The sequence below is a fragment of the Cherax quadricarinatus genome, chromosome 58 (genome assembly GCF_038502225.1).
Source record: "Cherax quadricarinatus isolate ZL_2023a chromosome 58, ASM3850222v1, whole genome shotgun sequence".
Classification (NCBI taxonomy): domain Eukaryota; kingdom Metazoa; phylum Arthropoda; class Malacostraca; order Decapoda; family Parastacidae; genus Cherax; species Cherax quadricarinatus.
The window spans coordinates 13,530,778-13,674,956 of NC_091349.1; the positions used below are offsets into that span (position 1 = coordinate 13,530,778).

General features: G+C 40.0%; 2 protein-coding genes and 1 non-coding gene across 5 annotated transcripts; 1 reads left to right on the forward strand and 2 right to left on the reverse strand.

Moving 5' to 3' along the window:
• Positions 1–17,073: 17,073 nt before the first annotated feature.
• Acat1 (Acetyl-CoA acetyltransferase 1) lies at positions 17,074–79,246 on the reverse strand. Of its 2 annotated transcripts, XM_053790203.2 has the most exons (12): positions 79,102–79,246; positions 75,197–75,288; positions 70,590–70,686; positions 69,911–70,018; positions 67,090–67,245; positions 60,564–60,678; positions 47,626–47,801; positions 41,957–42,145; positions 30,255–30,412; positions 23,066–23,182; positions 20,013–20,094; positions 17,074–17,540 (listed from the first exon to the last, which is right to left on the reverse strand). In XM_053790203.2, the coding sequence occupies exons 1-12, from the start codon at positions 79,126–79,128 to the stop codon at positions 17,352–17,354; spliced, it is 1,506 nt and encodes a 501-aa protein (XP_053646178.1). In that variant the 5' UTR covers positions 79,129–79,246; the 3' UTR covers positions 17,074–17,351. The 2 variants fall into 2 exon arrangements, with proteins under 2 accessions (XP_053646178.1, XP_053646179.1); XM_053790204.2 differs by lacking the exon at positions 20,013–20,094 and having other exon boundaries at positions 17,384–17,540; positions 79,102–79,244.
• Positions 79,247–95,478: 16,232 nt separating this feature from the next.
• Positions 95,479–95,549, reverse strand: TRNAG-GCC (transfer RNA glycine (anticodon GCC)). Its single transcript has one exon. It is a non-coding gene; the product is annotated as a tRNA-Gly (tRNA).
• Positions 95,550–108,430: 12,881 nt separating this feature from the next.
• Positions 108,431–131,953, forward strand: RpL32 (Ribosomal protein L32). Of its 2 annotated transcripts, none has more exons than XM_053790205.2 (4): positions 108,431–108,530; positions 110,125–110,222; positions 119,880–120,032; positions 131,774–131,953. In XM_053790205.2, exons 1-4 carry the CDS (start codon positions 108,470–108,472, stop codon positions 131,930–131,932), a joined length of 471 nt encoding a protein of 156 aa, XP_053646180.1. In that variant the 5' UTR covers positions 108,431–108,469; the 3' UTR covers positions 131,933–131,953. The 2 variants fall into 2 exon arrangements, with proteins under 2 accessions (XP_053646180.1, XP_053646181.1); XM_053790206.1 differs by lacking the exon at positions 108,431–108,530 and adding an exon at positions 109,563–109,566.
• The last annotated feature ends 12,226 nt before the right edge of the window (positions 131,954–144,179 follow it).

The following is a 144,179-nucleotide window of genomic DNA, read 5'->3' on the forward strand; positions in this document are numbered from 1 at the left end:
CAAGAAACCTCAACGGAATGGGATCGACCCCGGTGTCCTTTCCCCTACCTAGGAACTAGCGCGCCTGTGGGAGAAATCACGAAGGCTAAAAAGAGGAAGGGCAAAAGGGAGGGGTGAGGAGGAGGAGGAGGAATGGAAAAAGGGGAGGATGGGATAGGGGAGGGGAGAATGGGGGGTAATTAGGTTCGGTCTGAGGAAGAAGACCGACAGGGCTAATTCCTCAGACCAAGAGCCTCTTCACCACGCCAAGGAGCCCCCCTTGAAGAGGAAAGAACATCAAAGTACTTCGCTACATGCCAGATCACCAAGTAAACACTATAAGGAGGTCAGCAAGGGGCTTTTGTTCTAAGGAACTGGACTTGGCCCTACCATTTCCTTGGATCAAACCTGATTACTTCCCATTTTCCCAGGCATTGTACACCTCATAGGGCTTGAGCACTTTCCCATCAAACATAATAGTGTGCTCCTAGTCACTAAATGCAAACCTAGGTTTCATTATTCTTACAGATGCCTGGTTAAAACATATTATGTAACTTACCTGGGTACAAAAACAGCCATAGATAACTGCAGACCTGACAAAATGGGAGGAAAAACTACTACAGGTCAGCCATCACTAATCCAGCACTAATTTCGGCTAGCATAATCTCAAATATCCGGGGTCACCACACCAACCTGCTGCTACTGTTTGGTGACGTTACTTGCTGCATAAGTCATTCCAATTTCTCTTTTTCCATTTGTTATAACCTGCTTAATTTTAGCCCTTGCCATGGTTCCAATGAATAAAAGAAATGCTTATCATTGTGTAAAGCACATACACTGTACATTGTCCATAAAAGATAAGGTGGTTTTGAAGCCCCCTGTCAGTAGCCATGAGCTCAGCTCACTCAGATAAGCTGTGACTGGTAAATTTGGGCCTACACATGAGAGAATAGGTCTAATGGCAAGTGTGTACTATATAAAAAAAATCCTGCAGCACACAGTGCATAATGAGAAAAAAATGTGACTGTTTTTGTTGTAAAATAGTGACTGATGTATTTTCATATGGTTTTTATGGGTGTATTCTCATTTTTTTGAACTCATTTGATAGAACGGAAGATATATTACAGAAATAGAAATGATATTGATTGGCTTCATGATGGAAAGTACAGTGGACCCCCGAGTTTCGTGATTAATCCATTCCAGAGAGCCCGCCGAAGGTCGAAATTCACGAAACAAAACCATTTTCCCCATAAGAAACAATGGAAATAAAATTAATCCGTTCCAGACACCCAAAAATATTAAAATAATTTTTTTTTTCAAATTAAATAAAGATTTACATAATGAAAACAATCAGAAATCAAGTACATGCATTTAAAAAAATAATAACATTACACTTACCTTTACTGAAGACTTCTGCATGGATGGAAGACGGGAGGAGGGGATAGGAGGAAGGTGTACACTATTTTTTGGAAGGAGAATCTCCTTCCATTAGGACTTCAGGTATGCAGTCCATATCTGGGGTTACTTCCCTTCTTCTTTAAATGCCACTGGGACCAGCTTGAGAGTCACTGGACCCCTGTCGCACAAAATATCTGTCCAGAGAGGTCTGTTTCTGGCGTTTCTTTAAGATTTCACTGAAGTGGGACACAACACTGTCATTTTACACGTTGCCAATACGGCCTGCAACAGCTTTGTTAGGGTGTTCATCCATAAATCTTTGCACTTCAGTCCACTTTCCACAAATGTCCTTAATCTTTGAAGAAGGCACCTTCCTCCATCTCTCTTCCTCCTCCTCTGCAGCAGTTTCCTGAGCTGTGATCTGTTGCTGTTGCAGATGAAGCTCTTGCAGCTCTTCAGTGGTTAGCTCTTCCCTGTGGTCCTCCACCAACTCTTCCACATCCTCACCACTCACCTCCAACCCCAGGGACATCCCCAATGCCACAATAGTTTCCACAACTGGCATAGGTTCCTTAGGGTCAGCCACAAACCCTTCAAAATCCCTCTCTTGTACACAATCTGGCCACAAATTTCTCCAAGCAGAGTTCAAAGTCCTGGAAGTCACTCCCTCCCAAGACTTACCTATAAGGTTTATGCAATGGAGGATATTAAAGTGATCTTTCCAGAACTCTCTTAGGGTCAATTCAGTGTCTGAGATCACTTCAAAGCACTTCTGAAACACTGCTTTGGTGTAGAGTTTTTTGAAGTTTGAAATGACCTGCTGGTCCATGGGCTGGAGGAGAGGAGTGGTATTAGGAGGCAAGAACTTCACCGTGATGAAACTAAACTCCTCCACTATTTGCTCTTCCAAGTCTGGAGGATGAGCAGGAGCATTGTCTGTTACCAGGAGGCACTTGAGTGGCAATTTATTTTCCAGGAGGTATTTCTTCACACTGGGGCCAAACACTTCATTAAACCAGTCTAGGAAAATTCCCCTTGTGACCCATGCCTTACTGTTAGCCTTCCACATCACACACAAATTACTCTTGGCGACACTGTATTTCTTGAACACTCTGGGATTTTCAGAGTGATACACCAGTAAAGGCTTCACTTTAAAATCCCCACGAGCATTACTACAAAACATGAGAGTTAGCCTGTCTTTCATAGGCTTGTGTCCTGGGAGTGCCATTTCCTCCTGTGTGATGTAGGTCCTCTTTGGCATTTTCTTCCAGAAGAGGCCTGTTTCGTCACAATTAAACACTTGCTGGGGTTTGAATTCTCCAGTGTCTACACACTCCTTGAACTCCTGTACAAACTTCTCAGCTGCTTTTTTGTCAGAACTGATAGCCTCACCATGCCTTATCACACTGTGAATGCCACTACGCTTCTTAAATCTCTCAAACCAACCTTTGCTGGCCTTAAAATCACAAGCATCACCACTTGTTGCAGGCATGTTCTTTATGAGATCGTCATGCAACTGCCTTGCCTTTTCACATATTATCGACTGCATTACACTATCTCCTGCTAACTGTTTTTCGGTAATCCACACCAACAATAACTTCTCCACTTCGAGGATTTGTGATCTCCTTTTTGTCAGCATATCCACCCCTTTTGCAACAACAGTACACTTTATTTCCTTTCCTTTCGCCACGATCGAAGTGATGGTTGAATGGGGCTTGCCATACATCCTGGCAAGCTCTGTAACATGCACTCCACTCTCATATTTTTCAATGATTTCCTTCTTGAATTCAATCATGTTCCTCACTTTCTTTACCAAAGGGCTTGCACTAGCTTTCCTTGGGCTCGTGGTGATTTATTTAGTAGTTGTAATCACAAAAAACAATGGATTATTAAGTATGAACCCGCAGGGTGATGGTCACGTGTTGGTAAACAATGGCACACTGAGCGTGAATGGCGTGGGAGACTGGCTTTGTGTGCGCGGTGACAGGCGGACGGGTACCCGGACGGTCGCCGAAACACGAGTTTTTTCACGAAACTCAGAGGTCAAATTTTTCCAAAAATACTCACCGAAGGTTGAATTTCACGAAAGTCGAGGCTGCCGAAACTCGAGGGTCCACTGTACCTTGAAATTGAGTTCAAAGTAGCAGAATCGTTCAATTTTTGCCAATGTTCAAGAGTAAACAAATGACATCACCTTCCAATAAATGTCCAACTGACTGGTTTAACCCTTTCAGGGTCGAGAGGCCCTCTCCTAAACTCGTTTTCAGGGTTGAAAATATTTTGGAAAAAAAAAAAAAAATTCCTGTGAAATGATAGAGAATCTCTTCCCGATCACAATGACGCCAAAAGTATGAAATTTGATGGAACACTTATGGAATTATGCTCTCGCGAAGTTAGCGGTCTCGACGATGTTTACGCATCAGCTATTTCGCCCACTTTGAATCGACAAAAATCATATCTGTTTCGCTAGAGCTCCATTTTTTCTATCGAATGAGTACAAGAAACCACCCATTTACCGATTTCAACTATCCAATAAAGTGGTCAGAAATTGGCAATTTTGCCAATTTCACACAAATTTCAGAAGATGCCAATTTCCAAATAGGGTCCAGAATAAACAAGACAGACATTCCTGGCACTAAAATAACATTTTTCTCTGTTCATTAGTCACGTCCCCAGGCCCTTCTTACATCTCTTTTGCTTTCCACTTTGAATTTTTATTCTCAAAAAATAGAAGATTTACTGTTATGCAGACTACTGCACTAGTGTAGAAATGGTATAAATAATATCAGCGCACTTGTGAAAGAATATTAGACTCACCAGTTGACGTGTATTGGATGCTTGGCATTTGTTTACTTTTGAACTTTGGTAAAAATCAAACATTTCTGCTACTTTGAGCTCAATTTCAAGGTACTTTTCATTATGAAACCAATCAAAATCATCTCAATTTCTGTAATATGTCCATTCTATGAAATGAGACCAGGAAAACTAAAATACAACCATAAATACCAAACGAAAATACATTGCAAAGTCGCTGTTTTAAACCAAAAACAAGGTCGGAGTTTTTTTTTTTCATTATGCACTGTGTGCTGCAGGATTTTTTTTATACTGTGCACACTGACCACATAGACCCATTCTTTCATATGTAGGCCTACCAGCTTTCTCTCACTAGATTTGAAGGTGCTAGAATTTAGGCGTACGAGTATGTCAATAACCCTGGTGCGTAAGCCGTACTAGTACGTCAGAAACCCTGAAAGGGTTAATACATAGTCATGAATGGGTTGACATTATTTATACAATTATTACAATAGTGCAGAAGTCTACATAGCAGTAAATCTATTTTTTTGTGTGAATAAATATTCAAAATGGAAGGCAAGCGTAATATAAGAGGGGCCTGGAGACATGACTAATGAACAAAGAAAATGTTATTTTAGTGCCAAGAATGTCTGCATTGTTTATTCTGGACGGCATTTTGAAACTGGCATCTCTTGAAATTTGTGTGAAATTGGCTGAATTACCTTTTTCTGACCACTTTACTCGCTGTATAGCCCTTGTGGTGTAGCGCTTTTTTTTGATTATAATAATAATAATGACCACTGGGTAGTTGAAATAGGTAAATGGGCATTTTCTTTTGTGCTCAACTGACAGAATAGAAGGTCTTTCTTCTTCTTTCTTTCAACGCACCAGCCATATCCCACTGAGGTGGGGTGGCCCAAATGGAAAAACGAAAGTTTCGCCTTTTAAATTTGGTAATATATACAGGAGAAGGGGTTACTAGCCCCTTGCCTCCGGCATTTTAGTCGCCTCTTATGACACGCATGGCTTACGGAGGAAGAATTCTATTCCACTTCCCCATGGAGATAAGAGGAAATAGACAAGAACAAGAACTAGAAAGAAAATAGAAGAAAACCCAGAGGGGTATGTATATATATGCTTGTATATGTATGTGCAGTGTGACCTAAGTGTAAGTAGAAGTAGCAAGATGTACCTGAAATCTTGCATATTTATGAAACAGAAAAAAGGACACCAGCAACCCTACCATTATGTAAAACAATTACAGGCTTTCGTTTTACACTCACTTGGCAGGACGGTAGTACCTCCCTGGGCGGTTGCTGTCTACCAACCTACTACCTAGAAAATAGAAGGTCTTCTTTCTTTCAACACACCGGCCGTATCCCACCGAGGCGGGGTGGCCCAAAAGGAAAAACGAAAGCTTCTCCTTTTACATTTAGTAATATATACAGGAGAAGGGGTTACTAGCCCCTTGCTCCCAGCATTTTAGTCGCCTCTTACAACACGCATGACTTACAGAGGAAGAATTCTGTTCCACTTCCCCATGGAGAGAACAGGAAATAAACAAGAACAAGAACTAGTAAGAAAATAGAAGAAAACCCAGAGGGGTGTGTACATATATATATGCTTGTACATGTATGTACATGAATGAGAAGAAGCTGGATGTCCTGGCTTTAAGTGAAACAAAGCTGAAGGGGGTGGGAGAGTTTCAGTGGAGAGGAATAAATGGGATTAGGTCAGGGGTTTCAAATAGAGTTAGAGCTAAAGAAGGAGTAGCAATAATGTTGAAGGATAAGCTATGGCAGGAAAAGAGGGACTATAAATGTATTAATTCAAGGATTATGTGGAGTAAAATAAAGATTGGATGTGAAAAGTGGGTTATAATAAGCGTGTATGCACCTGGAGAAGAGAGAAGTGTAGAGGAGAGAGAGAGATTTTGGGAAATGTTGAGTGAATGCGTGGGGAGTTTTGAATCAAGTGTGAGAGTAATGGTGGTTGGGGATTTCAATGCTAAAGTGGGTAAAAATGTTATGGAAGGAGTAGTAGGTAAATTTGGGGTGCCAGGGGTAAATGTAAATGGGGAGCCTTTAATTGAGCTATGTGTAGAAAGAAATTTGGTAATAAGTAATACATATTTTATGAAAAAGAGGATAAATAAATATACAAGGTATGATGTAGCACGTAATGAAAGTAGTTTATTAGATTATATATTGGTGGATAAAAGGTTGATGGGTAGGCTCCAGGATGTACATGTTTATAGAGGGGCAACTGATATATCGGATCATTATTTAGTTGTAGCTACAGTTAGAGTAAGAGGTAGATGGGAAAAGAGGAAGGTGGCAACAACAAGTAAGAGGGAGGTGAAAGTGTATAAACTAAGGGAGGAGGAAGTTCGGGTGAGATATAAGCGACTATTGGCAGAAAGGTGGGCTAGTGCAAAGATGAGTAGTGGGGGGGTTGAAGAGGGTTGGAATAGTTTTAAAAATGCAGTATTAGAATGTGGGGCAGAAGTTTGTGGTTATAGGAGGGTGGGGGCAGGAGGAAAGAGGAGTGATTGGTGGAATGATGAAGTAAAGGGTGTGATAAAAGAGAAAAAGGTAGCTTATGAGAGGTTTTTACAAAGCAGAAGTGTTATAAGAAGAGCAGAGTATATGGAGAGTAAAAGAAAGGTAAAGAGAGTGGGGAGAGAGTGCAAAAGGAGAGCAGATGATAGAGTGGGAGAGGCACTGTCAAGAAATTTTAATGAAAATAAGAAAAAATTTTGGAGTGAGTTAAACAAGTTAAGAAAGCCTAGGGAAAATATGGATTTGTCAGTTAAAAACAGAGTAGGGGAGTTAGTAGATGGGGAGATGGAGGTATTGGGTAGATGGCGAGAATATTTTGAGGAACTTTTAAATGTTAAGGAAGAAACAGAGGCAGTAATTTCATGCACTGGTCAGGGAGGTATACCTTCTTTTAGGAGTGAAGAAGAGCAGAATGTAAGTGTGGGGGAGGTACGTGAGGCATTACGTAAAATGAAAGGGGGTAAAGCAGCTGGAACTGATGGGATCATGACAGAAATGTTAAAAGCAGGGGGGGATATAGTGTTGGAGTGGTTGGTACTTTTGTTTAATAAATGTATGAAAGAGGGGAAGGTACCTAGGGATTGGTAGAGAGCATGTAAAGTCCCTTTATATAAAGGGAAAGGGGACAAAAGAGACTGTAAAAATTATAGAGGAATAAGCTTACTGAGTATACCAGGAAAAGTGTACGGTAGGGTTATAATTGAAAGAATTAGAGGTAAGACAGAATGTAGGATTGTGGATGAGCAAGGAGGTTTCCGAGTGGGTAGGGGATGTGTAGATCAAGTGTTTACATTGAAGCATATATGTGAACAGTATTTAGATAAAGGTAGGGAAGTTTTTATTGCATTTATGGATTTAGAAAAGGCATATGATAGAGTGGATAGGGGAGCAATGTGGCAGATGTTGCAAGTACAGTAGGGCCCCACTTATACGGCAGGTTAGGTTCCAGGCTACCGCCGTAAAGCGGAAACCGCTGTAAAGTGGAACACCCTTTTTTTCCACTTATAAATGCATACAAACACTAGATAACAAGTTTACACTAACATATATTAAGTTAGCAATAGAACCAGGCATCAAAAAACAATAAAAAAAAGTACAATACACACATAGTGCACTCATTACTTACCTTAAAATATTTATAGTCTTAATCTAGGGTGAGACAAGCAGTATTTATTGTAAGAAATCAAGTGTGGTATGTATGGTAGTCAGCCAGGCTACCTTACCAGGCCACCCCACCCACACATACTATTCTATGATATTTAAGGATCCCAGAGCGATACTTACCTTAAAATATTTGTAGTCTTAATGTAGGGTCAGGAGTAAGTAAATGAGATAAAACGAATAAATGAGAGAGAGAAAGAATGAGTGCATGAGAGGGGACAGGCGCAGAGTTATGTAAACAAACCAGGCGAAGGTAAGTTTTGTAAACAAAGTACACGTCTGGTTTGTGTACAAGTTACATTGTGTACAGGTTGTCTCTACATTGATATGGTAGAATAAATAAAGAAGAACACTCCCATTCTCATGGAACATCATTTTGAGAAGAAATGATGATCTGAGTGAAGGCAATGGAAATAAGTCACTCTGACTTTTTTGGGTTATCCTAGGTTCTCTACACATATGTTGTTATGTATGATAATCTATGTAACTGTATTTGTGTATACCTGAATAAACTTACATACATACGAAAGGAATAATTTTCTACAGTTACCCCCAGTAACACATTTTCTCTTATGTTAGATTAGAGAAAATGTTATTCTTGGCATCACTTGTGCAAATTATCTGGCTACCACATCTCATATTTATGTTTATTTATTCTATTGTGGGGTGTATTTATCATCTTTTTATGTTATGTATTGTGTTTATTATATAATTTTGAAAAAATATCATGGATGGATTAATGAAAATGTGTATATTAATGTAATATACGACATTTAATGAGACTCGGTGATTATTATTATTATTATTATTTCTAATATGGCATCACTTGTTTAAGTCGTCTGCTACCACATCTCACATTTATGTTTATTTATTCTACTGTGGGTTGTATTTATCTTATTTATATGTTATGCATCGTGTTTATTATATAATTTTAAAAAAATATCATAGATGGATTAATGAAAATGTGTATACGTATTAAAGTAATATACGACATTTAAATGAGACTCGATGATTATTATTATCATTACTAATATGACGTCTGGAGACATAAGACACTCTTACTGATTTTAATGTGTACCTGCATGCCAGCACAGTATGTAAGTTTATTTAGGTACAGGTATACATAAGTATAATTATCAGAGTATATATAAAATATGAAATAACTTTTAAAACATTTGAAATTTTGGAGTTTCCAGACAAAATGGAGAGACTTGGTGCTTACTGAGCTCACGGAGAATGTAAACAAACTGGGTGGGGCGCGGTGACCGTATTAGAAAGTCAGGTGGGGGGAGCCGTATAGCGAGTTTTAGTTATAATTTGAAATGACCGTATTAGCGGAACGCCGTAAAGTGAAACGCCATAAAGCGGGGCCCTACTGTATATGGAATAGGTGGTAAGTTACTAAATGCTGTAAAGAGTTTTTATGAGGATAGTGAGGCTCAGGTTAGGGTGTGTAGAAGAGAGGGAGACTACTTCCTGGTAAAAGTAGGTCTTAGACAGGGATGTGTAATGTCACCATGGTTGTTTAATATATTTATAGATGGGGTTGTAAAAGAAGTAAATGCTAGGGTGTTCGGGAGAGGGGTGGGATTAAATTATGGGGAATCAAATTCAAAATGGGAATTAATACAGTTACTTTTTGCTGATGATACTGTGCTTATGGGAGATTCTAAAGAAAAATTGCAAAGGTTAGTGGATAAGTTTGGGAATGTGTGTAAAGGTAGAAAGTTGAAAGTGAACATGGAAAAGAGTAAGGTGATGAGGGTATCAAATGATTTAGATAAAGAAAAATTGGATATCAAATTGAGGAGGAGGAGTATGGAAGAAGTGAATGTTTTCAGATACTTGGGAGTTGATGTGTCGGCGGATGGATTTATGAAGGATGAGGTTAATCATAGAATTGATGAGGGAAAAAAGGTGAGTGGTGCATTGAGGTATATGTGGAGTCAAAAAATGTTATCTATGGAGGCAAAGAAGGGAATGTATGAAAGTATAGTAGTACCAACACTCTTTTATGGGTGTGAAGCTTGGGTGGTAAATGCAGCAGCGAGGAGACGGTTGGAGGCAGTGATGTCCTGTCTAAGGGCAATGTGTGGTGTAAATATTATGCAGAAAATTCGGAGTGTGGAAATTAGGAAAAGGTGTGGAGTTAATAAAAGTATTAGTCAGAGGGCAGAAGATGGGTTGTTGAGGTGGTTTGTTCATTTAGAGAGAATGGATCAAAGTAGAATGACATGGAAAGCATATAAATCTATAGGGGAAGGAAGGCGAGGTAGGGGTCGTCCTCGAAAGGGTTGGAGAGAGGGGGTAAAGGAGGTTTTGTGGGCAAGGGGCTTGGACTTCCAGCAAGCATGCGTGAGTGTGTTAGATAGGAGTGAATGGAGACGAATGGTACTTGGAACCTGACGATCTGTTGGAGTGTGAGCAGGGTAATATTTAGTGAAGGGTTTCAGGGTAACCGGTTATTTTCATATAGTCGGACTTGAGTCCTGGAAATGGGAAGTACAATGCTTGCACTTTAAAGGAGGGGTTTGGGATATTGGTAGTTTGGAGGGATATGTTGTGTATCTTTATACGTATATGCTTCTAAACTGTTGTGTTCTGAGCACCTCTGCAAAAACAGTGATTATGTGTGAGTGTGGTGAAAGTGTTGAATGATGATGAAAGCATTTTCTTTTTGGGGATTTTCTTTCTTTTTTGGGTCACCCCGCCTCGGTGGGAGACGGCCGACTTGTTGAAAAAAAAAAAATATATAAGTAGATTAAATATATCTTTGTACACGATTATAAAAAAAAAAATTATTTGGTTGCCTGGAATGGACAAATGCCCTATACAGTGGATTTAGTTTGCTGAACTGATGGCACTACCAGACATATTAAGAATAAGCTAATACAGTAATCTACAGTAAATTACAATACCTAAAAAATTAAATAGTTAAAAGTACAGTATAGTAGAGGACAGGAATTATTCTTACTTTTTCCAGTGAACAGATGAGCTTTTCTAGTGGTGGCTAAGAATAACTTTTATTCTGAATCAGAGGAGTTATAAAGCTCCAGCAGTAACATCTCAGATGGTGCAAGAGAGGTCTGGGAGACATATTGGCCAATGGTGTAGTAGACATAAATGGTGTGGGAGGTGTAGATGTTCAAAAGATGTAGATGGTTAAAGAGATGCCAGACTCCGCTGCCCTCATTAGTTCAAGTTTCTGCTTAAAACTCAGAGTTTCATGCATTTCTTAGCAGCATCACATACTTTAGAGGCTATTGTTAGCAACACTATTTTAAAATAAAACTATACAATGTAAATTCAAGGGTTCTGGATGTAGCCAGTACTGGGTGGCATCCTGCTGCAAGCAGGACTGATCCACTTCATTGATGTTATTACAGGGCACCTCACATACATACAAACGTATTGGCAACAGACTTGATCCTCTGCAGTAATAGTTCTACCAGACAACCTTATGCAGCCTTTGTCTGACCAGATTATTTTTGTCTGTTTTATCTGAAATCTGTTTCATAGGGGTTCATTATACTGAAGTTTTACTGTATAATAGTTCTACTAAAAGCAAGCATTATCACTGACAATATAACTTATCATTACCCCACTTTCCTAATCATAACATAGCAAAATTATGACTAAAACCCTTTCATTATTATTATATTTAGGAGGCACTAAATTTGTGGGGGGTCATATAGCACTTGGGGAATGAGAAGTATTGATCCAGGGAACTGGGATGAATCTCTTTGGATCAACTCTGACTGCCTCCTATTCCCCAGGCACTCCACAACCCCTATGGGCTTGGTATTTCTTCGTAAATACAACAATAACTATTTGATATGAACAAAATCTCATTCATGTTTGATGATGAGGAATCAGTGAATAACATTATCATAGCAATCAGTAACACTGACAGAGAAAATTTAATAACCATCAAGACATCAACTCATATTCCTACAAAAAATTCTGAGCCTCTGCAATAAACATTATCCTCTACAGACACCAAACAAGTCACAACTAAATAAAACCTGTGGCTAAACAACAGCATCCTTGGATCCCATCAAGGGAAGCACCTTGATGCCAATGAAGGGCTCTTGATCCAAAGAGATGGAGCTACTCTCCTTTTCCTTGTATTGCATCTGATTACTTCCCATTCCCCAAAGCAATGTATAATCCCTACAGGTTTAGTGCTTCCCCACGTAATAAGTAACTTCAGATCCACCAACAAAAAGCATAACTGAAAAACAATACATATTGGCTTAATATCCAAAGAACTACTAAAAAAGATAGATGTAATTCTCACTAAGTTAATAAAGACACCCAAAAACCTCTATTATATTAAGGGGTTTAATGAAACAAACTGATACAAAAAAGACCTGGAATACACAAATACTGGGTTCAGCTATATTTCCTAAATACAAAAAAGTTATATTAACTAAACCAAATGAACTTCTCGTCCAAATCACTACAGTAAAACCTCTAATTAATAAACCCCAATTTAACAGATTTTGGAAATTACAAAGACATTGGCTGGGCAAACATTGGAATCGTCAGACAAAATGGAAAAAAAAGTCCACAGTTCCAGATTTTGTCACAGTGATAGTGTCTGGCTATTTCCTGAATCACTGGACCAAATCTGATGATTATCAAGTTTGTCCTGTACAGGCCAGAGCATCAATGTCCAGGAATAGTCTTTTTCATTGTTTCCTGAACCACAGGCCACCCACACCAGTTTGTCTGTGGTCACTCACGCATATATTCGTCATTCAGTCCCAAATTTTCCCTGGATTTACACCGTTTTGTGTAACTTCATTAACATACACTAAAACCTTTAGTTAACAGACCTCCATTTAACAGATTTCAGCAGTTATGGACAAACAATTTGGCTGGATAAACATTGGAATCACTGGGCAAATTGGAAAAAGTCTGCAATTCTGGATTAAGTCTATAGCAATAGTGTCTGGGTATCTTCTGGATCATTAGACTGATTCCAACGTTAGTCCATTAAGGGCTAGAGCATCCATGTTTAGAACCTGTCTGTTTTCATTGTTCCCTGAGCTATAGGCCACCTGTGAATTTACTGTTTGTGCTCACTCATGCATACATTCATAGGTCAGTCTCCAGTTTTTCCCAGATTTACAGCATTTTGTGTAACTTTATTAACATAAAGAGCAATTAACAATGGCCAAAAGGAAGCTTGTGGTTCTCAGTGTTAAACAGAAACTTGCAACTAATAAAGAAGGTTGAGCCTGGCATCTCAGAGGAACAAATAAATGAGGAATATGGTGTTAACCCTTTGAGGGTCGACAGGCCCTCTCCGAAACTCGTTCTCAGGGTCGGCCAAATTTAAAAAAAAAAAAAATTATTTTTTCTTATGAAAAAATAGTTTTTTTTTCTAAACATTATAGGCTAAACAAAAAAATTTTAACGTCAATACTTACCGAGATATGGAGGCGTGAAATTTGCCAAAATTGAACAACATATGGTAACCGCCGACTGCCGTCACCCGGTATTTTTCTATTTACTTTTTTATGTACTATTTTCAATTATTTTTCAATTTTTCTTTTTCTGAGTAACTTTTATGGCCTCTGAGGCCAACATGATCAGTATTTTGTAAGTTATTTCTTTTTCAATACTACACAATAAAGGCATAAACACTGTTGTCATTATTTTGTTTACAGAAAATATTTACACAAACAAACGATATGAAATGTTGTTTATTACTATTTTTCTATATTTTATATACACATATACAGTCACAGGGAATGTTTCTAGAAGTTCTGCAGCCTGTGGAACTCTTTGAAACATGGTGTCATGCACAGTGGAGTTTTACACTCCTCACACATAAAACGAGTGTCTCTGCGTTGTTGTGTGCGTTTTTTTGTATGTGCACAGATGTAACACCTCTTCTGAGCCTTTTTCTTCAAAGCAGTAGCAGGCAGTTTTACCAGGAAGTGATCACCATGCTTCAGACGAGCAGGTAGTTGTTGAAAATTTGGTGGGCAGTCAATTGCAGGTGCTGTTCCTTGGTACTTGAATACTATTTGTCTGATGACAGACAAACAGAATTCGCCGTACTGTGGTTTGTTTCTGGTGCTCATCTTATACATATTATAAGCATTGAGCATGGAAATGTCCAGAAGATGGAAAAACAGTTTGATGTACCACTTATAACTCTTGCGAACACAATCAGCAAACCCAATCTACATGTCACATTTGTCCACTGAACGCATGTTGAAGGTGTAATCAATCACAGCTGCAGGTTTTAGAATGGGTTCATTTCTCTCTCTATGCTGCCTGCCACTGTCTGCCATTTCATTAGGGTGAATTGATGACAACAGTGTGACATCTCGTTTGTCATGCCACCGAAATGCCATGATATCATTGGCAGCAAACACCTGCACCTCACCTCTACGAGTGCCAGCGTCAAACCTGGGCATATGTTTCCAATTTGCACGCACTGTGCCACACACATCTGTCATGTTCACTCGCAAAAAATCACTGAGTGAGGGGCTTGTGTACCAGTTATCTGTTGATAAATTAGACACATACACAACTCTTGGGAATCTTCATTGAGGAAACGTTTCGCCACACAGTGGCTTCATCAGTCCATACGAAGGAGAAACTTGAAGAACAGGAGGAGAATGAGGTAATCAGTCCCTCAACCTTGAGTCGATGTGTTCAGTCCATCAATCTTGAATAGAATACGGCATATCAGCGGAGAAGCAGCTTATAAACCGTATGGCAGGAGAGGTGCAGCAGTCATAGGTCGTGTCACATTTGTTCAATGTGGAAGTAGGTCGTGCCCAAGAATTAGGCAAGCGAAGAATTCCTAAGTATTAAGATCCCAAAAAGTTGCAGTGTCTGGCAGATTTGTAGATGAATAGTTCAGAGAACCGACACGTTGATAAATTAGACACATACACAACTCTTGGGAATCTTCATTGAGGAAACGTTTCGCCACACAGTGGCTTCATCAGTCCATACGAAGGAGAAACTTGAAGAACAGGAGGAGAATGAGGTAATCAGTCCCTCAACCTTGAGTCGATGCGTTCAGTTCATCAATCTTGAATAGAATACGGCATATCAGCGGAGAAGCAGCTTATAAACCGTAAGCTGCTTCTGGAAAGCATACAAAAACAGCCTATGATAAAATACTTGAAGCAGTGCGCAAATGCTTGACAACGTTCTGTTGGTGTCAATATTCATGGTGTTAATCTTCACTCTGCTGCCCGTAGACTAGTGAAGCATAGGAACAAAGAATTTCAAGTAAGTGATGGTTAATTTTGGTGCTTCTATAATTGTCATAACCTGAGTAAAGGGAAGACTTAAGGACAAAAGTTAAGCTATTCAGATTAATGTTAAACGACCTGATACAGTGAGAAGCTCCTGTCTCAACTGTGTAATACTGATGATACTGGTCTCTTTTGGTGTTTTCTACCTTCCAAAATATTAGCCTTTCAGCATGAAGATAATACACTAGGCCATAAGCTCAGCAAAGACCATTTCTCAGTATTTTGATGTGCTAATGCTGATGGTTCTCACTGTTCAAAACTGATGGCCACAAGCAAATCAGCAGAGACTCGTGACTTTTTTTTTCTTACATATTTCATCCCTAAAATACATAAGCACCAACTAGAGGTTCTTAAACTTGATCCAGAGGTTGTCAAGGTTCTTCTCTTGCTTGGTAATACATCTGCTTACCCAAGGGATGAAAACTTAAGCAGCACAGATGGTAAAATTAAGGCCATGTTTCTGCCCCTAATATCACCTCCCTGATCCAACTTATGGATTAGGGGGTTATTGTAGCCTGTAAAAGGTTGTACCAATCTAGGTACGTAAATGAAGTACTGGTAGTGATTGAGGATAAAGAAAATTTGAAAAGAGATACCAGAGGCCTACATACATTAAGTCTGCAGTCTTCAGCATTACAGCATCATGGAAAAATGTGAAAAAGGTAACTCAGATGCTGAAGGGCCTTGCACATATCATGGCAACAGCACGAGTGTTTGGTGTTACAGAATCAACAATTCGTTCAATTCAAGACAATCAAATGAAGATAAAGGCTTGTGCAATGAATGAGTAATTCTCAGTGTGACAGTCAAAAGAATGAGGAACAGGTCATTACAGCTAAATAAAACAGAAAGTTCACTAAAAATGTGAACTGAAAAAAAAGGTGCCCCCCCCCACTTGATGGTCTTTTTAATAGGGGAGGAAAAATCCTTAACATATTATAAAACTGTGAGAAGGAAGGCCAGCCTAAAAATGAGCACACATTTTGTTCTGGATAGCTTAACCGTTTCAGAATGAGCAGTATGCTATATGAAGAACTGCAAGATAAACAAATCAGTAGTGTATGACAGAGCACTTCACTGCAACAGTCAACTAATAGAGCTGCATCAACATCCTAAGATCCCCAACCTTCAACATCACATCATCAACCTCAACCATCAACCTTGGCCCAGCAGGGCCACAGCCACTCTCTCCACTCACTTCAGGATGTTAAGCATCACCAACCAACTTTTTGGGCCCACAAAGGAAGAAACACTGTCACCATCACTCACTTCATCACTGTCTTGCCAGAGGGGCACAGATACGCAGTTCATAACTGCAAATATCCTCACTCCTCCTTCAGAGTGCAGGCACTGTACTTTCTATCTCCAGGAATCAAGTCTAGCTAACCAGTTTCCCTGGATCCCTTCATAAATGTTACTTTGCTAACACTCCAACAGCATCTCAAGGCAAGTAATTTTTTTTTTTAACACGTCGGCCGTCTCTCACCAAGGCAGGGCGACCCAAAAGAAAGAAAACCCAAAAAAGAAAGAAAAAACTTTCATTATCAGTCAACACTTTCACCATTACTCATACATAATCACTGTCTTTGCAGAAGTGCCCAGATATGACAGTTTAGATAGTCACTCCAAACTGCCAATATCTCAAACCACATCCTCTTCTGTTTCACATAGCATTCTCATTGACAAAATTACATATAAAAGTATTTTTCTAAGAATCATGATAGTAAAAAAAGATTTGTGTGGGTTTTCCAGAGGTCTGAGAAATGTAATCCTATTTTTCCAATAAATTTTTCACTCCTTACATCGTGGAAATTATTGTTCATGGAGTTTTCAGGAAAATACATTATGTGAATTATGAATTTATTTTTTTATTAACATATCGGCCATCTCCCACCAAGGGAGGGTGGCCCGAAAATGAAAAACTTTCATCATCATTCACTCAATCACTGTGTCTACTGTTTATCACAAAAGCCTATATATTACTTACTTAAAAGCACTCAAAATGTAATTTGAGGTACAAAAGTTATAATCGTTTACAAAGTACAGTATATGTACTACAGTAATTCAATTATATGAAAGAGTTCTTAGCACCCAGTACTTTTTCAATGACAGCTGAAGTACATATATTTTTTCTTACCTATAAATCATAAGAGTACATTGTAGACGATTACCAGCTGTGAAATTCTTGAATCTTTTTCTGCAGCAAGTTGAGGTCTGCTCGATGCTTCATCAAAAACTGACCCTCAATATGAAACACTGGGATTTCAAACCTATACAGACTAAGCCACTTTTCATTGCCTGGCTCAGTAATGTCCACTTTCACAAGATGAAATTCCTCTCTCAAAGGCTCCAGAGTCTGCAAAAGTGTAATTATTATTCTTTGTGTTGTAGAGTGCTGTTATATTCTTAAGGAAAAACATTACTCCTGTAGGATTTATACAACACTTGGGAAATGGGACTTAATAATGTATGACCAAAGAAAGAGGGCACCTCCAGCTCTTTAATTCAAGAGCCCTTCACCAACTTACCTATAAATTCAACCCTTTCCCAAATTCATGAGGTTTCTAATTCATGAAATTTGATTCTCAAACATTTTTTCTGATAGGAGATATGTGAATTAATTCAGTTATTTGCTAGCTACTCAGTGCCCATTTTCTCTTAGCTTTTGGTGCATGACTAAATTGAAAACTGATTTAATGAACATCTTGAAATGCTTTCTTTTGACTTCTTCACAATTTAGAAATCACAATAAAGATACAAATTTTTACCATCCACAGTTTTATTGCTCAACCATTGGTTATGAGTGAGAATGGCTGGATTTGAGACAGGCCTGCCTAGCATAGGTCTATGCTACAGTGATCCTCAGTTCTTAAGAATTTTTACATAATTACGAGTTAGAGTAGCTAATGGGATGGAATATTATAGATTAATTATTGCTAAATACTATAAAAAAATGTAATGTATCAGTGGAAGCTGTGATTTCGTGTATAGGGCAAGGACGAATAACATCTTGTGGGAGTGAGGAAGAGCCGGTTGTGAGAGTGGGGGAAGTTCATGTGGCAGTGGGTAGAATGAAAGGGGGTAAGGCAGCTGGGACTGATGGGATAAAGATAGAAATGTTAAAAGCAGGTGGGGATGTAGTTTTGGAGTGGATGGTGCTATTACTTAATAAATGTATGGAAGAGGGTAAGGTACCTAGGGATTGGCAGAGAGCATGCATAGTTCCTTTGTATAAAGGCAAAGGGGATAAAAGAGAGTGCAAAAATTATAGGGAAATAAGTCTGTTGAGTATACCTGGTAAAGTGTATGGTAGAGTTATTATTGAAAGAATTAAGAGTAAGACGGAGAGTAGGATAGCAGATGAACAAGGAGGCTTTAGGAAAGGTAAGGGGTGTGTAGACCAAGTGTTTACAGTGAAACATATAAGTGAACAGTATTTAGACAAGGGTAAAGAGGTTTTTGGAAAAGGCATATGACAAGGTGGATAGGGGGGCAATTTGGCAGATGTTGCAGGTGTATGGTATAGGAGGTAGGTTACTGAAAGCAGTGAAGAGTTTTTATGAGGATAGTGAGGCTCAGGTTAGAGTATGTAGGAGAGAGGGAGATTATTTCCCAGTAAAAGTAGGCCTTAGACAAGGATGTGTGATGTCACTGTGGTTGTTCAATACAGTATATTTATAGATGGGGTTGTAAAAGAAGTGAATGCGAGGGTCTTGGCAAGAGGTGTGGAGTTAAAAGATAAAGAATCAAACACAGAGTGGGCGTTGTCACAGTTGCTCTTTGCTGATGACACTGTGCTTTTGGGAGAGTCTGAAGAGAAGTTGCAGAGGTTGGTGGATGAATTTGGTAGGGTATGTAAAAGAAGAAAATTAAAAGTGAATACAGTATAGGAAAGAGTAAGGTGATGAGGATAACAAAAAGATTAGGTGACAAAAGAATGGATATCAGATTGGAGGGAGAGAGTATGGAGGAGGTAAATGTATTCAGATATTTAGGAGTGGACGTGTCAGCAGATGGGTCTATGAAGAATGAGATGAATCACAGAATTGATGAAGGAAAAATGGTGAGAGCGGTGCACTTAGGAGTCTGTGGAGACAAAGAACTTTGTCCGTGAAAGCAAAGAGGGGAATGTATGAGAGTATAGTTGTACCAACACTCTTGTATGGGTGTGAAGCATGGGTGATAAATGTTGCAACGAGGAGGAGGCTGGAGGCAGTGGAGATGTCATGTCTGAGGGCAATGTGGTGTGAATATAATGCAGAGAATTCATAGTCTGGAAATTAGGAAAAGGTGTGGGATTACCAAAACTATTATCCAGAGGGCTGAGGAGGGGTTGTTGAGGTGGTTCGGACATGTAGAGGAAATGGAACAAAACAGAATGACTTCGAGAGTGTATAAATCTGTAGTGGAGGGAAGGCGGGGTAGGGGTCGGCCTAGGAAGGGTTGGAGGGAGGGGGTGAAGGAGGTTTTGTGTGCGAGGGCTTAGACTTCCAGCAAGCATGCATGAACGTATTTGATAGGAGTGAATGGAGACAAATAGTTTTTAATACTTGACGTGCTGTTGGAGTGTGAGCAAAGTAACATTTATGAAGGGATTCAGGGAAACTGGCAGGCCGGACTTGAGTCCTGGAGATGGGAAGTACAGTGTCTGCACTCTGAAGGAGATGTGTTAATGTTGCAGTTTTATAACTAGTGTAAAGCACCCCTCTGACAAGACAGTGATGGAGTGAATGATGATGAGAGTTTTTCTTTTTAGGGCCACCCTGCCTTGGTGGGAATTGGCCGACGTGTTCATATTAATAATAATATCAGTGGTGACACAACATACCTTCAATGCAACATCGCAGAGAGGACATGGGTTCTTAGTAAAGAGTGTGACAGTGGGCTTGCTGCAAGTTTTTGGGTGCTTCCTGTTAAATTGAAGATTGTGCATCAAAAAGTGAAAATTACAATTTCTAGTCAAGAAAGTTACAATTTTTGTTTTATTTAATCATGGGGAAGCACTAAACCTGTAAGGATCACATATCACCTGGGGAATGGTAGGCATTTAGGTTTGGTCAAAGGAAGGGGAGGACAAGTCTAATTTCTTGGATCAAGAACCTCACACCAGCATCAAGGCACTACCCTTCAGGGGGCACAGAAATATATATTAAGGGGTTGAAATAACCACACACTTACCTCCTCTCTAGGCCTCAGAAGGAACACTATCTTATTTGACGAAGACATCTTTCTTTCAACACACCGGCTGTATCCCACCGAGGCGGGGTGGCCCAAAAGGAAAAACAAAAGTTTCTCCTTTTACATTTAGTAATATATACAGGAGAAGGGGTTACTAGCCCCTTGCTCCCTGCATTTTAGTTGCCTCTTACAACACGCATGGCTCACGGAGGAAGAATTCTGTTCCACTTTCCCATGGAGATAAGAAGAAATAAACAAGAACAAGAACTAGAAAGAAAATAGAAGAAAACCCAGAGGGGTGTGTATATACTATATGCTTGTACATGTATGTGTGGTGTGACCTGAGTGTAAGTAGAAGTAGCAAGACATGCCTGAAATCTTGCATGTTTATGAGACAGACAAAAGACACCAGCAATCCTACCATCATGTAAAACAATTACAGGCTTTCATTTTACACTCACTTGGCAGGATGGTAGTACCTCCCTGGGCGGGTGCTGTCTACCAACCTGCTACCTAGATGAAGACATTTTTTTTTTTTTTTTTAACACTGGCTGATTCCCACCAAGGCAGGGTGGCCCGAAAAAGAAAAACTTTCACCATCATTCACTCCATCACTGTCTTGCCAGAAGGGTGCTATACACTACAGTTTTTAAACTGCAACATTAACACCCCTCTTTCAGAGTGTAGGCACTGTACTTCCCATTTCCAGGACTCAAGTCTGGCCTGCCAGTTTCCCTGAATCCCTTCATAATTGTTACTTTGCTCACACTCCAACAGCATGTCAAGTATTAAAATCCATTTGTCTCCATTCACTCCTATCAAACACGCTCACGCATAAATAATCCAAGAAACACACAGTATGACTTATTTTCCTTGTGGTTTTCTTTTTAAGTTCTTCCCAAGGATATGCAACTGACTAACTTCTAGGTATCTATTAACTACAAGGTAATGTGTAGCAGGGTTTGACCTGGGTACTTTCAGTTACGAGGCAGACATGCTGGCACTACACTTTGGCTGTGAACATCTTCTGTACACTTCTAAAAGAGCTGTGTTAACCCTTAAACTGTCCAAATGTAGATCTACGTTTTTTCAGCATTTGAAAGTATGTAAAAAACCGTAGATTTTTTTTTTTTTTACATTTGATAACGTGTAAAAAACTTTGATCTACTTTTTTTGTTGTTGTTGTATTTGAAAATATGTAAAAAAAAAACGTAGATCTACTTTTGGAGCACTACGCATGTGAATGTAAATCTGTTTGGACAGTTTAAGGGTTAATTTCTGAAGTTTGCTACATTGAGGTCCGTTTAGTTGAAGATTTACTAAATGCTGTAGTAATTACACAGCATATACTTGTACATGTTAAACTCCTTTACTCACTCCAGCTGGAGTTATACAAGGAACAGACAGGTGAATGAAATGGTCTTCATTATTGTAAAATATATTTATTACATATACTGTACAGTGTAAAGTCTAATACTACCCATCAAAAGTTTAAATTAATTTAATAAAACCGTCAGTGTGCTAATTTCGGTTTAATATTGACAAGTTTCTCCTGACTTTTACTGGCCAAACACACAAGGCTTAATAAAATTCTTCTTATATTACAAGTATTTCAATAACAACACTTCACAAAAATACAAACCAAACTCTACAAGTGATTAAGTAATTATGCCTTCTATTAATATGAAACAAATACAGTGGAACCTCAAATTTCGAACTTAATCCATTCCAGGAGCTAGTTCTAGTCGAAAAGTTTGAAAGACGAAACAATATTTCCCGTGAGAAATAATGGAAATACAATTAATCTGTTCCAGAAACCCAAAAATATTCACAAAAAAATACAAGTTATAGATAGTACATGTATTACATTATAGTTTACATACACACAACAAATATAGTGTACAATTATTAATAAATTTAAATAAACATAAAAAATAACATTTTTACTTACCTTTATTGAAGATTAGTGATGGCATCTGGAAGGTAGGGAGGAGGAGAGAGGGAGTTGGGGTTATTGTTTGGAAGGGGAATCCCCCTCCATAAGGACTTTAGGTATCAAAGCCCTCTCTGGGGTTACTTCCCTTCTCTGCCTTTTAATGCCACTAGGACCAGCTTGAGAGTCACTGGACCCGTCTCGCAAAATAACCGTCCACAGTGTTTCTGGCAAGCTCAACAAGTTGCACACCACTCTCATACTTCTGTATTATTTCCTTCTTCACATCTATGGTGTTTCTCACTTTCTTTACCACAGGGGTACCACTAGCAAGTTTCTTTGGGCCCTTGGTAGCTTATTTCAGTCCCACAAGCACTAAACACGATGAATTAATCGTAAAATGTTTAAATGAGGCCGCAGGGTAGTATTCACAAAGCCCGACTGGCTCACAGCGCCTGTGCGGGGACACGAACAGAGGGGGCTGGTGGACAGGTCCAGTACCCAGCGGTTCGAAAGAGGGCGAGTTCAATAAGGACAAATTGGTTCGAAAAATGCGGTCGATTTTTGAAGAGTTCGATAAGTGATACGTTCAAAATTTGAGGTTCCACTGTATATACACATGTAAAACTCTTAACTACTTACAATATCAGAATTTGTCTTCTCTCATTTTTAAACACACCAAAAAAATTAAAATAGGGATATTACAATTTCAGGAAATATACATTCTAACAAACAATTTTGCAGAAAAACCATTCTAGGTAGAAACTTACACTTTCTCGATCATAATAGCTGAGGCCCCACCACCACCATTACAAATTGATGCTACACCCTTTTGTCCAGGTTTCAATGCGTGTGCCAGATGCACCACAATACGTGCCCCAGACATTCTGCCGGAAAACATTAAAATACATTTAACTTCTTTTTCATTCAGTCTCCTATGAGGTTATAGAATATTAGAATTAATATTTTACATCAGCTTTAAAAATTGGTTCTCAGGTTTTTCCCTAAACCTGAAATATACAAATCCAGGATAAGAGAACCCACCCTTTACAAGCACCAACAAATTTGAACAATTATGTCTCAGAATCCTAGAAAGAAAACAGCAGAATTGAGGTAATACAGTACTGCACTGTATAAAGATTTTTATGATAGTGAAGAGTTACAAATTCAATGAGGAATATATAATCTTCAACAAAATGCAAAAGTCAATCACATCAACTGAAAATGGCACACAATAAAAAAATAATTTAAGAACCTCTGATGCTTTACTAAATATCACAAAAATCACCAAAAGGTTAAAGGTATATTCTCCCCCCCCCCCAAAAAAAAAAAAAAAAAATTGTTAATACAATCTCATTCACCCCCACCTTCACTCACACACACACAAAACTGTGTCAAGCCAAACTTCCTTAAGTGGTACTTGAGTGGCTGTCATCAGGAACTGCTGGATGAAAATGCTGCTTTCATGACAGGACATCTCCACTGCCTCCAGCTGCCTCCTCGCTGCAGCATTTACAACCCAAGCTTTACACCCATACAAGTGTGTTGGTACCACTATACTTTCGTACATTCCCTTCTGTCTCCATGGATGACGTTCTTTGTCTCCATGGATAACATTCCTTGTTTCCATGGATAATGTTTTTCGTCTCCACAGATATATCAACGCACCACTCACCTTTTCTCCTTCATCAATTCTATGGTTAACCTCAACCTTCATAAACCCATCCACTGACAAGTCAACTCCCAAATATCTGAAAACATTCACTTTTTCCATACTCCCTCTCTCCAATGTGATATCCAATTTTTCTTTATCTAAATCATTTGATACCCTTATCACCTTACTCTTATCTATATTCACTTTCAACTTTCTACATTTACACACCCTTCCAAACTCTTCCACTATCCTTTGCAACTTTTCTTTAGACTCTACCATAAGCACAGTATCATCCACAAAAAGTAACTGCATCAACTCCCATTTTGTATTTGATTCCCCATAATTTAATCCCATCCTTCTCCCCAACACCCTAGCATTTACTTCTTTTACAACCCCATCAATAAATACATTAAACAACCATGGTGACATTACTCATCCCTGTCTAACACCTACTTTTACCGGGAAGTAGTCTCCCTCTCTCCTACACACCCTAACCTGGGCCTCACTGTCCTCATATAAACTCTTTACAGCATTTAGTCATTTACTACCTATTCCATATACCTGCAACTTCTGCCACATTGCTCCCCTATCCACTCTATCATATACCTTTTCTAAATCCATAAATGCAATGAAAACTTCCCTACCTTTATCTAAATACTGTTAACATATATGCTTCAATGTAAACACTTGATCTATACGTCCCCTACCCGCTCTAAAGCCTCCTTGTTCATCTGCAATTGTACTGTCTGTCTTACCTCTAATTCTTTCAATAATAACCCTACAGTACACTTTACCTGGTATACTAGTAAATTTCTTCTTCTTTCAACGCACCAGCCGTATCCCACTGAGGTGGGGTGGCCCAAAAGGAAAAACGAAAGTTTCTCCTTTTAAATTTAGTAATATATACAGGAGAAGGGGTTACTAGCCTCTTGCTCCTGGCATTTTAGTGGTCTCTTACGACATGTATAGCTTACGGAGGAAGAATTCTGTTCCACTTCCCCATGGAGATCAGAGGAAATAAACAAGAACTAGAAAGAAAATAGAAGAAAACCCAGAGGGGTATGTATATATATGTTTCTATATGTATGTGTAGTGTGACCTAAGTGTAAGTAGAAGTAGCAAGATGTACCTGAAATCTTGCATGTTTATGAGACAGAAAAAAGGACACCAGCAACCCTACCATCATGTACAACAATTACTGGCTTTTGTTTTACACTCACTTGGCAGGATGGTAGTACCTCCCTGGGCAGTTGCTGTCTACCAACCTACTACCTTGACTTAGTAAATTTATTCCCTTATAATGTTTACAATCTCTTTTGTCCCCTTTCTTCTTTCTTTCAACACACTGGCCATATCCCACCGAGGCGGGGGTGGCCCAAAAGGAAAAACTAAAGTTTCTCCTTTTACATTTAGTAATATATACAGGAGAAGGAGTTACTAGCCCCTTGCTCCTGGCATTTTAGTCACCTCTTACAACACGCATGGCTTATGGAGGAAGAATTCTGTTCCACTTCCCCATGGAGGTAAGAGGAAATAAACAAGAACAGGAACTAGAAAGAAAATAGAAGAAAACCCATAGGGGTGCGTGTATATATGCTTGTACATGTATGTGAAGTGTGACCTAAATGTAAGTAGAAGTAGCAAGACGTACCTGAAATCTTGCATGTGTATGAGACAGAATAAAAGGACATCAGCAATCCTACCATCATGTAAAACAATTATAGGCTTTCGTTTTACACTCACTTGGCAGGACGGTAGTACCTCCCTTGGCGGTTGCTGTCTACCAACCTACTACCTTGACTTAGTAAATTTATTCCCTTATAATTTTTACAATCTCTTTTGTCCCCCTTACCTTTATATAAAGGAACTATACATGCTCTCTGCCAATCCCTAGGTACCTTCCCCTCTTTCATACATTTATTAAACAAAAATACTAACCATTCCAACAATAAATACCCCCCTGCTTTTAACATTTCTGTCATGATCCCATCAGTTCCAGCTGCTTTACCCCCTTTCATTCTACGTAATGCCTTGCACACCTCCCCCCCCACTCGCATTCTGCTCTTCTTCACTCCTAAAAGATGTTATACCTCCCTGGCTAGTGCATGAAATTACCGCCTCCCTTTCTTCATCGATATTTAAAAGTTCCTCAAAATATTCTCGTCATCTACCCAATACCTCCAGCTCCCCATTTACTAACTCCCTCCAAAATTTTTTCTTATTTTCAGAAAAATTTCTTGACAGTACTTCTCCCACTATCATCTGCTCTCCTTTTGGACTCTCTCACCTTTCTTTTACTCTCCATATACTCTGATCATCTTATAACACTTCTGCTTTGTAAAAACCTCTTATAAGCTACCTTTCTCTCTTTTATCACACACTTTACTTCATCAATCCACCAATCATTCCTCTTTCCTCCTGCACCCACCCTCCTATAGCCACAAACTTCTGCCCCACATTCTTATGTACATTTTTAAAACTATCCCAACCCTCTTCAACCCTCCCACTACCCCACCTTTCTGCCAATAGTTGCTTATATCTCACCCTAACTTCCTCCTCCCTTAGTTTATACACTTTCACCTCTCTCTTACTTGCTGTTGTCATTTTCCTTTTGTCCTGTCTACCTCTTACTCTAATTGTAGTTATAACTAAATGATGATCCAATATATCCATTGCCCCTCTATAAACATGTACATCCTGAAGCCTACCCATCAACCTTTTATCCACCAATACATAATCTAACAAACTACTTTCATTACGTGCTATATCATATCTTGTACAGTGGAACCCCGAGTTTCAGCCATAATTCTTTCCAGAAGGCTGTTCGAGTGCCATTACTGAACGAATTTGTTCCCATAAGGAATAACGTAAATTAGAGTAGTCCATTTCAGACCCCCGAAAATACACTTACATAATTGTTTGAGTTGGGAGCTGTTCGAAACTCGAGGTACCACTGTATGCTTATTTATTCTCTTTTTCATAAAATATGTATTACTTGTTATCAAACCTCTTTCTACACAGCTCAATTAAAGGCTCCCCATTTTCATTTACACATGGCACCCCAAATTTACCTACTACTCCCTCCACAACATTTTTACCCACTTTAGCACTGAGATTCACAACCACAAGTACTCTCTCACTTGGTTCAAAACTCCCCATGCATTCACTCAACATTTCCCAAAATCTCTCTCTCTCCTCTACACTTCTCTCTTCTCTAGGTGCAAAAAGACTTACTATAACCTAATTTTCACATCCAACCCATATTTTACTCCACATAATCCTTGAATTTAAACATTTATATTCCCTCTTTTCCTGCCATAACTTATCCTTCAACATTATTGCTACTCCTTCCTTAGCTCTAACTCTATTTGAAACCCCTGACCTAATCCCATTTATTTCTCCCCACTGGAACTCTCCTATCTCCTTCAGCTTTGTTTCACTTAAAACCAGTACATCCAGCTTCTTTTCATTCATAACATTCACAATCATCTCTTTCTTATTATTCACACAACATCCACGCACATTCAAACATCCCATTTTGATGATTTTCTTCTTTTTCTTTTTGGTAAGCTATACGGGAAAAGGGATTACTAACCCATTGTTCTGAGCATGTTAGTCGACTTTTACAACACGCATGGCTTACGGAGGAAAGATTTTTATTCCATTCACCATGAATATGAAAGGAAAGGTAATAAGAACAATAACTATTAAGATAAAATCAAAGAAAACTCAGATGAGTGTGTATACATAAACGTGTACATGAATGTGTAGTGTGACCTAAGTGTAAATAGAAGTAGCAAGACGTATCTGAAATCTTGCATGTTTATGAGACAGAAAAAGAGACACCAGCAATCCTACCATCATGTAAAACAAATACAGGCTTCCTTTCTACACTCACCTGGTAGGACAGTAGTACCTCCCCGAGTGGCTGTTGTCTACCAACCTACTACAGAAGGAATTACTAGGCCCTTGCACCCAGCATTTTAGTCGCCTCTTACGACACGCATGGATTATGGAAGAAGGATTCTTCTCCAATTCCCCATGGAGACTTGTATACACACATACATGTGTCTCTTAACATAATGATAAATGGATCACCTATCACAAAACTCACAGAGGGAAAATTCCTAGGAATCCACCTTGATAATAGACTCAAATTTCAAACACATATACAACAAATTTCCAAAAAAAATTCCAAGACCATAGGCATACTATCGAAGATACAGTACTATGTTCCACAGTCAGCCCTCCTGGCCCTATATCACTCACTTCTTTACCCCTATCTCACCTATGGAATTTGTGCATGGGGCTCAACAACAATAAACCATCTCAGACCACTAATCACCCAACAAAAGGCTGCAGTCAGAATGATAACAAATTCCCACTACAGACAGTACACTCCACCAATATTCAAAACTCTAAACCGGTTATTTTCTTATAGTCGGACTTGAGTCCTGGAAATGGGAAGTACAATGCCTGCACTTTAAAGGAGGGGTTTGGGATATTGGCAGTTTGGAGGGATATGTTGTGTATCTTTATACGTATATGCTTCTAAACTGTTGTATTCTGAGCACCTCTGCAAAAGCAGTGATAATGTGTGAGTGTGGTGAAAGTGTTGAATGATGATGAAAGTATTTTCTTTTTGGGGATTTTCTTTCTTTTGTGGGTCACCCTGCCTCGGTGGGAGATGACCAACTTGTTGAAAAAAAAAAAAAAAACCTACTCACAATACAAAACATCCATACTTATTACTGCACCTACTACATACATAGAACACTTAACTCTGACATAAACCCTCCCCTCAAACATCTCCTTACCAACCTCAACAGAACACATGACCATAACACAAGACACAGATCACTCTTTGACATTCCTCGTGTCCATCGCACGCTATGCAAAAACTCAATGCACATAAAAGGCCCTAAAATCTGGAATTCATTACCTGTGAATATAAAAGAAACACTGTTTATAAATTCAAGTCTCTTCTCAAAAATCACTTACTCACCCACAAGTAAATAAATACTGAATAATTGTATCTCATAAACTGTATCTCATATATGTATCTCATTATTGTATTATTGTATCATTATTGTTTTTGTAATACTCATTTGTGCTTGTTATCTATTTACAATAATGTTTTACCACTGAATACTTCATTGCTTAGTTAATCTTAAGTTAATTTTAAGCCTGCCCATAATGCTATGCATTCAAGTGGCTTTGGCATGCTTTATTTAACTGTATTCTTTTGTACTTCACTGTATCATGTTCAAATTAATAAATAAAATAAAAAAAAAAATATATATTGTACAACTATGATATAATTCATTAGTGTTAAGTAGCCAGTAAGCCAATCATGTTAAGTTGGCCCATCATGCCTAGGCATAATAGAGACTCTCTTTGCATTGCAACCCATTATTGTAAATACATAATCTCAATGTACTATTTGCAAAGACGTAAATAAATAAATTGCCCTTGTAATTTTAAGTTAGGCTAAGCTTGCCAGAAATACTCGACATAACCATAGGGTTTTTACATGCATTATGAAGTGTCACCTATTTCTGCGCAATATCTCATGTAGAAATAAATTATGAATTTGAAATAGGCCTAAAAGTGGCAGAAATTGCCTAAAAGTGGCAGAAATCATCAATTTTTAATTCTATCAAATGATACCAAGAAACAGCCAATAAAATCATAAAAAAAATCTAGATAACACCTTAAAGTCGCTATTTTCAACCAAATACACCTACCACCCGACTTACGACCGAGTTTGGTTCCGAGAAACCGGTCGTAAGTCAAAATGGTCGTAAGTCGAACTTTACTACTGAATATCAACAAAACATTTTTGTAATGACTTTATTTTATTGTTTTATTTTGGTATTTCATGTTTTACTTTACTTTTTATGTTGTTAGTACTGTATTTTATACTGTAAAGTTTAGGATAAACACTGTGTACAACACAAATAGTTGTTTATTTCCCAGAAATTTGGCACAAAAAACACGGTCGTAAGTCGAGTGGCTGTAAGTCGAGCAGGTCGTAAGTCGGATGGTAGGTGTACAAGGTCAGAGTTTTGCTTTTTCATATGCACCGCTTGGGGCAGAATTTTTTTATACTGTGCATGCTCGCTGCACACACCTGTTCTCTCCTTCAGCTTATCTGGGTGAGAAGAGCTCAAAACATAGATCTACATAAGTGACCCTGGTGTCAATAATGTACATAGTTCAATGGATGAGACAGTGCAAGAGTTAACAGTTTAAATTTGTAATAAAAAAAAAGATTTATCATCATTTAAAAAAATGAAGCTTACCCAATGGGATGACCCAGTGAGACTGCCCCACCATGGACGTTGACTTTGGCTGGATCCAAGTTACACATTTTGATATTGGCCAGAACCACTACTGAGAAGGCCTCATTCACCTCCCACATTGCTATATCATCGTGTTTCACACCTGTCATTTCCAACAACTGATGGAAAAATAAGAAATATCATTAGTTACTGCATAAAAAGAAATTTGTACTATTTATAATGCACACTGACCCATAAGCTCATTCAGTTCATAAGGCCATATATAGCTATTGATAATAAGTTCAAATAGAACTACAGCCATCTGTCTAAATTTGCCAGCTTCTCTATTTTCAGATTTTGATTATCGAATAAGTTTACTGATCAGCAATCAATAATATGTACAACTGAATTATGATTCAATTATTCAACATTTTTTCTGGCTCAATATAGTATTTCCTAAACGTAAATCTCTTCATTTTGGTCATTATTTCATATGTCAATAATGACCAGATTACAATGGTACATCACAAAGATATGTAGTGTGAACTAATTTCGTATTCACAGTTACTAATTTCATGGGGCCTCTAGGAACACAACTCTCTGCCAATTTGTATATAGGGTGTATACAGTTTTTTTTTTCCAACAAGTTGGCCATCTCCCACTGAGGCAGGGTGACTCAAAAAGAAAGAAAATCCCCAAAAAGAAAATACTTTCATCATCATTCAACACTTTCACCTCACTCATACATAATCACTGTCTTTGCAGAGGCACCCAGATACAACAGTTTAGAGGCATATATAAAGATATATAACATATCCCTCCAAACTGCCAATATCCCAAACCCCTCCTTTAAAGTGCAGGAATTGTACTTCCCATTTCCAGCATTCAAGTCCGACTATATAAAAATAACGGGTTTCCCTGAATCCCTTTATTAAATATTACCCTGTTCACACTCCAACAGCTCGTCAGGTCCCAAAAACCATTTGTCTCCATTCACTCCTATCTAACATGCTCATGCATGCATGCTGGAAGACCAAGCCCCTCACCCATAAAACCTCCTTTACCCCCTCCCTCCAATCTTTTCGAAGACAACCCCTACCCAGTCTTCCTTCCCCTACCGATTTATACTCTCCCCGTGTCATTCTACTTTGATCCATTCTCTCTAAATGACCAAACCAGCCCTCTGACTAATTCTTTTATTAACTCCACACCTTCTCCTAATTTCCTCACTCCAAATTCTCTGCATAATATTTACAGCACACAGGGTGGATAGGGGGGCAATGTGGCAGATGTTGCAGGTGTATGGTGTAGGAGGTAGGTTACTGAAAGCAGTGAAGAGTTTTTACGAGGATAGTGAGGCTCAAGTTAGAGTATGTAGGAAAGAGGGAAATTATTTCCCAGTAAAAGTAGGCCTTAGACAAGGATGTGTGATGTCACCGTGGTTGTTTAATATATTTATAGATGGGGTTGTAAGAGAAGTAAATGCGAGGGTCTTGCCAAGAGGCGTGGAGTTAAAAGATAAAGAATCACACATAAAGTGGGAGTTGTCACAGTTGCTCTTTGCTGATGACACTGTGCTCTTGGGAGATTCTGAAGAGAAGTTGCAGAGATTGGTGGATGAATTTGGTAGGGTGTGCAAAAGAAGAAAATTGAAAGTGAATACAGGAAAGAGTAAGGTTATGAGGATAACAAAAAGATTAGGTGATGAAAGATTGGATATCAGATTGGAGGGAGAGAGTATGGAGGAGGTGAATGTATTCAGGTATTTGGGAGTGGACGTGTCAGCGGATGGGTCTATGAAAGATGAGGTGAATCATAGAATTGATGAGGAGAAAAGGGTGAGTGGTGCACTTAGGAGTCTGTGGAGACAAAGAACTTTGTCCTTGGAGGCAAAGAGGGGAATGTATGAGAGTATAGTTTTACCAACGCTCTTATATGGGTGTGAAGCATGGGTGATGAATGTTGCAGCGAGGAGAAGGCTGGAGGCAGTGGAGATGTCATGTCTGAGAGCAATGTGTGGTGTGAATATAATGCAGAGAATTCGTAGTTTGGAAGTTAGGAGGAGGTGCGGGATTACCAAAACTGTTGTCCATAGGGCTGAGGAAGGGTTGTTGAGGTGGTTCGGACATGTAGAGAGAATGGAGCGAAACAGAATAACTTCAAGAGTGTATCAGTCTGTAGTGGAAGGAAGGCGGGGTAGGGGTCGGCCTAGGAAAGGTTGGAGGGAGGGGGTAAAGGAGGTTTTGTGTGCAAGGGGCTTGGACTTCCAGCAGGCATGCATGAGCGTGTTTGATAGGAGTGAATGGAGACAAATGGTTTTTAATACTTGACGTGCTGTTGGAGTGTGAGCAAAGTAACATTTATGAAGGGGTTCAGGGAAACCGGCAGGCCGGACTTGAGTCCTGGAGATGGGAAGTACAGTGCCTGCACTCTGAAGGAGGGGTGTTAATGTTGCAGTTTAAAAACTGTAGTGTAAAGCACCCTTCTGGCAAGACAGTGATGTAGTGAATGATGGTGAAAGTTTTTCTTTTTCGGGCCACCCTGCCTTGGTGGGAATCGGCCAGTGTGATAATAAATAAAATAAAAAACTTTGCCCTTAGTTGTCGTCGTCATAGAGTCTCAAAACTCCAGCCCGTCGCGTTAGCCACTAGACCAGCTAGCCTCCAACCGCTTCCTCGCTGCAGCATTTACAACCCAAGCTTCACACCCATACAAGTGTTGGTACCACCATAATTTCATACATTCATTCTTTGCTTCCATAGATAAATTTTTTTTGTCTCCACATGTACCTCAATGTACCACTCACCATTTTTCCTTCATCAATTCTATGGTTAACCTCATGCCTCATAAACCCATCCGCTGACATGTCAACTCCCAAATATCTGAAAACATTCACTTCTTCCATTCTCCCTCTCTCCAATGTGATATCCAGTTTTTCTTTATCTAAATCATTTGATACTCTCATCACCCTACTCTTATCTATGTTCACTTTCAACTTTCTACCCTTACACATCCTCCCACTAACCTTTGCAACATTTCTTTAGAATCTCCCATAAGCACAGTACCATCAGCAAAAAGTAACTCCCATTTTGTATTTGATTCCCCATAATTTAATCCCACCCCTCTCCCCAACACCCTAGCATTTACTTCTTTTACAACACCATCTATAAATTTATTAAACAACCATGGTGACATTACACATCCCTGTTTAAGACCTACTTTTACCAGGAAGTAATCTCCCTCTCTTCTATACACCCTAACCTGAGCCTCACTATCCTCATAAAAATGCTTTACAGCATTTAGTAACTTACTACCTATTCCATGTACTTGCAACATTGCTCCCCTATCCACTCTATCATATGTCTTTTCTAAATCCATAAATACAATGAAAACTTCCCTACCTTTGTCTAAATACTGTTCAAGCCTCCTTGCTCACCTGCAATCCTAATCTCTGTCTTACCTCTAATTCTTTCAATAATAACCCTACCATACACTTTTCCTGGTATAATTCCCCTTTAATTTTTACAATCTCTTTTGTCCCCCTTCCTTTTATATAATGGAACTATACATGCTCTCTGCCAATCCCTAGGTACCTTCCCCTCTTTCATACATTAAACAAAAATACCAACCATTCCAACACTATATCCATTCTTTCTTTCTTTCTTTCAACACACCGGACATATCCCACCAAGGCAGGGTGGCCCAAAAAGAAAAACAAAAGTTTCTCTTTTAAATTTAGTAATTTATACGGGAGAAGGGGTTACTAGCCTCTTGCTCTCGGCATTTTAGTCGCCTCTTACAACACGCATGGCTTACGGAGGAAGAATTCTGTTCCACTTCCCCCATTCACCTGCTTTTAACATTTCTGTCATAATCCCGTCAGTTTCAGCTGCTTTACCCCCTTTCATTCTACGTAATGCCTCACACACCTCCCTCACACTCATCCTGCTCTTCTTCACTCCTAAAAGATGTTACACCTCCCTGGCCAGTGCATGAAATTACCACCTCCCTTTCTTCATCAACATTTAAAGTTCCTCAAAATATTCCCGCCATCTACCCAATACCTCCAGCTCCCCATCTACTAACTCCCCTATTCTGTTTTTAACTGACAAATCCACTCGTCCCCTAGGCTTTCTTAACTTGTTTATCTCACTCCAATTTTTTTCTTATTTTCATAAAAATTTCTTGACAGTGCCTCTCCCACTCTATCATCTGCTCTCCTTTTGCACTCTCTCACCACTCCACCTTTCTTTTACTCTCCATATACATGTACTCTGCTGTTCTTATAACACTTCTGCTTTGTAAAAACCTCTCATGAGCTACCTTTTTCTCTTTTATCACACCCTTTACTTCATCATTCCACCAATCATCCCTCTTTCCTCCTGCACCCACCCTCCTATAGCCACAAACTTCTGCCCCGCATTCTAATACTGCATTTTTAAAACTATTCCAACCCTCTTCAAACCCTCCATTACTCATACTTGCACTAGCCCACCTTTCTGCCAATAGCTGCTTTTATCTCACCCTAACCTCCCCCTCCCTAATCAAATCAAATCAAGTTTATTCTCTATAAAGATTACAAAGTGGGTTTGATATATTATAGGATATTGTGTGGTTTACATATTATATAAAACTAATTACAGAGAGGGCCACTATCACACCTAGCATGACTAGGCATTTTGGGCAGACTAAGATTAATTCAAAACTCTATATTTGTACATGTTATGGAGCATATTAGTATTAAGGCTAAGTAACTGCATTATAGTTCGTAAATTTAGCAATGTGAATGGCTTTGTTTTGGTACAATACATAGTTTCTATTGAAGCTCCTATATTGGAGTATCACAGGCAAACTTATGACTAGTTAAGTTTCATTAGGTAATAGTTGTATTACGTATTTCAATGTTTATAGTCAACTGGGTGAGTGTAGGTGCGAATTGTGGGGAATCACAGATATCGAGGGGAGGTCTAGGCTGTTTTTTGTGTGTGTATGATTCAAGAGAATAGGCAGTTTTCATGTAGTTAGCTGATGGTGGGGTGTGTCAGGGAGATAAGATGTTTTCTAATAGTAGTTTTGAAAGTGATGAATGTGCCTTTTATGTACTTTGAATTTTTGTATAGGTTTAGCCAGACATGGGGAATGTCATAGAGATGTTTGTGTCTGGTGTTATGCCTGTGGGTCCTGTCACAACTATCAAGAAAGTGTTTTAGGTCAGGGTTAATATTGGAATTTAAGGTTCTGTAAATTGAAGTTGCACAGTAGTAAGTGTGGATGTTCTGAACAGTGAGTAAGTTTTGATCTATGAAGAGTGGGGGGGGGGGGTGTTGCCTAGGACTGGATTGCATGATTATTCTTACTGCCGCTTTAAGTTAGGTTATTATTGGCTTTAGGTGTGTTGCTGCAGTTGATCCCCAAGCACAAATAGCATAGGTGAGGTAGGGATAAATGAGTGAGCAGTATAGTCAGGGCCGGATTACCGCATAGGCAAACTAGGCATTTGCCTAGGGCCCCGCGCATTTGGGGGCCCCGCGGTCCAAGGGGTTCAGGGGCTCATCCAAGACTGCGCACATGGTGCAAGTGCAAAGGAGTCCCTACCTAAAAAGTTCAAGTGTTCGGAGAGTAAAATTGATTTTTAAAAATTAATCAAAACAAAAATAAATAATGAAATACTTCGTCATTCTGGATTCACTGATTACAGAATTGGTGAAAAGAAAAGAAATCTACCAGAATCTCAATGACAAGTTTGGATTTCTATTCAAAATTACTACTATGTCAGATGCAGAATTGAGAGAAGCTGCATTAAAGTTGCAACAACACCTTTCAGCAGATGTTTAGGACACATTTGTTGAAGAAATAGTTCATTTTTCTGGGTATATGAATCAGATTAAAGCTCCACCTGAAAGATGTGCCCCCTCAGCTGCTTTGAAACATTTAAGAAATGCAGGTATCTCAGAAACCTTCCCTAATGTTGACATAGGGTATTGCCTTTACCTAACACTTCCAGCTACTAACTGTGAAGGAGAACGTTCATTTTCTGTTTTGAAAAGAGTGAAAAACCAGCTCCGTTCAACAATGAGCCAAGACAAATTGTGTAACCTAGCCTTGTTGACCATTGAGTCTGATCTAACAAGAAATATTGATTTTCAGAATATAATTGATGATTTTGCCAATATGAAATCCAGAAAAAAGTTTATTTAAGAAGTGCCTGTGAATATAAACAATTCTTTACTTTCTTGAGCTTATATGATTTGATAGTCTTATGCATGATGCAATGATAACAATAATGGTCAGTGATTTATAAAGGGAATAATAGTGCTGTAGTGGTTATGCTGAATATAATAGGTACATGATGTCACTACTTTAATAGCCTAATCTAGTAATACTATGCTGTCTTGAGTTTATTCTCTTTAAAATGCATGATTTAACAAGATAGTTATAATGGCTGTTGGTAAATGGTTTTGGTTGTCTTGATGTACTTTCCCTATTAAATTTAATCTAAATAGCCAGAATGTATTTAATTAGACCTTAAACAGGCTCACACCGACCCCCCCACCCCCATGCTGGAAGGGGTCGCTTCGCTTACCCGTAACTCAAAGGGGCCCCACCAATCTGAATAGCCTAGGGCCCGGAGACTTCTTAATCTGGCCCTGAGTATAGTGTGAGAAGAGCAGATTGTGGCATGTAGTAATGTATCTTGGAGAGGATCCCAAATGTTTTGGATACTTTGTTTTGGTATGTGTTGGATATGGGTGCTGAAATTCAGGTTGCTGTCGAAGTGCAGGCCTAGGAATTTGCCCTCATTATGTCTGGCAATAAGAGTGTTGTCAATCTTAGTGTTAGGTTGTGTAACACCTGCTCTGTTACCAAACATAATATAGAAGGTTTTGTCAGTGTTAAGTGTAAGTTTATTGGCTGTCATCCAAGTCGATATTTTGAGCAGCTCCTCGTTAACAATGGTGTTGAGGGTGGCAAGATTTGGGTGGGAGATGACATAAGTCGTGTCATCAGCAAAGAGAATGGGTTTCAGGTGTTGTGATACGTTGGGAAGATCACTGATGCATAAGAGGAAGAGCAGGGGACCAAGGAAACTTCCCTGTGGTACTCCAGTATCAAGTGGCCGTGTTGATGAGGTTGTGTCTTTAATGGTGAAATGCTGATACCTATTAGTAAGGTAGGCTTTGAAATATGCAAGTGCAAGGCCTCTTATACCATAATGTTCAAGTTTGTGGAGTAGGATGCTGTCATCTACTGTGCTTTTCTTAGGTCAGTAAAAAGTCCTAATGGATATTCCTTATTTTCCACTGCTGTGTAAAGCAGATCTAGCATTTTTACAATTGCATCATTAGGGCTTTTATTTTTTCTGAAGCCAATTGGCAGGGGATGAGTATGTTTTGTGCTGTTATAAATTAATATAATCTCTTGTGCATGAGTTTCTCAAAGATTTTGGATAGCAATGGTAAGTTTGATATTGGCCTATAGTTGTTTACATCTGTGGGGTCACCACCTTTATGTATTGGTGTAACCCTTGCTGTCTTGAGTAGTGTCGGGAAAGTGCTAGTTTCTAGTGACTTGTTAAAAAGTAATGAAATAGCATGCAAAAGAACATGGGCCGCTCGCTTGTACAATAATAGTGGGATGTGAGACAGTATGGTGAGTTCTAGTACTGATATCTGTAGTAGTGGGATGTTTGGACATGTATATAGCTAATGCACATTGGTCAAATATTGTAGTAACTAATAAACATAATGAATTTGGTATTGACTATGTATTGAGCTAGTTTATACACTTTCACCTCTCTCTTACTTGCTGTTGCCATTTTCCTTTTGTCCCATCTACCTCTTACTCTAACTGTAGCTACAACTAAATAATGATCTGACATATCCGTTGCCCCTCTATAAACATGTACATCCTGAAGCCTACCCATCAACCATTTATCCACCAATACATAATCTAACAAACTACTTTCATTATGCACTACATTATACCTTGTATACTTATTTATCCTCTTTTTCATAAAATATGTATCACTTATTACCAAACCTCTTTCTACACATAAGTCAATTAAAGGCTCCCCATTTTCATTTACCCCTGGCACCCCAAATTTACCTACTATTCCCTGCAACATTTTTACCCACTTTAGCATTGAAATCCCCAACCACAAGTACTCTCACACTTAGTTCAAAACTCCCCTCACACTCACTCAACATTTCCCAAAATCTCTCTCTCTCCTCGACACTTCTCTCTTCTCCAGGTGCATAAATGCTTACTATAACCCACTTTTCACATCCCTTATTTTACTCCACATCATCCTTGAATTAATACATTTATATTCCCTCTTTTTTTGCAATAACTTATCCTTCAACATTATTGCTACTCCTTCTTTAGCTCTAACTCTATTTGAAACCCCTGACCTAATCCCATTTATTTCTCCCCACTGAAACTCTCCCACCCCCTTCAGCTTTGTTTCACTTAAACCAGGGCATCCAGCTTCTCATTCATAACATCCACAATCTTTCTTTCTTTCTTTCTTTCTTTCAACACACCGGCCATATCACACCGAGGCGGGGTGCCCCAAAAGGAAAAACGAAAGTTTCTCCTTTTATATATACAGAAGGGGTTACTAGCCCCTTGCTCCCGGCATTTTAGTCGCCTCTTACAACACGCATGGCTTACGGAGGAAGAATTCTGTTCCACTTCCCCATGGAGGTAAGAGGAAATAAACAAGAACAAGAACTAGAAAGAAAATAGAAAAAACCCAGAGGGGTGTGTATATATATGCTTGTACATGTATGTGTAGTGTGACCTAAGTGTAAGTAGAAGTAGCAAGACATACTTGTAATCTTGCATATTTATGAGACGAACAAAAGACACCAGCAATCCTACCATCATGTAAAACAATTACAGGCTTTCTTTACACACTCACTTGGCAGGACGGTAGTACCCCCCTGGGTGGTTGTTGTCTGCCAACCTACTATCTAAACATCCACAATCATCTCTCTAAATTCAGAGGAACGACTCTATACACAGTAACACTTGCAAGCCAAGCAAGTGTCATTCCTTAACTTTCTCTTAGCACCACCACAGTCATCACTTGACTTTTCCTTAGCACCACTGGCATCCATTTACTTATAGTTTACCTACTGACAATTCTGTTAAGTCACTGCTCTTTCCCCAGCCCAGTACCAAACCAGGCCTCTTGGATGATGGCCTGATTCAATCAATCTGTTGATGCTGGCCACACCCAGTTCATTGTAGGCACCACACCTCGGGTGATGGTGCCTATGATGAACGTGATTTATCCAGTTAGGATAGGTTTCTGTTGGTAATTCCACTTATGCATGAAAAGTCTTGGTCCCAATACACTGACTGAGATGTCTCTTAAGTGTATTCACTGAACTATGGCATTTCCTTTTGGGATGTACCGTACTGTTGGAAGAGATGCTTGCTTTCTTAGGGTGAGATTCCAAGGTGCAGATGTGACACTACCACAAGCATTACTTTCTCTTAGCACCATCAGCACCACACCACAATCATGATTTGACTTCCATATAGCACCACCAGTATTAACTCTTAAACTGTCCAACCGTAGATCTACGTTCGCTTGCGAAGCGCTCTGAACGTAGATCTATGTTATTTACATTCTTTCTTATGGAGAAAATCAAGGTCAAAGCGCTACGCGTGCAAACGCAGATCTACGTTTGGACAGTTTAAGGATTAAACAACAATCATTATTGACTTAGTATCACCAGTACCACAAAATCTTCACTTGATTTTCTCTTAGCACCAACACAAGTATAATTTGAGTCTGAAATGCTTCCTTTGGACACGACGAAGTGTAAAAATCTTAAAAATAAAAATGGAAAGGTTAACAAGGCAGGCATTACATGACATGGGGTAAGCCAACTACCAAGACCCACAAACTTCACTGAAATTTATAAATTTTCAGAGGAAAACCTGCCAGCCAGAATAGTGCATGTGTTTCAAAATTAGCCCATATGGGTTATTCAGTGACCCATATGGGTTTATCACTTCATATACAGGAGGATCCCACTTATTCAGCACCCTCTTTTCGGTGTCAAACATTTTCACCGGCTTTCAACTGAGCCACTGTTCATTATGTTCGGAGCTTTTACTGCTTTTCTGCCATTTTTGCACAACAGCTGCTTAAGGAAAGGACAATTGGCACCATATTTTAAGTTAAGTATTGTAAGTACTATGTATTTATTTTACTCTTTGTTTTTCGTAAGTCTAGCTGTATTGAGCACTTAATATATGATGGTGTATACACATTATCAGGCGTTTTAGATGCATTCGATAATGAAAAACTGCTCTTTTCCACCCACCAATGTTTTTTGCTTATTGTACGGGGTCAGGAATCTAAGAGCTGTACAAATTGGCCCTCCTGTAAATAAGTGAAAAATATGCTGAATTTTTTAATAAAAATTCATTGTTTTTAATTTTGGAAGGTTTTAGGAAAATAGAATAAATGTGGATCATTGAGTCTGTACTGTTTTGTGTAAGTTAGTTCACAATATTCTGACACTGTACTTTAGGAATCTAAGTTCAAAAGACATAGATAATTTCTATGTTTTGGCTTAATTCAAGTCATTATTGCATATCAACTATCTACAGTTTCTTAAAGTTTAGCCCTTAGAAACTTTCATAGTTTAGCCCTTAGAAACTTTCATAGTTTAGCCCTTAGAAACTTTCATAGTTTAGCCCTTAGAAACTTTCATAGTTTAGCCCTTAGAAACTTTCATAGTTTAGCCCTTAGAAACTTTCATAGTTTAGCCCTTAGAAACTTTCATAGTTTAGCCCTTAGAAACTTTCATAGTTTAGCCCTTAGAAACTTTCATAGTTTAGCCCTGAGAAACTTTCATAGTTTAGCCCTGAGAAACTTTCATAGCCATTACAATCTTCCACAATGAATATTGTAGACAATAACATTTAATCTTAGCCAACATTATTTAGTATGCATCATCTCAACTCATATTTTGAATTTATAGGTTAAAAGACACTAAAAATTGTTGGAAATATGAGGGATTTTTTAGGGGGCAAGAGGAAAAATTTAGCCAAAGAAAAAAGTCTTCTCAGCTTAGCCAAGGCAGGATAGGTAGCAGTACCATGGGTGTAGCCAAGGCAAGATAGGAAGCAGTAACATGGGTGTAGCCAGGGTAGGATAGGTAGCAGTACCATATGTGTAGCCAGGGTAGGATAGGTAGTAGGGCCATGGGTGTAGCCAGGCAGGATAGGTAGTAGTAACATGGGTGTAGCCAGGGCAGGATAGGTAGTAGTAACATGGATGTAGCCAGGGTAGGATAGGTAGTAGTACCATGGGTGTAGCCAGGGCAGGACAGGTAGCAGTACCATGGGTGTAGCCAGGGCAAGATAGGTAGCAGTAACATGGGTATAGCCAGGGTAGGATAAGTAGTAGTACCATATGAGTAGCCAGGGTATGATAGGCAGCAGTACCATGAGTGTAGCCAGAGCAAGATAGGTAGCAGTGCCTTCGGGGTAGCCAGGGCAGGATAGGTAGCAGTACCTTGGGGGTAGCCAGGGCAGGAGCAACAGGAAAGTTGATGGGATGGGTGCAGCCAGGGCAAGATAGGTAGCAGTACCGTAGGTGTAGCCAGGGTAGGATAGGCAGCAGTACCATGGGTGTAGCCAGGGTAGGATAGGTAGCAGTACCATAAGTGTAGCCAGTGCAGGATAAGTAGCAGTACCTTAGGGGTAGCCAGGGCAGGAGCAATGGGAAAATCGATGGGATCAGTGGCAGCATCACAGAAGCCCACAACACGAGCTAGAGGTTTTACACCATGGCGCTGGGCTGCCTGTGCTGTCATCAACACACAGGCAGCTGCTCCATCATTCAGTGTCGAGGCGTTGCCAGCAGTTACCGTGCCTCCTTCACGCTGAAAGCATTTTCAGAAATGTTATTTAAATAACATTATGTACATTTATTTTGAATGTTAAAAGTCACCCATGGTGACTTTTTACAACCAAGCATCCTCTCCCACCTACACAAAGTGGACAAAGAACAGCAAAAAAATAATTGCATGGTAAATACCAAATAAAATATTACAATTAAAAGTATTCCTCCTTATGCATGACACTATTATTTTTTTTTTTAACATGTCAGCCATCTCCCACCGAGGCAGGATGACCCAAAAAAGAAAGAAACACTTTCACCATCATTCACACAATCACTGTCTGTGCAAAGGGGCCCAGATTTAACAGATTAGAAGTCACTCCTGACAGCCAATATCCCAAACCCCTCCTTTAAAGTGCAAGCATTGTACTTTCAACCTCCAGGACTCAAGTCCAGCTAACTGGTTTCCCTGAATCCCTTCACAAAATATTACCTTCCTCACACTCTAACAACTCATCAGGTCCCAAAACCATTTGTCTCCATTCAATCCTATCTAACATGCTCACACATGCCTGTTACATGTCCAAGCCCCTTGCACACAAAACTTCTTTTATCCCCCCCTCCTTCTACCCATATGATGTAAATGGTTTAGAAAACCAACAAGTTGAAGAAAGAGACACTTGTGCAACATCTGGGAACCTTTACTGAGGAAACATTTCACCAGCCAGTGGATTCTTCAGAGAAGAATGGTGGCTGAGGGTTTGATTACCTCACTCTCCTCTTCATCTTCCACCACTCTTCTCTATGTTGGACTGAAGAAGCCACTGGTTGGCCAAATAAAGATTCCCAATGTTGCACAAGCATCTCATTCTATTATTATTATATTTATTGGAAAGGAGGGGTGTTAATGTTGCAGTTTTATAACTGCAGTGTAAGCATGCCTCTGGCAAGACAGTGATGGAGTGAATGATGATGAAAGCTTTTCTTTTTTGGGCCACCCTGCCTTGGTGGCAAATGGCCAATGTGTTAATAAAATAATAAAATAAAATTGGAAAGGCTTAGCCCACAAGATTCATACAGCACCTGAGGAACCGCAGGTAATCATATCTGATATAAAAAAGAGAAGGCTAACTCAATAACCCTATGTAAAGATCCCTTAACCAGCATCAATACAACCCTCTTGAAGGGAGACATTGAAACAGACAATACTAGTCATCTCCAGGCTGTGCCACAGGTACAAAACAAACTAAAATAATATATTAGTTCAACTAATCATGAAGATAGAGGCATGTAACAGAAAGGTTTACTAGGACAATGTTTCACTCTCAGGAAAGCATTTAAGAATGAAAGTTTGTACCAATAAAGATCCATTCTCCTACAAGTGTATTTTCATTTTTGTCACCAGTACAACCATCACCAACCCATCATGATTGTACACTACTCATTTAATGGTACAGTAACATCACTTATTATTAACACTTAGTAATTCCAGAGGATAACACAACAGCTAATTAGTAAAAAGTGTGCATTAGCCAGTACAATTTTTTTTTTAACACATCGGCCATCTCCCACCAAGGTAGGGTGACCCAAAAAAGAAACACTTTCATCATCACTCACACATAATCAATGTCTTGCAGATGTGATCAGATACGACAATTCAGTACAACTGTATTTTAAAAATTGTGGATTGGCATGTTTTATAAAGCTTAATACATTGATATTTTTGTTAAATTTTCATTATTGTATGTTTTATTAAATTTCAATATATGTAGGTATGTTTTTATAATTGTTTTACATGATGGTAGGATTGCTGGTGTCTTTTGTCTGTCTCATAAATATGCAAGATTACAGGTATGTCTTGCTACTTCTACTTACACTTAGGTCACACTACACATACATGTACACGTTTATTTATACACACTCATCTGAGTTTTCTTTGATTTTATCTTAATAGTTCTTGGTCTTATTACTTTTCCTTTTATATCCATGGGGAAGTGGAATAAGAATCTTTCCTCCATAAGCCATGCGTGTTGTAAAAGTCAACTAAAATGCCGGGAACAATGGGCTAGTAACCCCTTTTCCTGTAAAGATTACTAAAAAGAATAAGAAGAAAATTGTCAAAGTGGGAAGTCTGAATGTGCATGGATGTTGTGCAAATGATAAGAAAGAGATGATTGTGGATGTTATGAATGAGAAGAAGCTGGATGTCCTGGCTTTAAGTGAAACAAAGCTGAAGGGGGTGGGAGAGTTTCAATGGAGAGGAATAAATGGGATTAGGTCAGGGGTTTCAAATAGAGTTAGAGCTAAAGAAGGAGTAGCAATAATGTTGAAGGATAAGCTATGGCAGGAAAAGAGGGACTATAAATGTATTAATTCAAGGATTATGTGGAGTAAAATAAAGATTGGATATGAAAAGTGGGTTACAGTAAGCGTGTATGCACCTGGAGAAGAGAGAAGTGTAGAGGAGAGAGAGAGAGATTTTGGGAAATGTTGAGTGAATGCATGGGGAGTTTTGAATCAAGTGTGAGAGTAATGGTGGTTGGGGATTTCAATGCTGAAGTGGGTAAAAATGTTATGGAGGGAGTAGTATGTAAATTTGGGGTGCCAGGGGTAAATGTAAATTGGGAGCCTTTAATTGAGCTATGTGTAGAAAGAGATTTGGTAATAAGTAATACATATTTTATGAAAAAGAGGATAAATAAATATACAAGGTATGATGTAGCACATAATGAAAGTAGTTTGTTAGATTATGTATTGGTGGATAAAAGGTTGATGGGTAGGCTCCAGGATGTACATGTTTATAGAGGGGCAACTGATGTATCGGATCATTATTTAGTTGTAGCTACAGTTAGAGTAAGAGGTAGATGGGAAAAGAGGAAGGTGGCAACAACAAGTAAGAGGGAGGTGAAAGTGTATAAACTAAGGAAGGAGGAAGTTCGGGGGAGATATAAGCGACTGTTGGCAGAAAGGTGGGCTAGTGCAAAGATGAGTAGTGGGGGGGGTTGAAGAGGGTTGGAATAGTTTTAAAAATGCAGTATTAGAATGTGGGGCAGAAGTTTGTGGTTATAGGAGGGTGGGGGCAGGTGGAAAGAGGAGTGATTGGTGGAATGATGAAGTAAAGGGTGTGATAAAAGAGAAAAAGTTAGTTTATGAGAGGTTTTTACAAAGCAGAAGTGTTATAAGTAGAGCAGAGTATATGGAGAGTAAAAGAAAGGTGAAGAGAGTGGTGAGAGAGTGCAAAAGGAGAGCAGATGATAGAGTGGGAGAGGCAATGTCAAGAAATTTTAATGAAAATAAGAAAAAATTTTGGAGTTAAACAAGTTAAGAAAGCCTAGGGAAAGTATGGATTTGTCAGTTAAAAACAGAGTAGGGGAGTTAGTAGATGTATTAGGTAGGTATTAGAGGTATTAGGTAGATGGCGAGAATATTTTGAGGAACTTTTAAATGTTGAGGAAGAAAGGGAGGCGGTAATTTCATGCACTGGTCAGGGAGGTATACCATCTTTTAGGAGTGAAGAAGAGCAGAATGTAAGTGTGGGGAAGGTACGCAAGGCATTATGTAGAATGAAAGGGGGTAAAGCAGCTGGAACTGATGGGATCATGACAGAAATGTTAAAAGCATGGGGGGATATAGTGTTGGAGTGGTTGGTACTTTTGTTTAATAAATGTATGAAAGAGGGGAAGGTACCTAGGGATTGGCAGAGAGCATGTATAGTCCCTTTATATAAAGGGAAAGGGGACAAAAGAGATTGTAAAAATTATAGAGGAATAAGTTTATTGAGTATACCAGGAAAAGTGTACGGCAGGGTTATAATTGAAAGAATTAGAGGTAAGACAGAATGTAGGATTGTGGATGAGCAAGGAGGTTTCAGAGTGGGTAGGGGATGTGTAGATCAAGTGTTTACATTGAAGCATATATCTGAACAGTATTTAGATAAAGGTAGGGAAGTTTATATTGCATTTATGGATTTAGAAAAGGCATATGATAGAGTGGATAGGGGAGCAATGTGGCAGATGTTGCAAGTATATGGAATAGGTGGTAAGTTACTAAATGCTGTAAACAGTTTTTATGAGGATAGTGAGGCTCAGGTTAGGGTGTGTAGAAGAGAGGGAGACTACTTCCCGGTAAAAGTAGGTCTTAGACAGGGATGTGTAATGTCACCATGGTTGTTTAATATATTTATAGATGGGGTTGTAAAAGAAGTAAATGCTAGGGTGTTCGGGAGAGGGGTGGGATTAAATTATGGGGAATCAAATTCAAAATGGGAAATAACACAGTTACTTTTTGCTGATGATACTGTGCTTATGGGAGATTCTAAAGAAAAATTGCAAAGGTTAGTGGATGAGTTTGGGAATGTGTGTAAAGGGAGAAAGTTGAAAGTGAACATAGAAAAGAGTAAGGTGATGAGGGTATCAAATGATTTAGATAAAGAAAAATTGGATATCAAATTGGGGAGGAGGAGTATGGAAGAAGTGAATGTTTTCAGATACTTGGGAGTTGACGTGTCGGCGGAAGGATTTATGAAGGATGAGGTTAATCATAGAATTGATGAGGGAAAAAAGGCGAGTGGTGCATTGAGGTATATGTGGAGTCAAAAAACGTTATCTATGGAGGCAAAGAAGGGAATGTATGAAAGTATAGTAGTACCAACACTCTTATATGGGTGTGAAGCTTGGGTAGTAAATGCAGCAGCGAGGAGACGGTTGGAGGCAGTGGAGATGTCCTGTCTAAGGGCAATGTGTGGTGTAAATATTATGCAGAAAATTCGGAGTGTGGAAATTAGGAAAAGGTGTGGAGTTAATAAAAGTATTAGTCAGAGGGCAGAAGAGGGGTTGTTGAGGTGGTTTGGTCATTTAGAGAGAATGGATCAAAGTAGAATGACATGGAAAGCATATAAATCTATAGGGGAAGGAAGGCGAGGTAGGGGTCGTCCTCGAAAGGGTTGGAGAGAGGGGGTAAAGGTGGTTTTGTGGGCAAGGGGCTTGGACTTCCAGCAAGCGTGCGTGAGCATGTTAGATAGGAGTGAATGGAGACGAATGGTACTTGGGACCTGACGATCTGTTGGAGTGTGAGCAGGGTAATATTTAGTGAAGGGATTCAGGGAAACCGGTTATTTTCATATAGTCGGACTTAAGTGCTGGAAATGGGAAGTACAATACCTGCACTTTAAAGGAGGGGTTTGGGATATTGGCAGTTTGGAGGGATATGTTGTGTATCTTTATATGTATATGCTTCTAAACTGTTGTATTCTGAGCACCTCTGCAAAAACAGTGATTATGTGTGAGTGTGGTGAAAGTGTTGAATGATGATGAAAGCATTTTCTTTTTGGGGATTTTCTTTCTTTTTTGGGTCACCCTGCCTCGGTGGGAGACGGCCGACTTGTTGAAAAAAAAAAAAAATGCTTTTATAAGACCAAATCACTGGTATTCTTTTAACATTTCAGTACTGGTATATTATAAGAAATACTCAAGATGGAGCAATCTCAATAACTCCCTAAACATTCAAAGTAACCAAAGTGTTTACCTGGAAGACTGTAGCCAGCTTCTTAAATTTCTCAAAGTTAACTTTCTTATACTCTTCATCTTCCTTGACCACTGTGCCTGGCTTTCCACGCTGCCCAGGGACCGTTACTTCTACCAGCTCATCTTGGAACGCACCACTTGCCCAAGCTGCTGCAGACCTCTTGTAACTCTGAATACCTGGTGTACAAGCAGGTGTGCAAGTTAGGTTGCTTCACTATGAAGACTGTTCTCTGTATAGGTCAACTTACATAATGTCATTTCAATGGTCATTTCAACTCTAATGTTCGCACACTTCTGGCAAGTTAGCTATTGAATAAGTGATGGTTAATGTTTCTCCTTCCAGTGGTAAAAAAAAAATAAAATTAGTTTTGTTAATACCATATTTAAAATTTTGATCCAAAACAATGATGGATGCTGAGTGACAAAATTTAATTAAAAATTTCAAAGATGTACTTTTATTATATACCCAGGTCTACAAAAACCAATCTAAAATAACACCAGGAGGCAGCTCTGATGAAAACTCACACTTACACGAGCTTTTAAATCTCTGCACAAAATTCAATTTAAACCAGCAAATAATAGAGCCTACTAGACTGGAGAATACACTATGATGACACTCTTCAGGTCACTTGTTCTATCTAGGCTGGAATATTGCTGCACTCTAACAGCACCTTTCAAGGCAGGTGAAATTGCCGACCTAGAAAATGTACAGAGAACTTTCACGGCGCGCATAACGGAGATAAAACACCTCAATTACTGGGAGCGCTTGAGGTTTCTAAACCTGTATTCCCTGGAACGCAGGAGGGAGAGATACATGATTATATACACCTGGAAAATCCTAGAGGGACTAGTACCGAACTTGCACACGAAAATCACTCACTACGAAAGCAAAAGACTTGGCAGACGATGCACCATCCCCCCAATGAAAAGCAGGGGTGTCACTAGCACGTTAAGAGACCATACAATAAGTGTCAGGGGCCCGAGACTGTTCAACTGCCTCCCAGCACACATAAGGGGGATTACCAACAGACCCCTGGCAGTCTTCAAGCTGGCACTGGACAAGCACCTAAAGTCAGTTCCTGATCAGCCGGGCTGTGGCTCGTACGTTGGTTTGCGTGCAGCCAGCAGCAACAGCCTGGTTGATCAGGCTCTGATCCACCAGGAGGCCTGGTCACAGACCGGGCCGCGGGGGCGTTGACCCCCAAAACTCTCTCCAGGTAAACTCCAGACCTCATCTTCACTAACAATGATGATCTGATAAGAAATGTCACCATATCAAAAACAATATACTCAGATCACAACATAATTGAGGTTCAGACATGTATGCGTGGAGCCCCAGACCGACATAATGAGACTAGTCACGAGGGAGCATTCACCAAATTCAACTTCAATAACAAAAACATAAAGTGGGACCAAGTAAACCAAGTCCTAACCGATATAAGCTGGGAAGATATACTAAGCAACACAGACCCCAACTTATGCCTAGAACAGATTAACTTGGTGGCACTCGATGTATGCACAAGGCTTATTCCTCTAAGAAAAAGAAGGAGTAGATGTAAAATAGAAAGAGACAGGCGCTCCCTTTACAGGCGACGGAAAAGAATAACAGAGCAGCTAAAAGAGGTCAATATATCTGAAATGCGTAGGGAGACACTGCTCAGAGAAATAGCAAGCATCGAACTTAAGCTAAAGGAATCTTTTAGGAGTCAGAAATCGCGGGAAGAACTAAAAGCCATAAATGAAATCGAAAGAAACCCAAAGTATTTCTTCTCCTATGCCAAATCAAAGCCGAGAACAACGTCCAGTATTGGACCCCTACTTAAACAAGATGGGTCCTACACAGATGACAGAAAGGAAATGAGTGAGCTACTCAAGTCTCAATATGACTCGGTTTTTAGCAAGCCGCTAGCCAGACTGAGAGTCGAAGATCAAAATGAATTTTTTATGAGAGAGCCACAAAATTTGGTTAACACAAGCCTATCCGATGTTATCCTGACGCCAAATGACTTCGAACAGGCGATAAATGACATGCCCATGCACTCTGCCCCAGGGCCAGACTCATGGAACTCCGTGTTCATCAAGAACTGCAAGAAGCCCCTATCACGAGCCTTTTCCATCCTATGGAGAGGGAGCATGGACACGGGGGTCGTCCCACAGTTACTAAAAACAACAGACATAGCCCCACTCCACAAAGGGGGCAGTAAAGCAACAGCAAAGAACTACAGACCGATAGCACTAACATCCCATATCATAAAAATCTTTGAAAGGGTCCTAAGAAGCAAGATCACCACCCATCTAGAAACCCATCAGTTACACAACCCAGGGCAACATGGGTTTAGAACAGGTCGCTCCTGTCTGTCTCAACTATTGGATCACTACGACAAGGTCCTAAATGCACAAGAAGACAAAAAGAATGCAGATGTAATATATACAGACTTTGCAAAAGCCTTCGACAAGTGTGACCATGGCGTAATAGCGCACAAAATGCCTGCTAAAGGAATAACAGGAAAAAGTCGGTCGATGGATCTATAATTTCCTCACTAATAGAACACAGAGAGTAGTCGTCAACAGAGTAAAGTCCAAGGCAGCTACGGTGAAAAGCTCTGTTCCACAAGGCACAGTACTCGCTCCCATCTTGTTCCTCATCCTCATATCCGACATAGACAAGGATGTCAGCCACAGCACCGTGTCTTCCTTTGCAGATGACACCCGAATCTGCATGACAGTGTCTTCCATTGCAGACACTGCAAGGCTCCAGGTGGACATCAACCAAATCTTTCAGTGGGCTGCAGAAAACAATATGAAGTTCAATGATGAGAAATTTCAATTACTCAGATATGCTAAACACGAGGAAATTAAATCTTCATCAGAGTACAAAACAAATTCTGGCCACAAAATAGAGCGAAACACCAACGTCAAAGACCTGGGAGTGATCATGTCGGAGGATCTCACCTTCAAGGACCATAACATTGTATCAGTCGCATCTGCTAGAAAAATGACAGGATGGATAATGAGAACCTTCAAAACTAGGGAGGCCAAGCCCATGATGACACTCTTCAGGTCACTTGTTCTATCTAGGCTGGAATATTGCTGCACACTAACAGCACCTTTCAAGGCAGGTGAAATTGCTGACCTAGAAAATGTACAGAGAACCTTCACGGCGCGCATAACGGAGATAAAACACCTCAATTACTGGGAGCGCTTGAGGTTCCTAAAACTGTATTCCCTGGAAAGCAGGCAGGAGAGATACATGATTATATACACCTGGAAAATCCTAGAGGGACTAGTACCGAACTTGCTCACGAAAATCACTCACTACGAAAGCAAAAGACTTGGCAGACGATGCAACATCCCCCCAATGAAAAGCAGGGGTGTCACTAGCACGTTAAGAGACCATACAATAAGTGTCAGGGGCCCCGAGACTGTTCAACTGCCTCCCAGCATACATAAGGGGGATTACCAACAGACCCCTGGCAGTCTTCAAGCTGGCACTGGACAAGCACCTAAAGTCGGTTCCTGACCAGCCAGGCTGCGGCTCGTACGTTGGTTTGCGTGCAGCCAGCAGCAACAGCCTGGTTGATCAGGCTCTGATCCACCAGGAGGCCTGGTCACAGACCGGGCCGCGGGGGCGTTGACCACCGGAACTCTCTCCAGGTAAACTCCAGGTATCTATCCATATCCTACACACAATATCTGTGCATGGAAATTAATAATTAGGAATGAAATAAGGAAGATGTCTGATTTACAGTGCTCTGACCTATGACATCACTAGGCCCCAGGCGCTTATGCGGCGCGCAGAGTAAAAAAAAATTGAAAAAATACAAAACTTGAGCTATTCTTACCAAAAAATAGCTGAAGTTTCTGGCAACACTCTGGTATAATTATCATCATTATATGATGTTTCTACAAGGAATTATAGTCACTTATAACAGGCATGGTGACAGTGCCTTGCGTAGAATGCGCACTGACGCAGCATTTTTCCGTGTTTTTTTATAATTTTCTTGTATGTTTACGTCTAATATAATACAAATTCACCATCTGAGATCATGGAGGAGTGAACGGAGCTAATATGGTCTAGGAACCAATCAGGAACATCCCCTGGGAATAGTGCTGATATGGCAGACACACACCAGCCAACAAAATATTCTATACTCACGCAAATATCAATTATAAGGGTTATTTACCTCTCACAATTGATCTAATATGACATAAGGTGATATAATAACAGCATAGAAACATTAAAAGTACTCCAGAACAAATAATATATAGCATAATATGATGCCTGAGAGGAAAGAACTTCTTGGACAAATCCCATCTCAAGGCCATATACCCAGTATCTAGTCACTATAATGAGAGAAAACAGGTTTACAATGGTTAACTGTAATAAACACTCATAGGTTACGGAAAGTGTAAATAAAACAAATTTTTTGGGGAAAAAATATTTCCCCATGTACCTGGGCAGCCGCGCGTATCGGCCATTATCACGGAAGAAAGTTATTTACCTATTTGGGGCCATAGAGCCAATATTCATGAACAAATTGACCTTATTTTCACAACAAACATAGAAGAATGATTGCTCTACATGATCTCATTCCGATTTTTGACGTATCCCAAATACTTTCAGATTTGTGTGGGTAAACAAGGGCGATATCTTCCTAAATGTCATGAAACTTACAAACTGGTTTTTTTTTTTTTTTAGAATGAAGATAGGGTTTATTACAAACTTAGGAATGAGGGAGGGTGGAATTAGAAGTGTTCTATTAGCAGTAAGTGTAAAAACCACTTTTCCTAGTACCACTTTGGCCCTGAGCCCTGCCAAATGCAATTTTTCATAAATTTTGTTTTTTTCCATTTGCTTTTCGGCCGATCTTTCTGGCATTTCATCAAATCATGGTCGATATAAGCTTCTATCAGTACATCACAATTGAACGTAATCAGTCAACAAATAAAAAAGTCGACCCAGTTTCGTTTCCACAAACCTTAAGTGCTCTTGGCAAGAAAAGGAAAAAAATATAAACACAGATAAATGCCCAAGGTAAAGCTATCCAACAAAACTAATGATAAATTACAAGAATACACAACAGAATAAAGACTGCTACACATCAACAACTAGTAACTTCCTCAAGCCTCTAATTAAAGAAGCCAGTGATCAGAATCCTAATGAACTACAGGTCTCCCTCAACATTCACGTTTTCAACTTTCACGGGCTTCACACATTCGCGAATTCCCAACTGCCAAATTCCCAGCCACCAAATTCCCAACCGCCAAATTCCCAGCCACCAAATTCCCAGCCGCCAAATCATATTTAAGTTTCCCGCCACCTGCGAGTCCCTACTACCCTCCCTCCGACCCCCACAACTGGCAGACAGCCCTCCCACCACTCAGTGTGGTGAGTGTTTTGTTTGTTCATTATTTGCTATTAAACTACAGTATAAATAATGTAAACCCATTCATGACTGCATATTGGAATGGCTATTCGGACAGGTATTAGACGGTGACATCATGTGTTTACTCTTGAACACTACAAAGAATTAAACATTTCTGCTACAGCTAATAACAACAATAGTAATAATAATAATAATAATAATAATAATAATAATAATAATAATAATAATAAATATGATATAATTGAAGAAGGAAATTGCACAAAAATACGAGGGAGTGGTAGACACATTGTCAGTGTGACTTTGTTTATGCTGGAGTGAACATTAGTCTCCCTGCTCTTCCAAACATTTCACAATAATTCATTGTGTTTGGTGCTTGTAGATTGAGTGTGACTGAGTGGTAGAGGCAGTGATTGAGGCAATGGTATTTAATAACATACATGTTAATAATAATACATGTTATTAATAATATGTACTATTATTATTTATAACATATATGTTATTAAATACCACTGCCTCAACCGCTGAATTATTGTGAAATGTTTGGAAGAGCAGGGAGACTAATGTTGACTCCAGCATAAACAAAGTCACACTGACGATGTGTCAACCACTCCCTCGTATTTTTGTACAATTTCCTTCTTCAATTATATCATATTTATTATTATTATTATTATTATTATTATTATTATTATTATTATTACTATTGTTATTATTAGCAATAGCAGAAATGTTCGATTCTTTGCTGTGTTCAAGAGTAAACACATGATGTCACCGTCTAATACCTTTCCTAATAGCCATTCCAATATGCAGTCATGAATAGGTTTACATTATTTATTCTGTAGTTTAATAGTAAATAATGAACAAACAAAACACTCACCACACTGAGAGGTGGGAGGGCTGGCTGCCAGTTGCGGGGGTCGGAGGGAGGGTAGTAGGAACTCGCATTGGTGGAAGCAGTGGTGGAGTCTGTGGTATTTAATAACATACATGTTATTAACATACATGTTATTAAATAACATACGTTATTAAAGCATAACTTGTATATATTTAGTACAATTTACAACGTTTTCATGTATTTTATGATTATTCATGGTTCAACAAGTTAAGCAGTATTGTAATATATTTCCCTACAATATATTGGGGCACCAAACATTCACGGTTTTTCAACATTTGCGAGGCTCTTGATCCCCTAACCCTCGCGAATGTTGAGGGAGACCTGTACATTTCAAGTATACATTATCTTCAGGAACCTTCACCAAGGTGTTGATCTCCAGCTTCTGAACCTCTTGGAAGGACTGAGCTATAACTTCTGCCTACTGAGGTTTTGGAAGCTCAACTATTATTCCTCTTGGGTAGGTTAAGGTTGAGGGGACTGGGGTCATGGGATATGCTAATACTTTTCTCAGATCACGAAGCAACCAAAAATACACCCAGTTTGTGAATTCTTTTAAATAGTATCTGTAAGCCTTATGAGCTTTAAATCTGCAACCACCTCAACTACACATACTTCTCTTTACTGATACAGCATAAACACTTACAAAAAATACCAAGTTTGTAAAAACATCCACAACTCGGAACACCCCCCAGGTATTCCACCCTGAACCACATTTGGGTGAACATTATAGCACCAATAAAGCCACCATCATTACCATTACCAGACCAACATGCCCATCCCACCTTTTTTATTACTGAAGAAAACACAAATACAGTAGACCCCTGGTTTTCATAATTAATCTGTTCCAGAAGGTTGGCTGAAATCCAAAATGGCTGAAAACGAAAGTAATATTTCCCATAAGAAATAATGTAAATCCAATTAAACCGTTTCAGACACCCAATTTTTTTTTTTTTTTTTTTCAACAAGTCGGTCGTCTCCCACCGAGGCAGGGTGACCCAAAAAAGAAAGAAAATCCCCAAAAAGAAAATACTTTCATCATCATTCAACACTTTCACCACACTCACACATTATCACTGCTTTTGCAGAGGTGCCCAGAATACAACAGTTTAGAAGCATATACGTATAAAGATACACAACATATCCCTCCAAACTGCCAATATCCCAAACCCCTCCTTTAAAGTGCAGGCATTGTACTTCCCATTTCCAGGACTCAAGTCCGACTATATGAAAATAACCGGTTTCCCTGAATCCCTTCACTAAATATTACCCTGCTCACACTCCAACAGATCGTCAGGTCCCAAGTATCATTCGTCTCCATTCACTCCTATCTAACACGCTCATGCACGCTTGCTAGAAGTCCAAGCCCCTCGCCCACAAAACCTCCTTTACCCCCTCTTTCCAACCCTTTCGAGGACAACCCCTACCCCTCTTTCCTTCCCCTATAGATTTATATGCTTTCCATGTCATTCTACTTTGATCCATTCTCTCTAAATGACCAAACCACCTCAACAACCCCTCTTCTGCCCTCTGACTAATGCTTTTATTAACTCCACACCTTCTCCTAATTTCCACACTCCGAATTTTCTGCATAATATTTACACCACTATAGTTTTACATACAGAAAACAATGAGAAATAAATTTAAATGACTAATTTTAATGATAAATGAACATTACATACCTTTATGGAAGACTCTTGTTGGTGAGTACCTGTAGTATTTATTTTTAGTCCCAGGCAGACTACATCCCACTAATTACCCAACAAAAGGCTGCAGTTAGAATAACAAATTCTCACTACAGGCAGCACACTCCACCAATATTCAATACACTAAACCTACTCACCATACAAAACATCCATACTTATTACTGCACCTATTACATACATAGAACACTTAACTCTGATATTAACCCTCCCCTCAAACATCTCCTTGCCAACCTCAACAGAACACATGACCATAACACAAGGCATAGATCACTCTTTGATGTTCCTCGTGTCCATCTCACACTATGCAAAAACTCAATGCACATAAAAGGCCCTAAAATCTGGAATTCATTACCTGTAAATATAAAAGAAACACTACCTGTTTATAAATTCAAGTCTCTTCTCAAAGATCACTTACTCACCCAAAACCAAATAAATACTGAATAACTGAACCTTATAAATTGTATATCTTAAATGTTTCTCACAATTATATCACATAAATGTTAAACCTAAAACCCAATCTAACTTCATTATTTTTTAAATACACTACCTAACAGAATACTCCATACGACTGAATGTACAACAATGTAAAACACTTGTGCTTTATAGTAATCTGTTTACATTAATGTTTTATCACTGATTTCATCATTGCTTAGTTAATCTTTAGTTAATTTTAAGCCAGCCCGTAATGCTATGCATAGTATAAGTGGCTTTGGCATGCTGCTCTTATCTGTATTTTTTTGTACCTCTGTATGTGTGCTCAAATTGTAAATAAATAAATAAATAAAAAATAAATAAATACCTACCAGATACATACACTGCGGCTTACAGCCATATTATTACCATCGACATAGTATCATGTTCACTGAGTTTAATCATTTCTAACAACTACCTTTAGATGCCATCATAAACAAAAGGAGAAGTAATAAATAACTCATGCCGAGAATTGTACACAAAAGCTTATGTATTAAGGACGGTTACTGGGCCAACACAGATTCATACAGTTTTCTCTAATGCTGGGCCAGAGAAAATGTAATGTTTACCTTCCACCGCATATAAACATTGCATGTTTATATGCTATGTAACGTGTTTCTTACATAATTTTGAAGAAAATATCATAGATGGATTAATGAAAATGTCTATATTAACTTAAAATAAGACTTTTAATGCGCCCAAGAGTGAGTCACGAACGTATGAGTGGCCCAGGCACACGCGTCTCGTACCAACGATTTCCAAATGGATGCAAGAAACCCGGGGGAAAATTTCGTCCAAGAAAGTGCTTGAAATTCGAATTGTACGATTTTCGCATCGGCCGAAAACCAGGGGTCCACTGCATATTTTCAGACTCAACAATATAACTTAAATATATATCTCTGAGGACATTCTAAATTAAATCTTAATGATAGTTTTGAATTCGGTCATAATATATGAGAAAGACAAATCATCTTTTTAATGTTATTCAATAATTCATATCAACACTTTTTTCTGATGTTATAAGCTTCATATCTTCTAATTTTAAAGTTAACACAGCAAATAATCTAATTAACCCTTTGACTGTTTTGGTCGTATACATACGTCTTACGAGCCAGTGTTCCGGACATAGGTATACTCAATAATTCTAGGTCGTAGGTTGGTAGACAGCAGCCACCCAGGCGGGTACTACCGTCCTGCCAAGCGAGTGTAAAAAGAAAGCCTGTAATTGTTTCACATGATGGTAGGATTGCTGGTGTCTTCTGTCTGGCTCGTAAACATGCAAGATTTTAGGTACGCCTTGATGCTTCTACTTACACTTAGGTCACACTACACACACATGTACAAGCATATATATACACACCCTTCTGGGTTTTCTTCTATTTTCTTTCAAGTTCTTGTTTATTTCCTCTTATCTCCATGGGGAAGTGGAACAGAATTCTTCCTCCGTAAGCCATGCGTGTCGTAAGAGGCAACTTAAATACCGGGAGTAAGGGGCTAGTAACCCCTTCTCTTGTATATATTACTAAATTTAAAAGGCGAAACTTTCATTTTTCCTTTTCGCCACCCTACCTCAGTGGGATGCGGGTGTGTTGAAAGAAAGAAAGAATTCTAGCGGCTTCAAATCAAGCAGGAGAAAGCTGGTAGGCCCACATGTGAGAGAATGGGTTTGTGTGGTCAGTGTGCACCACATAAAAAAGAAATCCTGCAGCATGCAGTGCATAATGAGAAAAAAAAAACTGACCATTTTTTTTTTATTAAAACGCTGACTTTGAAGTGTATTTTTGTATAGTATTTATCGGTGTATTCTCATTTTCATGCTCTGTGATAAAATGGAAAACATACTGCAGAAATAGCAATGATTTTCATTAGTTTCACAATGAAAACGACCTTGAAATTGAGCTCAAAGTAGCGGAAATGTTCAATTTCTACTGATGTTCAAGAGTAAGCAAATCATACCACACGTCCAATACACGTCAACTGGGGATTCTAATATTCTTTCACTAGCGCACTGATATTATTTATACCATTTTTACAATAATACAGTAGTCTGCATAACAGTAAATTTTGTATTTTTTTGTATGAATAAAAAATCAAAATAGAAAGCAATAGTAATATAAGAGGGGCCTAGAGATGTGACTAATGAACAGAAGATATGTTATTTTAGTGCCAAGTATGTCTACATTGTTTATTTTGGACCCTATTTTGAAATTGGCATCTTTTTTATTTTGCGTGAAATTGGCCAAATTGGCAATTTCTGACCACTTTATTCGGTAGTTCAAATCGGTAAATAGGCAGTTTCTTATACTCAATTGATAGAAAAAATGAAGTTCTAAAGAAATAGCTATGAGTTTGGTCAACTGGAACAATGGAATTGGCCAAAAACAGGGCTCAAAGTCGGCAAAATCGCCGATGCGTATACGTCGCCGAGACCGCCAACTTCGCGGGAGCATAATTCCGTGTTTTCGACCAAATTTCGTACTTTTGGTGTCATTACCATCGGGAAAAGATTCTCTATGATTTCATAAGAAAAAATAATTCTTTTTTTTTTCAAAAATTTTGCGACAAAGAATGACAGTTTCAGAAAGGGGTTTGTGACAGTCAAAGGGTTAATGAACAACTAACTCTGAATTCAACACACAGATAACCTAGTTAATTACGAAATGAAAATGCATAAATAGATATATGTACACCAACAAGGTCTCGCTGAATACAGAAATGTCAAACTACAAATTATTTTGAAAAATACACAACATAATACATCTCTCAATAAATAATACTGTATATGTATATGCACTCTAAATATTGATTTGCTGCCCACATTATCATCATTATATTCACTGGTAAGCTCTAAAACCACCAGGTCCTACAGCACCCAGGAAACAGTAAGTAATGAAGTATTAACTAAGCATGGGGAAGGTACAAGCTAGTAACTGCTTTCAAGGGATCTTCTACTCATGTAGCCTAGTCTCAGACCAGACTACTCTGCTGACTGCCTTGGAACAAGAGCACATCATCAGCATTCAGATGCTTAAATCTTAATAAGTATATACAAGTGGACCCCACTTTACAGCACTTCACATTATGGCATTTCTCTCATGCAGCAGTTTTCAATTATAGCCATTCTTCATTTATTCAGACGTCCTACAATAAATATATTCACCACTCACTGTAAACTAAGGATGAAAATGTGTGTGTACTGTATATGCATTTTTTTTTTTTTTTGGCGTAGCTCTATTGTTCATGTAATATATAATAGTGTAAACATGTTTTCAGGCTTTTATATGCATTTGAAAGTGAATAAAGGCTATATTTCACTTTACAGCGATTTTTGCTTTACATCGGTAGCCTGGAACCAAACCTGCTGTATAAGCAGGATGTATTAGGATGCCCAAAATGTTCAGAGTAAACAGCAGTTTTTCCAGTTAGATTGTACTCCATTCCACCAATTATTTATAACTGTTGAAATTTTTTCTGGAAATAAACTTCATATTAATTTTCACAGACCTTAAAATCCACAATTATCTATACATTAACAAGCTCTAACTGAACATGGAAATATCAAACAACTGTAATTACTGAATAAAGCATATCTAAAAACATTAGACACACTCTTGTCAAACTGCTGTTACATACATAACTCTACTAACCTACAATGCCGACGGGTCCATCTATAGGAGGGCCTCACTTTACAGTGCTTTGCTTTACAGCATTTTGTTAATGCCGCGGTTTTCAATTACACCCATTCTTCATTTATTCAGACTTCCTACTATAAATATATTTACCACTCACTATAAACTAAGGACAATTATACTTTAAGTAATGTGTGTACTGGATATGCATTTTTTCAGCCTAGCTCTATTGCTCATTTAATATATGATAGCATAAACATATCAGGCTTTTATATGCATTTGAAAATAAAAAAAGCTTATGATTCACTTCACAGCAATTTTCACCCTGAACACACTGTCAATATTAGCACAATATTACCCTGAACACACTGTCAATATTAATACAATGTTACCCTGAACACATTGTCAATACTAGCATAATGTTACCCTGAGCACACTGTCAGTACCAGCACAATGTTACCCTAAACACACTGTCAGCACCAGCACAATGTTATCCTGAACACACTGTCAATACTAGCACAATGTTACCCTGAATGCACTGTCAATACTAGCCCTATGTTACCCTGAACACACTGTCAATAGTACATACTACAATGTTACCCTTAACACACTGTCAATACTAGTACAATGTTTCCCTGAACACACTGTCAATACTAGCACAATGTTACCCTGAACACACTGTCAATACTAGCACAATGTCAGCCTGAATATACTGTCAGCATTACTACAATGTCACCCTGAGCACACCGTCAGATACTGCCAGCTTCACTTAATTTCTCAAAAACTGTGCTTCAGTTATATCACTTTCCCAAAGCAACAGCAAATGGGAACTAGTATACAATTTTTTTCTGCCTTACCAAATTCGTCTTGTTCTTCACGAGTAATGTTCATCTTCTTTGCCGTGTTCTCCCCACAGTTTCCCATGTGAATTTTATTGTAAAAATCCGTCAGCCCATCATGCAAAATACCATCCTGTGGTAGAAGAGATTATTGAAAATATTGTTATTAATGACTCATGAAATCATAATAACGTGTAATGACCCACAGGCCAATGTGCTAACCACTTAGACACACTTGCCACGGGTTCAAGTCCCACCCATTCCGTGACTAATTATTATTAATTGTTTTACAGAGCTTTAATTAAGTCCACAGGAAATAGGAATAAGATTAACCTTTTTCCTTTTGTACTGAATCTTATGTTTTTTAAATGGTAATTGTGTTCTGTTTCACTGCTACTTCAACTTTTACCACTCATCAAACTGGAAATATTGTACAGATTAACCTCTTACCTGTCTTTCTTATTTCTAAGTAGTTTCTCACTTTGCATCATTCGGTATTTTAAACATAATTCAGCCATATAAATTAGTTTATATATATGCACTTTTGTAACTGTTTTACATGATGGTAGGATTGCTGGTGCCTTTTTTTTTTTCTGTCTCATACGCATGCAAGATTTCGGGTGCGTCTTGCTGCTTCTGCTTGCACTTGGGTCGCACTATACATACATGTACAAGCATATATATACACACTCCTCTGGGTTTTCTACTATTTTCTTTCTAGTTCTTGTTTATTTCCTCTTACTTCCATGGGGAAGTGAAACAGAATTCTTCCTCTGTAAGCCATGCGTGTTGTAAGAGGCGACTAAAATGCCTGGAGCAAGGGGCTAGTAAACCCTTCTTCTTTATATATTACTAAATGTAACAGGAGAAACTTTCGTTTTTCCTTTTGGGCCACCCCGCCTCGGTGGGATATGGCCAGTGTGTTGAAAGAAAGAAAGGAAATAGGAAGTACCATAATCAGGTTCAATCCTAGGAAGGGGAGGATATTTTTATTCCCTCAGACCTTGAGTGGTTTGCCACCATCAAGGGTTGTTTTAACTGAAAATAGAATTATTTTCAACATGATTTACCTGGAGTTTACCTGGAGAGAGTTCCGGGGATCAACGCCCCCGCGGCCCGGTCTGTGACCAGGCCTCCTTAGGTCAGTGTCCCAGGATGCGACCCACACCAGTCGACTAACACCCAGGTACTCATTTTACTGATGGGGAACATAGACAACAGGTTGAAAGAAACACGTCCAATGTTTCTACTCTGGCTGGGAATCGAACCCAGGCCCTCACCGTGTGAAGCGAGAGCGTTAACCACCAGGCCACCGATAGACCATCGTTTAACACGGTTTTGTCTTGCACATTTTAATTATAGCACAATTGAAGAATTGCGGCATATTTCTGTTTAACACGTTGTAAAATTAATTTAATACGGGTGTGGGAGGGAAAACATTTTGAGCGCCCATCCCGCGGGGCGGGATGGGCTACTGCCATCCCCCACCAGCATCAGCCACCCTCACCACCCTCCCAGCCTTCAGCTCAGTTCATACGCATGTTGGATGAACCTGTGCCAGTAGCTCGCTGTGTTTGTTTAGATACGTATTGATTGCCATATCTTAAATCTGCCAAGCAATCATGGCACCCAGCAGGCATACAAGTGTTGCTGAAAGTTGCAAGAAAAGGTTTAAGCATTTAAGTCTTAGAATTAACAAAGAAAACAGAGATATTAGACAAGAGATAGCCTGTAGCCAGAATGAAGCGTCATTTTGTACAAAAAGAATGAGGCAAATATGAGTGTGTGATGACTGACTGACTTACTGACTGACTTAACTTGCTGAAGGAATGACTTACTGAGTTGACCGAATGACTTACTGACTTGACTGACTGAATGACTGATTGAATGAATGACTTGACTGACTAACTGAATGACTTTATACTTTTTCACTTTTTCACAATCATCGACAAACACCAGCACCCACAATTTAAGGTAAGAAATACTATTATTTCTGTTGCATTTGTAGTCTTAAGCAGTCAAAACAACACAATACATCACGACAATGCAGTACAATTACATATTCCTTTTATTTTTGTAAGATCTGGAGGTCTCAAAAAAAGTTGTTTGGCTTTTTGGGGGCTCCCAGGAGCATAACCCTATTTTTCCCACAAGTTCTTCAGTTTGTCTAACACGGTTTTGTCTAACACGGCATTTTCAGGAATGTAACTACCATGTTTACCCTTTCAGGGTCAAGAGGCCCTCTTCTAAACTTGTTCTCAGGGTCGAAAATTTTTTGGAAAAAAAAAAAAAAATCCTTACGGAATTATAGAATCTTTTCCCGATCATAATGACACCAAAAGCATGAAATTTGATGGAAAACTTATGGAATTATGCTCTTTTGAAGTTAGAGGTCTCGACGATGTTTACGCATCTGCGATTTTGCCCATTTTGAGCCCTGTTTTCGGCCAATTCCAGTGTACTAGTCGACAAAAATCATAACTATTTTGCTAAACTCCATTTTTTTCTATCGAATGAGTAAAAGAAACCACCCATTTACCGATTTCAACTATCCAATAGTCAGAAATTGGCAATTTTGCCAATTTCAGACAAATTTCAAAAGATGCCAATTTCCAAATAGGGTCCAGAATAAACAAGACAGACATTCCTGGCACTAAAATAACATTTTCTCTGTTCATTAGTCACGTCCCCAGGCCCCTCTTACATTTCTTTTGCTTTCCACTTTGAATTTTTATTCTCACAAAAAATAGAAGATTTATTGTTATGCAGACTACTGCATTAGTGTAGAAATAGTATAAATAATATCAGTGCACTTGTGAAAGAATATTAGACTCACCAGTTGACGTGTATTGGACACGTGGCATGATTTGTTTACTTTTGAACTTTGGCAAAAATCAAACATTTCTGCTACTTTGAGCTCAATTTCAAGGTACTTTTCATTGTGAAACCAATCAAAAACATCTCAATTTCTGTAATATGTCTTCCATTCTATAAAATGAGACCAGGAAAACTAGAATACAACCATAAATACCATACAAAAGTACACTGCAAAGTCGCTGTTTTAAACCAAAAACACGGTCAAAATTTTTTTTTCTCATTATGCACTGTGTGCGGCAGGATTTTTTTTTATACTCTGCACTAACCAGTAACATAATGCAACTAACCAGTAATATAATGGTACTTAGTGGAGTGGAGTGTCTTTCATTAGTTTTTTCTCCATTCTTGAAATACCAGACGTATACAGTGAAATTCATATAGCCTGTAGTTACCAGCGGTCGCAATATACAAAACGAAAAGCAAAGATCACTCCAGAAAAAGCGTCTTTCCTCCAATAATTTCACCAATCAACTATAGTGATAATATAGCATTTGTTGTGGTGGAGATGGAAAAAACCTAGAAAAGCTAGATACAGTGACCGATAATCCTTCAGGCCATAAATAAAGGTCTCGACCATTCGTCATTGTAGGAGCTGCCAGTAATCACCGGTTCTTCAAAACGCAAGTTAGACTTTTGTATCAATCTAATCAATCTAATTTCCAGTAGTTCCTTCATGTGTTAGCCCAAATCACCGACCAGATATGTTTTAAATAAATGACCCACTGATCAGATCCGACTGGTTGCGAACCCTTGGCTGATCCGAACCCTTGTCTGATCCGAACCCTTGACCGGTTTCAAACGGATTCGTTGGACAATAAAGCAGACTGTAAACAGACGGGCTTTTAGGCGCCCTTATCAAACACAAACAATACAAAACAGGAACGTACACCGGCAAGCTGTCCTAATATACAAGTACAGTTAGAAATAGAAATACAAATAGCCAGATCTTCACTTTAAGGAGGTTATTTGTAGAATATTCAAGGGGTTACTAGTAGAACTGCAGTGGACCCTCAACCAACGATGGCATCGTATAATGTTAAATCCGACTAGCGATACATTTTAACGAAAAAAATTTGCCTCAACTAGTGCTAAAAAACTCGACCAACGCGATTCGTTCCGTTCGAGATGCGTCCACGTGTGGCCTGCGCAGTGTTTACAAGCCAGCCACCGCGGTCGCATCCAAACATAGAATCGGAACATTTCATATTATCACAGCGTTTTTAGTGATTGCACCTGCAAAATAAGTCACCATGGGCCCCAAGACAGCTTCTAGTGCCATCCCTGTGATAAAAAGGGTGAGAATTAGTATGGAAATTAAGAAAGATTTTGAAGGGTTTGGGGCTAACCCTGAGACGCCTATGCCAGTTGTGGAATCCATTGTGCCTACTTCAAAGATTAAGGAAATGTGTGCAAAGTGGGTTGAACTGCAAACCTTTATGGATGAAAATCACCCTAACACAGCTATTGCAAGCTGTGCTGGTGACTATTACAATGACAATGTTGGGCCCATTTTAGAGAAATCATAAAGGAACGGGAGGTACAGAGCTCTATGGACAGATATGTTGTGCGACAGAGGTCCAGTGACTCTCAAGCTGGTCCTAGTGGCATTAAAAGAAGAACATAAGAAAGAAGGAACACTGCAACAGGCCTACTGACCCATGCAGAGAAGGTCCATGTCCCCCCCCCCCCCCGGATTAGACCAATGACTCCCCCCAGATTAGCCCAATGACCCACCCAATCTGATCATCTCCACTCAAGGATGGAGCACTGCACCAGACCCAGCAGCACAAGCTAGTCAGGTCCAACTCACACCCACCCACACCCACTCATGTATTTATCTAACCTATTTTTAAAACTACACAATGTTTTAGCCTGAATAACTGTACTCGGGAGTTTGTTCCACTCATCCACAACTCTATTACCAAACTAGAGCTTTCCTATATCCTTTCTGAATCTGAATTTTTCCAACTTGAAACCATTGCTGCGAGTCCTGTCTTGGCTGGAAATTTTCGGCACGCTATTTACATCCCCTTTATTTATTCCTGTTTTCCATTTATGCACCTCGATCATATCCCCCATAATTCTACGCCTTTCGAGAGAGTGCAGATTCAGGGCCCTCAGTCTATCCTCATAGGGAAGATTTCTGATACATGGGATCATCTTTGTCATCCTCCTCTGTACGTTTATATACACCTGGAAAATCCTATAGGGACTAGTACCAAACTTGCACATGAAAATCACTCGCAACGAAAGCAAAAGACTCGGCAGACGATGCAACATCCCCCCAATAAAAAGCAGGGGTGTCACTAGCACGTTAAGAGACAATACAATAAGTGTCAGGGGCCCGAGATTGTTCAACTGCCTCCCAGCATACATAAGGGGGATTACCAAAAGACCCCTGGCTGTCTTCAAGCAGGCACTGGACAAGCACCTAAAGTCGGTAACTGACCAGCCGGGCTGTGGCACATACGTTGGATTGCGTGCAGCCAGCAGTAACAGCCTGGTTGATCAGGCTCTAATCCACCAGGAGGCCTGGTCACAGACCGGGCCGCGGGGGCGTTGACCCTCGGAACTCTCTCCAGGTAAACTCCAGGTAAACACTGACCACATAGACCCATTCTTTCATATATATAGGCCTACCAGCTTTCTCTCGCTAGATTTGAAGGCGCTAGAATTTACGTGTACTAGTACGTCAATAACCCTGGTGCGTAAGACGTACTAGTACGTCAGAAACCCTGAAAGGGTTAAACAATGGTCTACTGTATTTTAAACAGGATTGCTGAAAACAGGATTATTTTCAACATGACACAGTTCTCCATGACGGCCATTGAAAGAGCTATTGTCCAAGCTAATTTATAAGTGAACAGAGGATAGGTTGCTTTAGTAGCTGGAATGCATAGAGTTTATTTCTGGATTCTTTTTTAAAATGGAATTTGTTTTATTTTGTGTAAAATTAGCCATCATACTGACTTCTGTGCATTAATAGGATAGTTCTGATTGGTAAATGGGCAATTTCTTGTGTTCAATTGACAGAACAGAAGTCATACCATACACAGGGCCCTGCATCTACAGTGCCTATTTTCAGGGTTCCATGTTTTCACTGGCTTTCAAGTGAGCCACTGTTCCATCCGCCGGTGACTATCACCAGCACATGGAACATGATGGACAATGGCTCAATTTTAAGCCAATGAAAACATGGAACAACAAAAAGAAGGTGCAGTATATGCAGGACCCTCCTGTACTAATGAAATAACTAAGGATGTGGTTTAACTAGGCAATGGAACTGGCTTAAAATAAAACAAAGTGAGCAAAATTGTCAATGCACAAATTGTACCCAGATCTCTAACCTTGCACCTAGTTAATTCCATAAGCTTTCCAAAAAATTTTGAGCTTTTGTTATCATAAATTTCAGAAAAAGATTCTCTACTGTTTCAGATTTTTTTTAAACTGCAACACTGTCAGCACTTTTAATTTCAGGGATCATGATAATGAAAGGGTTAAAGAACAGGTCATCAAAATATTTTACTGTTATTGTTCTTATTCTTATTAAAAATAAGTAAAACTCACACATACTGGAAGAAACCCAAAGTTATGGAGCAGCAAGAAATTCTATTAAAGTGAAAAAGAAGGGTTGAGGCTTTCAGAAAAACGTAGAGAAAGGACTCACGTGAAGTGTGACACCTCCATAGGGAGAGTCACCTCGCATCATGTAATAAGGAACGTTGGACATGCTCTCCATCCCACCAGCAACCATCACTTCCTGTGACCCACACATCAATGATTGCGAAGCCAGCATTATTGACTTCATCCCGGATGCACAAACCTGCAAGAATTAAGTAAATAAAAATATAACTGGTAGTGGATCACCTGGCCTCAAACACCTGTAGATTATTACAATTTGTATTTATGGCAAAGCGCCAAACCCATAATGGTAGATAATCAGGTTTGATCAGAGGAAGGGAAGACCCAGTATATCTCTAATCCTTTAAATCAAATGCTCTTCACCAGTATCAACAAATCCCCTGAACATGTAAGATAAGATTTGTTGGGATTTTTAACCTGGAGGGTTAACCATCTAGGATAACCCAAGAAAGTCAGTGCTTCATTGAGGACTGTCTTATTTGGATATTTCAGTCTCATCTCCAGGAAGCAACTCATACCAGTCAGCTAATACTTGCTTGCTAGGTGAACGGGGAGACAACAAGTTGTAAGGAAACATGCCCAATGTTTCCACCCTTGTGAGGGATCGAACCACAGACACTCAGAATGTGAAGCGAGAGAAAATGTCTAATAAAATGTATGCATGTGCAAATTTATTGTTGCAGTTACTGAACGTAATCAAACACTTCAGCCACAGAAATGGCATCGGGTCTTAATGCATGGGGCATTAAGATGAAAACAAGAGGCAAGAAAAGAAAAAATATCTCCAAAAGAAGAAAGTGGCACCAGTTATAGAACCTTGTTTCAAATACAGATGATCCAAATGAGATCCATTCTGATGCTGGCAGTTCAAGTGAATTATCTGGCATTGATGATAGTAACATAAATTAACTCAAGAAAACTATTGAATCATCCACATGTAACATGTGAAGGGAAAACTGGGATAAACCATCTACATATTGGGAGAAAGTGTTTATAGTCAGAGAAGTGGCTTGTGAAGTGCTAAATGTTGAGATAAAATTCCTTAAATGTACTGTTCCTTCTGGTACTTCAAGTGCTGTGCTTCAGGGTTGATATGATAAATGAATCAAGACTGTTCAACTACCTCCCAGCATACATAGGGGGAATTACCAACAGACTCCTGGCTATCTTCAAGAGGGAGCTGGATGGGCACCTAAAGTCAGTACCTGACCAACCGGGCTGTGGTTTATACATTGATTTATGTGCAACCAGCAGTAACAGTCTGGTTGATCAGGCCCTGATCCACCGTGAGACCTGGTCATGGACCAGGCTGCATGGGCATTGACTCCTGAAACACCCTCCAGGTATACCTTAGGTAGAAAATAAGCAATGTAGATAGCCACACTGATGGCAAACACATTAACTGTGCTCTAATGCACAGGTAACATGCTTGCTGGAGTCCTGTTCTGATACACGAATAACATTTTTTCTGAATAGAAAATGCAAGCCACAGCAAATGCAATAATGTTAACAACATATACTTTAAATATATAAAGTTATCTTCAATTGTATAGTACAGTAAAAAATTATGAGGATTTATTTTTTGGTCCATGTGTAGACATTCTAGTACAAAAATGTTTATTTCATTATTTTTTAGCCATATAAGAATGTGTTTTGTAAGATCAAATTTCAATTCTAATAAAAAGTATTAAGAATTTTTTGTAGCATTTTGCTAAAAAAAATTTACCCCCAAAGTGATTCTTCATTACCTCATTCAGCAGGTTATGGATATACAGTAGGACCCCGTATCCATTGGGGATACGTTCCATGGACCTGCCATGGATACCGAAACCCCGGATATATATATATATATATATATATATATATATATATAAATCCTATACATACCTATTATAAAGTTTAATTGATAAATTTTGCACAATAAGTGGAGATTTAACACTTTTTCACTGATGGGAAGTACTTCACAGCTTGTCTTAGGCTTGGAAGAGCTGTCAGCTTCTCTACTTCAGTGCCTTGAGGCCATTATTATGCAAGATTATGAGGTATTTTTGGGTCACAGTAAACCATGGATAACTGAAACCACAGATACCAAATCAGTGGATACAGGGGGTTCTACTGTCCATGTTATGGGTAAACCATGTGCTCAACAATGTACACTAAAAGGTTTCTCTTTATGTTTAGAAATATCAGCAACAGATGAAAGCTGATGCCATTTTTTTACTACAATTAACTATACACTGCATAAATTTTGCACATAACAGTCAAGATTCTCCATGGGAAAGTGGGACAAAGTTCTTCCTCTGTAAGCCATGCGTGTCGTAAGAGGCGACTAAAATGCTGGGAGCAAGGGGCTAGTAATCCCTTCTTCTGTATAAATTAATAAATTTAAAAAGAAAAATTTTTTTTTTTTTTTTTAGGTCACTCTGCCTCAGTTGGGATAAAAAATCAAGATATCTGGCCAACATTAATGGCATCAGTGTTTTTATTTTACTGCTTTGGATATTAACTACAAAGATTATACGTATGTATAGTGACAGGGAACTGCTACACCCATGGAGATCTACAGCACCTGAGAATCGGTGGCAATCTGTTCTGATCCTAGGATAATAATAATTAAGCACTAAACCCCTGCAAGTCATTCAGTGAAAGCTGTGGTGGAGGCCTGATCCCCCGTCTGCTGAGTGCAAGACAGGTGTGCTTCTCATCTGTACTCACCTAGACATCTATCTGATACTTGAAAGGGAAGGGAAGTTGAAATTCCTTGTATCAAGAGCCTTTCATCAGCATCAAGGCACCCCATTAAAGACTAAAATTAGAGCAGGTTTAGTGTGAGGACCCAGACTCACCTTGTTAACACCAGTGCATGGGGTAGATTTATCCAGACCAGCCAGGAGTGTAGCTTGACGTGTAGGTGCTTGACTTGCTCCAGCTGCTATCACGTGACCCATGTAGACCTAGAAACCAGCCAATTATCTGTACTGCCAAAATCATACATTTACAAGCCTTTTTCTGGGTCTAATCAAGATACTGCAAATTATATGTATAGTTTATTGCCATATTAGTATTGCTGAAACTTCCACAAGCATTTTCAACAAAATATTGCAAGTTACTACAGTATATCAGAATATGGTACAGGTGAACAAGATAAGAGAAGCAATGTGTATTTATTTCAGCTTACAACTGAGGTTCTGGTAATATTTTTTTTTCATGGGAAATGCTAAATAGGGCCTGGGTGATAGAAGATAATCAAGTTTGATTCAAAGAAAGGACAGACAGCTCCAGTTTCTTGGATCAAGAGCTATTCATGGACATCAATGGACCCTCTCCCCAATGAAGGAAGGCTCTCTTCAGCAGACTGAAGAGGGTTCTCTACTAAGAATACAGACAGCATCCCTCTTCCAGTACATCTCCACCTGGGTTCCCTTGTACCAGCAGCCAGTGTTTAATACACTTTTCTCTTTGGAAATTCACAGATCATAAGGAAATTCATAACTTTACTAACTGACAGCCAAAGCAATGACTGACCTCTTGCACAGCTTTTGGGTCAACTCCTGCTCTCTCAACAGCTGCTTTGATAGCAACAGCACCAAGTTCAGGGGCCCGCATGGAGGCCAGAGACGACCTAAAATTAATTGTTCCATATCAGAAGAAAAGTATCCATGACTTTCAACTGCAGATATGCACTGCGTAAGACACTGAGGTTACCACAAAACCTTGAATAAAAGATAAAAATATAAAAACAAAAAATACAGTGGACCCTCAGCTAACGATGGCACCACCTAACGTTAAATCCGGCTAATGATACATTTTAATGCAAAAATTTTGCCTCAGCTAAGGCTAAAAAACTCACCTGGAGTTTACCTGGAGAGAGTTCCGGGGGTCAACGCCCCCGCGGCCCGGTCTGTGACCAGGCCTCCTGGTGGATCAGAGCCTGATCAACCAGGCTGTTGCTGCTGGTTGCACACAAACCAACATACAAGCCACAGCCCGGCTGGTCAGGAACCAACTTTAGGTGCTTGTCCAGTGCCAGCTTGAAGACTGCCAGGGGTCTGTTGGTAATCCCCCTTATGTATGCTGGGAGGCAGTTGAACAGTCTCGGGCCCCTGACACTTATTGTATGGTCTCTTAACGTGCTAGTGACACCCCTGCCTTTCATTGGGGGGATGCTGCATCGTCTGCCAAGTCTTTTGCTTTCGTAGTGAGTGATTTTCGTGTGCAAGTTCGGTACTAGTCCCTCTAGGATTTTCCAGGTGTATATAATCATGTATCTCTCCCGCCTGCATTCCAGGGAATACAGGTTTAGGAACCTCAAGCGCTCCCAGTAAGTGAGGTGTTTTATCTCCGTTATGCGCGCCGTGAAGGTTCTCTGTACATTTTCTAGGTCAGCAATTTCACCTGCCTTGAAATATGCTGTTATTGTGCAGCAATATTCCAGCCTAGATAGAACAAGTGACCTGAAGAGTGTCATCATGGGCTTGGCCTCCCTAGTTTTGAAGGTTCTCATTATCCATCCTGTCATTTTTCTAGCAGATGCGATTGATACAATGTTATGGTCCTTGAAGGTGAGATCCTCCGACATGATCACTCCCAGGTCTTTGACGTTGGTGTTTCGCTCTATTTTGTGGCCAGAATTTGTTTTGTACTCTGATGAAGATTTAATTTCCTCGTGTTTACCATATCTCAGTAACTGAAATTTCTCATCGTTGAACTTCATATTGTTTTCTGCAGCCCACTGAAAGATTTGGTTGATGTCCGCCTGGAGCCTTGCAGTGTCTGCAATGGAAGACACTGTCATGCAGACTCGGGTGTCATCTGCAAAGGAAGACACGGTGCTGTGGCTGACATCCTTGTCTATGTCGGATATGAGGATGAGGAACAAGATGGGAGCGAGTACTGTGCCTTGTGGAACAGAGCTTTTCACCGTAGCTGCCTCGGACTTTACTCTGTTGACGACTACTCTCTGTGTTCTGTTAGTGAGGAAATTATAGATCCATCGACCGACTTTTCCTGTTATTCCTTTAGCATGCATTTTGTGCGCTATTACGCCATGGTCACACTTGTCGAAGGCTTTTGCAAAGTCTGTATATATTACATCTGCATTCTTTTTGTCTTCTTGTGCATCTAGGACCTTGTCATAGTGATCCAATAGTTGAGACAGACAGGAGCGACCTGTTCTAAACCCATGTTGCCCTGGGTTGTGTAACTGATGGGTTTCTAGATGGGTGGTGATCTTGCTTCTTAGGACCCTTTCAAAGATTTTTATGATATGGGATGTTAGTGCTATTGGTCTGTAGTTCTTTGCTGTTGCTTTACTGCCCCCTTTGTGGAGTGGGGCTATGTCTGTTGTTTTTAGTAACTGTGTCCATGCTCCCTCTCCATAGGATGGAAAAGGCTCGTGACAGGGGCTTCTTGCAGTTCTTGATGAACACGGAGTTCCATGAGTCTGGCCCTGGGGCAGAGTGCATGGGCATGTCATTTATCGCCTGCTCGAAGTCATTTGGCGTCAGGATAACATCGGATAGGCTTGTGTTAACCAAATTCTGTGGCTCTCTCATAAAAAATTCATTTTGATCTTCGACTCTCAGTCTGGTTAGCGGCTTGCTAAAAACTGAGTCATATTGGGACTTGAGTAGCTCACTCATTTCCTTGCTGTCATCTGTGTAGGACCCATCTTGTTTAAGTAGGGGCCCAATACTGGACATTGTTCTTGACTTTGATTTGGCATAGGAGAAGAAATACTTTGGGTTTCATGACTCAAGAAATCGTAATGACACGATTGCAAATAAACCATACCCCCGGCCGGGATTGAACCAGCGGTTCAATCCCGTTGGGTTCAATCCTAGTTGGATGAATCTTATTGTGGCTAGCTGGTCTAGTGGCTAACGCGACGGGCTGGAGTTTTGAGACTCTATGACCGCGGGTTCAATCCCGGCCGGGGGTATGGTTTACTTTGGGTTTCTTTCGATTTCATTTATGGCTTTTAGTTCTTCCCGCGATTCCTGACTCCTATAAGATTCCTTTAGCTTAAGTTTGATGCTTGCTATTTCTCTGACCAGTGTCTCCCTACGCATTTCAGATATATTGACCTCTTTTAGCTGCTCTGTTATTCTTTTCCGTCGCCTGTAAAGGGAGCGCCTGTCTCTTTCTATTTTACATCTACTCCTCCTTTTTCTTAGAGGAATAAGCCTTGTGCATACATCGAGTGCCACCAAGTTAATCTGTTCTAGGCATAAGTTGGGGTCTGTGTTGCTTAGTATATCTTCCCCGCTTATACCGGTTAGGACTTGGTTTACTTGGTCCCACTTTATGTTTTTGTTATTGAAGTTGAATTTGGTGAATGCTCCCTCGTGACTAATCTCATTATGTCGGTCTGGGGCTCCACGCATACATGTCTGAACCTCAATTATGTTGTGATCTGAGTATATTGTTTTTGATATGGTGACATTTCTTATCAGATCATCATTGTTAGTGAAGATGAGGTCTAGTGTATTCTCCAGTCTAGAAGGCTCTATTATTTGCTGGTTTAAATTGAATTTTGTGCAGAGATTTAAAAGCTCGTGTGAGTGTGAGTTTTCATCAGAGCTGCCTCCTGGTGTTATTACTGCCACAATATTATTTGCTATATTCCTCCATTTTAGGTGCCTTAAGTTGAAATCCCCCAGGAGCAAGATGTTGGGTGCAGGAGCTGGAAGATTTTCCAGACAGTGGTCAATTTTTAACAGCTGTTCCCAACACGATTCGTTCAAGACGCGTCCACGTGTGGCCTCAGCACCAGTGTTTACAAGCCAGCAAGTGCGGTCGCATCTACGCATACATTCGGTACATTTCACATTATCCCAATGTTTTTAGTGCTTGTAACTACAAAATAAGTCACCATGGACCCCAAGAAAGCTTCTAGTGCCATCCCTGTGGTAAAAAGGGTGAGAATTAGTATGAAATTGAAAAAAGAGATTAAGGAAATGTGTGCAAAGTGGCTTGAAGTGCAAACCTTTATGGATGAAAATCACCCTAACACAGCTATTGCAAGCCGTGCTGGTGACTATTACAATGACAATGTTGTGGCCCATTTTAGGCAAATCTTAAAGGAACGGGAGGTACAGACCTCTATGGACAGATTTGTTGTGCGACAGAGGTCCAGTGACTCTCAAGCTGGTCCTAGTGGCATTAAAAGAAGAAGGGAAGTAACTCCAGAAAAGGACTTGATACCTCAAGTCCTAATGGAAGGAAATTCCCCTTCTAAACATTAACAACTTCCACACTCTCCCCTCCTCCCATCCCATCAATCATCACCATCACCAGATCTTCAATAAAGGTAAGTGTCAGTTTGTCTGTATTAAAATTAATATTTCATGTGGTAAATTTTTTTTTTCATACTTTGGGGTGTCTTGCATGGATTAATTTGATTTCTATTATTTCTTATGGGGAAAATTAATTCGGCTAACGATAATTTCAGCCAACAATAAACTTTCAGGAACGGATTAATATCGTTAGCTGAGGGTCCACTGTATTTAAATTAGCATAACCTATACTCTCTACCTCAATACTGTAAATATCTATTTAACTGTTAAGTAATGGTTTTAGGGATCATTACCTTTGTGCACCAGTCTCACACCAGGCCTCCTCAATTAGAATAAACATACAGTATTACAGGAATAGTAAATATGTAATAAAAACAAGGAAATCACAGAATGGATGGGGTTTGAACCCAAGGCAAGCTCCTAAAATTCACAGGCCATTGCATTAACCACTCAGACAGCTGGCTGTAATAAGATTAATCCAAGCATATTTTTATAGGTAGTAGGTTGGTAGACAGCAACCACCCAGGGAAGTACTACCGTCCTGCCAGATGACTGTGAAACAGAAACCTGTAACTGTTTTGCATGATGGTAGGATTGCTGGTGTCTTTTTCTGTCTCATAAACACGCTAGATAACAGGGATATCTTGCTACTCCTACTTACACTTTGGTAATGTTAGTAGAATAGAGTGAACCATCTTACTCTTGATATAAGAAATTAGTGAATATTAATTGGTAGGAATATGCCCAACAAAAAAATTAGTCAACAAATAATAGATGAACAATATACACTAAATATTTTGCTGCAGCCTTGGGAGGAAATACAAGAGTACTCACCGAAAAGACCCCATAGGGGTCCGGACAGCACTCACTACGACAACATCATTTAGACCGCCGGTGGCGTAGTGCCGAAAACCACATGTAGCAGTCTGAAAACAAGATCAATGTACTGAACAATACATAAAAAAAAAATGAGCATAGCTTTGCTCCTGTACTAAAAAAGAGTACAAACAAATAAATAATAACACACACAGTAGGCAATAAAAAACATGTACACTTTCAACAACATGACTTACAATATTCCATAGGTGTGATGTTTGAACTTAGGAGCCAATTAATTATGTACAAATAAGTGATTTTCTCTTTCAACTGTCTGACTACCTATGATGGCCAAGGTACAGATGGTGGTAAATAATAAATATTATACTAATGCTTCAATTTTTGTTCTCGCCTTCTCATGTTTGTTGCTTTTTGGGGCAAGAGTTTTACCTTGGAAAACAGCTGTACATCATGACTGGAAAGCACAACACTAGTTGTAGAAAACTCAAGTGCCATGAAAGAGAATGTTTATGACCTTTGAAATAAAACTAGAAATCATGAGGAGTTATGAATCTAATGAAAAAGTAGTTACCACTGCCAGTGTATACTGCATAAATTCATCGACCATTGCAACTCATTAAGGATAATGTTAGTATCTGGGACCAAGTCAAAAACTTTTCACCAATACATTCAGCGATCATTCCCAGAAAAGGCAATGGACTGATAAGATGTACCTTTGATGGATTTCAAGACTTTTCTTACTCTTACAGCCAGCCTGGGGCCAAGCTTATCTGGTGCTTGCCTGGTGCACTGGAAAATATACATTTTTCCTGTGAAGACAGGCTGAAGGTAATGAATTTGCACTCTCTGGGATGACGCAGAATTAGGGAAGATATGATAGAAATATTCAAGTGGAAAACAGGAATATATAATGGAGGTATAAATATCTAGCTGAAAGTACATAACCATTTAGATTTAAAAAGGATATAAGGTATAGCAACAGAGCTGTAGACGAGTAGAACAAACTCCCAGGTAGAATCATTGGAGCGACAATTTAAGAGTAGCTTTAAATATAGGTTGGATAAGTATATGAATGGATGTAGTTGGGTGTGTTAAACCTGCCTAACATGGGCCCATGGCCTACTTCAGTTTTCTTTTATGTTCTTTTGTGTACTGGAAAATCATATGGTGTGAGTAGATGGCCATGACCCACAGAAGCATTAAAAATGCAATTAAGTTTCTAAGACTACTTCTACCTCCAAAAATACTTCCAGAAACATAAAAAATTGACCATAATAATACTCAAGATTAAGTCACCATAAAATGTTACCTTTGAATATCAATATATAAAAATCATTAAGTTTTTTTTTCAACAAACCGGCCGTATCCCACCAAGGCAGGGTAGCCCAAAAAAAGAAAAACGAAAGTTTCTCTTTTTAAATTTAGTAATTTATACAGGAGAAGGGGTTACTAGGCCCTTGCCCCCGGCATTTTAGTTGCCTCTTACAACACGCATGCTTATGGAGGAAGAATTCTGTTCCACTTCCCCATGGAGATAAGAGGAAATAAACAAGAACAAGAACTAGAAAGAAAATAGAAGAAAACCCAGAGGGGTGTGTATATATATGCTTGTACATGAATGTGTAGTGTGACCTAAGTGTAAGTAGAAGTAGCAAGACATACCTGAAATCTTGCATGTTTATGAGACAGACAAAAGACACCAGCAATCCTACCATCATGAATCATTAAGTTACAAATACAAATTACCAACACTTCTGTAATATCTCTGTACATATCAATAATATGAATGTTGTCTAATGATGTGATGTATATTATCATATTCATGGGAACTACTAAACCAAGAAGGGTTTTACTAATACTATTAGTATTATTATTATGGGGGAGTGCTAAACCTGCAGGGATTATACAGCACCTGTAGGGGGAGGTGAGACATAGGCTTAATTTAGGGAACTGAAGCACAGTTCTAATTCCCTAGAGTAAGAGCCCCTCACCAGCATCAAGGAACCTCCCTTGAGGGGAAGGGTTATACAGCCCCTGGAAATGGGAGATATCCAGGTTTGATATGAATGGAGACACCTGATTCCTCAGATCAAGAACCTTTCAACAGCATCAAGGAACCCCTCCATGAAAGTTACTGATATGCATGTTTAGCATATGGCCATAAGTATACATTCTCCAAAGGTCCTTCAGTAGTCGAACGCACTGCTGCTGAGATTTAAGCCACCCTGTTAAGATCAGCATTATTATATTCATGGGAATTAAGTCACTCTTACCTTTTTAGGCCTGGTCACAGACCGGGCTGTGGGGGCATTGACCCCCGGAACTCTCTCCAGGTAAACTCCAGGTTAGGTTATCCTAGGTTCCTACACATATGCTGCTATGTATATTCTATGTATCTGTGTATACCTGAATAAACTTATAATAATATAATATCTTTATTTACTGGAAGTACATGTACAAGGTATACAGGCCTAGCTGACATCAATGACATACTACTATATAGAAAGCCCCTCAAGCAAATTAGGTCAGTTTTGTCCCAGGATGCGACCCACACCAGTCGACTAACACCCAGGTACCCATTTTACTGATGGGTGAACATAGACAACAGGTGTAAGCAAACAGTTCCGATGTTTCCAGGCCCGGTGGCCTGGTGGCTAAAGCTCCCGCTTCACACACGGAGGGCCCGGGTTCGATTCCCGGCGGGTGGAAACATTTCGACACGTTTCCTTACACCTGTTGGCCTGTTCACCTAGCAGCAAATAGGTACCTGGGTGTTAGTCGACTGGTGTGGGTCGCATCCTGGGGGACAAGATTAAGGACCCCAATGGAAATAAGTTAGACAGTCCTCGATGACGCACTGACTTTCTTGGGTTATCCTGGGTGGCTAACCCTCCGGGGTTAAAAATCCGAACGAAATCTTATCTTATCTTATCTTCTCCAGGAATCAAACCCGGACCATCACCGTGTGAAAAGAGACCTTTGCCACCAGGCCACGGGGCACTATGGCCTGGTGGGATTTATCACATTTATCTTGTCTAGACTCAAGTAGTTATTATGTATTAGGATAAGTCTGCCCGAAATGATCCGGCATGATAGTGGCTTTCTTTGTTCTTAACTAATCAAAACTGTAAATACACACTGTAACCTTGCAAAGAAAATATTTATCTCATCTTAAGGGGTCAAATAGGCACTCAAGATACGATCCAGGAACTGGGAGAGCAGATCAAATTTATTTAATCAAGAGCCACAGGCAGGCATCAATTATAATTATTATAACCATGGAGTGCTAAACCCGTAGGATTATACAGCGCCTGTGGGGAGTGGGATAAAAGGTATTCAGACTCAATTCAGGGAACTGAAGCATATCGAATTCCTTAGATCAAGAGCCCCTGACCAGTATCAAGGAACCTTCCTTGAGGGGCATAAGACTAGCAATGACTTAACAGCACCAGCTCAAACTTTAAAAGATAATTACATCTTATACACACAGTGAAGTACTAAACCCATAGGGGTCAAACAGCGACTGGGGAATGGAAGGTATTCAGATGTCCAAGGGAATGGAGTCTAACTACAAATCCTTGGATCAAGAGCCCCTAATCGGCATGACAGCATCTTCAATAATCAGATATTACAACACAGCGGTTAACATTCGTTAACAATATTGTTTTCCTGCCAGTGTCTAATTATTCGATAAAAAAAATGCATTCAAGAAATGAAATATCCAAATTAACATTACCACTATTCCAAACAGAAGGTAATCACCAGGTCAACTATTTAACCACTTTTCAAGACAATTAACCAAGTACATATTTCTCCTGACGTACTAAAAGTATCCAAAGATTCTCTTTACCACTTTTAGATTCACTAATTCCTTCACAAAGACACAGGTTTAATATTTTTACCCGAGATAATATGTTAGTGATGACCATGGTGGAGCAGCAGACACCAGCAACACTCACTCCTACCAGGGTAAACTTTATTATTTAGTATAAATATTATGGACGTCTCTTTTGTGGTTATCGAGATATTAATATGTAAATTCTTCTTTCGTAAATAAGTTTTCAATGAGTATAGTTATGCTTTGAACTTGTTTGATAGAAGATTTTTTTTGGTAAAAAAAAGTCTAACATAACAAACGCAGCCTTTTATATTAATATTTTACTACGCGTCTCATACCCATCTTGTGGGTGTAGTCATGGCATCGACACCATGCCCAGCCTTTCTAGGGTAGGGTAGGTGCCTGAGCCCAAGCCTTTAGCTCATAAGACTGTCATTCCCATTAGCCCCCTTGGGGCGGGGATGTCAAGTAAGTAAGTAAGTTTATTCAGGTATACATCATTGAATGCTCTTGATTCATATAATGACTCCAACAACATGCTCATTGGGGAAGCCAGGTATAGATACTCAAAAATTAGGAACAAAGGAATTAATGTACAATTGCTATGGATCCCATCACACATTGGATTACTCCTTCATGATAAAGTTGATATGTTAGCCAAGAAGAGTACCCAGAAGGAGAATGTAGAATATAACTTTGGTATAACTGTGTCTAGCATTAGGAATAATATTAGGAGAGAAGTAAATAATGAAAATGATTGTTATAGGAATGCAGTTAGAAGCCTGAGTAGATCTATAACCCACTATGATAACATGAACGTAGATAAGTATGTTTATGGAGCAACTTGCAATGTGAACAGACTGACTGATGTTGTAATGGCCAGGCTTAGGCTTGGTTACAAGTACTTCTGGCAGTTTGGGAGACACACAGATGATGATCAAACTAAATGTAAATTATGTGATCAGGCATATGGTCACTCTCTTGAACACTATGTGCTTAATTGTCCACTTATTGAGGAATACAGAGACAGACAGTATAATAACCTATGTGACATGTCAAGATATCTTATTAATGAAAATAAGATACCAGATATACTAAGCAAATTTCCTAAATTTGCTTGTAACAGATAAGTGAACTATAGATATGTAGATATAAATCCATATGTATTCCTGTTAACCCTTTGGGGCCTAGTTCCTAGGCCTTTTGTGTATCCATATGCTCTCGCGCTACCGTCCACAGGATGGATATGGGGTGCACAATAAACTAGCCACTTCGGTGGCAAAATCTAAAAAAAACAAATACAGTTACATAGAATTATCATACATAGCAGCATGTGTGTAGAGAACCTAGGATAACCCAAAAAAGTCAGAGTGACTTATTTCCATTGGGGTCCTTTACTTATTTCCATTGGGGTCCTTTACTTATTTCCATTGGCAGACCAGAGAGGCCTAGCTTGTGGCTAGGCCTGGGGACAGTTGGTCCCAAAGACGATGAGGTACTTGTGCCTCCTCCCATGGCAGACTTAGGTCTCAGACACTCCCTAGACAGGGAGCCAAGGCCGGGCCACCACTTGGAAAAGGCCCGGGCCGGGAGAACACCGGCGAATCTTTAATAATAAACATGGGTCCAAGAACTATAGGCCAAAATTTTGATAGCTAAGTTACAGTGATGACGACCTATTTACATACTTACATCTAATTACAGTCGTAAAGAATTAATTATGTAGGCATGAATTCAGTCAAGAAAATATTACAGCTTATATCAGGCTTTGAATTATTTATATTTGACCAAAGAATAGTTGAAATTTCACAAGTTTAAGAAGTTATGAATTATTTCCAAAAAGGGAAAATTAGGCTATTTTTTTCAGACTGGCTAATATGCCATTATAGATAAAATACTTCAATATTTCTTTAACATTTGTGAATTGTCTCTGAATCCATTAATTTTTATCTTATTCCAGAATACAAGAGTTGTAACACAAGGTGTATAACCGGAGAGGGGGGTTTCGGGGATTAGCGCGGTGGATCAGGGCCTGATCAACCAGACTGTTACTGTTGGTTGTACGCAAACTGACATACGAACCACAGACCGGCTGATCAGGTACTGACTTTACGTGCCTGTCCAGAGCCTTCTTGAAGACCGCTAGGTCTCTTATTGGTAATCCTCTTTACGTATGTCAGGAAGAAGTTGAACAGTCTTGGGCCCCTAACACTTATTGTGTTGTCCCTTAGTGTACTCGTTGTACCCCTGCTTTTCATTGGGGTATGTCGCATCTCCTATCGAATCTTGCTTTCGTAGGGAGTGATTCTCGTATGTAAATTTGGGACTAATCCTCTAGGATTTTCCAATTGTATATTATCATGCAACTTTCTCGCCTGCGTTCCAGGGAATACAAATCAAGGGACTTCAACCGTTCCCAATAATTTAGATGCTTCATCATACTTATGTGTGCCTTGAAAGTTCTCTGTACATTCTCCAGGTCTGCAGTATCGCTTGCCTTGAAAGAAGCCGTTAGTGTACAGCAATGATCGACACCATGCCTAACCCTTCTAGGGTAGGGTAGGTGCCTGAGCCCGAGCCTTTAGCTCATAAGACTGTCATTCCCATTTGCCCCCTTGGGGCGGGGATGGCAGACCGGAGAGGCCTAGCTTGTGGCTAGGCCTGGGGACAGTTGGTCCCAAAGATGAGGAGGTACTTGTGCCTCCTCCCATGGGAGACTTAGGTCTCAGACACTCCCTAAAGAGGGAGCCAAGGCCGGGCCACCACTTGGAAAAGGCCCGGGCCGGGAGAATACCGGCTAATCTTTAATAATAATAATTATTGAAAATAATAGAGGCCTGAGCTTGCTACCATCTGCAGCTCATAAGACTGCCATCCCCACGAGCCCCTTTGAGGCGGGGTAGATGGCAGACCAGAGGCCTAGCTTTTCCCTACGAGCCCTGTGAGGGCGGGGAATGTGGCTAGGCCTGGGGACACTTGGTCCCAAAGATGAGGAGGTACTTGTACCTCCTCCCATGGGAGACTTAAGTCTCGAGACACTCCCCAGATAGGGAGCCAAGGCCGGGTCACCACTACTTGGAAAAGACCCGGGCCGGGAGAATACCGGCGAAAAAAAAAAATTGAAAATAGATCATCGACACCATGCCCAGCCTTTCTAGGGTTGGGTAGGTGCCTGAGCCCGAGCCTTTAGCCCATAAGACTGTCATTCCCATTAGCCCCCTTGGGGCGGGGATGGCAGACCAGAGAGGCCTAGCTTGTGGCTAGGCCTGGGGACAGTTGGTCCCAAAGACGATGAGGTACTTGTGCCTCCTCCCATGGCAGACTTAGGTCTCAGACACTCCCTAGACAGGGAGCCAAGGCCGGGCCACCACTTGGAAAAGGCCCGGGCCGGGAGAATACCGGCGAATCTTTAATAATAATAAATGGATGTATCAATTTTGCTATTAATAGAATTTATATAATTTATCTGCTATTATGTTTAGGTGCATCAGTGTTAGCAGAAGTGGTTCATGTCTGGAGGACTGAGATCCATGGTGTTGAGTGACTGCTGCTCGAGACACCCAGCAGCAAGTAGGTACCTGGGTGTTAGCAAGGCTCCTGGATGTTAGTAGCAAGCAGATATCTAGGGGTTAGCTTACAGCTGACCGACAGGTTATGTTCGTTTAATTCATGTTAAGCGTTAGGTGAATACAAACAGGTAACGCATTTGTCTCGCACTTGGCAGATGGTTTACCTGGAGAGAGTTCCGGGGGTCAACGCCCCCGCGGCCCGGTCTGTGACCAGGCCTCCTGGTGGATCAGAGCCTGATCAACCAGGCTGTTACTGCTGGCTGCACGCAAACCAACGTACGAGCCACAGCCCGGCTGGTCAGGAACCGACTTTAGGTGCTTGTCCAGTGCCAGCTTGAAGACTGCCAGGGGTCTGTTGGTAATCCCCCTTATGTTTGCTGGGAGGCAGTTGAACAGTCTCGGGCCCCTGACACTTATTGTATGGTCTCTTAACGTGCTAGTGACACCCCTGCTTTCCATTGGGGGGATGTTGCATCGTCTGCCAAGTCTTTTGCTTTCGTAGTGAGTGATTTTCGTGTGCAAGTTCGGTACTAGTCCCTCTAGGATTTTCCAGGTGTATATAATCATGTATCTCTCCCACCTGCGTTCCAGGGAATACAGGTTTAGGAACCTCAAGCGCTCCCAGTAATTGAGGTGTTTTATCTCCGTTATGCGTGCCGTGAAGGTTCTCTGTACATTTTCTAGGTCAGCAATTTCACCTGCCTTGAAAGGTGCTGTTAGTGTGCAGCAATATTCCAGCCTAGATAGAACAAGTGACCTGAAGAGTGTCATCATGGGCTTGGCCTCCCTAATTTTGAAGGTTCTCATTATCCATCCTGTCATTTTTCTAGCAGATGCGATTGATACAATGTTATGGTCCTTGAAGGTGAGATCCTCCGACATGATCACTCCCAGGTCTTTGACATTGGTTTTTCGCTCTATTTTGTGGCCAGAATTTGTTTTGTACTCTGATGAAGATTTAATTTCCTCGTGTTTACCATATCTGAGTAATTGAAATTTCTCATCGTTGAACTTCATATTGTTTTCTGCAGCCCACTTAAAGATTTGGTTGATGTCCGCCTGGAGCCTTGCAGTGTCTGCAATGGAAGACACTGTCATGCAGATTCGGGTGTCATCTGCAAAGGAAGACACGGTGCTGTGGCTGACATCCTTGTCTATGTCGGATATGAGGATGAGGAACAAGATGGGAGCGAGTACTGTGCCTTGTGGAACAGAGCTTTTCACCGTAGCTGCCTCGGACTTTACTCTGTTGACGACTACTCTCTGTGTTCTGTTAGTGAGGAAATTATAGATCCATCGGCCGACTTTTCCTGTTATTCCTTTAGCACGCATTTTGTGCGCTATTATGCCATGGTCACACTTGTCGAAGGCTTTCGCAAAGTCTGTATATATTACATCTGCATTCTTTTTGTCTTCTAGTGCATCTAGGACCTTGTCGTAGTGATCCAATAGTTGAGACAGACAGGAGCGACCTGTTCTAAACCCATGTTGCCCTGGGTTGTGTAACTGATGGGTTTCTAGATGAGTGGTGATCTTGCTTCTTAGGACCCTTTCAAAGATTTTTATGATATGGGATGTTAGTGCTATTGGTCTGTAGTTCTTTGCTGTTGCTTTACTGCCCCCTTTGTGGAGTGGGGCTATGTCTGTTGTTTTTAGTAACTGTGGGACGACCCCCGTGTCCATGCTCCCTCTCCATAGGATGGAAAAGGCTCGTGATAGGGGCTTCTTGCAGTTCTTGATGAACACGGAGTTCCACGAGTCTGGCCCTGGGGCAGAGTGCATGGGCATGTCATTTATCGCCTGTTCGAAGTCATTTGGCGTCAGGATAACATCGGATAGGCTTGTGTTAACCAAATTCTGTGCCTCTCATAAAAAATTAATTTTGATCTTCGACTCTCAGTGTGGTTAGCAGCTTGCTAAAAACCGAGTCATATTGGGACTTGAGTAGCTCACTCATTTCCTTTCTGTCATCTGTGTAGGACCCATCTTGTTTAAGTAGGGGCCCAATACTGGACGTTGTTCTCGACTTTGATTTGGCATAGGAGAAGAAATACTTTGGGTTTCTTTCGATTTCATTTATGGCTTTTAGTTCTTCCCGCGATTCCTGACTCCTATAAGACTCCTATAAGATTCATTTATATGCTTGCTATTTCTCTGACCAGTGTCTCCCTACGCATTTCAGATATATTGACCTCTTTTAGCCGCTCTGTTATTCTTTTCCGTCGCCTGTAAAGGGAGCGCCTGTCTCTTTCTATTTTACATCTACTCCTTTTTCTTAGAGGAATAAGCCTTGTGCATACATCGAGTGCCACCAAGTTAATCTGTTCTAGGCATAAGTTGGGGTCTGAGTTGCTTAGTATATCTTCCCAGCTTATATCGGTTAGAACTTGGTTTACTTGGTCCCACTTTATGTTTTTGTTATTGAAGTTGAATTTGGTGAATGCTCCCTCGTGACTAATCTCATTATGTCGGTCTGGGGCTCCACGCATACATGTCTGAACCTCAATTATGTTGTGATCTGAGTATATTGTTTTTGATATGGTGACATTTCTTATCAGATCATCATTGTTAGTGAAGATGAGGTCTAGTGTATTCTCCAGTCTAGAAGGCTCTATTATTTGCTGGTTTAAATTGAATTTTGTGCCGAGATTTAAAAGCTCGTGTGAGTGTGAGTTTTCATCAGAGCTGCCTCCTGGTGTTATTACTGCAACAATATTATTTGCTATATTCCTCCATTTTAGGTGCCTTAAGTTGAAATCCCCCAGGAGCAAGATGTTGGGTGCAGGAGCTGGAAGATTTTCCAGACAGTGGTCAATTTTTAACAGCTGTTCCTGGAATTGCTGGGATGTTGCATCCGGAGGCTTGTAGACTACCACAATGACTAGGTTTTAGTTCTCGACCTTTACTGCTAAAACTTCCACTACATCATTTGAGGCATTAAGCAGTTCTGTGCAAACAAGTGACTCTGCAATGTACAGGCCAACCCCCCCCCCTTTTGCCTGTTCACTCTGTCACATCTGTATAGGTTGTAACCTGGGATCCATATTTCGTTGTCCAAGTGATCCTTTATGTGGGTCACAGTGAAAGCCGCGAACATTGCCTTTGCCTCTGCAAGCAGTCCACGGATGAAAGGTATTTTGTTGTTTGTTGCTGGCTTTAGACCCTGTATATTTGCAAAGAAGAATGTCATCGGACTGGTGGTATTCTTGGTACTGGGGGGGATTTTTTTTTCTGGCATTAGTATCTGTATCTGTTGGTTTGGAGTGGAGGCCATCGACTGTGGTTCCACTCCAGGAATGACTGGATTTGGTGTACGATTTCTGCCATTTCCTGCCAGTTTTTTTTCCTTCCTGGCACTAAAAACCTCTCCCTCTTGAGTGGCTGTGGCTACCCAGGTTTTCCCATGGCCTGGATGTTTTGTATCTTTTTGTCCCCTTTAGATGGTGTGCCTGGCAATTTAAGTTATAGCACAGTCTTTCCTGTACTGAAGAGGTACACATTTCAGGGTGAAAAAGCTTACAGGAAGGGAGTTTGCATTTTCCTGTTGTCATATGGGCACGGCATTTTCTAGGGTGGTCATAGTTGCACGTCCCATCTGTTTTTCCAGATTTTCCATGTCTGCAAATACCAAGTGCATAGTATGTGCACAGGCTTGGTTTCCGTTTGCCTTGGGTTTCTGTGACTGTATTCCCTGTTGGTGCATGTTTCCCTGTCTTATTCCTATCCTCCCTAGCACCAACAATGGAATTCCCACTAGTTGTTTTTGGTAATATATCCTCACTATTGCTAGTGGAGTCCTCTTGTTTGCTATTTCCTGTGGTATTTCTAGTTTGCAATATTGGTTTCATCTTATCTTTGACTACACTTGTTTCCCCACTACGGCTCCTGTCCCCTATGAGGTCATTTATATGTATTCCTTCCTGCGTATAATTCCCGACTACCTGGACAAAATCTCCAGCTTCACCATTACCGTCTCAAGCCTCTGCCTTTATTCTGTTTACTGTTACTCATAGTGTTTAGCGCTTCTTTTTTATTATAATAATAATATTACTCATAGTGTTCTATATGTTAGGCAGTTATAGATCCATCTACCAACTTTTTCTGTTATTACTTATCACGCATTTCACGTACTGTTACGGTGCCCCGTGGCCTCATGGCTAAAGCTCTCGCTTCACATGGTGAGGGACTAGGTTCGATTCCCAGCGAGGGTAGAAACATTGGGCGTGCTTCTTTACATCGAATGTCTATGTTCACCCATCAGTAAAATGGGTACGTGGGTGTTAGTCGACTGGTGTGGGTCGCATCCTGGGACAAATCTGACCTAATTTGCCCGAAATCCTCTGTATAACAAGGAGCTTTCTATATAGTAGTATGTCATTCATGTCAGCTAGGACTGTATACTCTGTACACGTACTTGTAGAAATAAAGATAATTTAAATTTAATTTTAATTACGCCATGATCGTACTTGTCGAAGGCTTTCACGAAGTCTGTGTATACATCTGCATTTTGTTTGTCCTCTAGAACATTCAAGACCATGTCATAGTGGTCCAGTAGTTGTGAGAGGCAGGAGCGACTTCCTCTAAACCCATGTGCAACTGATGGGTATCCAAGTGGTTGGCGATCTTGCTTCTTAGAACCTTTTCAAAGATTTTTTATGATGTGGGACGTTAGTGCTACCTCTAAACTTTTGACTATCTCCCACTGTTACTGTCGGATCCCCCACTATGGGCTCACATAACTTTCAGAACCCTCAGTGGTGTAAGTTCTAACGTTCAAGAAAAGGGTGCCAAAACCTTCGACTACGGTGGAGAGGAAAAATCAAATGTGTAAAATAGTGGGAAATTTGTATTACTGTTAAATCTCTTTAAATCAATTTCAATTTACTTACTGAAAGGCTTCAGTATTTAATGGCTGATGCATCTTAGGGACAGGATAGTACCTATTAAGTTTAGTTTGCGTGCTGCTAAATTTGTTGATATAGTAAAAAAAATAGAATCATTGGAATCAGTGCCATAACTGGAGGAGAATGACTTATCTGATCAGCTTCAAGTTTTCACCACTGGTGTGATTTCCTGAACACAAGACTAATGCTGCTATTGGGTGGCATAAATCTCGATTTGCCAATTTTATTGAATAAAGAGCGATAATTCAACTAAATTTGTGGAAAATTACATTTACTTGGATGTAACATAAGGTACATACCAGTAAATGGTAACTAAGATAATTATTATTTATCAAAGTTACATAGACAAGTAGGAATTTGGGACACCTAGGTCACAAAATTGTCCCCCTTCGATACCTACAACTGTCATATCCACAAGTTGCTCTAGACCTATATTAATTGCAAATGACATGTACATACACACCAGGAATTCTGGTAAAATTATTATAATTTTTGTGGACTGTATATTAAAATTAATAAATGGTTGCATATACACATTTATGTAACAGAAGGAGAATTTATAATCATAACACTCACCAATTAGTCTGGAGATTACTGCGTATAATACTCAAAAACCTCCCTCTAAGCAAATTTATGATGATAATACTGGCCAGAATTACAAACATAATTTAGATAGCTTATCTGAGGTTTCCGGAGCTGTCCTGTACATCAATTTAATGCTCAAATTATGCAGAAATGCACATCCAACAATTTCGGCTCCTATTTGAGAGGTGTAAGCCCAATATAACCTCTAGAGCGAAAAAAATTCTTCTTATTTTCACTAACATTTTCTTAGCTCATTCAAAAACACAATGGCGACTCTCCCCTGCTCATCAGCACAGGCGCCGAGCTTCCCATTTTTTATAATATAATTTTATTAAATACAATATATTTTATTAATTTACATACAAATACACTATTTTCGGAATATATACTATATATTTTCCACAATAATCATATTTTATTCTGTAATTAAAGAAGGCCTTTTCTGATTGGCTTCAAAATGCCAAGCCCATGATAACACTCTTCAGGTCGCTTGTTGTAATAAAGTTGGTAGAATTACCGACAATATGTAAAGTAAAAGGACACAAGTGCAACTAATGTGACATTTATTGTGGCAACGTTTCGCTCTCCAGGAGCTTTATCAAGCCATTACCGTTAGCGAAACATTGCCACAATAAATGTCACATTAGTTGCACTTGTGTCCTTTTACTTTACAGGTCGCTTGTTCTATCTAGGCTGGAATATTTCTGCACACTAAGAGCACCTTTCAAGGCACGTGAAACTGCTGACCTAGAAAATGTACAGAGAACCTTCATGGTTCGCATAACTGAGATAAAACACCTCAATTACTGGGAGCGCTTAAAGTTCCTGAACCTGTACTCCCTGGAATGGAGGTGGGAGAGATACATGATTATGTATACCTGGAAAATCCTAGAGGGACTAGTACCGAACTTGCACACGAAAATCACTCCCTACGAAAGCAAAAGACTCGGATGCAACATCCCCCCAATGAAAAGCAGGGGTGTCACTAGCACGTTAAGAAACAACACATTAAGTGTCAGGGGCCCAGGACTGTTCAACTGCCTCCCAGCATACATAAGGGGGATTACCAATAGACCCCTGGCTGTCTTCAAGCTGGCACTGGACAAGCACCTAAAGTCAGTACCTGACCAGCCGGGCTGTGGTTCGTACGTTGGATTGCGTGCAGCCAGCAGTAACAGCCTGGTTGTTCAGGCCCTGATCCACTATGAGGCCTGGTCACAGACCGGGCCGCGGGGGCGTTGACCCCCGGAACTTTCTCCAGGTAAACTCCGGGTAAAATATTGCTGATAATTCATTCTGTGATGAGGATGATAATCCATTATAATGTTTAGTCTGAGTAGGTGCAGGTTTTAAAGTTTACTAAATCATTTATAAAATGGAATCGTTAGACTCCAATCAATTACTGGAGAATGCTTTTCTGGGTGCTCGCGGCTTGGAAGTGTTCTCAACTCACACACTAAGGGTCCGCGACGATTCCCGGCACGGGTGAAACGTTGTGCATGTTTCCTTACGCCTGCTGCCCCTGTAAATAGGTACCTGGGTGTTAGCCGACTGTTATGGGTCACATCCTGGGGAACAAGATTAACTTAAGTTTCCAAAAATGGTCTGAATAACCAGGAGATTTCTATATAGTATGCCAATAATAATGTCAGCTAGGTCATCGGGGTTCGATTCCCAGCGAGGGAAGAAACATTGCGCGTGTTTCTTTACATCGGTTGTCTATGTTCACCCATCACACAATAGAGCGAAAAACTAATGTCAAAGACCTGGGAGTGATCATGTCAGAGGATCTCACCTTCAAGGACCATAACACTGTATCAATCGCATCTGCTAGAAAAATGACAGGATGGACAATGAGAACCTTCAAAGCCAGGGATGCCAAGCCTATGACGACACTCTTCGGGTCCCTTGTTCTATCTAGGCTGGAATATTGCTGCGCACTAACAGCACCTTTCAAGGCATGTGAAATTGCTGACCTAGAAAATGTACAAAGAACCTTCACGGCACGCATAACTGCGATAAAAACACCTCCGTTACTGGGAACGCTTCAACTCGACTCAAATACGACCAGAGCTGCGGTAAGATGGGGAGGAAGAAGGATGGGGAAGGATGGAAATACTGGAAAAGGATGGGAGGGTGGAGGAGAGGAGGGTAAGAAAGGTAAGTGGCCCAACCACTTTGGCGCAAGTGGTACCGAAGTACTGCAGGTGTTGATGGCGATGTGAGAGGGCAGCGGTGAGCATCTGACGAGGCGAGTGTGGTCATACAATAGGAGGCAGGCAGGAGACGGCAGGAATTGCAGAGAAAGTAGCTGTAGTAAGGCAGGGTGGATCTTCAGCTAGACAGTGAATAGTCGCAAGCTAGTTATACAAATGAGCCAGTGGAGAGATTGTTGAACTTCGCTCTTGTGAGATGGCGCACTTTGAATGGGAGTTTTGGGAGTTGCGCCCGGTTCGTGGAGGTGGTCGAGTATTGTATCTAGTTCAATATGTGGTTGGGAATGCTTGAAGTTACTAAACCTGTACTGCCTAGAACGCAGGAGGGAGAGATACATGATTATATACACTTGGAAAATCCTAGGGGGATTAGTACCAAACTTGCACACGAAAATCACTCCCTACGAAAGCAAGACTCGGCAGACGATGCAACATCCCCCCTCAGTAAAAAGCAGGCCACTAGCGCGATAAGAGACAACACAATAAGTGTCAGGGGCTCAAGACTACTCATCTGCCTCCCAGCATACATCAGGGGGATTACCAATAGACCCCTGGCTGTCTTCAAGCAGATACTGGACAGGCACCTAAAGTCGGTACCTGACCAGCCGGGCTGTGGTTCGTACATTGGATTGCCTGCGGCCAGCAGTAACAGCCTGGTTGATGAGGCCCTGATCCACCATGAGCTATGTTGGCAAGACAGTATTACTGACTCTTAGCTGTATGAATTATCTTTAATAATTTATTTTTAGAAGAGTCCGTGAGACACGATCAAAGTGTCCTTTATCAGGTGCCAAGTATCAACATATAATTAAGCTGTAACTCCAATAAAATGTATTTAGGACTTACAGTATTTCTAAGTCTCCTTCATAGCCTATAACTGATGTTGCCAGCGATTCTCTTATATCTATCTGCACTTACATTAAATCTGGTCTGGGGGGGGGGATTACCAAGAGACCCCTGGCTTCTTTGAAGAATGAACTAGACAGACACTTAAAGTCAGTACCTGACCAACCAGGTTGTGGCTCGTACGTCGATTTACGTGCGGCCAGCAGTGAGAGCCCTGGTCACGGACCGGGTCGCGGGGGTCGTTGACCACCAAAACTCACACATAAACCGACGTACGAACCACAGCCCAGATGATCAGATACTGATTGTTAGGTGCCTGTCCAGCGCCTTCTTCAAAACAGCCAGGTGTCATTTCCTCCTAGAAATAGAGTAGAATGTTGATGTTTCCACTTCAACACTTCACTCATCACTAGATTGGCCTAGAAACTAGGGAGATTTATACTCACACCTCTCCGAAAAGTTACTTAAATCCTCCGGGATTTATCTGTGACCAACTACCGTGACTTTGGTCCAAAGCTCTCTTGAACAGATTCGACAGTTTGACTCAGTGTAGCCTCTTAGTTTCATCTGATTTTCTGATATTTACTCAGTATTTGACTTAAGTGAGTTCCAGCTCCTGGGCTTCGTGAAACTTGAAATACAGTTCCTTTGTCTCTGGGCACTTTCAATGTGAAATTATAAGTGTGTTGGGTTAGACCGTAATGACACGATTGCAAACAAATCACGGTACCACTAGCCAGCGGGCCCAGTTACTAACGCGTCGGTCTGGAGTTTTACGACTTACTCCCCGCGAGTTCAGTCCCTGCCCATACCGTGGTTTGTGTTGAGCTAAGGTTTCTGGATCTTTTACAGATACTCACTACCAGTTCCTGGGGTTTTTGGGACGTTTGCCTCCAATGAGATAACTTTTAGGTACAAAGGGTATATAATACGATAGATACCTGTCACGAATTGGGCAGGAATTAGAACACCAATATTTTCGAGGTCTTTAAAATCCATGTATAATAAAGTTGGTAGATTTACCGACAATATGTAAAGTAAAAGGACACAAGTGCAACTAATGTGACATTTTATTGTGGCAACGTTTCGCTCTCCAGGAGCTTTATCAATGGCTTGATAAAGCTCCTGGAGAGCGAAACGTTGCCACAATAAAATGTCACATTAGTTGCACTTGTGTCCTTTTACTTTACAAAATCCATGTATCGACCAGGAATCGAACCCTTCGAGAAATTTCGAATGGAGGGGGGGGGGGGATGGAATGTGGAAGAGCCACCGAGCAGACGAGAAGACGCCATAATTAAACCGAATCTGTGAACACTGGTCTCTTAATTGTGCAATGTAATCAGACATCATCGAAGTCCAGTTGGTGTGTATCAAACTCAGTCCGTAATTTAGAAATTGGCGACACGTTCCCAAAGAAGAATTAGGATAGTGTGGAAAAACCCTTACAATTCGGCTACAAGGACGAGAAAACAGAGGACTCCGATTCTTCCCAGCAACACACCTTAGCTAAGTGATGCTTACCTATAATGTACAGTAGTTTTGCGTTGGTCATCGTAAACTCTAGCTATTAGGCTAGTGTTAGGGTGTGTTACAAGTAAAGATTGTGATCCACTAATTAACTGGTAAGTGGTAAAACAAATTTCTTTTCTAATAACACCATTGTATTATATTTATTGTACTAACAGTTATATTATGTGTGCTCAGCAAATAAACTAAAATATACAGTCCACACAATTTTAATTTACCAGAGTAGCTTTTTTTGTAATTATTAATTTAATGTTAGGTCTGGCTCTCTGTGAGAGTGGTAATGTAGTGGGCATCGAGGGAGTGACAGTTGTGTGACCTACTGTAACTAAGTCCTACTTACCTCACCTAAATTACTTGCACATAATAATTCAGGTAATACCCTGTAAACCTCATGCAGGCAATTTCTCACACCCATGGTGTGGGCGGTGGTCAAAAGATTACAGAGGTACATAATGGGTCCAGGGACTGGGTCACAGAGTTTTGATAGCTGAACAAGTTACAGTGGTAATGAACTACTTACAAGTTTATATCTGGTTACAATTGTAATGAGTTATTTATACACATATTAATTAGGTCACACACACACAGTTATACCTGGAGAGTATTACGGGGGTCAACATCCCCGCCGCCCTGTCTGTGACGAGACCTTGAGGTGGATCAGGCCCTGATCAACCAGGCTGTTACTGCTGGCCTCACGCAAACCGACGTACAAACCACAGCCTAGCAGGTCAGGTACTGACTTTAGGTGCCTGTCCAGCTCCCTCTTGAAGACAGCCAGGGGTCTGTTGGTAAGCCCCCTTATATATGCTGGGAGGCAGGTGAACAGCCTTGGACCCTTGACACTGTGTTGTCTCTTAGCATACTTGTGGCAACCCTGCTTTTCATTGGGGGGATGTTACATCTCCTGTCTAGTCTTGATTTTATAGAGAGATTTCTGTGTGCAGATTTGGGACTAGTCCCACTAAGATTTTCCAAGTGTATATTATCATGTATCTTTCTCGCCTGCATTCCAAAGAGTACAGGTCAAGGGACTTCAACCATTCCCAGTAATTTAGGTGCTTTATTGTACTTATACATGCAACGAATGTTCTCTGTATATTCTCCAGGTTTGCAATTTTCCATGCCTTGAAAGGAGCCAACAGTGTACAGCAGTACTCCAGCCTAGAGAGAACAAGCGATTTGAAGAGAATCATCAATGGCTTGGCATCCCTAGTTTTGAAGGTTCTCGTTATCCGTCCTATCGTTTTCCTAACAGATGTGGTAGATACATTGTCGTGATCTTCGAGAAAATGAGGTTCTCTGACATTATCACTCCCAGGTCCTCCACATTAGTTTTTCATTCTATTGTGGGGTTGGAATTTGTTTTATATTCTGATCCAGTTTTTATTTCTTGAAGTTATCCATAGTGGAGTAATTGAAATTTGTTTTCATTGAACTTCATATTGTTTTCTGAGGCCCATTTAAAAACTTGGTTAATGTCCAATTGGAGATTGGTAGTGTCCTCAATGGATGACACTGTCATGCAACTTTTGGTATCATCAGCAAGTGAGGACACGGTGCTGTGGCTTACATTTCTATGTCAGATATAAGGATGAGGGAAAAGGATGGGAGTGAGTACTGTACCTTGTGGAAGAGAGCTTTTCATTGTAACCTTTTCTGACTTTACTCTGTTTACTATTACTCATTCTGTTCTGTTTGTTAGGAAGTTATAGATCCATCTACCCACTTTTCCTGTTATTCCTATATTATGCATTTTGTGTGCTATTACACCATGATGGCACTTGTCAAAGGCTTTCGCAAAGTCTGTATATACCACATCTGCGTTTTATTGGCAAGAGCGACCTGTTCTTACCCCATTCTGTCCTGGGTTGTGCAACTGATGGGTATCCAAGTGATTGGCGATCTTGCTTCCTAGAAAACTTTCAAAGATTTTTATAATGTGGGACGTTAGTACTATCGATCTATAATTCTTTGCAATTGCTCTACTGGTACTTTTGTGGAGTGGAGCTCTATTTGTTGTTTTTAGTGACTGTGGGATGACCCCTGTGTCTATGATCCCTCTCCATAGAATATTTATGGCACATGAAAGGGGTTTCTTGCAGTTTTTGATGAACACAGAATTCCGCGAGTTTGGGCCTGGGAAAAAGTATATATGGGCTCGATCCCTTGTACAGGTGGAAACATTGGAGCGTGTTTTCTTAACACACCTTTGTCCCTGTTCACCTAATAGTAAGTAGGTACCTAGATGTTAGCCAACCGGTGTGGGTCGCATCCTGGGGACAAAACCTAAGTTGCCCAAAAAGCTCTGCATAACAAGGGGCTTCTGTATAGTATGTCACTGTTGTCAGCTAGGTCTGAATATGTTGAATCATGTAACTGTAGAAATAATTATTATTGGTGCTACTTCAGTGTGCGGTCTGCCAGCTCAGGTTAGGTTAGGTTATTGCCCTTTTATAGCCTTACCTAACCTAACCTGACCTACTCTAACCTAACCTAATCTAACCTAACCTAATCTAACCTAACCTAACCTAGCCTTGCCTTACGTAACCTAACCTAACCTGAGTTGGTAGAGCGCACGCTAAAGTAGCACCTTATTATTATTAGTTGTTACAGTTCTTCAGTTGGTTGAGCTAAAGCTCCTGGACTTCTTGATCTCTAAGTCTTGGACCTCTGAAGTGTGGTCTCTTGCTTAACGTGATATAAAGGTGGCTGGAATCAATCCACCTTTATATCACGGGAATTGCAATGACCAATGTGCATATACTTTTAACTGAGGTCCTTATAAAATCGATGCATCGGCCGGGAATCGAACCCGGGCCTCCCGCGTGGCAGGCGAGAATTCTACCACTGAACCACCGATGCTTGTACTGATATCTTCGCTGGAAATTATATTCCAGTTAAAGATAATAATAATAATAATAATAATAATAATAATAAATAAGTTTTATTTTGACATGGTTGCACAAAGGAATATAATAGTAGAGTGTACATGAGAAAAGCTGCTTGTATTCAGAGCATTTCGGGCAAACTTAAAATTAACTTAAGATTAATAACGCAGTAACATTAAATGAACATTAGATGAGTTACAGTGAGTACAAGAGAATTGATTATTAATAAGTAATGCTATATGGTTTAATAACTCTTCAGTTGTTGCGTATGTGTGAAAAGCAGGTTAGGCAAGGTTCTTCAGGAAACACGACAAGTGTTTACTGAAGCGGGTCTTAGTCATATGATGGCCCGCCGTTGGAGCTTTTGGTCATCTAAGGCCTTCTGCTGGCTTACCATCAATGGTATAAGAATTACGAGCCCATTGGCACACAAAAATTTAATGATGATTTAATTACCACTATTGAGAGTGTTCTCACAGATCAAGTGGGCAGGAATAGGAAACAAAGACCCTCCACTATAAATAACAATAAAAACCAATGTAAATACTATAATGATCCACAGCTACGCAATCTAACACATGCAGCTAGGAGGACTGGTAAAGCATACCGTGAATGTAGAACCCCAGACCTGTTCAGAACGTTCCAAGCTGCACTAACAAATGCAAGGACTAGAAAGCAAGAACTTAGGCAACAGGAATGGGAACAGTTTGTTAGTGGATTAAATAGGTCCACCCCTTTAAGTTTGGCTTGGAAAGATATAAATAAAATAACCAGGAAAAAGACTGGCAATGTTGCTCATCCCTATCCTCTTGAAAAAGCAAATGACCTCATAAATGACTGGTCCAAAACATCCAGGCATGAAAACCTTCCATCTCATATTAGAAAAAATTTAGAGAGTACTTCTGAAGAAATGTTGAAACTGATTAATTTTATGAGCCAAAATATTGATGAGAGTGATTGCCCTCCAGGTTTACCGAGTATGAATTAGATAATGCATTAACTAAAGGTCGATCAACTGCTCCTGGAGAGGATGGTATAACCTATGATATTCTCAGAACTCTAAGGCACGTGCCTGATAACCCTTTGTTGGCACTGTATAATCTCAGTTACATTGAGGGCGTTCTTCCTACTTCCTGGACCAATAGTCTCATTGTGCCTATCCCTAAGCCCCAACAGCCTGATACATTTAGGCCGATCTCCTTAACTAGTTGTCTTTGTAAAACTTTTGAAAGAATGATACTTAACAGACTGTACTACAGAATCAGACACCAACTTTCCCCCTACCTCTATGGGTTCATGAAAGGTAAAAGTGTGCAGAACTGTATTTCCACCTTTCTCACTGCACACACCTCTACTAGTTTTACCACTTTCCTTGATCTAAAATCTGCATTTGATATTGCGAACAGAACCGTTATACTACATGAACTAGCCAAAATGAATATTGGTGGTAGCTTACTCTGCTGGATAATAGGATACCTGTCAAACAGAGTATCCTCTGTCCTTTACAAAGGCTTCAGAAGTGATTCTAAAGAAATGTCTTTAGGTACACCGCAGGGAGGAGTTCTTAGTCCCATGCTATTTAATATTCTGATTAATGCTCTCCTAAATGCTCTACCTGCCTCACCTAAACATATAGCTATAAGCTATGCTGATGATATCATGATCCATACAACAGGGCATAAGAAGATGAATACCATTCTTAATGAAGTTCAAGCAAATTGTAATCGACTAGGCCTCATAATATCTTCCTCTAAAAGCCAATAAACTTACGCTTAACACTGACAAAACCTACTATATTATGTTTGGTAGCAGAGCAGGAGATGCACAAATTAACATTAAGATTGACAACAATCTAATTACCAGAAATAATGGGGGCAAATTCCTAGGCTTATACCTTGACAACAACCTGAATTTCAGCACCCATATCCAGCATATAACCAAAAAAGTATCCAAAACGGTTGGGATCCTCTCCAAGATACGATACTACGTGCCGCAAAATGCCCTTCTCACACTATACCACTCACTTATTTATCCATACCTCACCTATGCTATTTGTGCTTGGGGATCAACTGCAGCAACACACCTAAAGCCAATAATAACCCAACAAAAAGCTGCAGTAAGAATAATCACTAAATCCCATCCCTGGCAACACCCCCCCCCCACTCTTCATAGACCTAAACTTACTCCCAGTTCAGTACATCCACACTTACTACTGTGCAATCTACATCTACAGGGTCTTAAACTCTAATATCAACCTTGACCTAAAACGCTTTCTTGATAGTTGTGACAGAACCCACAGGCATAACACCAGACACAAACATCTCTACGACATTCCCCGTGTCCGACTAAACCTTTACAAAAATTCAATGTATGTCAAAGGCCCTAAAATCTGGAATACCCTACCTGAGAACTCTAGAACTGCAGACACATTCATCACCTTCAAAACTACCATTAGAAAACATCTTATCTCCCTGATACACCCCGTCAACTAACTACACGAATACCACCTGGTGGTTCACACTTACACTCACTCACTCATTTGACCATAAACAGAAATATTAATCTCAATCTTAAAATAATGAATCCTGTGATACTCCAATACTGAAACTATGTACTGTGCCAAAACAAAAGCATTCACATTGCTAAACTCACAAAATAGTATTTAGTCACTTAGCCATAATACCAACTTACCTCATAATTTGTAATATTTTACAATTAAGAATAAAACTAAGTCTGCCCGAAATGCCTAGCCATGCTAAGCGTTCTAGTGGTACACTCTGTAATCACAATTTTATAACATGTAAACCACACAATAACCAAATTTCTGTAAACTCAGCATTGTAATCCTTATAGAGAATAAACTTTGAATTGAATTGAATTGAATAAAACAAAGATATTAACAAGCAAACGACATCCCCCACCCATCTATTTGCAGGGTGAAATCATTAGCTACGTTAAAACTTACAGATATCTTGGTGTAGATGTACCCTTTAACAAATCCACTATACCACAACTAAACAAGAAACGCAAAGCTAGGCTAAATGCTCTCAAAGCTGTTGCTGGCTACAACCCCAACTATGGTGCTAATGTGAGAATCGTAAGAATGATGTACATAGCCTATGTTAGGTCCTTAATTGATTATGCTGATCCCATGTTGATATTAGCTAGAGAAAGTTCTCTCCGACCCTTGGAGTTAATGCAAAATGAAGCTCTCAGGATTATTCTTGGCTGTCCCAGATCTACAAAAGTTCTTAACATGAGGAAGGAGCTTGGTATTTCTAGTATCAGTGATAGGATTATTGAGATTAACACTGTACTCGGTATTAGAATGTTGAGAAACGAACCAGACACTGTCACAATGAATCTTACCAAGTGTCTAGAGGTAAATACACACAGATCTAAATGGATTGTGAAAACGTGCAATTACATCAAGTTTTATAACCTGCATGAACTGTATCACTGTAGGCAACAAGAGCATTTCACCCCTCCGTGGAAGATATGTCCATTTAATATCACATACCTGCAAGTCCCTCCCAAGAAGCTCATTGCTAGTAATCCCTTCCTTAAATCTCTTGTTAGAGCAACTGCTCAAGAAGAAATTTCTCACCTAGCTGGTAGTAATAAGTTATCACAAGTTATATACACTGATGGATCTAAACAGGAGTCTTCTGGCAGGGCTGCATCTGCTCTTGTTGCCACCTCCCTTGTTAAAAACGATAATAAATTTGTTGAGTTAGGCATAAGAATTAACAACTGGGCGTCTACACTGCAAACTGAATTGTTTGCAATCCTAATGGCGCTAAAGCTAACCTATGACACTGAGCTTGACTCTATCATCATTACTAATTCTATGTCATCACTGAAGGCTCTTGACTCATATAATGACTCCAACAACATGCTCATTGGAGAAGCCAGGTATAGATACTCAAAAATTAGGGACAAAGGAATTAATGTACAATTGCTATGGATCCCATCACACATTGGATTACTCCTTCATGATAAAGTTGATATGTTAGCCAAGAAGAGTACCCAGAAGGAGAATGTAGAATATAACTTTGGTATAACTGTGTCTAGCATTAGGAATAATATTAGGAGAGAAGTAAATAATGAAAATGATTGTTATAGGAATGCAGTTAGAAGCCTGAGTAGATCTATAACCCACTATGATAACATGAACGTAGATAAGTATGTTTATGGAGCAACTTGCAATGTGAACAGACTGACTGATGTTGTAGTGGCCAGGCTTAGGCTTGGTTACAAGTACTTCTGGCTGTTTGGGAGACACACAGATGATGATCAAACTAAATGTAAATTATGTGATCAGGCATATGGTCACTGTCTTGAACACTATGTGCTTAATTGTCCACTTATTGAAGAATACAGAGACAGACAGTATAATAACCTATGTGACATGTCAAGATATCTTATTAATGAAAATAAGATACCAGATATACTAAGCAAATTTCCTAAATTCGCTTGTAACAGATAAGTGAACTATAGATATGTAGATATAAATCCATATGTATTCCTGTTAACCCTTTGGGGCCTAGTTCCTAGGCCTTTCGTGTATCCATATGCTCTCGCGTTACCATCCACGGGATGGATATAGGGTGCACAATAAACTAGCCACTTCGGTGGCAAAATCTAAAATCTAATCTGGCTTACCGGTCCACCCCCTCTTTAAAAATTATGGTCATAGTTATAACTATTTCTAGTATGTCAAACGCAAGTTCTGGTGGAAGTTATATCCTGGGTACTGAGGTTAGGTAAGGTTCGTCAGAAAACAGGAAAAGTGTTTCCTTACGCGGGTCTTAATCAGGTGATGATCCGCCGTTGGACCTTTTGGTCATCTGACTGAGGCCTTCCGCTGGCTTACCAGTCTACCCTCGACCCTTAAAACTTATGGTTATAGTTATAACCATATGGTTACGAGTACAACGTGCAAACCACCGCCCGTCTGATCGAGAACTGATTTTAGGTATCTGTTCACTTCCCTCTTTAAGACAGCCAGGTGTCCATTGGTAATTTCCCTTATGTATGATGGGAAACTGTTGAACAGTTTTGGGCCCCGGACACTTTCTGTTTTCTCTTAGTGTAAACACGGCGCTCCTGCTTTTCAGTGAGGGGTATGTTTCACCATCTGCCTAGTCTTTTGCTTTCGTAGGTAGTGATTTCTGTGTGCAGATTCGGGACAAGTCGCTCTAGTATTTTCCAGATGTAGATTATGATATATCTTTCTCGTCTGTTCCAGGGAGTACAGGTCAAGGAACTTCAAACGTTCCTAGGAATTGAGGCGTTTGATTGAGCTAATAGTGCAGTGAAGGTTCTCTGTACATTCTCTAGATCTGCAATTTAACCTGCCTTGAATGGGACTGTTAGTGTACAGCAGTATTCCAGCCTAGAGAGAACTGTTGGGGCAATGGATGAATTCCCTGCTATGTTTGTTAACTGCTCATTACTCTGTAATTTGTCTATGATTGTAATCATGTCATAACGTGTTTATCATTCATTACCTTTGAAACTTGTCATGAGTGTGACCAGCTCTACCTGGAGCTCATTACCTTTGCAAATTCTCATGATTAATGTGTTTATGATTCATTACCTTTGCAATTACTCATGAGTGTGACCAGCTCTACCTGGAGCTCATTACCTTCGTAACTTAATCATGATTATGACCAGATCTAGTTCATTACCTTTGTAACTTGCTCAGCTATCAAAACTTTGGAGTCCAGTCCCTGGACCAATTATGTACCTCTGTAATCTTTTGACTACCGCCCACAGGATGGGTATGGGGTGCATAATAAACATATTAAACTAAAATTAAACTAAGAGAACAAGTGACTTAAAGAGGATCATCAGTGGCATGGCATTCCTTGATTTGAAAGTTCTCATTATCCGCACTATCATTCCTAGAACATGGTTCAATGTGCCCTTTTACTGCCTCTTCCCAGTCTTTGCATAATGTTGAGGTGGACGTCCCACTGTCAATCTCAAAAGGCACCGTTTTATTGTTAATGATAAATCCATATTGTTCTGCCTTCGTGGAAAACACTTTATCCTCTACTGCATATAAACTCATCACATTTGTATCCATGTATAAACGTAAGTAACCATTCTACAGAATTCATTACCTTTGTAACTTGTGAGCTCATTACCTTTGTACCTAGTTCAGCTATCAAAACTTTGGGGGCCCAGTCCCTGGACCCATTACGTACCTCTGTAATCTGTAAATACCTTTGTAACTTGTCATGATTGTGACCAGACCTACCTGGAGTTCATTACCTTTGTAAATTGTGAGTTCATTACCTTTGTAAATTGTGAGTTCATTACCTCTGTAACTTGCTCAGCTATCAAAACTTTGGAGTCCAGTCCCTGGACCAATTATGTACCTCTGTAACCTTTTGACTACCGCCCACAGGATGGGTATGGGGTGCATAATAAACATATTAAACTTAACTCCATTAAGCCTTTGTTCTAGTATATTTTGGTGATTACTGTTGTTCTAGTATATTTTGTCTTTGTTCTAGTATATTTTGGTGATTACTGTTTCATTAATGTCTCCCTGTCACTACATGATTTGAATACAACCTTAAGAGACACTTTTTATTTTTCCCTACACACTCTTCTTAAGTGACCTATCTTTTGACACTCATTACAGGAAAAATCCTTATACCTACAAGTACTACTACTATGCTTGAACCCACAATGTTTACATTTCACAGCATTAATCACTTGTACCTCAAGAACAGTGTTCTGATCGCTTAACAAATGCCTGTTCCAAGTTCAAAGGTTTTTCAAAATTTTTTGCAGATTGCATACTTTGTAAATCCAAACTCTGCAACTAAATTAGGAAAATAAACTTCATGCACGACCGCCATGAATAACTGGTCCCTAACTCTGGGGTCAAATTGGCCCCCAAAGTTACAGTTCACAGCGAACGCTTTTAAATCTGTATATAATTCATGCAAGGACTCATCATGTCGTTTCTTCGTTTGCTGAAATGCCAACATACTGTGGTGGTAGGCTGGTTTCACTGCAGAATAACTTTTCTGTGCCGCTACCAAGTCGTCACAGCTGTGTGTGATAAATCTGGTGCAACACATTACCTAAAACGCTGTAAGTTTCTGATCCCAAGGACAATTAGCAAGAAGTTCCTCTTGTTATCTTGCTCTTTAATTCCCAAATAAGCGAAATTGGCTTCCAACAAACTTAGCCAGAGCTCTAAAGAGATCTTAAGTGGGTTGCAAGGCTCTAACCTTCCCTGTGATGCCACTGCCATGGTTCCCCATGCTGCTGCTACTGTAGTACAATCATCACCACTCTGCTGCAACATTCTCGGCTGCCAGTACTCCACTACTTCCGCACAGTAGCTCAGTACCCTTGGCTCCGATGATACCATCCTCGTCGCCACTGTTATAGCTGTAGGTGAATGAAATTCAGTGTAACAATAACAAGTGTACTCTCCATGGCCCGGCTCAACAACCACAACAACACAGCTATAAAAGAATGAACATAGCATAATATTTAATCCTCTCACTGCTCCCAACACCTTACATATATTATCTCATGTATCTTTCTCGCCTGCATTTCCAGTAATTTAGGCGCTTTGTCGTACTTATACGTTCCATGAACGTTCTCTGTATATTCTCAAGGTCTGCAATTTCGCCTGCCTCGAAAGGGGCCGTTAGTGTACAGCAATATTCCAGCCTAGAAAGAACAAACGATTTGAAGATTCAAATTCAAATTCAAATTCAAAGTTTATTCTCTATAAGGATTACAATGTTGATTTTACAGAAATTTGGTTATTGTGTGGTTTACATGTTGTAAAATAGTGATTACAGAGTGTACCACTAGAACGCTTAGCATGGCTAGGCATTTCGGGCAGACTTAGTTTTATTCTTAATTGTAAAATATTACAAATTATGAGGTAAGTTGGTATTATGGCTAAGTGACTAAATACTAGTTTGTGAGTTTAGCAATGTGAATGCTTTTGTTTTGGCACAGTACATAGTTTCAGTATTGGAGTATCACAGGATTCATTATTTTAAGATTGAGATTAATATTTCTGTTTATGGTCAAATGAGTGAGTGTTAGTGTGAACCACCAGGTGGTATTCGTGTAGTTAGTTGACGGGGTGTATCAGGGAGATAAGATGTTTTCTAATGGTAGTTTTGAAGGTGATGAATGTGTCTGCAGTTCTAGAGTTCTCAGGTAGGGTATTCCAGATTTTAGGGCCTTTGACATACATTGAATTTTTGTAAAGGTTTAGTCGGACACGGGGAATGTCGTAGAGATGTTTGTGTCTGGTGTTATGCCTGTGGGTTCTGTCACAACTATCAAGAAAGCGTTTTAGGTCAAGGTTGATATTAGAGTTTAAGGCCCTGTAGATGTAGATTGCACAGTAGTAAGTGTGGATGTACTGAACAGGGAGTAAGTTTAGGTCTATGAAGAGTGGGGGGTGTGTTGCCAGGGATGGGATTTAGTGATTATTCTTACTGCAGCTTTTTGTTGGGTTATTATTGGCTTTAGGTGTGTTGCTGCAGTTGATCATCATGGGCTTGGTATCTCTAGTTTTGAAGGTTTTCATTATCCATCCTATCATTTTCCTAGCAGAGAGAGCATATCTGTTTAATCAAGAGGCGGATCTCAGGTACACGAGGGCACAGCTAAAATTTAAAAACATGGACAAGTCACCAGGAAGTTATAAAATACTTCTTCAGCCTTAGAGTGGTCAGAAATGGAGCGACCTTTAACAGCGAGGTGGTAGAGGCAGAATCCATACTTCATTATAAGAATAGGTATGATAGGGTTCATGCAGCCAAGAGTGTGAACCCAGGAACAGACAGCGGAGAGACGAGACCCGGAGCTGAGACTGGACCTCTGCAACCAGAAATAGGGGAAAACCCATACATGCATATGCACGTACGTTCACAAATTACATGTTATGAAAAGAACTCAGTGTTTACAAATAATATGACAATAACATTGGGGCTCATACTGAGGTGTAAAAGCCTGTCTGTCGATATGTATGTATATATGTATACCTGGAATTTACCTGGAGAGAGTTCCGGGGGTCAACGCCCCCGCGGCCCGGTCTGTGACCAGGCCTCATGGTGAATCAGGGCCTGATCAACCAGGCTGTTACTGCTGGCTGCACGCAATCCAACGTACGAACCACAGCCCGGCTGGTCAGGTATGTGTGTATGTATGTTTTCGTCTTTCTATGTATGTATGCTTTCATCTATCTATCTGTCCATCCATCTGGTTTTACATTTAACAAATTTGGACCCATCAGTAGTGTGCTTTAATCTTATTTTATATGATAATTGTCACTAGATCATATAAACAAAATTGTGAGAAACTCATATGCTACACTGCTAAACTATAAACTAGCTTTCAGAAATATGGATGGTGAAATGTTAAGAAAGTTGTTTATAACTTATACTAGGTCAAAATTGTGATACGCAGTAGTTGTATGGTGCCCACACCTGAAAAAAAACACATAGATAAATTAGAAAATATTCAAAGAAGAGCTATAAACAGGCTGCCAGAGTTAAGCAATATGAACCTAGAAAGGTTGAAAATAATAAAGTTGCTCATGTTAGCTGAGAGGTAGAAAAAGGGAGACATGATAGCCACATACGTCTTGTGAAGACTTGAAAGAGATAAAAATTTCTTAGTACCTGTAACAGGGATAACAAGAGGCCACAGTTGTAAATTGAAAAAAAAAAAAAATGAAGTGGAAAGGATAGTAGAAAATTTTGACCATTGAAGGAGGAATTAGTAAGTGCTGCAACCACTTGTTTTTTTTAAGAAGTGGAGCTACAGCTCCCACTTCACTACACGGAGGGCCCGGGTTCGATTCCCGGCGGGTGGGAACATTCCGACACGTTTCCTTACACCTGTCCTGTTCACCTAGCAGCAAATAGGTACCTGGGTGTTAGTCGACTGGTGTGTGTCGCATCCTGGGGGACAAGATTGAGGACCCCAATGGAAATAAGTTAGACAGTTCTCGATGGCACACTGACTTTCTTGGGTTATCCTGGGTGGTTAACCCTCCGGGGTTAAAAATCCGAGCGAAATCTTAATTTATCTTATCTTAACTCTGCTCTTGTAGCTACAAACAGATAATTACAAATAGGCCAGACTCATGGAACTCCGTGTTCATCAAGAACTGCAAGAAGCCCCTATCACGAGCCTTTTCCATCCTATGGAGAGGGAGCATGGACACGGGGGTAGTCCCACAGTTACTAAAAACAACAGACATAGCCCCACTCCACAAAGGGGGCAGTAAAGCAACAACAAAGAACTACAGACCGATAGCACTAACATCCCATATCATAAAAATCTTTGAAAGGGTCCTAAGAAGCAAGATCACCACCCATCTAGAAACCCATCAGTTACACAACCCAGGGCAACATGGGTTTAGAACAGGTCGCTCCTGTCTGTCTCAACTATTGGATCACTACGACAAGGTCCTAAATGCACTAGAAGATAAAAAGAATGCAGATGTAATATATACAGACTTTGCAAAAGCCTTCGACAAGTGTGACCATGGCGTTATAGCGCACAAAATGCGTGCTAAAGGAATACCAGGAAAAGTCGGTCGATGGATCTATAATTACCTCACTAACAGAACACAGAGAGTAGTCGTCAACAGAGAAAAGTCCAAGGCAGCTACGGTGAAAAGCTCTGTTCCACAAGGCACAGTACTCGCTCCCATCTTGTTCCTCATCCTCATATCCGACATAGACAAGGATGTCAGCCACAGCACCGTGTCTTCCTTTGCAGATGACACCCGAATCTGCATGACAGTGTCTTCCATTGCAGACACTGCAAGGCTCCAGGCGGACATCAACCGAATCTTTCAGTGGGCTGCAGAAAACAATATGAAGTTCAACGATGAGAAATTTCAATTACTCAGATATGGTAAACACGAGGAAATTAAATCTTCATCAGAGTACAAAACAAATTCTGGCCACAAAATAGAGCGAAACACCAACGTCAAAGACCTGGGAGTGATCATGTCGGAGGATCGCACCTTCAAGGACCATAACATTGTATCAATCGCTGTTGCTTTACTGCCCCCTTTGTGGAGTGGGGCTATGTCTGTTGTTTTTAGTAACTGAGGGACGACCCCCGTGTCCATGCTCCCTCTCCATAGGATGGAAAAGGCTCGTGATAGGGGCTTCTTGCAGTTCTTGATGAACACAGAGTTCCATGAGTCTGGCCCTGGGGCAGAGTGCATGGGCATGTCATTTATCGCCTGTTCGAAGTCATTTGGCGTCAGGATAACATCGGATAGGCTTGTGTTAGTCAAATTTTGTGGCTCTCTCATAAAAAATTCATTTTGGTCTTCGACTCTCAGTCTGGTTAGCGGCTTGCTAAAAACTGAGTCATATTGGGACTTGAGTAGCTCACTCATTTCCTTGCTGTCATCTGTGTAGGACCCATCTTGTTTAAGTAGGGGCCCAATACTGGACGTTGTTCTCGATTTTGATTTGGCATAGGAGAAGAAATACTTTGGGTTTCTTTCGATTTCATTTATGGCTTTTAGTTCTTCCCGCGATTCCTGACTCCTAAAGGATTCTTTTAGCTTAAGTTCGATGCTTGCTATTTCTCTGACCAGTGTCTCCCTGCGCATTTCAGATATATTGACCTCTTTTAGCCGCTCTGTTATTCTTTTCCGTCGCCTGTAAAGGGAGCGCCTGTCTCTTTCTATTTTACATCTACTCCTCCTTTTTCTTAGAGGAATAAGCCTTGTGCATACATCGAGTGCCACCGAGTTAATCTGTTCTAGGCATAAGTTTGGGTCTGTGTTGCTTAGTATATCTTCCCAGCTTATATCGGTTAGGACTTGGTTTACTTGGTCCCACTTTATGTTTTTGTTATTGAAGTTGAATTTGGTGAATGCTCCCTCATGACTAGTCTCATTTTGTCGGTCTGGGGCTCCATGCATACATGTCTGAACCTCAATTATGTTGTGATCTGAGTATATTGTTTTTGATATGGTGACATTTCTTATCAGATCATCATTGTTAGTGAAGATGAGGTCTAGTGTATTCTCCAGTCTTGTAGGCTCTATTATTTGCTGGTTTAAATTGAATTTTGTGCAGAGATTTAAAAGCTCGTGTGAGTGTGAGTTTTCATCAGAGCTGCCTCCTGGTGTTATTTCTGCAACAATATTATTTGCTATATTCCTCCATTTTAGGTGCCTTAAGTTGAAATCCCCCAGGAGCAAGATGTTGGGTGCAGGAGCTGGAAGATTTTCCAGACAGTGGTCAATTTTTAACAGCTGTTCCTGGAATTGCTGGGATGTTGCATCCGGAGTATATAATGAATGTATATGTAAGGAGATTATATATATCATTCTAGGTAATTTAAATATGTTACTAAGTATGATAAATGTACTTATGTGTGCCTGTACCTAAATAAACTTACTTTCTTAGGTAATTTAATAAGTTTATTTAGGTAAAGGTTTACATAAAATATAGTTACACAAATTATCATACATGGTAACATGTGTAAATTACCTAGAATAACTCAAAAATGTGAGTGACTTATTTCCACTGGGGCCCTTGTATGATAATTGTATTTATGTGTACCAGTGCCTAAGTAAGCTTACTTTTATTTAGGTTATCCTAGAAAATTTACACTGTATGATAACTGTACTTATGTGTACCTTTATCTAAATAAACTTCCTAACTTAATGTGCTAGGTTTGTCTATAGGTTTAAAGGACCCCAGTGGAAATAAGTCACTTTGTCTGACTTTTTGGGGGTTTATCCTAGGTTCTCTACACGTATGCTGCTATGTATAATAATGTAGGTAACTGTATTTGTATATACGTGAATAAAGTTAGTATGTAGTTTAAGTTTGGCGGGTGTGAGAGTGGATGGTAGTAGAGCCAGGAGGCGCCACTTACCTTCCTCTCCGCCATAACCTCTACACACAAAGTAAGTAATTCTCTGTCTCGCAACTGTACTCTCATATTTTCTTTCATATTCTCACTTGTAGGACTTGTTTGTGGATCAGGTTAGCTTTCTCTGGGGTTAGTGGAGTTAATGCGCATGTAAGTACTCTAGATTTTATTACAGTAACGTCAGAAAGCATGGTAAATATGGGGACCATGATCACGTGGATTTGCATGCTAGTGATGCTATTCAATCATGTTGCTATAATTCTACCCCTCAAGGAAGGTTCCTTGATGTTGGTGAGGGGCTCTTGATTTAGGGAATTGGATCCGTGCTCCAGTTCCCCGAATTAAGCCTGAATGCCTTCCACATCCCCCCCCCAGGCGCTGTATAATCCTCCGGGTTTAGCGCTTCCCTCTTAATTATGATAATAATAATGCTATAATTCTACACTTTTCCAGAATAACTTCAGTGCTCTGGTCTGTCCTAGTAGTAAAATTGTGATTTACGAGTATTTACGCTGCACTTAATTTGAAATAGGCATCATTTGAGTTAAGATTTTATTCGGACAACTAACCCAGACGGTTCGTAACTAGAGATAATTAAGAGTCATGTAGATTATTTCCGTTGTGGTCTCGTAGATCAAATTGTAGCATCTGCCGCTATCTGTAAGACCTGATGAAGCCTCGTAGCGAAACGTTTTATTTAATAAATGCTCAACTTTTCCATACTGTAGGACCTTGGTTCGATCCCGGCACTAGTGCAGACGTTAGGCATCGTATCCATACAGTTGTGTCCCTGTTTGCCTAGCAGCAATTAGGTACCTGAGTGTTAGTTGACTGTTATGGGTCGCATCTTGGGGGAGGACCAAAACAGTATGTAGGTACCTGGTTTGGCTTAGGTTATCCTGGGTTACAAACCCGCTTGGTTAACAGTCTGAATAAAATCTTTAACTCAAATGATGGCTAAATATTCTAAATTGAATTCTTTCAGTGCAGCAAAAATATAGCTAACATTCCCATATATGAGAAAGCTTTAATATGGGGATAGACTAACGAGCTCAGAATTTACACTCTAAGGAAGACATAGAATTAGGAGGATATGATGGAAGTAAGTTTGTTTAGGCACAGGTACACAAGTACCATTATCATAGTGTAAATTACCTAGGATAACCCAAAAATAAGTCAGTGACTTATTTCCATTGGTGTACAGTTGGAAGACAGGAATAAATGTAAGAGATATACTATATATAATTTTGCAATTGACTCGTAAATAGCTGACAGTGAAATGCTTTATAGAAAGCCCTGGTTGTGTTGAGGATAATCAAGAAAAGACTCGGAGCAGTGGGTTAAATTAGGTTTAGAAAGTATACAAGAAACCACTGGTTTGATAAGAGTTGTGGATGAGTGAAACAAAGTCCCAGGTATCATCATCGAGGTGAATACGAATACCTTGGGTATTCAGATAAGAGTTAAGTATCCTGGCTACATTTAAAACGTGTACCAAAAATATCTACTGCAGATACTTAAATATACAATCAGTGCTATAAACCTATCAGTGAAGTTTTCTTTTTTTCCTAAACCAAATGCTGAACCAATTTACTTGGACGTAAAGTTAATTCTTCACTTTTTTTCAGGCAAGATGGCGATTCGACCGCTTAAAAAGCCTAAGATTGTCAAGAAGCGAGTGAAGAAATTTATTCGCCACCAGAGTGATCGCTATGCAAAACTGAAGGTGAGTTCAGTCAGTAATCTTATTTTAAGTGCATCTTTTTAAAACTTTTTTTTTTTTATTTATTATCACACTGGCCGATTCCCACCAAGGCAGGGTGGCCCGAAAAAGAAAAAACTTTCACCATCATTCACTCCATCACTGTCTTGCCAGAAGGGTGCTTTACACTACAGTTTTTAAACTGCAACATTAACACCCCTCCTTCAGAGTGCAGGCACTGTACTTCCCATCTCCAGGACTCAAGTCCGGCCTGCCGGTTTCCCTGAACCCCTTCATAAATGTTACTTTGCTCACACTCCAACAGCACGTCAAGTATTAAAAACCATTTGTCTCCATTCACTCCTATCAAACACGCTCATGCATACCTGCTGGAAGTCCAAGCCCCTCGCACACAAAACCTCCTTTACCCCCTCTCTCCAACCTTTCCTAGGCCGACCCCTACCCCGCCTTCCTTCCACTACAGACTGATACACTCTTGAAGTCATTCTGTTTCGCTCCATTCTCTCTACATGTCCGAACCACCTCAACAACCCTTCCTCAGCCCTCTGGACAACAGTTTTGGTAATCCCGCACCTCCTCCTAACTTCCAAACTACGAATTCTCTGCATTATATTCACACCACACATTGCCCTCAGACATGACATCTCCACTGCCTCCAGCCTTCTCCTCGCTGCAACATTCATCACCCATGCTTCACACCCATATAAGAGCGTTGGTAAAACTATACTCTCATACATTCCTCTCTTTGCCTCCAAGGACAAAGTTCTTTGTCTCCACAGACTCCTAAGTGCACCACTCACTCTTTTTCCCTCATCAATTCTATGATTCACCTCATCTTTCATAGACCCATCCGCTGACATGTCCACTCCCAAATATCTGAATACATTCACCTCCTCCATACTCTCTCCCTCCAATCTGATATTCAATCTTTCATCACCTAATCTTTTTGTTATCCTCATAACCTTACTCTTTCCTGTATTCACCTTTAATTTTCTTCTTTTGCACACCCTACCAAATTCATCCACCAATCTCTGCAACTTCTGTTCAGAATCTCCCAAGAGCACAGTGTCATCAGCAAAGAGCAGCTGTGACAACTCCCACTTTGTGTGTGATTTCTTTATCTTTTAACTCCACGCCTCTTGTCAAGACCCTCGCATTTACTTCTCTTACAACCCCATCTATAAATATATTAAACAACCACGGTGACATCACACATCCTTGTCTAAGGCCTACTTTTACTGGGAAATAATTTCCCTCTTTCCTACATACTCTAACTTGAGCCTCACTATCCTCGTAAAAACTCTTCACTGCTTTCAGTAACCTACCTCCTACACCATACACTTGCAACATCTGCCACATTGCCCCCCTATCCACCCTGTCATACGCCTTTTCCAAATCCATAAATGCCACAAAGACCTCTTTAGCCTTATCTAAATACTGTTCACTTATATGTTTCACTGTAAACACCTGGTCCACACACCCCCTACCTTTCCTAAAGCCTCCTTGTTCATCTGCTATCCTATTCTCCGTCTTACTCTTAATTCTTTCAATAATAACTCTACCATACACTTTACCAGGTATACTCAGCAGACTTATCCCCCTGTAATTTTTGCACTCTCTTTTATCCCCTTTGCCTTTATACAAAGGAACTATGCATGCTCTCTGCCAATCCCTAGGTACCTTACCCTCTTCCATACATTTATTAAATAATTGCACCAACCACTCCAAAACTATATCCCCACCTGCTTTTAACATTTCTATCTTTATCCCATCAATCCCGGCTGCCTTACCCCCTTTCATTTTACCTACTGCCTCACGAACTTCCCCCACACTCACAACTGGCTCTTCCTCACTCCTACAAGATGTTATTCCTCCTTGCCCTATACACGAAATCACAGCTTCCCTATCTTCATCAACATTTAACAATTCCTCAAAATATTCCCTCCATCTTCCCAATACCTCTAACTCTCCATTTAATAACTCTCCTCTCCTATTTTTAACTGACAAATCCATTTGTTCTCTAGGCTTTCTTAACTTGTTAATCTCACTCCAAAACTTTTTCTTATTTTCACCAAAATTTGTTGATAACATCTCACCCACTCTCTCATTTGCTCTCTTTTTACATTGCTTCACCACTCTCTTAACCTCTCTCTTTTTCTCCATATACTCTTCCCTCCTTGCATCACTTCTACTTTGTAAAAACTTCTCATATGCTAACTTTTTCTCCCTTACTACTCTCTTTACATCATCATTCCACCAATCGCTCCTCTTCCCTCCCGCACCCACTTTCCTGTAATCACAAACTTCTGCTGAACACTCTAACACTACATTTTTAAACCTACTCCATACCTCTTCGACCCCATTGCCTATGCTCTCATTAGCCCATCTATCCTCCAATAGCTGTTTATATCTTACCCTAACTGCCTCCTCTTTTAGTTTATAAACCTTCACCTCTCTCTTCCCTGATGCTTCTATTCTCCTTGTATCCCATCTACCTTTTACTCTCAGTGTAGCTACAACTAGAAAGTGATCTGATATATCTGTGGCCCCTCTATAAACATGTACATCCTGAAGTCTACTCAACAGTCTTTTATCTACCAATACATAATCCAACAAACTACTGTCATTTCGCCCTACATCATATCTTGTATACTTATTTATCCTCTTTTTCTTAAAATATGTATTACCTATAACTAAACCCCTTTCTATACAAAGTTCAATCAAAGGGCTCCCATTATCATTTACACCTGGCACCCCAAACTTACCTACCACACCCTCTCTAAAAGTTTCTCCTACTTTAGCATTCAGGTCCCCTACCACAATTACTCTCTCACTTGGTTCAAAGGCTCCTATACATTCACTTAACATCTCCCAAAATCTCTCTCTCTCCTCTGCATTCCTCTCTTCTCCAGGTGCATACACGCTTATTATGACCCACTTCTCGCATCCAACCTTTACTTTAATCCACATAATTCTTGAATTTACACATTCATATTCTCTTTTCTCCTTCCATAACTGATCATTTAACATTACTGCTACCCCTTCCTTTGCTCTAACTCTCTCAGATACTCCAGATTTAATCCCATTTATTTCCCCCCACTGAAACTCTCCTACCCCCTTCAGCTTTGTTTCGCTTAGGGCCAGGACATCCAACTTCTTTTCATTCATAACATCAGCAATCATCTGTTTCTTGTCATCCGCACTACATCCACGCACATTTAAGCATCCCAGTTTTATAAAGTTTTTCTTCTTCTCTTTTTTAGTAAGTGTCTACAGGAGAAGGGGTTACTAGCCCATTGCTCCCGGCATTTTAGTCGCCTCATACGACACGCATGGCTTACAGAGGAAAGATTCTTTTCCACTTCCCCATGGACAATAGAAGAAATAAAGAAGTACAAGAACTATTTAGAAAAGGGAGAAAAACCTAGATGTATGTATATATATATATGCATGTGCATGTCTGTGAGGTGTGACCAAAGTGTTAGTAGGAGTAGCAAGATATCCCTGTTATCTAGCGTGTTTATGAGACAGAAAAAGAAACCAGCAATCCTACCATCATGCAAAACAGTTACAGGTTTCTGTTTCACAGTCATCTGGCAGGACGGTAGTACTTCCCTGGGTGGTTGCTGTCTACCAACCTACTACCTTTTATTGTTCTTAATTAAAGCTAAGGCTTTGTGATTTGAGTAAGTATTTTAAGAAACCCTATTTTATAAACTTCGTTTATAGTGGAGAAATAGTGAGGACAGGTTATTGCTTTCCTGGCATCAGAGAAGTGTAAAATTGTTGATCCCCTACACCCCTCTTTTTTTTTTTCAAACAAGTCATAATTAGTATAAATGGGGATTTGCTTGTAATATTCTTGCACTGTACCCTTACAGGAAACTATAGGGGTAAGGTGCACTTGGAGACAAACTTATGACAATGTTACAATCCAATTTGTATCTATTAACTAGACACATAGGAAGCACAAAGGGAAAGGAGCCAGAATATAAGAGGGGTGTGTGGGCACATAGGGAAATGCAAAGGGAAAGGAGCCAGAATATAAGAGAGGGGGTGTGGGGGGACATCAAGAGAGTGGGTGTGGGGCGACATCTGTCCCTTCTGTGTACTCTAGCTCCCTTCCCTGCTTTGATGTGTGACTAGTTAATGGTCTAGGTCAGACCAAAATGTAGTCATAAGTTTGTCTCCCAAGTGCAAGTTATTTATGTTTTGTTCCAGTCATGGTATTGTGCTTTTTTTTTTTTATTCTCCAAACCTTTTTCTGTAAAGACCTGAATTCAGTAGGATAAATTAGTCAAAAGGCTGACCCTTGTTTCTCAGTCAGATTTGGCAAGAACGGTAGAGAGCAGTGCCACGTTGGCTGTTTGTATGGATGAACAACATAGCTGACTGACTGTAACTATTTACTTAATTTCATATATGAAATTTGCATAAAACTTCTATATATAAGTTTCAGAATGGAATTTTACTACTGTTGGGCATGTCAGTCATTGTTATCTATAATAAGATATAAAAAATTGATTTTACAGTACAAATTGTTATAATTAGGCATAGAAAGTGTTAAAGCTAATATGTCGCATGTAGCTTCTTTTATTGAGCCGTCCTATAACTAGCCAAAAAAGTCTTTCCAAAAGTTTCAAAATAGTGTCTAATTACATGGAATGAAAGACAAGATGTGTTCGAGTTTCATTTAATAACATTTAAACAATGAACCAAGAGTACTAAATATAATAACTGATAACAGTAAACCAGAGAGTGGTGTTTGATAATTGACTGTGTTTACTAAAGTTGCTCCTAATCCTTGCCGTGATTGTGTGACAGTATCGGTTACACCCAGTCTTGATGGTTGACTGTTCTATCTGGATGGGTTTGAATATTGGCTATCTCTTCATCCACATTAAAGTGATGTAAATGTTTAAAATTCCTTAGTCCACAATCATTGTATGAATAAAATTGAGGCACAGAAACTGATCACAAACTGACAAGCCAAGCCTACTTAACGCTTTTACTGTCTCTTACGTAGGTCTACGTTATTGACGCCAGTGTTGCTTTCATAGATCTAGGTCTTGAGCTCAGTTCCTTCAGATAAGCCATGGGCAGTAAATTTTGGCCTAGGTGTGAGAGAATGGGTCTGTGCCGTGAGTGTTCATGGTGTTAAACGAAAAATCCTAACCAATGCAGTGCATGACCTTGTGTCTGGCTGAAAATAGTGACCTGAGGTATTTTCTTTGATGGTTTTATTGGCTGTTTATTGTTATCGCTTGATAGAATGGAAGACATACTACTGCAACAGAGATAATTATAGAAGTGGCTTGAAATTGAACTCAAAGTAACGGAAATATTTTATTTTTTACTATATTCTCGAAGACCGGAGGGGGGAGGCCCTCCTGGCCTGTTCTGAGTTTACCAGGCCTGCTTCAGTTATTGGGATACCTTAGACCATGACCAATCATCCTTATTTGTATATTATCTAATAAATTGGGTGAAACTTTTTTTTTTATATAAATTCAGAATGAAGGGCAAGCGTGATGAGAGGACTGAAATTCTGGACTTGTTTTTTCAACTAGAATCTCTTTAATGTGTAAAATTAGCCAAATTTCCAATGTGTCAGGGTATACCACAAATTCTAACCATACAATAGAGCAGAAAAGTAATGTGAAGGACCTAGGAGTGATAATGTCAGAGTATCTCACCTTCAAAGATCACAACAATGTATCTACCTCATCCGCTAGGAAAATGATAGGTTGGATAAAGAGAACCTGCAAAACTAGTGATGCCAAGCCCATGATGATTCTCTTCAAATTGCTTGTGCTCTCTAGGCTGGAATGCTGCTGTACACTAACGGCCTCCTTCAAGGCTGGCAACATCACAGACTTGGAGAGTGTACAAAGAACTTTCACAGCACACATTAGTGCAATAAGGAACTTAAACTACTGGGAACGGTTGAAGGTCCTTGATCTGTATTCCCTCGAACGCAGGCGAGAGAGATACATGATAATATACACTTGGAAGTTCCTGGAGGGATTGGTACCAAACCTGCACACGAAAATCACTCCCTGTGAAAGCAAAAGACTCGGCAGGAGATGCAACATTTCCCAGATGAAAAGCAGGGGTGCCACAAGTACACTGAGAGACAACACAGTAAGTGTCTGGGGCCCAAGACTGTTCAATTGCCTCTCAGCATAGCTAAGGGGGATTACCAATAAACCTCTGGCTTTCTTCAAGAAGGCACTGGACAGGCACCTAAAGTTAGTACCTGACCAACTGGGCTGTGGTTTGTACGTCAGCTTGCGTGCGACCAGCAGTAACAGCCTGGTTGATCAGACCCTGATCCACCATGAGGCCTGGGCTCAGACTGGGCCGCAGGGGCGTTGAGCCTCGAAACCCTCTCCAGGTAACTCCAAGTATTGATAGTGGAATGGGAAGTTACTTGTGTTCAGTTGATTGAACAGAAGCTATACTAGCAAAATAGCTATGCATTTGGTAGAATTGAGTATTGGAATTGGATTGAAATAGGATATAATGTGACGAAATTGCCAATGCTTAAATTACTCAGAGCCTCTCGACTTTGTGCCTGCGTAATTCCATGGGTTTTCCTTCAAATTTCGTATTAGTGACATTACCTTCAGAAAGAGATTCTTTGCCATATCAGAAAACCTAAGTGTTGTTTTCTAATGTTTGCTCAATACTGTTCTTTTTTACACTTTTTAAAAAATTGATACATGGATGGTAATTTAAAGGCTACTAGCAGTGATTGCCTTTTTCCCATGATTATAAAGCTATTCTATATGGTGCAATTTTTTCAGAAGTACGATTGAAAAAGTGCAACCAAAATTGAATGACATTTACAATGGAGGTCTTTTCATGTGCTTTTTCAATTGTACATGTATTTGCAAAAATCCTGCCAGATAGAAGAGACTTCATCAGAGAACTGTGACTATACTGGGAATAGAGAGGCAACCTCTACACTAAGCACTTTCATTTTTAGAAAACTTAATATCATTAAAACTTGTCTGGTTCAATAGCAAACATATTAATGTGTAACTCTAAATATGATAGAACCTGCATTTACCCTATGTTTGTATGCTACTTAATGTGGCTGCAGTGCAGTGATGGTAATAAATAATTAACTGATGTTCCATTGATATAAATCTTTGGCTCAATTTATGTACTGCTACAAGTATAATACAGTATTGCATATGTTTAACTGATCATGCCACGGGCGGGATTGAACCCGCGGTCAGAGAGTCTCAAAACTCCAGACCGTTGCGTTAGCCACTGGACCAGCTAGCCACAATAAGATTCGTCCAACTAGGTATATTGGACAAATCTTATTGTGGCTAGCTGGTCCAGTGGCTAATGCGACTGTCTGGAGTTTTGAGACAATCTGACCATGGGTTCAAATCCCGCCCGTGGTATGGTTTGTTTGCAAACGTGTCATTACGATTTCGTGAGTCTTGCTCAAATAAGCTGTAAGCCTTAAATTTTTGGCCTAGATATGAAAGAATAGGTTTGGTAACTGTGCACCATATAAAAAAAAGAATCCTGCACCATGCAGTGCATAATGAGAAAAAATGCAATGTGTTTTTGGTTTAAAATGGCAACTTTAGTGTATTTTTGTATTTTTTATGGTTGTATTCTCAGTTTCTTGGTCTCATTTGATATAATGGAAGATATATTATAGAAATAGAGATCATTTTGATAGGTTTAGGGAATAAAAATAGCTTGAAATTGAGCTCAGAGTAGCAGAAATGCTTGCTTTTTGCCGATATTCAAGAGTAAACAAATCATGTCGTTGTACAATACATGTCCACCTGGTGGGTCTGTGTGTTCACGAATACACTGGGAGGTAGTAGGTTGGTAGGCAGCAACTGCCCAGGGAGGTGCTACCATCCTGCCAAGTGAGTGTAAAACAGAAGCCTGTTAAGGTTCAGGTACGTCTTTTTCCTTCTACTTGCTCTTAGGTTACACTACATATGCAACAACATACAAAATACTGCGTGGAATAGACAAGGTGGACAGAGACTGGATGTTCCAGAGAGGGGTCACAGAAACAAGGAGTCACAATTGGAAGTTGAAGACCCAGATGAGTCAAAGGGATGTTAGGAAGTATTTCTTCAGTCATAGAGTAGTCAGGAAGTGGAATAACCTAGCAAGTGAGGTAGTGGAGGCAGGAACCATACATAGCTTTAAGATGAGGTATGATAAAGCTCATGGAGCAGGGAGAGAGAGGACCTAGTAGCACTCAGTCAAGAGGTGGGGGCAGGAGCTGAGTCTCGACCTCTGCAACCACAATTAGGTAAGTACATGCATGTACAAACACACACATGCACACCCCTCTGGGTTGCTTTCTAATTTCTTTCTAGTTCTTGTTTTAGACAAGTTTCAGATTGGGGTCTGGACAGTGAAAGGGTTAATAAATGATAGTATAAACATGTTTTTTGGTTTTTAATTGCAATGGCTAGTTAAAAAAAAAAAAGAGGGACTATGATTCGCTTTACGACAGTGGTCTGGAGCCAAACCCACTATATTGGCAAGGTATACCCAAACATCTTAGGTCAAACTTTTTTTTTTTTTTTTTAACATCGGCCATTTCCCACCAAGGCAGGGTGACGAAAAATAAAAAAAAAAGAAAACTTTCATCATTCAACACTTTCACCTTCACTCATACATAATCCTCCATTCTTTATTGTACTTGATAGCTTTTGCCCTTTTCATCTTTTACGAAACTATAGAATCACGTAGTGTTGGCAACAGTTTTGCAAGTGATATATATTTTTTTTTCACTTCGCAGACATTGCTTTTTTTCCCTGCAAGTTATGAAATTGTTGGATCTATCTTGTGTAATACTTTACCATGGTTTGTAAATACATGTACTTACAATTGTTTGTTAATCTTTACCTTCAAGATCGAATTATCTGAGGGTCAGTTTCACTGCCTTTCACTTGTATTCAGTGAAAATCTTAAACCCATTAACTTGTAATCCATTGCGCACACTTGTGAGAATTTTTCTGTTGGACCCCACACATAGGTTATATGTGCAGACCACTGTGAGGTGGTCAGTAGTGTAGTGATGGGATTTTCATGTTCATCTTAAGCTTAACTTTGTCTGTATCTGACTTATTGGTTGGCTTAGGCTGTTTTCTGTTTAGCTTTTCATTTATTGACTAGGGTTAATTATACATGTTTAAAAGAGTTGTCCTTTGATATCTAATTGCCAAAATTGACTTTATTTTGTTACTTGCCTAGGGGTGAGTATATTGAAATCATTACTGAAGTTTAAGAAAGGAATGGTATAGTTAAGAGCTGATCCTTATGGGACCTTTCATTTTGTTGTACTTATAAAAAGTGGAGATTTAGGTTATGTACTTTTATTTATTTACTCTTGGTAGAGTATGAGGAAGGTGAATGAGTCACCAGTCAAATATACAGGTTTGACAGTTTTACCCTATGCCTATATTTGTTGGACTAAATAAAGCACTGTCCACAAAAGACAAGTTCTTCCACACATGGGCTTTTTGGTCCTTAGGGGTAACTTCTAGTGCACATTTTCACATGGCTTATATGGCATTTTCATTTTTTTTTATATGGTGGTGGTAAATAAAACTGTTCTCTCCTTGTATGCTTTGAATATTACAATCGTTCTTTGTGTTGCAGCCAAATTGGAGGAAGCCCAAGGGTATTGACAACCGTGTAAGACGCCGCTTCAAAGGACAGTACCTCGTGCCCAATATTGGTTATGGCTCGGCAGCCAAGACCAAGCACATGCTTCCCAATGGCTTCAGAAAAGTCCTTGTTCATAATGTTCGTGTAAGTATGGTTAAAATTTGGCAGTATCGATTTTTGTAGATGTATTTATTAGTGAAACCATGGCTAACATACATATGACCAATACTATTATAGCATGGCATGTAGCGTCTTTATTTTGGCTCCCTGGTTAGGGGTTATTTTTAACGGAGTGATGGTCTTTAAGTGGTTGTTGTTTAGGGGTATGGGGCTGCTTCACTATAAGGGGTGTAGGGGGTCTTGGCTGACATAAGAACCCAGTACCTCTTGGCATAAACAATAGGGATATTTCTTCCTTCATATAAATTTGCCGACTTACTCCAAATGACAGTTATGGATGTGGATTGTAAAGTGTAAAAATTTTAATTGAAGTAGTTTTAATTGTTTTGAGATTGATTTATATTATGACTGAATTAGTCATGACAGTATATAGTTGAGAAGGTGTAAATTCAGTCAGAATCAGTATTCAGCATAAATGTTTAAAATACTAAATAACCAAATCATTTAGTGCACATCATTTTAATGTTCCTCCAAATTGCAACCTCTTCACCCTCCTTTAGAATGCAGGTACCATATTTTACACCACCAGGACTTAAATCTGCCTAACTGGTTTCCACGAACCCCTGCATAATGTTGCCTTGCTCACACTCCAACAGCATGTCAAGTCATAAAAACCACTTTTCTCCACTGACTTGTGTAATGCTCTAAGTCCCTAGCACTCGAAACCTTTACCACCCACCAAGATTGTCTTAATTTTGTTTGATATTTATTTCAAGGATGTCTTTCACTGAAGTTTTATTGTACCATTGTTGGCTTGGCAATCTTGTGCTGAAGGTTCTTGCTATCCATCCTTTCATTTTCCTCATTTGTGATAACACTTGAGCTCCACTGACATTCATTCCATTGCTTTTAGTGATTAGTTTTATGATCCATTCTTATTTTTATCTCCTCAGAGTTTTCCATAATAGAATAACAAATTTGTCATCCTTGAACATCATATTTTGTATGAACCTGGAAAGTACTTGAGGGCCTGGTCCCAAATCTGCACACTGCCATAATAGCATACTAAAGTGAGAGATATGGGAGGAAGTGTAAAATAAACCCATTGAGGAGCAGGGGTGCTGTGGGGACAATAAGGGGAACACTTTATCAACATCCAGGGTCCCAGACTATTCAACATCTTACCAGACGATATCAGAAACACAGCTGGAACAAGTGTAGAAGCCTTCAACAGGAAACTGGACAAGTATCTTCACCGGGTGCCAGGTCAACCAGGTTGTGATGGATATGTGGGACAGCGGGCTTCCAGCGGCAACAGCCTGGTTGACCAGGCAAGCACCAGATGAGCCTGGCCCATGGCCGGGCTCCAGGAGTAGCTAAACTGTCGAAACTCTTGAAAGGTATATCAAAGGTAACCACTGGTAGACTGTATATATGCTTGGAGATTTCCTGTGCCCTCATTGAGTGCTACTCTTACAAATTCTAACATTTTTTACTGTTTTATATCGCTCTGTTGGATATTGATGAGGCAAAGCGAGGGGGCAAGTACTGTTCTTTGGGGAAGAGCCTTTCAATGTGGCAGCAGCAATTTTGACTGTTTACTCATTGCATTCTGTTAGTTAAAATTAATCCTCTAGCATTTTTTATGCACTATTATGTCATGATTGCACTTCCCAAAGGCATTTGCAAAGTCTGTATACAGAAGCCACCAGCACCCAAACACACAAGTTATACTTTCTGTATCAAACTGAACACACATTACTCTGTTTAATATTTTTCTAGTAGTACTTTTCATGAGCTAGTCCAAATTCGCCCAGTGATCCACTAATCCGGATTTGTCTGGATACGCCCGGATTCAAGTGGATTCCTTGATAACAAGGTACATCCTTTGACTGGGTTCATTAGCTGACGGGGCTTTATGTGCCCTCATCAAACACCCGAACAGTAACTACAACAAAGATACAATACAGATAGACAGATCTACTACTAAGGTGATTATTAGTAAAAAAATATACAGTGATCTACTAACTGGATTCATCAGGATTCAAACGGTTTCATTGGAAATAAAGCCAAATAGGAAAAACTGATAAAAAAAAATAAATACCTCGAGGAATTTAGACTAGCTAGCTAGGAGAGTTGTCAAGTGTTGTAAGATGACTACCACCACCACGAAGATCTGTGTAGTCTGCAGAAAGGGTAAAGGACTAAAACAGGCCTGGATTGCTTGCAATCTCTGGCCAGTGGTCCCATGGTATATGCAGGGATTTTAAACCAGCGACCACACTTGACATCAACTCTCATGTTTTTGGGTCTGCCCAAATGAGATACACCTGTATGAGAAAGACAAGAACACCAATAAAAGATCCTTCTTGAAAGACATGTCAGCATGGTATGACAACTGGGAAAATAAGATGGATGGTAGGGACGGGGCTGTGTTGGACAGTGCTCCTGAGGGTGCTAGTGCTGTCCTGGAGGACAGTGCTGAGGGTGCTAGTGCTATCCTGCAGGACAGTGCTGAGGGCACTAGTGTTGCCCTGGAGGACTGAAAACAATGCTATTCACTTCACAGAGGTGCAAAATAGAGATACATACTGCTGGAGATGGATCAAAAGGGGATGATGCCTCAGGGAATATTGTTGACACACTACCAGCAAAACCTGGTGGCAGCATTAATGTCCATACAAGGGTGAAAGATAGGGAGGAAACAGAAAAAAATGCACTAGCAGCGAACGCAGCTATAATAAATCCTAGCAAACAGAATTACATTCTACCGCCCGTTAAAGGGTTAAGCGGAAGGATTCTTACAGGAGACAAGAATCACAGGAAGAACTAAAAGCCATAAAGGAAATTGAAAAAACCTAAAATACTTCTCTTATGCCAGATCTAAGGAAAAAATCATCCAGTATTGGGCCCCTGCTTGAGCAGGATGGGACATGCGCAGATAATAGCCAAGAAATGAGTGAAATACTAAAGTCACAATATGGCTCAGTGTTCAGCGAGCCACTGCCCAGACTAAGGGTTGACAATCCAGATGAACCATACCCCCGGCCGGGATTGAACCCACGGTCATAGTCTCAAAACTCCAGCCCGTCGCGTTAGCCACTAGACCAGCTAGCCACAATAAGATTCATCCAACTAGGTATATTTCTACACCATAGGAAGGTTAGCACAGGCACCTCTGTGACCACAAATGCAAGTTTTTACAGACGAATCTCCAGCTAGCGTGGCCGTGACGAACTCTAGCTCAAGTCCCTTCACTGCCGTCAACATGACTCAAGAAATCGTAATGACACGATTGCGGGTTCAATCCCGGCCGGGGGTATGGTTTGTTTGCAATCGTGTCATTACGAGTTCTTGAGTCAAGTTAATCCAGATGAATTCTTTATGAACAAAACCCAAAATTTGATCGTCTCAAAAATCACTGATATTATCCCAACTCCACAAGACTTTGAAAAGGCAATAAATGACATGCCCATGCACTCTGCCCCAGGCCCAGACTTGTGGAACACTGTGTTCATCAAGAATTGCAAGAAGCCCCTATCGTGTGCCTTCAGCATTCTATGGAGAGGGAGCATGGAAACTGGTCATCCCCCCCCCCCCCCACACTAAAAACAACAGACATAGCCCCACTCCACAAAGGTGGCAGTAAAGCAATTGCAAAGAACTACAGACCAATAGCACTAACATCCCATATCATAAAAATATTTGAGAGGGTCCTAAGAAGCAAGATTGCCAACCACCTAGACACACACCCATCAGTTCCACAACCCAGAGCAACATGGGTTTAGAGCAGGTCGCTCCTTCCTGTCCCAGCTGTTGGACCACTATGACAAGGTCCTGGATGCTGTAGAGGATAAACAAAATACAGATGTGGTATACACACTTTGCAAAAGCCTTAGACAAGTGTGACCATGGTGTAATAGCACACAAAGTGCATGATAAAGGAATAACAGGAAAAGTTGGTAGATGGATTTATAACTTCCTGACAAATAGAACATAAAGAGTAATAGTAAACAGTAAAGTCCCAGGAAGCCACGGTAAAAAGCTTTGTTCCACAAGGCACATTACTCGCTCCCATTCTATTCCTCATCGTCATTTCTAACATACAGGTGTAAGATGTGTTTTCCTTTGTGGATGATAACCCGGATTACCATGGCAGTGACCTCCATTGAAGAAACTGCAAGACTCCAAGTGGACATCAACCAAATCTTCAAATGGGCCGCTCAAAACAATATGAAGTTCAACAAGGAGAAATTTCAATTACTCAGATATGGGAAACTTGAGAAAATTAAAAATGTATCAGGGTATACAACAAATTCTAGCCATACAATAGAGCAAAAAAGTACAGTGGACCCTCGGACTACATAATTAATCTGTTCCAGAGAGAGTGACTTATTCCAAATTAATTATCCTCATGAGAAATAATGTAAATCAAATTAATCCATTTCACACAACCAAAAGTTTTCTCCATGAAATATACATTTACCTGCCCAGAAAACAATGATACATGAAGAATAAAACAATATCACACTTACCTTTATTGAAGACATGATGTATGGGAGGAGGGGAGAGGATAGAGGAGTTTGCAATTGTTTGGATGGGGAATCCCCTTCCATAAATACTTCAGGTACCAAGTCCTTATCCTGGGTTACTTCCCTTCTTTGTTTTTTAATGCCACTAGGACCAGCTTGAGTCACTGGACTCCTGTCGCTCAGAAAAGTGTTCTAAAGAGGTCTGTTTCTGGCGTATTTTAAGAATTGTGTTGGGAGACAGGACAAGATAGTCCTTCAATATGACACTAATATCAGCTTTAAGTGAAACAAAGCTGAAGGGGGTGGGAGAGTTTCAGTGGAGAGGAATAAATGGGATTAGGTCAGGGGTTTCAAATAGAGTTAGATCTAGCTAAAGAAGGAGTAGCAATAATGTTGAAGGATAAGCTATGGAAGGAAAAGAGGGACTATAAATGTATTAATTCAAGGATTATGTGGAGTAAAATAAAGATTGGATGTGAAAAGTGGGTTATAATAAGCGTGTATGCACCTGGAGAAGAGAGAAGTGTAGGGGAGAGAGAGAGATTTTGGGAAATGTTGAGTGAATGCATGGGGAGTTTTGAATCAAGTGTGAGAGTAATGGTGGTTGGGGATTTCAATGCTAAAGTGGGTAAAAATGTTATGGAGGGAGTAGTAGGTAAATTTGGGGTGCCAGGGGTAAATGTAAATGGGGAGCCTTTAATTGAGCTATGTGTAGAAAGAGATTTGGTAATAAGTAATACATTTTTTTTTTTTTTTTTATTATCACACTGGCCGATTCCCACCAAGGCAGGGTGGCCCGAAAAAGAAAAACTCTCACCATCATTCACTCCATCACTGTCTTGCCAGAAGGGTGCTTTACACTACAGTTTTTAAACTGCAACATTAACACCCCTCCTTCAGAGTGCAGGCACTGTACTTCCCATCTCCAGGACTCAAGTCCGGCCTGCCGGTTTCCCTGAACCCCTTCATAAATGTTACTTTGCTCACACTCCAACAGCACGTCAAGTATTAAAAACCATTTGTCTCCATTCACTCCTATCAAACACGCTCACGCATGCCTGCTGGAAGTCCAAGCCCCTCGCACACAAAACCTCCTTTACCCCCTCCCTCCAACCTTTCCTAGGCCGACCCCTACCCCGCCTTCCTTCCACTACAGACTGATACACTCTTGAAGTCATTCTGTTTCGCTCCATTCTCTCTACATGTCCGAACCACCTCAACAACCCTTCCTCAGCCCTCTGGACAACAGTTTTGGTAATCCCGCACCTCCTCCTAACTTCCAAACTATGAATTCTCTGCATTATATTCACACCACACATTGCTCTCAGACATGACATCTCCACTGCCTCCAGCCTTCTCCTTGCTGCAACATTCATCACCCATGCTTCACTCCCATATAAGAGCGTTGGTAAAACTATACTCTCATACATTCCCCTCTTTGCCTCCAAGGACAAAGTTCTTTGTCTCCACAGACTCCTAAGTGCACCACTCACCCTTTTCCCCTCATCAATTCTATGATTCACCTCATCTTTCATAGACCCATCTGCTGACACGTCCACTCCCAAATATCTGAATACATTCACCTCCTCCATACTCTCTCCCTCCAATCTGATATCCAATCTTTCATCACCTAATCTTTTTGTTATCCTCATAACCTTACTCTTTCCTGTATTCACTTTCAATTTTCTTTCTTTGCACACCCGACCAAATTCATCCACCAATCTCTGCAACTTCTCTTCAGAATCTCCCAAGAGCACAGTGTCATCAGCAAAGAGCAACTGTGACAACTCCCACTTTGTGTGATTCTTTATCTTTTAACTCCACGCCTCTTGCCAAGACCGTCGCATTTACTTCTCTTACAACCCCATCTTTAAATATATTAAACAACCACGGTGACATCACACATCCTTGTCTAAGGCCTACTTTTACTGGGAAATAATTTCCCTCTTTCCTACATACTCTAACTTGAGCCTCACTATCCTCGTAAAAACTCTTCACTGCTTTCAGTAACCTACCTCCTACACCATACACCTGCAACATCTGCCACATTGCCCCCCTATCCACCCTGTCATACGCCTTTTCCAAATCCATAAATGCCACAAAGACCTCTTTAGCCTTATCTAAATACTGTTCACTAAGTAATACATATTTTATGAAAAAGAGGATAAATAAATATACAAGGTATGATGTAGCACGTAATGAAAGTAGTTTATTAGATTATGTATTGGTGGATAAATGGTTGATGGGTAGGCTCCAGGATATACATGTTTATGGAGGGGCAACTGATATATCGGATCATTATTTAGTTGTAGCTACAGTTAGAGTAAGAGGTAGATGGGAAAAGAGGAAGGTGGCAACAACAAGTAAGAGGGAGGTGAAAGTGTATAAACTAAGGGAGGAGGAAGTTCGGGTGAGATATAAGCGACTATTGGCAGAAAGGTGGGCTAGTGCAAAGATGAGTAGTGGGGGGGTTGAAGAGGGTTGGAATAGTTTTAAAAATGCAGTATTAGAATGTGGGGCAGAAGTTTGTGGTATAGGAGGGTGGGGGCAGGAGGAAAGAGGAGTGATTGGTGGAATGATGAAGTAAAGGGTGTGATAAAAGAGAAAAAGGTAGCTTATGAGAGGTTTTTGCAAAGCAGAAGTGTTATAAGAAGAGCAGAGTATATGGAGAGTAAAAGAAAGGTGAAGAGAGTGGTGAGAGAGTGCAAAAGGAGAGCAGATGATAGAGTGGGAGAGGCACTGTCAAGAAATTTTAATGAAAATAAGAAAAAAATTTGGAGTGAGTTAAACAAGTTAAGAAAGCCTAGGGAAAGTATGGATTTGTCAGTTAAAAACAGAGTAGGGGAGTTAGTAGATGGGGAGATGGAGGTATTAGGTAGATGGCGAGAATATTTTGAGGAACTTTTAAATGTTAAGGAAGAAACAGAGGCAGTAATTTCATGCACTGGTCAGGGAGGTATACCATCTTTTAGGAGTGAAGAAGAGCAGAATGTAAGTGTGGGGGAGGTACGTGAGGCATTACGTAAAGTGAAAGGGGGGTAAAGCAGCTGGAACTGATGGGATCATGACAGAAATGTTAAAAGCAGGGGGGGATATAGTGTTGGAGTGGTTGGTACTTTTGTTTAATAAATGTATGAAAGAGGGGAAGGTACCTAGGGATTGGCGGAGAGCATGTATAGTCCCTTTATATAAAGGGAAAGGGGACAAAAGAGACTGTAAAAATTATAGAGGAATAAGTTTACTGAGTATACCAGGAAAAGTGTACGGTAGGGTTATAATTGAAAGAATTAGAGGTAAGACAGAATGTAGGATTGCGGATGAGCAAGGAGGTTTCAGAGTGGGTAGGGGATGTGTAGATCAAGTGTTTACATTGAAGCATATATGTGAACAGTATTTAGATAAAGGTAGGGAAGTTTTTATTGCATTTTTGGATTTAGAAAATGCATATGATAGAGTGGATAGAGGAGCAATGTGGCAGATGTTGCAAGTATATGGAATAGGTGGTAAGTTATTAAATGCTGTAAAGAGTTTTTATGAGGATAGTGAGGCTCAGGTTAGGGTGTGTAGAAGAGAGGGAGACTACTTCCCAGTAAAAGTAGGTCTTAGACAGGGATGTGTAATGTCACCATGGTTGTTTAATATATTTATAGATGGGGTTGTAAAGGAAGTAAATGCCAGGGTGTTCGGGAGAGGGGTGGGATTAAATTTTGGGGAAGCAAATTCAAAATGGGAATTGACAGTTACTTTTTGCTGATGATACTGTGCTTATGGGAGATTCTAAAGAAAAATTGCAAAGGTTAGTGGATGAGTTTGGGAATGTGTGTCAAGGTAGAAAGTTGAAAGTGAACATAGAAAAGAGTAAGGTGATGAGGGTGTCAAATGATTTAGATAAAGAAAAATTGGATATCAAATTGGGGAGGAGGAGTATGGAAGAAGTGAATGTTTTCAGATACTTGGGAGTTGACGTGTCGGCGGATGGATTTATGAAGGATGAGGTTAATCATAGAATTGATGAGGGAAAAAAGGTGAGTGGTGCGTTGAGGTATATGTGGAGTCAAAAAACGTTATCTATGGAGGCAAAGAAGGGAATGTATGAAAGTATAGTAGTACCAGCACTCTTATATGGGTGTGAAGCTTGGGTGGTAAATGCAGCAGCGAGGAGACGGTTGGAGGCAGTGGAGATGTCCTGTTTAAGGGCAATGTGTGGTGTAAATATTATGCAGAAAATTCAGAGTGTGGAAATTAGGAAAAGGTGTGGAGTTAATAAAAGTATTAGTCAGAGGGCAGAAGAGGGGTTGTTGAGGTGGTTTGGTCATTTAGAGAGAATGGATCAAAGTAGAATGACATGGAAAGCATATAAATCTATTGGGAAGGAAGGTGGGGTAGGGGTCGTCCTCGAAAGCGTTGGAGAGAGGGGATAAAGGAGGTTTTGTGGGCAAGGGGCTTGGACTTCCAGCAAGCGTGCGTGAGCATGTTAGATAGGAGTGAATGGAGACGAATGGTACTTGGGACCTGACAATCTGTTGGAGTGTGAGCAGGGTAATATTTAGTGAAGGGATTCAGGGAAACTGGTTATTTTCATATAGTCGGACTTGAGTCCTGGAAATGGGAAGTACAATGCCTGCACTTTAAAGGAGGGGTTTGGGATATTGGCAGTTTGGAGGGATATGTTGTGTATCTTTATATGTGTATGCTTCTAAACTGTTGTATTCTGAGCACCTCTGCAAAAACAGTGATAATGTGCGAGTGTGGTGAATGTGTTGAATGATGATGAAAATATTTTCTTTTTGGGGATTTTCTTTCTTTTTTGGGTCACCCTGCCTCGGTGGGAGACGGCCGACTTGTTGAAAAAAAAAAAATCAGCTCTACGGCTTATTTTTCTAGCACAATTCATCTAATATAACATAAACAATATTAATAACATAGAAACATGATATATACTCTAGAATGAATAAAATATGGCATTAAGAATGTCACGAGTGGTGGTGTGTTGTTGGGTGTATAAGGGCCACTGACACATAAGCCTTACATGGTGGTGAAGACAGAAGCAGAGGCAGCAGTGTTAGTCAATAGCCCTATGTACCTCCAACAACAATGGAGTCAGTTTCGTGCTGTCCTTTTTCTATCGATTAATTGCGTAACTTACTTGCTACACTGTTAGTGCTTCACTTTATCACTGGCGCTATAGCCTTTATTGACTACTGCTGCTTTAGCATTATACGTATTGCAGAATCACTGAAAAAGGCACATTCTCCCCTCTCTCTCAGCACTTTACCACAGGGCTGGCTGGCACTAAAAGCTTTCTTTGGGCCCATGGTGGCTTATTTAGCAGTTACAAGCACTAAAAAGAATGGAATAATACAATCGTATGAACACGTAGGATCGTCCTCACTGGCTGGTAAGCAATGGCACATTGGCTGTACATGGAGTGTCGGGGCTGCTCAGGCTGCACGGACACGTTCCGGATGAATGACTTGTACCGAGTTCAGTGACGTTCACCGAGCCAATATTTTGATGCAAAAATTTTACTTGTTCCGAATATTACTCATTCCGATGACGACTTAATCCGGGGGGGCCCACTGTAATGTGAAAGACCTGGGAGTGATAATGTCAGAGGATCTCGCCTTCGAAGATCACAACAGTGTATCTACCTCATCTGCTAGGAAAATGAAAGGATGGATAATGAGAACCTTCAGAACTAGGGACACCAAGCCCATGATGATTCTCTTCAAATCGCTTGTGCTCTCTAGGCTGGAATACTGCTGTACACTAATGGCCTAATTCAAGGCTGGCGACATTGCAGACTTGGAGAGTGTACAAAGAGCTTTCATGACATGCATAAGTATGATAAGGCACCTAAATTACTGGGAACAGTTGAATGTCCTTGATCTGTATTCCCTGGAATGCAGGTGAGAGAGATACATGATAATATACACTTGGAAGGTCCTGGAGGGATTGGTACCAAACCTGCACAAGAAAATCGCTCCTTATGAAAGCAAAAGTCTCGGCAGGAAATGCAACATTTCTCCTATGAAAAGCAGGGGCGCCACGAGTACATTGAGACACAAGAAAGTAAGTGTCCAGGGCTCAAGATTGTTCAACTGCCTCCCAGCATACATAAGGGGGATTACCAATAGACCCCCCTGGCTGTCTTAAGAAGGCACTGGACAGGCACCTAGAGTCAGTGCCTGACCAACCAGGCTGTGGTTCATACCTCAGCTTGTGTGCAGCTAGCAGTAACAGCCTGGTTGATCAGACCCAGATTCACCATGAGGCCTGGTCTCAGACCGAGCTGGGGGCACTGACCCTCAAAACCCTCTCCAGGTACATCTGCATGTCTGTCTTGCAGCGCATCTAAGACCATGTGGCAATGATTCAGTAGTTGAGAGGCAGGAGTGGGCTACTGTAAACACATGCTACCCTGGGTTGTACAGTTGTGAATCCATGTGGTTAGCAAATTTTGCTTCTTAAAATACAAGATTTTAATATTGTGGAACACCAGTGCTGTTGATCAATTGTTCTTTGCTTTTGCTTTGCTGTCACCTTTAGAGTTCCACAAGTCTCGGCTTGGGACATTATATGGCCATGCTCTCGTGGACTATTTTGAAGTTGAGTGGGGTTAAGATAGGTTAGCAATTTTGGAGATGCTGCTAAAATTAATCTTGTTCACGAAAAATTTGTTAGTATTGTCAACCTTTAGCTCAAACTGTTCGTTGAAGTGTCATATTGATCCTTCAATATTCCATTCATTTCTTTGCTGTCATCAGTGTAAATTCCATCTCCTTTGAGCATGGGCTTGATGCTGGTTGTGGTTAATACTCTGTATTTTCCATGGGAAGTATTTTGTTCAGCATACTGAAAATATTTAAGGGTAAATTTAAATTTAATAATAACAATTCTGTTGGAAAAAATTTCCAAATGGTGTGTTATCTGTCAAACATGACATGGTCGGTTTGAATTGAGATATAACAAGGGGCAATGATTGTCATTAATTTTTGTTAATGATGGGTTTGCTATACAATTTATTTTTGCAATAGTATGAAATTAAGAGAGATTTAAATATCTTCTTTTTACACATCTTTTTAATGATGAAAACCTAGGCTAGAGTTCTAAACTCCTGCAGTTGGCAAGGGTGTATGATGACACTCTTATATTACTGATGAAGTTGTTAGTTTGTGCACACTACTGTTGACTTGTGTTTGTTGCTAATATGTATTTTTTTTCTCCTTCCAGGAGCTGGAAGTGCTGATGATGCAAAATCGCACTTTCTGCGCAGAAATTGCCCACGGCGTTTCGTCCCGTAAGCGTAAAGATATCGTGGAGAGGGCAAACCAACTGTCAATTCGTCTGACCAACGGATCTGCGAGACTGCGCACTGAAGAATCAACCTGAGTCAATAAATTGTGGTTATAATATGCTCTTTTATTTTCAAATGCTTTGTTTTTTTTCTTCACTGGTAATCTGTACTTTCATTGCTATTGTTATATAGTACTCTTGTAATGGTTTTTGTTAGAGAACAGTGCAGTTCAAGTTCAAATTAATGTGCACCCTAACTACTTTTGCCATAACTCTAATTTTGCTTTACAGCAGATTGCCAGAGGACTTCTAGAATACTTTGTTTGATGAGGTATTAAGGCCTTGTTGATGCTTTGATCTGTACTGGTTATTCACCAGAGAATGGACAACAGAAGTGCTGTAGTGACTTTTTTTAATTGTGGAGTAGGAGTGCTGTACAACCTTCACGGGTTTAGTGTTTGATTATGAACATAATAATGATTGTAGAGTAGAATTCAAGAGGCAGAAGCATTGTTAGAAAGCTTGAAAAGAGTGAGTGGGTGCCCGATGTGAAAACAGGAGAGCCTAGTCTCCCAACCTCAGCATTGATGATAAGACCAGGAATCTGAACTTGGCTTGACAATATTTGTTATGAATACATTCAGTCCAAGGAAAGGTCAGATTCTTTTGATAGAGCCTTTCAACACTCCAAGAACCCTCTTTTAAAAGGCAAGGAAGACTACCATTACTTGAAAAATGATAAAATCATTTGGGTCATATGATACCTTGGAGAAATGTGTATACTTAAATATCCCACATAAGCATAGGAGTTTGACAATGTTGCAGTCTGACTTGGGGAAAAGGACAGTGCTGTATGGCCCTTACATGTTTAGCTCAGTTATGATTATAATTGGGAAAGGGAGGTTAACAGATTGATTCAATTCCTTGATCAAGTAGTCTTTAACCAGCATCACGGCACCCCATTGAAGTGTCAAGGTAGATACGGGAAGTCAGCGCTGTATGACCCTTATGGGTTTAGTGCTGAGCTTTGATTATAATGTGGGAGGTACATTAAAAAGATGGGAATTGATTAAAAATTGAAACTCTTCTGAGGCTTATGATAAGTTTTAAAATGGATGCATTTTCAAATTATACTTCTTGTGCAGTAATTAAACTGAGTCATTCAGTTGTCAGGTTATCTGAAATGCATTATATTGCAATTATATCAAATGCATTCATTGCCCTTACTGACCGCCTCCCGTCTTTTCACCCTCCCTGGTCTTTGATTTGGCATATTACATCTTAAGCACATCCTACCCTGCGGTGCTGTATGACCCTTATGGGTTTAGTGCTTTGATTATAATATGAATTGCAACTTACCGTATTCATTAAACTTGCAGAAGTTATGTACTGCTTAGGGAATGGAGTATAAAATTTGGTGGTAAGGTGTATATATATTGTGCCAAAAGGCTTTTTTCTGTGTAGTGTATATATGCTGATTGCTGCTTTAATACCTATTTCAGGGATTCTTGACTGGTAAAAAGTTGTGCAGCCTTAACCTGTGTATATTGTAGGTTTTAATTCTGCTTCCCATCCATTAGATTTGATCCATATAAAGGAAAGGCAACTCCTGTTGTTGGTAGTTTTAAATTTTGAGTATTTTGACCAAGAACCATTAATCATTAGAACAAACGCACCATTCTTAGAGCATCCATTAAGTGGGGCAGTACGTTAGAAGCGCTAAACCTGTTGGGTTTATAGAGGCTAGGTCCCAGGGCACGAGAGGAAAGGTTCGATCCAAGAGGAAGTGTTCAGTTTCTTGGATGAAGAGTATCTTTCTATCATCAAAGTACTGGAGGTTACCAGGGTGCAACAAGACTTACCTGCTATCTCACCGTTCTAGGCTGGATCCCCGTATGGTAGGTTGCCTCATGTTGGCGAAGGGTACTTGATCTATCGAATTGGACCTGTGCTTCCCTTCGCTGGATTAAACACAATGCCTCCCATTTACCAAGGTGCTGTATGACACCAATGGGTTCAGCTCTTGCCCTATTTATGTAATAATGCTAGCCAACAGCGATGTCTAATTAATTTGGGGATGCCATATTACATCTGAACTTACGCTCCAACATGCATAGTTTGTCATACAACCTAATGCTGAAAGGTTTCACCAAGTCTGGGAAACCTGGCGATCAGTTTGGTGGTCGACCAAGGCTAGACACTGATGCCAGAGACCCATACTAAACACAAGTGAAGCCTGAAAACTGATTTAAATGTTTGTATACCTATATATTTGTATTTTGTAGATATATAATTTTTTCTTATTCTTTTTAGTAATCTTTACAGGAAAAGGGGTTACTAGCCCATTGTTCCCGGCATTTTAGTTGACTTTTACAACACGCATGGCTTACGGAGGAAAGATTCTTATTCCACTTCCCCATGGATATAAAAGGAAAAGTAATAAGACCAAGAACTATTAAGATAAAATCAAAGAAAACTCAGATGAGTGTGTATAAATAAAAGTGTACATGCATGTGTAGTGTGACCTAAGTGTAAGTAGAAGTAGCAAGACATACCTGTAATCTTGCATATTTATGAGACAGACAAAAGACATCAGCAATCCTACCATCATGTTAAACAATTACAGGCTTTCGTTTTACACTCACTTGGCAGGACGGTAGTACCTCCCTGGGTGGTTGCTGTCTACCAGCCTACTACTAAAGGAGGAGTTTGGGATATTGGCAGTTTGGAGGGATATGTTGTGTATCTGTGTGTGTGCTTCTAAACTGTTGTATTCTGAGCACCTCTGCAAAAAGTGATACTGTGTGAGTGTGGTGAAAGTGTTGAATGATGAAAGTATTTTCTTTTTGGGGATTTTCTTTCTTTTTTGGGTCACCCTGCCTCGGTGGGAGACGGCCGACTTGTTGAGAAAAAAAAAAAATTCCAACAAATCTGCCGTCTCCCACAGGCAGGGTAGCCCAAAAGAGAACACTTTCAATATCACTTTCCAGAGGGGCCCCGATACTATAGTTCAAAACTGCAAATATCCCCATCAATCCTTAGAGAGCAGTTACTGTACTTTCCACGTCCAGGACGGACTAAAGTTCGGCTGCAGTATGATCCCTGTGGGTTTAGCGCCTAGTTATGATTATTATATAATCAAGTCCGGCTAACCGGTTTACCCAAATCCCTTCATATGTTATCTTACATTCCAACATGTCAAGTCAAAAACCACTTGCCCCCACTCCTAATATGCTCGCGCACGCTTGCTGGATGACTTGAGTAAATCATTCCAGCCTCTCCTAGTTCGATCCCTACCTTGGCTTCCCTTCACTACAGATTGCTGTATAGTCCTTGTGGTTTAGCGCTTCTTTTTGATTATAATAATTCACTACAGATTTATACGCCTTCCAAGTCATCCAATTTTGTTCATCCTCTAAATGTCTGAACCATCTCAATCCCTCTTCAGCCCCCTGGATAATACACAAATAACCCGCACATAAAAGAGAAGCTTACGACGACGTTTCGGTCCGACTTGGACCATTTACAAAGTCTGTCACTTTGTAAATGGTCCAAGTCGGACCGAAACGTCGTCGTAAGCTTCTATCTTTTATGTGCGGGTTATTTGTGTATCGTTCCAGTCACGGTATTGTGCCTTTTTTTGTTATCCCTGGATAATACTTTTAATCCAACGCCTAACCTCCAAGCTACGAACTCTCCCCCCTCAAGGAAGGTTCCTTGATGTTGGTGAGGGGCTCTTGATTTAGGGAATTGGATCTGTGCTCCAGTTCCCCGAATTAAGCCTGAATGCCTTCCACATCCCCCCAGGCGCTGTATAATCCTCCGGGTTTAGCGCTTCCCCTTGATTATAATTATAATAATAATACGAACTCTCCATAATATTCACACCACACATTGGCCTCAAACATGACATTTCCACTGCTTCCAGCCTCCTTGTTGCAACATTTATACCATAACCCATGTTTCACAACAGTATAAGAGCGTTGGTACCACTATACTCTCATACATTCCCCATTTTGCTTTCATGGATAACGTTCTTTGCCTCCACAGACTTCTCAGTGTACCACGCGCCTTTTTTCTCCTCAGTTTTATAGTTTATATCTCGTCTTTCATAGACCCCTCGGCTCACAAGTCCACTCCCAAATATCTGAACACGTTCACTTCCTCCATACTCCCTCCAATGTGATATCCAATTTTTCATTACCTAATAATTTTTTTGTTACCCTCATCTCCTGGCTCTTACCTATGCGCTGTATGGCCCTTGTCGGTTGAACGCTTTCTTTGACTATAATAACAAGAATCTTCTGTCTCCCAAAAGCAACTGTGACAACTCTAATTAATTTTGTATTTTGTATTATATTTTAATCCCGCCTCTTCCGTACACCCTAGTATTCACTTCTTTTACAACACCATCTATAAATATGCCAAATAACCATGGTGACATCATGCATCTGTATAGCCCTTGTGCCCCTCAAGGAAGGTTCCTTGATGTTGGTGAGGGGCTCTTGATTTAGGGAATTGGATCTGTGCTCCAGTTCCCCAAATTAAGCCTGAATGCCTTCCACATCCCCCCCAGGCGCTGTATAATCCTCCGGGTTTAGCGCTTCCCCCTTGATTGTAATAATAATAATAATAGCCCTTGTGGCTTAGCGCTTCTTTTTGATTATAATAATAATAATACTGAAAAATCATCTCCCTCACCTAATCTCCTTCCCTAACCACCCCTCAAGGAAGGTTCCTTGATGTTGGTGAGGGGCTCTTGATTTAGGGAATTGGATCTGTGCTCCAGTTCCCCGAATTAATCCTGAATGCCTTCCACATCCCCCCCCCTAAGCGCTGTATAATCCTCCGGGTTTAGCGCTTCCCCCTTGATTATAATAATAATCCTTCCCTAACCTGAGCCTCGCTATCCTTATAAAAGCTCTTAACAACATTCGATAACCTACCACCTGTTCCATACACTCGCAATATCTGCCACAGTTGCTTCCCTATCATATGCCTTTCCTGTTAAGTGCATCTTTTTTTTTATAATAATATGATGTTCAATGAGGATAAATTTCAACGATTCCGTTATGGAAAACTTGAGGAAATAATAGCTAGAACGGAGCATACTACAAACTCTAATCACACAATAGATAAAAAAAGTAGCGTGAAGGACTTTAGGAGTGTTAATGTTAGAGGATCTCTCCTTCAAGGATCACAAGGGTATGGATAATGATAGGATGGATATTGAAAACTTTCAAAGCAAGGGATGCCATACCAATGATCCTTTTTAAATCACTTATTCTTTCTGAGGACAGATTGCCTTGAGTCTGCAATCTCCGATGAAGAAAGATGGAAACTGAAGACTTGTAAAGGCTTGTGTTATGTAAATACATTCTTCTTCAAGAAAACAAGGGCTGGGGATGCGAAGAGCTCTCAAGAAGAAGCCAATGAGGACTCCTTCCTCTTTTAGTGTGGGTGTCTTAGTGTGAATAGAAGTGTATAAGATCGTCCTTGTTGGTAGGTTTTCTATATACACTTTGAAGAGAACCCACCAACAAGGACGATCTTATACACGTCTATTCACACCAAGACACCCGCACTAAAAGAGGAGTCCTCATTGGCTTCTTCTTGAGAGCTCTAAGCATCTCCAGCCCTTGTTTTCTTAAAGATTGTATTTACATAACACAAGCCTTTACACGTCTTCAGTTTCCATCTTTCTTCATCGGAGACTGCAGACTCAAGGAGCAGTTTCATAATTTTTTTTTTCTCGTCCAATTTCTTTCATTTTTGGTGTACACGAAGAAGTGTTCACTCTATTTATTGTAAATTATTTTCAATAAGATAGCTCAAACAGCAACTGAAAAAAAAAGATTTACTGAAAATGACATCTGGCAGGCTCCCAGGCCTATATGGCACTACGTAAGATTGTTTGGGGATTTGGTGCCGAGAGAACAATGATAATGCGATTTTTAGGTCGTCCACTTCCCTAGAAATATCTTTATTCCACACAAAAAATAAAGTTGGTAAGTTGTTTGACTGTTGCAAAATATCTGCCCCTTACTCTCACACAGATCCCAAAACATTTGGAATATTTCCAAAAGTGCATCACTAAAATTAAGAACAATCATTATTTTACGATTCCTGTGAATATTATTTCATTTAATTAAATAGTAAAGACTCAGTATAGTGAAATAAGTCAATAACTTACTTCCGAGATATTCGCCTGGAACGCGGGCCGGCCTCCCTTCTCGTATTTTTTTTTTCCCAGAGAAAATCGCGTTTGTGGTGTTTTCCGTAAAAAACTGGTGATCTATTGCAGTTAGCCTCTCCGAAATTCCGTTTTCTCTTACTCAAGGCCAAAGAACACTTTATAGGAAGGAGGGGAAATGATTTTAACTGCGATATGGCTAAGTAAGTAAGTAAATTTATTCAGGTATACACAAATACAGTTACATAGAATTATCATACATAGCAGCATATGTGTAGAGAACCTAGGATAACCCCAAAAAGTCAGACAGAGTGACTTATTTCCATTGGGGTCCTTTTACCTTATTATTATAATATAAAGGTTATAATATGGCCATAATATGGCCATTTCTGTGGAAAATACTGTATATATTTTCCGGAAATACGGTAATTTATAGGTAAATAGATGCCCTATATTGTATTTTTAAAAGAAGTATGTTATCGAAAAAAAGTAGAGACACTCGCCATCTTGGTTTTGAATTTGTATTAGAACGTTGGTGTATGGAAATAATTTTTCGTGCTCTAGAGGTTAAAATTGGGCTTACACCTCTTAAATAGGAGACGAAATTGTTGGATGTGTATTCCTGCATAATTTGAGTATCAGGCGACTGGACAAGACAGCTCCAGGAACCTCAGATAAGTCTGTTTATGTTTAATTCTGGCCAGTATTTTCATAAATTTAGACAGTGAGGTTTTCTGAGTACGATACACCTTAATCTCCAGTCAAATTGGTGAGTGATATTAAGATATTCTCTTTCTGTTATGTAATTGTGTATATCTATAATTATTTTTTAATTTTAATATACAGTCCACAAATTTATATATTTACCAGCATTCCTGGTGATGTATAATTCATTTAATTAATAGGTCCAGAGCAACTTGTGGATATGACAGTGGTAGGTATCGAAGGGGGACATTTTTTGCGACCTAGGTGTCCCAAATTCCTACTTGTCTAACTGATAAATAATAATTATCTATGTTCATTTACTGTTATGTATATAATGATACATCCAAGTAAATGCAATTTTCCAAATTTAATTTGCCCGTTGGTCCTTCTTGAACCGGAGGTAATTAGTGAAGTCATTAATTAGTTAATTACTTAATAATTATATGTGAAATGACAGAAGGAGGTGGATGTTAAGTTCACAAATTTACTTAATGTGTAGTGGATTATAATAATTACAATATTAATTTTGATAAGCTAAGCTCAAGGGTGGCTAAAGATTATATTAATGTGTATAATATTAATTTTGCAAAGCCAAAGTGGCTAGGATTTATATTTTTGTATTTGTACAATATTAATTTGATAAGACAATTCTGGCCAAGATTTATATCAGTGTATGTGTAATTGATAAGCCAAGTGTTGCTAATTATATTAATGTGTATAATATTAATCTTGCTATGCCAAATTCTGGCAAGGATTTATATTAATTTGTATAATAATTTTGATGAGCCAAGTCTGGCTAAAGGTTTGTATTAATGTACATTTAAAATTTATATTATGATTTTTACATGTAATTGCTGAGCTCAAGTAGCTGGGATTTATTCAAAGGTAAGTTGTATCAGTGTTGTAAGTTGTAATCAGTGTTATTGATTGGGTTGAATTTAATACATTGCATCATGTCTGAAATTGAGGAAATTAATGTAGAATACAAACATATGGAATATAGAGTAAAGAAAGCATCACTACAGGCTAGAAAAGTTCATGTAACCAAGGCATATAATAAGTGCTTGGAATTAATGAATCAAGAAACTGTGAATACTGATGATTTAAAATTGTATTTAGATGCTTTCAATTCAATTCAATTCAAACTTTATTCTCTATAAGTATTACAATGCTGAGTTTACAGAATTTGGTTATTGTGTGGTTTACATGTAGTAAAATAATAATTACAGAGTGTACCACTAGAACGCCTAGCATGGCTAGGCATTTTGGGCAGACTTATATTAAATCTTAGGTTTAAAATGTTACAGAATTATGAGATAAGTTGGTATTATGGCTAAGTGACTAAATACTAGTTGTGAGTGTAGCAATGTGAATGCTTTTGTTTTGGCACTATACATAGTTTCAGTATTGGAGTATCACAGGCCAACTTTAGGTAACAGATATGATTCATACAAATTATATTACAACAAATATGAAGGAGATTTGTTAATAAACTGTGTAGATGAGACTGAAGTAGATCTTATGATTAATCAGTATTATGAATTAGAGGAAAAGATTCTTTCTTGTAAAAGTCAGGCCTTGAGTAAATTAAAATGTGTAAACCAGGCAGTTGGTCAGTCTGCTCCAACAAATAATATGTCTTTGCCAAAACTCCCAGAATTGTGTTTGCCTGTGTTTAATCCTGGAGAAAACTGGGAGGAGTTTTGGTCAATTTTTAAAGCAGCTGTGCATGACAGGAGTGACCTAGCCTGTGTAACTAAATTATTTTACCTCAAAGGACAGGTAAGAGGAGATGCTCACATACTCATACAAGCCTTTCCCAATGTAAATGACTCTTACAGGGAAGCAGTTGCCTTGTTGAAAGTCACTTATGATAATATAGAACAAAGTAGGTTGGATCTAGTGAATATTATTGTTAATTTAAAATCTCCAGATCACACTTACAAAGGTTTACAGCAGTTTAGAGTTAAACTGGAGAGCACTCTCAAAACTTTAAGTAATAAACATAATCTGAAGGAATCAGACTGGTTATTGAGTGCCATGGTACAGAATAAATTAAACTATAAAACACTTGAATGGTTCTCAAACAAATATCACAAGGGTTATTTTGGGCTGGAGATAAGATAAGATAAGATTTCGTTCGGATTTTTAACCCCGGAGAGTTAGCCACCCAGGATAACCCAAGAAAGTCAGTGCGTCATCGAGGACTAACTTATTTCCATTGGGGTCCTTAATCTTGTCCCCCAGGATGCGACCCACACCAGTCGACTAACACCCAGGTACCTATTTGCTGCTAGGTGAACAGGACAATAGGTGTAAGGAAACGTGTCGTTCCACCCGCCGGGAATCAAACCCGGGCCCTCCGTGTGTGAAGCGGGAGCTTTAGCCACCAGGCCACCGGGCCACCGAGGAAATAAGACTAGGTCTACAAGAATTAATTGTTCAGTTGCAGACCAGCCAACCAACTAATTTTAAAGATGCAACACATAATAATTCTGAGGTATCTGTCAAGTTTCATAAAGGGAAAAATTATACCAATAGTAATAATCAAAATTCATTTCCTAAAAATAGTTGCATAGGTGCATATCAAGTAGCAGGAATCAGAAATAATGATTCTCCACAAGGTAAGAAGAATAAGTACCCTCCTAAAAGTAGCCCAGTTAATAAGAAACCAGTCAAAGAAAAGAGAGATTGTCTTTTCTGCAAGGGTACTCATTTTTCTAAGAATTGCAATGCATACAATTCATGGAATGATAAAGTTGAAAGATTGGAGGAACTTGACAGATGTATCAGATGTTTGGGTAATCACACTGTAAAGGATTGTTATGCCAAATTAAACTTCTGTTATCAATGTCACAAAGGAAGACACCATATAGTCATGTGTAAAGGTTTATATGATAATGTTGATAATAATGTTAATGTTGACAATCCTGACACAACAGTGGCTAATGTAAAAATTGCTGCTAATATTAATAATGATGGTTTTGCTGAAGTAGCCTTACCTGTGTTACAGGTAAAAATTGATGATAAAAGGCATAAATCTAAAAGTGTAAATGCATTATTGGACCAGGGATCCCAGCGTACTTTTACAAAACGTAAATGTCTTGATTGTATGAAAGTACAGATGGAAGATCCCACACAGACTGTGTAGTCTGCAGTCAATCAAACAAACGGGCTTCCACATGGATAAATTGTCATTTTTGTGGAAATTGGTGTCACGCCCCTTGTGCAGATATCCAAGAAATAGCTACAAGCAGTATTAAAACGAAGTGTTTTTGGGTATGCCCAAATGAGATAAATCTGTGGACTAAAATCACATGGGTAGTAAAAGAGGATAACATCAAAGCTGCTTTCATAGAAAACCTGGAAGCTTTCTACAACAGATGGGAACATAAAAAGTCTGGGCTGGATGGTACTGCCCTTGATACTGGCCATGTAGTCAGAAACTGTAAGGGTGGAGGTGATGTCCTGGTAGTCAGTAAATGTGGGGCTGATAGTGCTGTCCTGGGAGACAGTAATGGTGAAGCTGGAGGTGCTGTCCTGGGAGACAGTAATGGTGAAGCGGGAGGTGCTGTCCTGGGAGACAGTAATGGTAAAGCGGGAAGTGCTGTCCTGGGAGACAGTAATGGTGAAGCTGGAGATTTTGTCCAGGTAGTCGGGAATTTTACGCAGGAAGGAATACATATAAATGACCTCATAGGGAACAGGAGCCGTAGTGGGGAAACAAGTGTAGTCAAAGATAAGATAAAACCAATATTGCAAACTAGAAATACCACAGGAAATAGCAAACAAGAGGACTCCACTAGCAATAGTGAGGATATATTACCAAAAACAACTGGTGGGAGCTCCATTGTTGGTGCTAGGGAGGATAGGAATAAAACAGGGAAACATGCACCAACAGGGAATACAGTCACAGAAACCCAAGGCAAACGGAAACCAAGCCTGTGCACATACTATGCACTTGGTATTTGCAGACATGGGAAATCTGGAAAAACAGATGGGACGTGCAACTATGACCACCCTAGAAAATGCCGTGCCCATATGACAACAGGAAAATGCAAACTCCCTTCCTGTAAGCTTTTTCACCCTGAAATGTGTACCTCTTCAGTACAGGAAAGACTGTGCTATAACTTAAATTGCCAGGCACACCATCTAAAGGGGACAAAAAGATACAAAACATCCAGGCCATGGGAAAACCTGGGTAGCCACAGCCACTCAAGAGGGAGAGGTTTTTTAGTGCCAGGAAGGAAAAAAAACTGGCAGGAAATGGCAGAAATCGTGCACCAAATCCAGTCATTCCTGGAGTGAAACCACAGTCGATGGCCTCCACTCCAAACCAACAGATACAGATACTAATGCCGGAAAAAAAATCCCCCCCCCCCCAGTACCAACAATACCACCAGTCCGATGACATTCTTCTTTGCAAATATACAGGGTCTAAAGCCAGCAACAAACAACAAAATACCTTTCATCCGTGGACTGCTTGCAGAGGCAAAGGCAATGTTTGCGGCTTTCACTGAGACCCACATAAAGGATCACTTGGACAACGAAATATGGATCCCAGGTTACAACCTATACAGATGTGACAATGAACAGGCAAAAGGTGGGGTGGTTGGCCTGTACATTGCAGAGTCACTTGTTTGCACAGAACTGGGATAGCCAGATTAGGTACATGGATAGGGCATTCTGCTTGAAGGACAGGAGTAGGAGGCAGAGAGTGTGTTTTCCTGGGGCTGGGATGAAGGATATTGTTAGCCGTCTGGATGACATCATGAGAGGTAATGGGAGCAATCCTATTATCTGTCTCAGTGCTGGAGGCAACGATGTTGGCAGACGTAGGAGTGAGGACCTGATTAGCAGGTATAGGTCAGCAATAGAGATAATTAGGAGGAAGGGTGGGAAACCTGTCATATGTGGCATTTTGCCAAGGAGAGGAGTTGGAAATGAATGGTTGTCCAGAGCAATTGGTGTCAATTGCTGGCTGGACAAATACTTTAAGGAAAATGCGGTAACATTCATTGACAACTGGGACCTCTTCTATGGCAGAAATGACATGTATGCCAGGGACGGGGTTCACTTATCTAGGTGTGGGGTGGGAGCACTGGCCAACGCAGTGGAGGGAGCTGTTAGGTCTTTAAACTAGGAATAGTTAGTGGTATGGGTTTTTGCGGGAAAACTGTGAAGTCGCACGGTAGTAATATGAGTACTAGGAGAACTAGTAATAGGCAAAATGAGGTGGATATTGGAAAGCCAGTGGCACTAATTGAAAAGGACGGTAATAGGTTTAGTGGAATAACAGAAAGGAGCAGGAAGGGTAAAGAGAGAGGAGGGTCTTTAAATATTTATTACACAAATAGTCGCAGTGCTAGAAATAAGATGGACGAGTTGAGACTAGTTGCTAGTGCAGGTAACATAGATGTATTTGCCATTACTGAGACGTGGTTT

Excerpts from the sequence above, each read along its gene's own strand:
- Acat1 (XM_053790203.2), bottom strand. The coding sequence starts at position 79,128 with ATGGTCATCACTAACATATTATCTCGG. Across the intron at positions 60,679-67,089 it reads ATGGAGGTGTCACACTTCAC|GATGGTATTTTGCATGATGG; the intron begins GTGAGTCCTTTC and ends CTTCTACCACAG. Across the intron at positions 42,146-47,625 it reads AGCTGGCTACAGTCTTCCAG|CGTGAAGGAGGCACGGTAAC; the intron begins GTAAACACTTTG and ends AAATGCTTTCAG.
- RpL32 (XM_053790205.2), top strand. The coding sequence starts at position 108,470 with ATGGTAGTAGAGCCAGGAGGCGCCACTTACCTTCCTCTCCGCCATAAC. Across the intron at positions 108,531-110,124 it reads CCATAACCTCTACACACAAA|GCAAGATGGCGATTCGACCG; the intron begins GTAAGTAATTCT and ends ACTTTTTTTCAG. Across the intron at positions 110,223-119,879 it reads ATCGCTATGCAAAACTGAAG|CCAAATTGGAGGAAGCCCAA; the intron begins GTGAGTTCAGTC and ends TTTGTGTTGCAG.